This window comes from Bos grunniens, chromosome 12, assembly GCF_055505025.1.
Source record: "Bos grunniens cultivar Pamir isolate PY7600 chromosome 12, Bosgru_T2T1.0, whole genome shotgun sequence".
Taxonomy (NCBI): domain Eukaryota; kingdom Metazoa; phylum Chordata; class Mammalia; order Artiodactyla; family Bovidae; genus Bos; species Bos grunniens.
The window spans coordinates 71,959,423-72,103,601 of NC_141176.1; the positions used below are offsets into that span (position 1 = coordinate 71,959,423).

The 144,179-nt window shown below is 41.5% G+C and overlaps 1 protein-coding gene across 1 annotated transcript; it reads left to right on the forward strand.

The window, feature by feature from the left end:
- The first annotated feature begins 745 nt into the window (after positions 1-745).
- Positions 746-116,740, forward strand: LOC147361882 (ATP-binding cassette sub-family C member 4-like). The gene is made up of 16 exons (XM_086328423.1): positions 746-819; positions 16,486-16,609; positions 19,096-19,185; positions 21,673-21,872; positions 23,415-23,664; positions 51,852-51,946; positions 52,170-52,256; positions 66,420-66,516; positions 67,376-67,496; positions 68,288-68,361; positions 73,026-73,166; positions 107,815-107,893; positions 109,043-109,153; positions 114,410-114,510; positions 116,086-116,277; positions 116,729-116,740. The coding sequence occupies exons 1-16, from the start codon at positions 746-748 to the stop codon at positions 116,738-116,740; spliced, it is 1,848 nt and encodes a 615-aa protein (XP_086184549.1).
- Positions 116,741-144,179: the final 27,439 nt, after the last annotated feature.

The window sequence follows — 144,179 nt, forward strand, 5'->3', positions numbered from 1 at the left end:
TTATTCATTTCCCTCTTGTACTGATACCTGCTTATTAGCTCATTTAAAATTTATTTATTTGAGGGATAAACAAAGTAAACGTTGACTTCTTGCTTATGTACTTTTCTCTGTGCATCAGTTCACTGCTGAGTAACTGTCCTTCATGCCAGGAGAAGGATGTGCTATGGTCTTTCCTTTTCCCTTCTCTTATCAAAACAGGATTTCTTAGGGCCAGCCTAGCAGTAGAACAGACACTAGGGAGCCTGGGGCTGTCATCTCAGTAGCCTGGCAGCTTTGTGCCGGTCATCTGTGCTCACTTCCACTGACCAGTACTGGCGACTAGCTCAGGGTATCTCGCGGTGGGCTGGGGTCTCTCCCAGGAAGGCCCCCCAGGGTCCTGCTCCATTCCAGTTGGAGACCTTCCCACAGCGCCCTTGTTTGGTCCTGATGAGGGCAGCGTGCCCAGAGGGCGGGCTGCTATCTCCTTCTGCCAGCTTTCTCTGGGTCTTCACCCCAGCTGAGGGGCGTTTCTGCTGCAGCCTGCCCCTCCTTCTCCTTCTGGGTGGGGACCCGGTCTCAGAGCGCGCCCTCTGGTACAGTTTGCAGCCCAGTGCAAGACCGTGGGCGCCTGGGGTCCTGCGCCCCGCGCCGTGCTGTTCTTTCACCTCCTCTATCAAAGGCGCCTGCAGCCTCCCCTCACACCTGCGTGTGGCCACCGGCTGCCCCCACTCAACACTCCCGACCCTCACGGGTCCAGTCCGGCAAGATGCGGCAGGTGTCCCCGGAGGAGAAGCCCAACCCGCTGCAGGACGCGAACGTCTGCTCTCGGCTGTTCTCCTGGTGAGCCCCGCCTGGGCTGAGACACCCCACCGTCTCAGGGCCAGTGCTTGATGCTGCTGCACCTTGCAGGGGCTGAGGGTCGAGGGTCAGGGCGAGGGAGCGCTTTCCGATGGCTGTTTGTAGCGGGTGGGGTCTCCCCACGCTGGACATGGGGGTCCCTGTCTGTGCCCTCTGGGTGGGGTGGCCGGAAGCGGTAGCAGGAACGGGAAGAGGGACCTGGTGGCAGGGCGCAGGGTCTCCCTGCCTTGCAGCTCTCTGCCCCATCAGGCTCCTTAGTCCCTGGGAGCAAGAGGGCAGCGGAAGCAAGAGGCAGGGAGTCTGAGAACCCAGGCTGCCCAGCGGGGTCACCGCCAGCAGGAGAAGGACTGGACCCGGACCTCCATCCTTAGCCTGCTTCCCCAGTACAGTTAGGATTCATAGTTCTGAATTAATTTGCACCCTTTCCCCACTAAGCAAACAGGCCTGAACAGCTTTATCTGATCTACCTTTATCTAATTAGTGCTCTGCTCCTGTTGCCATCTTCCAATAATGGCCCCACCTTTCCCCACATTCCTTAGGTGACAGCTGAGTTCCAGCTGCACTGGGCTCCCTTGTCCCTGTGTCTATGACCATGTCTCCCTGCCTTCCTCTTTCTTTCTGTATGCATCTCTCACTGTATATCCTGGTATCTAGTTGTGACACATTTCATGTGTGCAAGAACACTAATATTTTTATTTAATGAACGGGGACATGGTTCTTGAACACATTTTGCTTTTGTCTGGGATACATTGAGAGGACTGGAGGATGTATTTGACCATCCCCTTTCCTTACTGTGAGTGTCTCTGCTTCCACCTTTGAGAGTCACAATGGGTATGGGGTCCCTGAAGCCTGTGGGGTATTATCTGTATCTCTAGCCTTTCCAAAAGCAGTGCAGGGTCCTGATGCAGCTGGTCCTGCCCAGGAGTCCTCTGGTTCTGAAACCACTGAAGGGTCCCTGAGCTAGGAGGTAACACAGATGAAAAGCAGCTCAGAGAGATGAAGCTCTTAACTAAAGTTTTCCATCTGGTAGCTGGGACCACTTACTAGCTGGGTTGGAACCTTTGGGTTTAATCACACTTGGGTGATTTTTATATCATTTATTCCTGGATGCTAATCCATTCATCTTTCCCACAAATTCTGATGTTTCATTTTTTTATATGGGAGGGCCTTGGGGATCCCCAGGAAACCAAAGCTTCTACGCTTGTTCTGATGATGCTGTGTTCAGTATGTGTAATTAAATCTCTTGGCCATTTGGTGACAATATACAGCCTTGACATACTCCTTTTCCTGTTTGGAATCAGTCTATTGTTCCATGTCCAGTTCTAACTGTTGCTTCCTGACCTGCATACAAATTTCTCAAGAGGCAGGTCAGGTGGTCTGGTATTCCCATCTCTTGAAGAATTTTCGACAGTTTATTGTGATCCACACAGTCAAAGGCTTTGGCAGAGTCATGAAGCAGAAATAGATGTTTTTCTGGAACTCTCTTGTTCTTTCGATGATCCAGCAGATGTTGGCAATTTGATTTCTGGTTCCTCTGCCTTTTCTAAAACCAGCTTGAACATCTGAAAGTTCATGGTTCACGTATTGCTGAAGCCTGGCTTGGATAATTTTGACCATTACTTTACTAGAGTGTGAGATGAGTGCAATTGTGCGGTAGTTTGAGCCTTCTTTGGGATTGCCTTTCTTTCGGATTGGAACAGTTAGAACTGGACATGGAACAACAGACTGGTCCCAAATAGGAAAAGGAGTATGTCAAGGCTGTATATTGTCACCCTGCTTATTTAACTTATATGCAGAGTACATCATGAGAAGTGCTGGGCTGGATGAAGCACAAGTTGGAATCAAGATTGCTGGGAGAAATATCAATAACCTCAGATATGCAGATGACACCACCCTTATGGCAGAAAGTGAAGAGCTAAAAAGCCTCTTGAAAGTGAAAGAGGAGAGTGAAAAAGTTGGCTTAAAGCTCAACATTCAGAAAACTAAAATCATGGCATCTGGTCCCATCACTTCATTGGAAATAGATGGGGAAACAGTGGAAACAGTGTCAGACTTTATTTTTTGGGGCTCCAAAAGCACTGCAGATAGTGATTGCAGCCATGAAATTAAAAGATGCTTACTCCTTGGAGGGAAAGTTATGACCAACCTAGATAGTATATTAAAAAGCAGAGATATTACTTTGCCAACAAAGGTCTGTCTAGTCAATGCTATGGTTTTTCCAGTAGTCATGAATGGATGTGAGCGTTTGACTATGAAGAAAGCTGAGCACAGAAGAACTAAAGCTTTTGAACTGTGGTGTTGGAGAAGACTCTTGAGAGTCCCTTGGACAGCAAGGAGATCCAACCAGTCCATTCTAAAGGAGATCAGTCCTGGGTGTTCTTTGGAAAGACTGATGCTGAAGCTGAAACTCCAATACTTTGGCCACCTGATGCGAAGAGCTGACTCATTTGAAAAGACCCTGATGCTGGGAAATATTGAAGGCGGGAGGAGAAGGAACAACAGAGGATGAGATCATTGGATGACATCACGGACTCAATGGACATGAGTTTGGGTAAACTCTGGGAGTTGGTGATGGACAGGGAGGCCTGGCGTGCTGCAGTCCATGGGGTCGCAAAGAGTTGGACACGACTGAGTGACTGAACTGAACTGAACTGAAGTACATATAATACTTTTTCAGATTTTCATTTATTCTTTAGAGTTTTAAATTATATATTGTTAATTAAAATTGAACTTTTCTTTTTTAATTTTTCCTGTGGCTTTTGTAGTATGTCTTTTAAAAATCCTAAAAATCATCTAAATCTCTGTGTTTTATTTTATCTTTTTTCTTATTTTATTTATAACAGTAAAGACAGCTAGAATTTTTTTTTTTTTTTTTTAGTTTTTGATATAAGATAGGCCCCAGTTTTTTAAAAACTGTCCATTTTCCCATTATGGTTTATTAAATAATTCTTATTTCCCTCTACTGGAAATAAGAAGCACAGTTAATGTACCGTGTCCAGCTGGGAATGGATTGTCCAGTCTGCTGAGACTCACCCTGGCGATGTCCCTGCTGTCCTCACTGCAGCCTCTGGGGTATCCTCTGCTGAATTTCTCTCCTCCCTCCTCCCAGAAGCCAGCAGGTTGAGGGTGAGTGCAGGACCTGTCCTCAGAGATGAGAGTGGAGCAGGGTCTTAGACCAGATGCATTTGACCCTTCAGGGAGTGGTTACATCCTCAATCCCCTGACACTGACCATGTCTCAGTCAGTGAATTATCCCCTTGCAAAGGGAGTGTGGATGTGGAACCTATCACTCACGTTAAGACAGACTCTCCAGAGACTCTTGTCAGAGAAACTGATGACATGAGGGGGATGTGAACTGGCTGAGTACTGAGATCATTTAGAGAGGTTGGTCCTGTTAGGTCCTCAGTAACTACTGATTGTGAATGGATAGAAGTGTTTAATTTCAAACTAGAATTCTTTGCACCATTTTTAGAATACCACTTGTTATTCTTCATTAACAGTCATAAATCCACATGTTGTAGAAGGAGGCTGGGTGAGCTCTCCAGGGCTCTTTCTCTGGCCTTGACCTGTTGCCTGTAAGCATTTCATTTGTTGAGTTTTGGTAATTTTATACAATAACTATAGCCTCAAGAAAGAAGTAGAACAACCCAAAGGTATATTTAAAGTTACTTGTATGTCCTTATGGCAAAATAAACTGCCTAACAAGTTTAAGTTTATCTCTTGTAGTTTATTCTTGACATTTTTGGTCTTTATAGTCCTGCATCTGATCAGCCTGAGACTAGTATCCACTCAGATGTGTCAAGTGGATAATTTGCCTTTCAGAATCTTCCATGTTGATTCCCAGTCCTGTTGATTCCATTCCCTCTGTTGACCTGAACAAATAGACTGTCATATATTTTTTCCAGCAAAGATGAGCATATTCAGAATCATCAGAGAATGGCAGTTTGAGGTCTGCATTTGTGGAGAGCCAAGTGTAAGTCCCCAAAGTGCCAGGGCTGGAGAGTGCTTTTATAGAGGGGAAGAAGATCGGAGGGCTCTTTCAGAGTCCATGGCTTTTCATTGCCTGTGTCCTTGCCAGGAAAGGAGAGGAGTCCTTCTTGTTTCTGTTGGGCACTGCTGTTGTTGTAACCTCATGTATCAAACTTTCAGAGGCTTTCTACTGGGGACCACATGGGATTACTCAAGCACTCTGTGGTGGTGATGACTGCTCTTTGTCTGGGGAGACTTTGTCCTGTTCAGAGCATCACTGACTCTCTCAGCATCCCAGAGAGATGTTCTCTCCAGGTGTTTTCCCTGCTTTCCCAAGGTTAATACTGAGAGGATTTTGGCTGGTTCATGGTCATGTAACCAGGAAGTGGCAAAGTCTAGACTCTAACACAGGAACATTTCTAAATGAGGCACACTGGGTTCCATTTGTGTTTCTCATTAAATTTTTTAAAACTGTGGAAAATGCACACGACATAATATTTAGCATCTTGATGACTTTTAAGCATATGGATCAGTATTGTTAAGTATATTCATATTATTGTACAACCAATTTCTAGAACTCCTTTCATCCTGTAGTCAGTTCAGTTCAGTTCAGTCACTCAGTCATGTCTGACTCTTTGCAACCCCATGAATTGCAGCACGCCAGGCCTCCCTGTCCATCACCAACTCCCAGAGTTCACCCAAAGTCATGTGCATCGAGTCGGTGATACCATCCAGCCATCTCACCCTCTGTCGTCCCCTTCTCCTTCTGCCCCCAATCCCTCCCAGAATCAGGGTCTTTGCCAATGAGTCAACTCTTTGCATGAGGTGGCCAAAGTATTGGAGTTTCAGCCTTAGCATCAGTCCTTTCAATGAACACCCGGGACTGGTCTCCTTTAGGTTGGACTGGTTGGATCTCCTTGCAGTCCAAGGGACTCTCAAGAGTCTTCTCCAACACCACAGTTCAAAAGCATCAATTCTTCAGTGCTCAGCTTTCTTTATAGTCCAACTCTCACATCCATACATGACCACTGGAAAAACCATAGCCTTGACTAGATGGTATACTAGCGTGTTATTAAAACACTAACTCTCCACTTCCCTTGCCCCAAGCCCTTGGCAACCACAAGGCAAGTTTGTTTCTCTTTGAATTTGACTGCTCTGAGGACTTCATGTAAGTTCAATTCAGTTCAGTCACTCAGTCATGTCTGATTCTTTGCGACCCCATGAATCACAGCATGCCAGGCCTCCCTATCGATCACAGACTCCCAGAGTTTACCCAAACTCATGTCCATCGAGTCGGTGATGCCATCCAACCATCTCATCCTCTGTTGTTCGCTTCTCCTCCCACCCTCAATCTTTTCCAGCATCAGGGTCTTTTCAAATGAGTCAGCTCTTCGCATCAGGTGGCCAAAGTATTGGAGTTTCAGCTTCAGCATCAGTCCTTCCAATGAACACCCAGGACTGATCCTCTTTAGGATGGACTGGTTGGATCTCCTTGCAGTCCAAGGGACTCTCTAGAGTCTTCTCCAACACCACAGTTCAAAACCATCAATTCTTCGGCGCTCAGGTTTCTTTATACTCCAACTCTTACATCCATACATGACTACTGGAAAAACCATAGCCTTTTCTAGATGAACCTTTATTGTCAAAGTAATGTCTCTGCTTTCTAATATGCTATCTAGGTTGGTCATAACTTTCCTTGCAAGGAGTAAGGGTCTTTTAATTTCATAGCTGCAATCACAATCCACAGTGATTTTGGAGCCCCCCCCCCCCGCCCCCGCAAAAAACTCAGCTGCTATCTCCACTGTTTCCCCATCTATTTGCCATGAAGTTATGGGGAATGCCATGATGCCATGATGCCAGATGCCAAAATCTTTGTTTCCTGAATGTTGAGCTTTAAGGCAACTTTTTCACTCTCCTCTTTCACTTCCAACAAGAGGCTTTTTAGTTCCTCTTCACTTTCTGCCATAAGGGTGCTGTCATCTGCATATCTGAGGTTATTGATTTCTCCCGGCAATCTTGATTCCAGCTTGTGCTTCCTCCAGCCCAGCGTTTCTCATGATGTACTCTGAATATAAGTTAAATAAGCAGGGTGACAATATAAGGCCTTGAGGTACTCCTTTTCCTATTTGGAACCAGTCTGTTGTTCCATGTCCAGTTGTAACTGTTGCTTCCTGACCTGCATACACGTTTCTCAAGAGGCAGATCAGGTGGTGTGGTATCCTCATCTCTTTCAGAATTTTCCACAGTTTGTTGTGATCCACACAGTCAAAGGCTTTTACATAGTCAACAAAGGAGAAATAGATGTTTTTCTGGAACTCTCTTGTTCTTTTGATGATCCAGCAGATGTTGGCAATTTGATCTCTGGTTCCTCTGCCTTTTCTAAAACCAGCTTGAACATCTGGAAGTTCATGATTCATGTATTGCTGAACCCTGGCTTGGAGAATTTTGAGCATTACTTTACTAGCATGTGATGTAAATCAAGTCATAAAATATTTGCCTTTGTGATGCACCATTTTACAGTCACACCATCACTGTACAGGGTTCTAGTTTCTTCACATCCTTGCCAACATTATTTTTTATTCTTTTTTTCTCATGGTAGTCTTCCTAATATATGTGAGCTGGAATCTCATTGTGGTTTTCTTTTGCATTTCCCTTATGGTTAGTCATTTTGAGCATCTTTTGCTCTTCAAGCAGAATTTTAAAGAGGGTCTTTGTGGGCTTCCCTTGTTGCTCAGATGATGAAAAATATTGTCAGTAATGCAGGAGAACTTGGTTCAAGCTCTGGGTCAGAAAGATCCCCTGAAGAAGGGAATGGTTACCCACTCCAGTATTCTTGCCTGGAGAATTCCATGGACAGACCATGGGGTTACAGAGTGGGCACAACTGAGTGACTAACACTTTAATTTTGGGGGCAGAATGTCATCATCTGGGTAAGTCCTGGTGCTAATTTCCTGAGAATTTTCTATAGGGGACAAGTATGGAATAAATCACTCAACGTGTTTGAAGCCTGTTTAGTGGTAAACCTCACAGATGGTATACTGTTGTTTTGGAAGGTAACTGAGACCTAGAGATGTTAAATGTGGTGGAGGTGCTGAATTGGAGTGGAGACGTGAAGCAGAGGACAGCTGAGGCCCTGGGCGCTCAGCACCACTGCTGGGATGAGAGTCCAGTCTTCTGACTCCTGGACCAGGGTTCTTTTGGGGTGCCAAGGTACCCAGATTAGCAAAATCTGAAGTTCAGTCTATCTTATTGCTTCTTTAATGAGTCATGGATAGTCATACATTCAACAAATAGTTCTTGAGCATCTGTACACATGTCGTCCTAGGAATAACAGGATAAAAGAAATGTAATTTCTTACATTCAGTCACTCAGTCCTCTCCAACTCTGTGACCCCATGGACAAGCATACCAGGCTTCCTTGTCCTTTACTCTGTCCCAGAGTTTGCTGAAACTCGTGTCCGTCGAGTCAGTGATGTTATCTAACCATCTCACCTTTTGCTCTCCTCTTCTCTTTTGCCTTCAATCTTTCCCAGCATCCAGGTCTTTTCCAATCAGCTTGGCCAAAGTATTGGAGCTTCATCGTCAGGCCTTCCAATGAATATTCAGGGTTGATTTCCTTTAGGACTGACTGGTTTGATCTCTATCCATGGATTATTATGGTCTGGTCTTGGAAATTTCCTACCCTGGCAAAATCAGTAAAATGTTGTTTACCTATGGGCTGTTTCTACATAATAACTATTATCATTTAAATAATGCATAATCGATCTGAATAGGTTTTTTTGGTGGGATCATCTGTAAAGTTCTGTTTTTTCTCCTTATAATAAATAATTGCAGAGAGATAAGTTGAGATTATGTAAATATTGTCTTCCACTTGAAACTTTCACACACTGTTTTTAATTTCCATTGATGATTTTCTGACTTGATTGTTCCATTTTTTTTAAATTGTTAAACATTTTTATTGTGTATACTTATAACTTTACGGGACATGCAGGATAAAAAAGTGTAAAATATGAGTAAGCAGTTAAAATTTCAGCAGTCTTTTGGACCAACACTTGATTTGCACAAAGGATTAAGCATCTATATAGAACAGACATGCCTTGGGATACATAGTTTACAGATTGAATCACAAAACAATTCCCCAAGTGATTTCCTCATAGAAAGATTTAAAAAAAAACTTTGCACTTAAAAATTATTCAGTATAGTAAATTTTCAGTTATGTGCACAGTTTAAAAGTAATTGATTACTCCTTTAATGTTTGTTTGCAAGAATTTTCCTTTCTCTCCCATTTATGTAGCAGTACTGATTCATGGATTCTTTCATTATTTACTGGGTTAGGGTTCATAGCCATTTATTTGTTTTGATGCTCAAAGTATCCCAGATTTGTCTAGCAAGAGCCATTCAAGCTTCTCTGTCCTTCTACACATCCTCGTGATTCCTTGAGTGCTTCCTTAGTTTACAAAACAAGATGGCCCAGACCCATCTTGACTTTCTCTGCCTGTTGGTCTTTGCCTATAGACAGTGAGGCCTTTGTCGGGATTTCCTGGGGCTCTGCTCACCAGGGCTCATACTAGTTATGAGCAGCTCCCACAGAAATTCTCCTTTTACAGTCAGTGTTGTGGCTGGACCAGCCCTTGTGGTTCTTAGGATTGTGAGACACATCTCAGAAACAACCATCAGGGAACTTTGAAATGCCAAGGTGTATCACTCACATGCCCTGGAGGGTACAAGGCACCCCTGGGGTGACACAGAGAGGTCCTGAGTAGAGAGAGAGAGAAAGCTCATGAACAAGCTTGGATTTGGGGTTCTGCCTTTTTGAGGTTGAGGGTGGGGTGTCTAGGATTTTAAAGTTTCACTCTTTATTGGTGAATTTAAAAAATAAGAGGGGGAATTAAAGTGCAGGAAGGGAGAAGCAAACAGTCAGTGAGATGGTCTGTTATCAGGTTAACCAGAGCTTTCTAAAAGCGGGAACTTCACGGGTGGGGTGGCCTGGCTCTTTATCTCATTGTGTAGCTGTTACTTTGTATAGCTGTTCACTGGAGATGGATGTCTTTGACATGGATGTCTTCAAAGCTTAATGTCAGGCACTTATATTACAGTAATAAAAATGAACTATCAGGTGCTGACACACACTGCCCCAACCTTGGAACCAGCCATTTCTTCAGTTGGTTCCTTTTAGGGAAGAAGGTATTAAAAAGCCAAGGTCTGGATGAAGGGGGCCAAAGGGCACAAACTTCCATTATAAAATAAGTCAGTTATGGGGATGTAATGTGCACTCTGGTGACTATAGTTAATCCTACTGTATTGAATATTTGAAAGCTGGTAAGAGAGTAGACCTTAAAAACTTCTTCCCACAAGAAAAAAAATTGTAATTGTGTCTATGTTAAACAAAACCCCAAGATCGGGGGGCTAGAATGCTCTTTGCTAACAGTGTGTCATTGCTTCTGGGGCCTCTCAGCATACAGTTAGGGAGTGTGTATGTGTGTGTGTATGTCTATGTGTGAGTGTGTAAACACATATCTAATTATCCCCCCTTATCTCTATATATTTAAAATACAGTTGTTTTTTTAATTTTTTTAGCAAAGCCCATCACTGTAGGATTCTAATTAGAGCTGTATAATTTAGATATATGTCACTGTCCTTTTAATTTTTAACAGGTGGCTAAACCCCTTGTTTAAAATTGGTTACAAAAGGAAATTAAAACAAGATGATTTGTACTCAGTGCTTCCAGAAGATTGCTCCCAGAGCCTCGGAGAAGAGCTACAAGGGTGAGCACAGACAGCAGGGAGAAGGAGAGGGACAGTGAGAATTTCCATGTGGGGCTAAAGGTTTGGAGGAGGCTTTGCTTCCTCTGGGTTCTCCTGAGCCTCCTCCCCTGACGCTGCACACTCACCCCCTCAGGCTGACCCCAAGCTTAGCCCACTTTGGAGGCTGGGGGAGCCTGTGTTTCCTGTGCATCTGTGAACGTGGAGGGAGCCAGCAGCCATGGCCCTGGAGGCCGAGCTCTGTCCCTGGAGGTGGGGCCCCTAGAGGAGGGTGTCTGCCCTTCTGAGCTGCTCATGTCCTGTGAGTCCAGTCCAAAGTTTGGCAGGAACTTGTTTCCTGAGACTAAAACATTTACCTCAAGACCTGTTTCTCTGGTGCTTCAGGGTCTGCACCGCTCATCTTTCAGGAGCCCTGCCAGCAGTTAGCCAGCATCTATGGGGCAGCCAGAGAGCACCCTGTAGTGAAGGGTCATCTCCCACTCCGCCCCTCCCCTGTTTTCCCTTTGGTGGACAGGCTGCTCTTCACTGTGCTTTGTTTCTCATTGCAGGTACTGGGATCAGGAAGTGAAGAGAGCTGAGAAAGATGCACGGGAGCCTTCTTTAACAAAAGCTATCATAAAGTGTTACTGGAAATCCTATGTAGTTTGGGGAATTTTTACATTTCTTGAGGTGAAAACTTTTTCATACAGTGCATTGCTTTTCAGGGTATGTGGGTCAGTACTGAGATGGACATGTGTGGAGAGAGGTCAGTGGCTTAAGGTCTGAGGCTAAATCTCGTCTAGGAAACATGATATAACTCAGTGGTTGCATGTATCTTTAAAAAAATATATTTATTTGACTGCACTGGGTCTTTGTTGCTGTGTGCAGGATTTCTCTAGTTGCAGTGAGCGGGGTCTGCTCTCTAGTTGTGGTGTGTGGGCTTCTCATTCCAGTGGCTTCTCTTCTTGCAGAGCACAGGCTCTAGGGCACACAGGCTTCAGTAGTTGTGGCAGACAGGCTTTGTTGCCCCATGGCATGTGGAATCTTCCCGGACCAGGGATTGAACTTGTATCCTCTGCATTAGCACATGAATTCTGAACCACTTAACCACCATAACATCTTTTGAAAAAACCCAAATGAGTTTGTTGGCTAATTGAATATTTTCATTTTAACATAGTGTGATGGAAGGATGACACTAAAAAAGAAAAGATATTTTATACCATATTAGGACATTATTGGTGCTCAGTAAATGATACAAATGCTAAAATTAATCCTTTACTAGAAGAATATCCTACAACCTCAAGGAATATATACTTCCTGGTTTGGAGGAAATAAACTTGGACCAGAGCCCCAGTAATGTAAGGCATTTTACAGTTGCTCAGCAAATAATTGTTAACTTGCCCAGGTCACATCTGATGAATGCTTTCCTAAGAAAGGATCGTTGCTTTTCCCCTTCCTGTGGAACAGAACCTGGGCCCAGCATCTGGGCTGAACCTGCCAGAGCTCCCAGGGGCACCCCCTTCCCTGGGCTGCCCGCCCTGACCTATAGGCCAGGTCACTCAGGCCAGAGTCCCCGTGGGGAGGAGCTCCAGCTTCACCATGAATCATGGAGAATCTGTGCACCAACTGTGCTGGTTTCCATCCTGGCTGTCGGGGTGGTTTGCTGGTTGAAGGGGCATCCTGGTATCTTGGCATTGGCAAAGGGTGGAGAAGGGGATGTTCAGGGAAAACCAGAGACAGAAAGCTGTGAGGTCAGTGACCTCTGTGACCCTGAAGATCCTGGGTCAAGATCTCCCAGAGAACAGTTCACCTGGGGACACAGTGCCGTCAGCCCCCCTGTTCAGGCTGAGCCTGCTGGAGGTCTGCTGCAGACCCCCCTGGGTGGCTTGTGCTCTCCATGGCCCCTTAGCATTGCCTTAGGGACACAGGCAGGCTGTGAGTGTGTGATGGCAGGAGGGATAGAAGATGCAGTTGCTGAGAAAGGGGTGTTTTAGGTGGAGAAGGTGTGAGCTGTCATCAGTCCATCGTGTTGGGGGTGAGGTGATGGGCCAGGTGGTTTACAGGTGGGCAGCATGGCTCTTGTTTAAAGGCTGTGTTGTACTGAAGGGCACTGTGGGCAGTGGGCAGCTGGGAAGCTGGCAGGTGAAGTCCACCCACACAACTGGAAAGACAGAGAATCTGTCAGCTCCCAGGTGACTGGGTGGTCCTGGGAGATGGAGTTCTCGTTGATGACAAAGGTATGTTGACCATTGTGCCAGAGGGTGGGAACAGGTGTGTGGGGCAGAGTGCCACCTTAAAGAGGGCTCTGACCATGTAGATACCTCGGTGTCTTGAGAAGGGCAGGATGGAGTGTTTATTTCTAAGTTGTCCAGCCCCAGGAATACTTCCTGCTGGGAATCCAGGAAGGCCAGGCCTGGGGCTGCATAAGGTGCAACTGGTAGAGCTCTGGGCCCTCCTTCAGGACACTGGTTGTTGGGTGGTCATGGCAGAGAAGTGGGGAGTTGAGGACCTGGTAAATGTGAGGGTTCATCCTCTGTAGTACTAGAAGTACTGTTACCAGTAACAAGGTAACTACATAACCACATACTCAGTAGTTATGGTGGTGTCCACAGCAGTACTATTAGTTTAGTAAGCGGGGCTTCCCTGGTAGCTCAGTGGTAAAGAATCCACCTGCCAATGCAGGATATGAGGGTTCATTCCCTGAGTTGGGAAGATTCCCTGGAGGAAATGGTAACCCACTCCAGTATTCTTGCTTGAGAAATCCCATGGGCAGAGGAACCTGGTGGGTTGGAGACCGTGGGGTCACAGAGTGGAATGTGACTTAGCAACTGAACACATGCACACACAACAACAGGAAGTACTTGAAAAAAGTTATGTATTAGGAATTGCTATGAGCACTTTATGTGCAGTATCACTTTTATTCCTTTGGCTGACAACGAAGTTGTAGGTTTCATATTACCCCATTTTAGAAGAAAGGACGCTGAGTCCAAGTATTTACACAGTGTGCCTCTGATCACACAACACAGAAAGGACAGTGAGGTTCCATCTTGGGCTCTCTGACTTATGAGGCTGACCATCTCAATGACTGAGAGCTTGTCCAGGGTAGGAAGGCTCGTCTTGAGAGCTTTGTCTTCAGGGTCTCAGACACATGCATCCTGGACTTGGCCAAAGGATAATAAATAGGATGCTAAGAACTTCCTGCAGCAGGAAGTCAGATGGGATCATAAATGAGGGTAGCCATTTATCATCATAAATGAGGGCCATAAATATGGCCACCCAGGTGGCCATATCCCCTGGGTGCTGGAAGTGGCTGGGGTGTTAACAGTGGCAGCAACATCATGCTTCCTTCAGATGGACCAGGAGCCCTTCAGGCATCACCTCCCCCTCATTACCATCCCTATGTGATTTTTTTTTCTTAACTGCGCTGAATCTTCATTGCTGCACTCAGGCTTTCTCTGGTTGTGGCAAGTGGGGGATACTGTAGTTACAGTGCTCGGGCTTCTCATTATGGTGGCTTCTCTAATTGTGGAGCACAGACTGTAGGACTCACAGGCTCAGTAATTGTGGTGCATGGACTAAGTGCCATGTGGGATCTTCCTGGACCAGGGATTGAACCCATGTCTACTGCATTGGCAGGTGGATTCTTAACCACCAGGCCACATGGGAAGCCCATGACATTACTCCTTAATGAGACTGATCGCTCAACTGGCTTATTAAATACTGTCTCTCAGCAGAAAATTCCAGACACTTAGGTGGTAATGACCTGCCTTTATTTTGTACTCGTTCTTGGTGCATTTGTTGTATCTATCAATATTCTTTTTGGTAGGGGACATTACTCTTATTTCTCCTGTAATTACAATGATATTAGGCTCAAATTGAGAGCTAACTAACAGGCAACACTGATTCCCAAAGAGAATAATATGTTTCAGGAAAGGTTGGGATGGCAGGTGTTAGTGCTGGCTTCTGGTGGAGAGCCCCAGATTTGCAGGCTGCAGAACTGGACTGCCCTCGGCCATGCCTGGGCTGACATTCTTGCTTCTCTGTGTAAGCCTACAAATTTCTCTTTCAGTGAAGTCTATAAAAAGTCTGTTTTACATTTTACAGTATGAGGGGCTCTTCCATAAACTCTTAGAGCTTCTAGGGGTGAATGATGGGGCTTGTTGGAAATGTAAAGCCTTTGTGTTCTTGTGAATTGATCCTCCTACTCTGATCTGATCATCCTACTCATACTTCTTTGGCTAAATGGTGAACTGTTATTTCTCGGTAGTAAATGAAGCCTTCTGTGACCTTGTGAAAGGTGAGACAGTTGGTACAGCCTGTGAACGTGTATGTAGAACAAAGGAGTGTTGGAGTTTAATGTTACATTCATTTGAGGAACGGGGCCACCTTTCTGTAAATATCCTGATCAGGCACTAGGTGGCTGAACAGAAAATGCTGTTAGTTTTGTTTCATGTCTGATGTTTTGGATTCTCTTTCCCTTCCCCTTGCATGTGGGCTCCTCAACTTCAGCCAGACAGAAGAGAGCTATCAAAGCAAGCTTGTTGGTTGTTCACTCTGTCTGTTAATAAGGAGGGATTGCCTAAAAGGAAAAGCTTGTTTCAAAGGTCCTGAAAGATTTCCAAACTTTTATCATTGTGTCTTTTTTTGTGGAGGAAATGATGTTGAGGGCCAAGGTGTTCACTTTTGGTGACTTGGATTTGTGTTGAGTGTTTGGTTTTCCTTGAGGGGGAGAAGGGGACCTTCAGGGGGTGACTAGAGGGAGGAAGTAAGTTGTGGGGTGGAGTGGCCATTTGGCAGAGTGAGCAAATGATGTTTTTTGCTTTTAGTTTTGGGGAGGAAAATTGATTTCTTTAAGTCTTACTCAGGAGGTAAGCTTCAATGTCCCCCAGTTCGCTGATTTAGGATTTTAATTTTTGCCTTGGGGAAGAGATGATTGGTAACATTTCTTCCAAACCAGTACTTTCAATATGTGGCTGATGACAAATCATGGAAGACATCGTTTTTTAGATTGACTTCTACCATGTTTAATTTTTTACTCCAAGGAACATCCCAGCTTCTAGTGGGTAGAGATGTTAATACAGTATCATCCTGGGGCTGAGAGCCTGGGAACCTCCCAGACTGGTTTCTTTGTGATACTCCAACAGAGGGTGGGCTCCATTCTCTTCATCTACAGACATGTGCAGTTCAGGGTGAGAAAGAGTGGATATGTTTGTGCCGGTGTCTCTGTTCATAAGGATCCTTAAAGCAGAAGATGGTAAGAGCATGTCCCACATATAGGAGCCACTTTGACTTTCTGTTGGGTTGAGACATTGAGCGTTCAAGGGACAGGGGAAGCCTGGGATCAGGGCTTGTGTTCATATGGAAGCAGAATTCTTGGCCTTCTTCTGCCACCTTTATCCTTATTCATCTTAAGGCTCACTTGGTATTTTGTCAAATGTGTTCTAAAGTACTGGTTGTAATATTTATTGAGCTTCCAGAGTGTATTCAGCACAATCGGAGAAGGCAATGGCACCCCACTCCAGTACTCTTGCCTGGAAAAGCCCATGGACGGAGGAGCCTGGTAGGCTGCAGTCCATGGGGTCGAGAAGAGTCGGACATGACTGAGCGACTTCACTTCACAATGTACTAAAGCTTTATTGTCTTGGAATACAGAGTTTAGGCTTAAGGTTAAAACTGTTGTCTGCTTGTCTTCTAGAAGATAGTAGATCTGCATTTTTTTTTTTTTAGATTAGCCGTGGATGTAGCATTATGTCAAAATACCTTTTTAACATGCTAATAATAAAAGTAAAGTTTGAATTAAAAAAAAAGGTATGGCTTGCATTTCTAATTAAAGCTTTTTTCTTTCAGGAAGGCACCAGAGTAGTTCAGCCCATATTTTTGGGGAAAATAATTAGTTATGTTGAAAACTCTAATTCTGTCACCTTGCATGAAGCCTACAGCTACGCAGCAGGACTGAGTGCCTGTGTGCTTGTGTGGGCCATTCTGCACCACTTGTACTTCTACCACATGCAGCGCGTGGGGATGAGGCTGAGAGTAGCCGTGTGCCATATGATCTACCGCAAGGTGAGTGTCACTCGGTACCACGGTGTGTACCTCCCCTGAAGGATCAGGAACATTTGTGGAAAGTTCTCTGTAAATTACACATTTTGTGACTAGAAATACTTACGCATTACTAGAGAAATGTGCTAGGGCTTCAGCAGGTGGCTCAGTGGTAAAGAACCCGCCTGCCAATGCAGGAGACACAGGTTTGATCCCTGGGTCAGGAAGATACCCTGGAGAAGGAAATGGCTACCTACTCCAGTTTTCTTGCCTGGAGAATCCCATGGAGCCTGGGAGGCTACAGTCTGTGGAGCCACAAAGAGTTGGACACAACTTAGTGACTGAATAGCAACAGAGAAGCTTGCTATTTGCCTCATCAAGTTTGTTGTCATCTCAGCAAACTTTTGCCAATGTATAATGGAAAGCTTTCTATTTAGATTGGGTCAGGGCTGCCTTTGATGACTTCCGGCCACAGGCTGTGGCATAATCCCTGGTTCTGGGAGAAACCAGGCTGGGTGATAGAAATGGAGTGGCCACTAAGCTCATAGTCGTAGTTTGTCTACATTGTGGATTCCAGGCTGGGGCACGTCTCCAGGAGCATTCTAAGGTTGCAAATCTGCTACTTCCTAAAATGGCCCATTCAGCATTTTAGTGCTCTTTTCAGATGAACTTTGATCTTGTGGGAGGGATCATATGTAAAATGGTGTGTCATTTATTAACATTTCCACAGTTTTGGTAAAATTACTTTTGGCTTTTGATCATTGACTTTTTAAAATTGTGGCAAAATACACACAATATAGGGCTTCCCTGGTGGTTCAGATGGTAAGGAATCTGCCTGTAATACGGGAGACCCAGGTTCAATCTCTGGGTCGGGAAGATCCCCTGGAGAAAGGAATGGCAACCCATTCCAATATTCTTGCCTGGAGAATCCCATGGACAGAGGAGCCTAGAGGGTTATACTGTCCATGGGGTCACAAAGAGTTGGACATGAATGAGTGACTAACACTTCACTTCATACACAATATAACATTTACCATTTTTAACTTTTTCTTTTAAACCTCTTTCCATCTGAGCCTTTTCTAAAGGGCATCTCATTACTTTATTATTACGTTTTTAATTTTTTTTTTAATTGAGGGATAGTTGCTTTACAGTATTGTGTTGGTTTCTGCCATACATCAACATGCATCAGCCATTAGTTCATTAAGTACATTCACATTATGCAGCTATCACCGCTGTTCTTAGCCACAACTTCCCTCCCATCAGCCATCACCATTCTACTTCTCTCTTTGAATTTGACTACTCTAGGTGCTTCGTGTAAGTGGAATCATACAGTGTTTGTCATTTTGTGTCTGGCTTATGTGATGTAGCGCAATGCCTTCAGGGTTCATTGATGTTGGAGTAGCTGTCAGAATTTAGTTCCTCTTTAAGGCTGAATAATATTCCATTATAAATCATTTTTGTATAATATTCCATTGTTGAATAATATTCCATAATACTCCATTGTCGAATAATATTCCATTATACAACATTGTGTATATCTATTCATCTGTCAGTGGACATTTGGGTTCTTTCCACCTTTTGGCTGTTGTGAACATTGCTGCCATGAACACAGATGTGCAAAAAGTTTGTGTATTCAGTTCTTTTAGTACATCCCCAGAAGTGGAATTGCTGTACTATATGCTGAGCTTATGTTTAATATTTTGAGGAACTGCTATATTCTCTTCCATCATAGCTACGTCATTTTACATTCACACTTGATTGATTTTTCTGTTTACCTCAAGGACTATATGAGAAGCTTTTACGAACCATAACATTTTGTTTGGGTCAGTGGCTCCAGTTGGTGGTCTGTTGAAGCAGCTTGTGGTGTCTCTTCAGGTTCTTTAGCTCTCTAGGGCATTTTTCAGAACATTTTACCAAATAAAGGGATTGGGCAACTCAGGCTGTTTTTTTTTGTAAAGTCAGCAGATTGGCATTAAGAACACAGGTTCCTCACAGGAATAGTGCTTTGAATGCTATATTTCATATTTTGCTCACTTCAGAATGAAGAAACTAAGCCCAAAGTGTTTAAATGACATCATCCACAGAATTAATGATTGATTCCAGATTTACGGTCCAAGTCTCTTATTTTATTTCCTTAATGCAGCCTCTCCACTCTCACTTAATTTGCCTCAAATTTACTTTAGTTGGTTCGTAAGTCTAAACCTCTAGAGAAGGAAAGTCTAAACCTATACCCTTTAACCTTTGGGCAGGGCCAAGTTCACTGAGAAACAGGATGGAGGATTTTGCTTGTACCTCCTACTCCTCCCTTTGCTGTCCTTGTGGGCGGGGCTGCTGCCACATTGAGGACACAAAGGATGAATGAATGTCCGTCCCTAGAGCCCTGCTGTCAGGGATCATCTTGCTTGTCCTGATACCATGGAAGACCCCAAAAAAACCCTTTATTTTATGTTCTAAGAGTGGTTTGGTATGACCGTAGGAATCCAGTTCTCTGTCTCCCTCTCTCATTTCAGGCACTTCACCTGAGTAGCTCTGCCATGGGGAAGACCACCACAGGCCAGATAGTCAACCTGCTGTCCAATGATGTGAACAGGTTTGATCAGGTAAGCTGCCCCTAAGGGATCCTCTTCCAGTTCCTGTCCTTCTCACTGCGTTCAGCTTAGTGGGATGCCAGGTGCCAGGGTTTGGTGTCAGCCAGGGTTCAGTTGAGGAACTTAGACAAGTGTTCTTTTTATTCAATGCTTATTTCTTCTGTGTGCAAATTACATATAATAATGTATGTTGCTCTGTAGATGAGGGTTTTGTCTTTCTAATACTAGATAGGCAGTAGTGTTCTTGCCTGGCTTAGTGTCAGGGGTCCTCCTGGAGTGGCCCTTCTTGGCACATGGTGTGCATGTTGCTGGACTGTCTTCCTCCTCCTCTGGATGATGAAGGCCTGGAGGGCAGGGATTGTTCTTTCCCCTGAGGCCTGTTCAGTGCCTGCTGCATAGGGAGCCTGTGAAGAATATGTCAAGTGGGTGGTCCCCAGCCACAAACAACTGACTCTCTGCTATCCCGCCATACATTTTTCCCCACTTATGCAATGAATAGATCACATGACCCAGGGTATTATTGCTATTGGTCAAACATCTATATTGCACTAGACACTTCTCTTTCAGTTATTCATTCATCAAATGTGAAGTAAGGCCAGTACTCAGTTTCAGGGATGAATGCAATTTAGTTTTTCCCTGGAGAATTCATAGGCTGTCAGGAAGGTAAGTATACAAGTTATTACTGGGAAGTGTGGTAGGTAACATAATATAAGCTTTTCTTGGGCGCTGGAGTGAGATGGGGACTGAACGTTGAGACAGAGAGAGTTTGGGGATGCCCTGAGCTCATATGTGGTGTAGACAAAAATCAACATTTTCTTTCAAGGTTGCTGGTCTGGTTCTCTCTGGATGTCCCTAAGGCTGGCCCTGTGCTGCCCCAGAACAGCATCATCTGGGGTAGATGCTTGAGTTTCTGCTTCAGCAGGTTTAAAACCCACTGAAATCATTCCCATTTAGGTTCCTGTCTATTCTTTTAAAGCATAGTATTTCTATAATGGGTCCTTACTGGTTTTGTTTTTATACCATCCTAAGAAGGCTTTGTCTTTCTCTTTTAAGGTAATGATGTTCTTGCACTATCTTTGGGTGGGGCCACTGCAGGCTATTGCAGTGACCACACTGCTCTGGATGGAAATAGGAATACCATGTCTTGCCGGGATGGCGGTTCTCATTATTCTTCTGCTAGTGCAAAGCTGCTTTGGAAATTTGTTTTCATCACTTCGGTAAGAGAAACACTGGTTTTAAAAAATAGATAACATGTACTTGGCAACTTCCACTGTCTGATAGATGCTTTTATTCAAAAACACAAAAGGCTTCTCTTCTCTCTTCTTTGGCTGTAGACCCCTGGAGAAGGAAATGGCAAACCACTCCAGTATTCTTGCCTGGGAAATCCCATGGACAGACGAATCTGATGGACTGTAGTCCATGGGGTCACAGAGAGTCAGATATGATTTAGCAACTGAACACATACATACACCCTTCAGACTTAGCCAGTGGAGGCTCCAGACTTAAGCTGAAGGCTGATCTTGAAGTGGACATGGTGATGGCATTCACTGACTCCTCCTGGCATTGTATCTGAATAAGCAGAGTGTCCTTAAGCAGAATGTACCCATGTCTAAGTTATTTAAATGTTATTAAAAGTAATAATTGTACAGGCCCACTCCGGGTGTTGGTGATGGACAGGGAGGCCTGGCGTGCTGCGATTCATAGGGTCGCAAAGAGTCGGACACGACTGAGCGACTGAACTGAACTGAGGTTATTTAAATGTTGTTAAAAATAATCATAATTGTACAGGCCCATTTCTAGCCTAGCTGCATTTATGTTTATTATGCTTGTGTTAGAGCCATGTTTATGTTGTGTTTTATTTCAATGTTTCCATTAAGTTGTAGACATCCCAAGGGCAAGGTTGACCTTAATTATGTCTTTATAAAACCCCAGAGTCCCAGCAGTGTATGTGACAGAAAAGAGACTGGTGATGATCAGATAAAGTTGAAGCAGGTCCCAGAGGGTTGGAGATGTGTCATTGTCCAGGTTGTCAGGCGATAGAGGTGTTGTGCTGTTTGAAGTTTTTTCTTGAGTTTTTTCTTCTTCTTCTTCTTTTTTTTTTTTTTTTTTTTGTGACCATGTGTGGTATTTTTCTCTACTTGGAAGTTCTTTCCTCTCTTTGCTGTGGAGATATGTTCCTTATCCTTCCAGGCCTTATTCCACTGCTACCAGCAATTTTTGTTCCTATTTTTATTACAACACAAACACTGTCTTCCTGTTATATTCTTTTCTGCCTTCCCAACCTAACTGTGACCTCTTTGAGCAGATGGTTTGTATCCGAATCATTTCAGGTCTTCCTTAGCTGATGCTGAAAGTTATCCAAGTTAATTCTTTAATTGGATTGAATGGTTGGCTTCCTAATTGAAATCTTTCTCCATTTGTACTTTGAGTAGGGCCCACCTGTGTTGTCAGCACAAAAGATCTGTGGGGACTTCTTTGATCTTTGGTCTCTGCCTGTAGCCCCTGCTACTGCTGATAATAAGGAAATTTGGGCTGTGGTTACTAAGGCTCATCTTTCACATTTGTTCCCTCAGGAGTAAGACCGCAGCACTCACAGACGACAGGATCAAGACCATAAGCGAAGTTATAATTGGCATCAAAACAATTAAAATGAATGCTTGGGAAAAGTCATTTATACACCTTATTCCCAGATTGAGAGGGTAAGTTTCTTTCTTTTTTTTTTTAATATGTATATATATTACACTGTATGCTTGTAGTTTTTTATTTCCTATTTTTACTGATTGGTTTAGAAGTCTTATCTAGTTTTCACATTAAAGTGAATTTAAATACTACTCACTTCATCCCCTCACACTTGGCAGGAACATTGGAGATGTCATTTTAACTTGCTCTTCCATCTACCATCTTCTTAAAGGAAAAAATATATATGTTTCTTACTTATACAGAAATGAAATTCTAAATATTTCTTAAGCATTGATTGTAAAATATTAGTGTTTGAGATGACAGTATTTAAACTAAAATTGTAATATATGTTGATATAGCATAAATGGGGAATTGATAGAGATTGAGTGTACCTGTATCAGGCCAAATGTTATGAACCAGTATTACTCATTGTAAACTGACCCTTGAAAAGACTATTCTTTTGTCTTTGATTTATGTTTGTAGACTTTTAAAAAATATTTCATTTAAATATCTGATGAGTGTTTATACTCCAGCACAGGGTGCTTAGAATTCTCTGGCTGCTCCCTGTCACCTCTCACTTTGCACCCTTGTGGTCACCCCTCCCTCTGCTGGGAATCTACTCTCATCTTCCTTCTTCTCTAGCCTCTGCCGAGCGACTGACTCCAGCTCATCTCAGGGTCCACATGTGTGTGGCTTATCCTGTCACTGCTGTTCAGGGTTACATGCCTATGCTCTGTGCTCCTGTTGGGGCTGTGCTGGCTGCCTCTGTCTAGTGTCTTACAATTTGGGGGCTTACTCTTTTTTTTTTTTTTTTTAATGTACACACACATCACACCACATCATTTTAGTTATTTCTTTTTTCATTAATTTTGGCTGTGCTGGGTCTTCATTGCTGTGTGCAGGCCTTCTCTAGTTGTGGCAAGCGGACTCTTAATTGTGGTGTGTGGACTTCTAACTGAGGTGGCCTCTCTCGTTGCAGAGCACAGGCTCTAGGCACACAGGCTTCAGTAGTTGCAGCCTGTGGGCTCTAGAGCTTGGGCTCAGTAGTTGTGGTGAATGGGCTTAGCTGCTCTGCAGCATGTGTAACTATCTGGACCAGGCATTGAACCCATGTCCTCCTCATTGGCAGGCAGATTCTTATCCACTGTACCACGAGGGAAGTACAGGGGTTTATTATTCTCCCCAACCTCCCCCAATTTAATGAGCTCCTGGAGGGGATGGGCTTTGCCTTTCTGTCATCAGTGAGGAGCCAGGCATAGGACTTTTGGTTATGAATGCTTGTTGAATGAATGTTCAAATACAGTCTGATTGACCCAAAATGTTTAAATGTGTAACATTAAGCCTCCATTTAATTGGAAGAGTGAAGTGGTGATGAGGTATGTGGTCCTTGGATCAGTGCAGAGCCCCAGGTGTGCACTGTGTAGTGTCTCCATGATGTGAGAGGTTGTTTATCTTAATCTGTGTCCACTCCCTAGAAAGGGGCCACTCACCTAGGGCACTTGAATTCATGCCTTGGATGTCAATGATTGTTTTGAAATCTGTTTTAAAACTCTTATTTCTAGGGAGGAAATTTCCAAGATTCTGAGAAGTTCCTACCTTAGAGGAATGAATTTGGCATCATTTTTTGCTGCAAGCAAAATCATGATTTTCGTTACCTTCATCACCAATGAGCTCCTTGACAACCTGATCACGGCCAGCCAAGTGTTTGTGGTGGTGACGCTGTTCGAGGCTCTGCGGTTCTCGAGCACCCTCTACTTCCCCATGGCCATCGAGAAGGTATCAGAGGCCGTCGTCAGCATCCGAAGAATCAAGGTTTGGGGACAAATAACTTTTTCAAGTTGTAGGTGGATTTTACGTAAAATACCTTTTATTTGGTGTGATGGTATTCCTGTAAGTGAGATTTAACTCTCTCAGTGCCAAACCTGGCAGCCATTCAAAACTGTCTTACACACTCTTATCTCTTCTTAGGTAGTGCATATATGCTCAGTCACTCAGTTGTGTCTGACTCTTTGCAAACCTTTGGACTGTAGCCCACCAGGCTTCTCCATCCATGGAATTTTTTAGGCAAGGTAGAGTGCATTACAAATATCCTAAGATCCTTACTCATTTATGGGTAGCAGTACCAGTGGCATTTGCAGTGGCATTTGCATCTTGATTTGCAGTGATGACTGCAGTGTGATTAAATGTCTAAAAGCAGAAGAAGGAAGCAGATTGCTACTGGAATTACTAGGTAACAACTATGTTCAGTCCTGAGGTGAATAGGCTTTCCTCTCTGGCCTGGGGGGTGGGGGAAGAACTTGCTGGGAACTCCCTGCTCCTCAGACAGGAAGAGTGGCCTCAGATTCACTTAGCTTTCTGTCTTTAGCCTCATTTTTAACCACTGTTATGGTATATCTTTCATGCCTTATGGCATGTGAGGTATCTCCTGAATGTGGTCTCCATCATCTAGTCTCACTCTGAAGACCTTCAAAGGCACTTTGTTTCTTGTAGAATCAAAATGTTAAACCCTAAGCTCCACTGGCTGCTCCATCACTTTCTGTGCTCTGATGGGGGAGGGGGAGAAGGGACATTGCCTGTGACCTGCCACACTCACCCCCACTCTGGGGTCTTGGCTCACTCTGTTGGGCCTCCTGGGTTCCTTCTTTTCTGTTCTTGATTTAAGCAAATGCTGCTGAGCCTCCCTCAGCCCCATGACCCTCTCGCAGCACTTCCGTTCATGCTGATCCAGGACTTCTGTTTATGTGCATGGCCAGTCCCGCACCACCCAACCTAGTATCAGGTGGGTGAAGCTGACTCCCCAGGAGTGTTCTCAGCCCCATGACAGCAGACTGTGTCTGCTGGTTCTTTAGTGTAGTGCCCCGTCCATGCTGGATACATCATGGGCATTGAATAAACACTGGATTGACTGAAACAAGAGTTACAGGAAATGGCTGAGATGTGACACAAAGGCCCAGGGTGATCCAACCTGTACTGCTGCTGCTGCTAAGTCGCTTTAGTTGTGTCCAACTCTGTGCGACCACATAGATGGCAGCCCACTAGGCTCCTCTGTCCCTGGGATTCTCCAGGCAAGAATACTGGAGTGGGTTGCCATTTCCTTCTCCAACGCATGAAAGTGAAAAGTGAAAGTGAAGTCACTCAGTTGTGCCGGATTCTTAGCGACCCCATGGACTGCAGCCTACCAGGCTCCTCCGTCCATGGGATTTTCCAGGCAAGAGTACTGGAGTGGGGTGCCATTGCCTTCTCCGCCAACCTGTACTAGAAGCTGCAGAAATGCCGAAGGAGGGAGCAGATTAGAGTTAGGCATTCCTGCAACATTAGGTCTTGGGGAAGGGTATCAACCCAGGGGAGCTGAGTCTTATCCAGAGTGGGAATAGGTCTGAATCCTCCCCTTGTTCTGTGTGTCCACTTGTGTATCTGAAACCAGCCTGAGTGGACTTGGTGGACCTGCTCTTGGAAGAGAGGATCTGTGCCCTGCACAGCCTGGTGTTCATGCAGACTCTGCTGGCCTGGCTCCTCAGCTGGGCTCTTGGGGCTTGTAGGTGATTAGAAACAATCAGTCTTACTCAGTTAACAGAGTTAGTCCAACTGTCTTGTTGGCCATCATGAAATAATAAAAAAGATCAATATCATGAGACTTTATGGTAAAATGTATCTCTAGTCTGAAGGTGGTTTTGAGACAGAATTCCCTCATTTTTGGAGTTGGTCAGTCTTTTTCCTCTGAAGACCTTTGACTAATTGGATGAGGCCCATCCACATTATGAAGACTAATCTATTTTATTCAGAGTCTCCTGGATTTAGATGTTTGTCTCACCTGAAAACTATTTTCACTGTAATACATGTTTAATTAAGCAAGTGTATGGGGACTGCAGTTCAGTTAAGTTGAGATAAAATTAGCCATCACACCCTCTTGAATCCCCATCTCTTCCTTAGAGCTCCCGAATATGACTTTGTCCTCACTAGGCCATGTGTTTATGGATTTCTTTGCTTCCCTGAACTCCAGACTTATCTAAAGGGCAGATACAATGCCTCATTCATCTTCATAGTCCTCCCAAATAGCAAGTACTCAGGAAATGTGCAACTGAAGGGACCTTCCAGCTCCATCATGCCTGGGCTCCTGCAAATGCCTAACCAGTAAGCATGGTTGTAGTGGGGAGAGTGATGACTTTGCTTCTTTGGTGAATTATGTGATACACCAAAGAATGTGGCATAAAAGGGACCCTACAGAAGGTTTTCAAGGAATTGTGCTCAAATATTGAGGTATGATTTTTGATTCTTTTTCCACCAAAATGCAGCTGAACTATCTGAGGCTTGAAATTTCTTCCTGTGCAGATATGTGCAGTAATATTAAAATCACGACCTGGGAAAACCTTTGAATTTTCTGGGGCTGATTTTGTCAAGCTCCTTTGTGTCCTGATGAAGGAAGCACTTTTGATTTGGTCATAAAACCTAAAATTTCCCTTTCTGTGAAGAAGGTGGTCTAGAAATTTAGAGATCTTTCTTCAGTAGCTGTTATCAGTAAAGGTGGGACAAATGGCTGAGAATAATAGTGGTGATAAGGGTTAATGTTAGCATCGGAAATTGATTCCTGGTGGGTTGAATTAATTGGTGTAAGATTTCCCTTTTAGATATTAGATGCTTCTTCATCATGTATAGTTTCGACAACCCTTTAAAAATCTAGTTCTCTAGTTCATCAGAATTACCTGGAGTGCTTATTAAACCTACATCATCACACCTTGGAGTTTCTGATTCATTAGATGTATTGGCTAGGGCCCAAGATATCTATATCTTTAGTCAATGATCCTGTGTACCTGAAAATAAAGCATATTTTGGTAACATTATCTTGGTTACAGAAAAAAAAGCAAACAAAACCAAAATGTACTTTAGCAAATACAGAAGATGATAGGATGTTGTTAAGACTAAAATCAATTGATTAAAAAAAAAAAAAACTTTCTTGTTTTATGCTAGACTTTTCAGGGTGAAATTTGAATTTATTCCTTCAGTCACTTTTTCTAAAGAATAACTGAGTGCCTGCCTGAAGCCTGGCACAGTCTAGATGCATATGTAACAATCATTGGGAAGGAAATGCAGAGAAGTCCTTCTCTGGACTATATGTTTCCATATGAAACATATGGAATATATGTTTCATCAAGTGGGGAGTTAATAAAGAATCAAATAGTGAAACTCACTGTGGATGTGTTTGTGTGTCATTAGTCCTTAGAAGGAAAAGTCCAAGGTGCCATGGGGTGCTTTGGCAGAGTTACTGGTATAGTCTTAGAGCTCGTGATTCCTGGGAAGGCTGAGGAAGTTACCTGGAGAATTCTGTTTGGGGAAGTGGGGTAGGTGGGGTAGCTGATGCTTCACATTTTCCTGGGGATGGTGATGTGACACAGGCTTTTAGTGCACAGGAAGGGGATCCATGCATTTGAGGAACCAAATATGTCTGAGGCTGCAGAATAGAGAGTGAGAGGCTTGAGCAGGGGACTGTTAGGCCTCCCTGGTTGCTCAGCTGATAAAGAATCCGCCTACAATGCAGGAGACGCTGGTTCGATTCCTAGGTTGGAAAGATCCACTGGAGAAGGGATAGAGTACCCACTTCAATATTCTGGGTTTCCCTGGTGGCCCAGCTGGTAAAGAATCTGCCTGCAATGTGGGATACCTGGGTTCCACCCCTGGGTTGGATAAGGGAATGGCTACCTACTCCAGTATTCTGGCCTGGAGAAGTCCATGAACTGGATCATCCATGGGGCTGCAAAGAGTCAGACATAGCTAGGTGACTTTGACTGTATACAGGACTCTACAGGTAACATCAAAGTTTTTCTTATCTCAAAGCTCACTGTGGCTGAAGCATGGGAAACAGGTCAGGGAAGTGGGATGGGGATCCAGAGCAGAGACAAGGAAATACATCAAGAGCTTAGTGCTGTGCATGGCCCAGGAAAAGGATGATATGCTTTAGCTTAGGGTGAAATGGCCTTGACAAGATTTGAGAGCCACTCAGGGCACATCTTGAGCTGGGTATGAGAGGAGAGAGAGGTGAATCTTGGGCTGCTTTTGGTTTTCAGGCTGCAAAATCACCTGGATGCACTAAAATAAGAAATACTATAAGATAACCAAATTTGGGGAGGAGAAAATCATGAACTTGGTTTTGAATTCTGAGAGGCTGTGAAGTACCTCAGTGTTTTCAGTTTTATTCTAAGACCCACATGACTGACCAGCCATTGGCCTTCTGTCCTGTTATCTAACAAGTAACAGGCAATGATAAGATATTCATTTACTTCCTTTCCTTGTCTCTCACTTAGATTGTGATAATGCCCAACTAGAAGGTGAAAAGGGCAGCAGGGGTGGGATAAAAGGTCAGCTGAGTTTACTGACCAGGTGGTCAGAACTTGGCCAGATTTGACCACAGATGGGCTGGAGATGTGGTGGGAACATCGAGTTTAGAACACATTGTGGTGTTGAGCCCTGCTGCCCCACTGCTTCCTGCAGCCTTGGACTCAGTAGACTAGATAGTTCCTCATCCAGGATTTCTGCTCAGGTCATGTCTGAGAGCCCTAGGAAGGAAACCCATCACCTCTGCCCACCTTGGAGAGGGTACGATGGTTCATACCCATGGGCAGACCTACACATGGGCTTCATAGTTTTTTGTCTTTTTATTTATACATGCTTTTCAATTTCCTTTTTCATATAAAGAATTTGAGGATTTATTGTGATCTTATAGGCTCAAGAAGTCCCTCTGTTTTTCTCTGAATAAGGAAAGGGAGTGAAAGTCTTGGCATTGAATGACTCCAATAGGATTGTAAATATCTTGTCTTAACTTTGAAGCACTGAAAGTCTTCAGTGACTTTTACATCCAGTGAAATGTGTCTAAAATTATATTGTTCACAGAGCAGATGTTCCATTATGCTACTGGGAAGTCAGTCATTTTGGCTGTAGTTCTGGTATTGATACTTTCCCACATGACCAGTTCTGGATCTGCACATCATGGGTCTAACAGCAATTTAATTTCAGCTTTTTCATTACCTTTAGTCCTGGAGAAAAATCCAGCCAGCACTTCTGCACCTTTACAAGCTGGTCATGTGCTGAGTGGAGTCTCATTTAACCCCTGGAAGACCGTTATGTATTTCCCTGCTGCTGCTGCTAAGTCACTTCAGTCATGTCCAACTCTGTGCAACCCCAGAGATGGCAGCCCACCAGGCTCTCCCGTCCCTGGGATTCTCTAGGCAAGAACACTGGAGTGGGTTGCCATTTCCTTCTCCAATGCATGAAAGTGAAAAGTGAAAGTGAAGTCACTCTATTGTGTCCGACTCTTAGCAACCTCATGGACTGCAGCCCACCACCAGGCTCTTCTATCCATGGATTTTCCAGGAAAAGTGCTGGAATGGGGTGCCATCGCCTTCTCAGTGTCTTTCCCTACTCAGTCCTATTATTTGTGGACAAGTTTTCAATGGATTTAATTCTTCACTTAGGACACGCTTATTCTTTACATTCTTTTTTTTTTTTTTTTGAAAGTGGGAAATTTCTATTCTACTGTGTACATACTGAATATTGTTTTTTTGTCATGGTAGCATGCTTAAGCTAAAATTGGAATTTTTGTCTAGACAAAATGTATAATATACACGTGTAACCTTTGGTTTCTGTGTTAGCTCAGACTGTGTAAGGTTATAGCCATACAGTCAATGGTTGGACTGATTTGAACCAGCCCTACAGTCTGTTCTTTGTCTTACCCATGATGGGTCAACCCGTGCAAAGCTTGGTCTCAGTTGGAGTTGAGACTGTGTAAGTGTGTGAATGACATCGTGTCACCCCTCTTCGTGACTTATTATCCCTCTGGGGATTCAAAACTAGGGAGGGTGATACCAGCCTGGAATGTCCTGAGTTTGTTCCCAGGAGGATTAGCATTTGAGATGGACTGGAGGGCTGGGTGGGTCACCACTCATGGTGTCCAGACAGAGGCCACCTGGAGAGTGTGGACTTAGGTGCTGACAGGTCACTGGAGGGTGTTAAGTGTGGTGGACAATTTCGGAGGTGTGTAAGGAGATGAGGAAGGAGTGGTGTTGGGGTCAGTTTGATGGGGTTGGGGAGGGCTGGTGAAGGAACCAAAAAAAAGAAAAGTTGTATTAGTATTTGCAATGATTAATAGTGAGTAAGACTCTGAAATTATGTTTCAAGAGGAAATAAGTGGAAGGGGATAAACAGTGGCAGAACAGATGAGAACTTTACCTGGCTGATGATGGGAGAGGTGGTGTGGAGAGAGGACTCAGGATGTGGTGGTTGAGAGTCTGCAGAGAAGTCCTCAGACCACTGTCCATGAGTTCTGCTTCCTGCTGGACAGAGGCTCGGGGTGGGTAGGAGTAGCTGTGCCCAGTGTTCAGATTCTAAGTGAGCCTGGATGAGAGGAGGAGGGAATGATTGGATCGCGTCTCCCACCAACTGGTCTTTGAGAGAAATGTAAGGATCCAATCTAACTTTTCCTGCATAGAAGCAGGTTTTCATATTCAGTTTTTCCAGCATTTCCAGCATTTCCAACTTGTTCTTTTGCAGTAGAAGATTCCAATCACATTTGTTACTTTGGGACATGATATTCTGAAGTCAAATGCTTCAAGGGTATTTATGATTTGTAGGGTAGTAGGGTATTTATGATTTGTAGGGTAGTAGGTTACTATTTCAGGAGAAGGCAATGGCACCCCACTCCAGTGCTCTTGCCTGGAAAATCCCATGGATGGAGGAGCCTGAAAGGCTGCAATCCATGGGGTCTCTGAGGGTCAGACAAGACTGAGCGACTTCACTTTCACTTTTCACTTTCATGCATTGGAGAAGGAAATGGCAACCCACTCCAGTGTTCTTGCCTGGAGAATCCCCATGGACAGAGAAGCCTGGTAGGCTACAGTCCATGGGGTCCCAAAGAGTAGGACACCACTGAGCAACTAAGCACACAGTTTACTATTTATGTGTTGTTTTCTTCCTCAGAATTCTCAAATGCTTATTTCAGTTTCCCTATGTTGATTAGGACTCGGTTTGCCTATGAGTCCTGGAATTACCTATGTTAAAGCTGCTTACACAGTTTGTTTTTCTCTCATATAAGTGTCCTTTAATGCTGTGTTTGGGTTTCCTGAGGCTGCCATAACCAAGTACCACAAACAGGTGCTTAAAAACCCCAGAAATTGATTGTTTTTCAGTCCTAGAGCCTCAAAGACTGAAATCAAGGTGTCAGCAGAGTCATGATCCCTCTGAATCGTTGAAGAAGAAGTCCTTCCTTGCCTGTATTAACTGAGGTGGTTGCAGAAAAACCTTGGCCTTTCTTGGCTTGTAACTGCCATGACTTCAGCCTCTGTCTCTATCATCATGTGGGCATTTTCTCTTTCTGTGTGTGTCTCTGGGTTTCTCTTCTTATAAGGACACCAACCATATTGAATTCAGGGCCCACCCTACTCTGGTGTGATCTCACCTTAACTGATTCATCTGCAACAATCCTGTTTTTAAACAAGTCATATTTTGAGTTTTAGTTAAGTTCAGTTGCTCAGTCATGTCTGACTCTTTGTGACCCCAAAGAGGTTGTGTTGTGCAGCACAACAGGCCTTCCTGTCCATCATCAACTCTTGGAGTTTACTTAAACACATGTCCATTGAGTTGGTGATACCATTCAACCATCTCATCCTCTGTCGTCCCCTTCTGCTCCTGCCCTCAATCTTTCCCAGCATCAGGGTCTTTTCAAATGAGTCAGCTCTTCACATCAGGTAGCCAAAGTACTGGAGTTTCAGCTTCAACATCAGTCCTTCCAATGAATATTCAGGACTGATTTCCTTTAGGATGGACTGGTTGGATCTCCTTGCAGTCCAAGGGACTCTCAAGAGTCTTCTTCAACACCACAGTTCAAAAGTATCAATTCTTTGGGATTCAGATTTCTTTATAGTCTAACTCTCACATCCATACATGACTACTGGAAAAACCATAGCCTTGATTAGACAGACCTTTGATGACAAAGTAATGTCTCTGCTTTTTAATATGCTGTCTAGGTTGGTCATAACTTACCTTCCCAGGAGTAAGCGTCTTTTAATTTCATGTCTGCAGTCACCATCTGCAGAGATTTTGGAGCCCCAAAAATAAAATCAGCCATTGTTTCCCCATCTATTTGTAATGAAGTGATAGGTCAAGATGGCATGATCTTAGTTTTCCAAATGTTGAGCTTTAAGCCAACTTTTTCACTCTCCTCTTTCATTTTCATCAAGCGACTCTAGTTCTTCTTCACTTTCTGCCATAAGGGTGGTGTCATCTGTATATCTGAAGTTATTGATACATCTCCTGGCAATTGATTTCAGCTTGTGCTTCCTCCAGCCTAGTGTTTCTCATGATGTACTCTGCATATAAGTTAAATAAGCAGGGTGACAATATACAGCCCTGACATACTCCTTTCCCTATTTGGAACAAGTCTGTTGTTCCATGTCCAGTTCTCACTGTTAGGATTTCAGCATACTTTTTTGTGGGGATGCTGTTCACCCCATAACAAGTTTTGTGGTTAGTATCATGGTCCATGGTCTCAGGAACCAAAATTATTTTTTAAAAAGTAAATTTAATTAATTTTTGGCTGTGCTGGTTCTTCATTGCTGCTTTCTCTAGTTGCAACAAGCATGCTTCTCATTGCAGTGACCTCTTGTTGTGGAGCATGGTCTCTAGGTGCACAGACTTTGGTAGTTGTGGCACATGGGCTCTGGAGCTTGGAGTCAGTATCTGTGATCCATGGGCTTAGTTGCTCTGTGGCATGTAGAATGTTCTGGGCCAGGGATCAAATCCCTGTCTCCTGAATGGGCAGGCAGATTCTTATCTACTGCATCACTAGGGAAGTCCCAGACTCTTGTTACCCCACTGTGTATGGCCTTAACCAAGTTGGCAGCCTTCAAAGCCCAGGCTTGGGGTGGGCCGGGTGGAGGAAGGTCTTGGATATTGCCACTTTCCACCGACCTGGATTTAGTCGTGTGTCTGCACCTATTTTCTCAGAAGGCTGGAGAGAGAGGCTTTCCTTCTAGGTTGCCAGGTGCAGCTAAAATCCGGCATTCAGGAAGAAGAACAGATTTTGAGGACAGCCAGCAGTCTCTGCCACACATTCACAGTTCTTGCAGGAGGACATGGCACTGGGGTTGTCTTGGTTGTTTACTCAATTTCTCTATCATAGTATCATAGCTTTTCTCATTGAATGATGTCTAGCATTTGCAGGGCAAGAGGGAATTTTCCTGCATAAGATTATGTTAGCTTTGTAGTGGTTCTCAGGACTTGGTTTTATTCAGCTACATTCCACTGAATACCTGCTAAGTGGTGTGAAAATCATGAAAAGTGGGAGCTGCACCCATTCCTACTCTAGAGGAGGAGAGAGGGCAGTGACTAAGGAAAAGAGACAGTGATTGTGAAAAGATACTTGTAAAATATTTTATAAGAAATGGAAATTTAAGAGTATTTAACTTTTAGACAATGACTTAAGTGATAGTTAATGAAAAGCAGTGATACTGACCTAACACACATGAGGAGAAAGGCAAAGTGTGCTTAAGTGCCCAGGAAAAGACCATGAGGCAAAACAGGCATAGCCGGGGTTTTCATTTGGCATATCTGTCATTGGTTTTGTGTCCCCAGCCTGTCCTGTGCCACTTGATACTTGAAGGTTCGGGCATGGCCTTGCTGTCTCTGTTCCTAGCAGTGTGCATAATGCTTGGCACATGGTGGGATTCAGGAAATATTTATGGAATCATTTCCAATCAGCTCAGCTGTTTGTTGTTAGTAACTCAAAAGTTAAGCAATAAAAATGTCCAGGTTCTTAACTGTTGGAGTTTGGAGTCATGTTTTCTCTTTAAGGAGAAACTAGTTCACTTGTTGAGAAAGTTACAACTTTGCTCATGGCCAGAAAATATTTATTTTATATATATGTTTATACGGCTTTCCAGGTGGTGCAGTGGTAAAGAATCCTATCAGTGCAGGAGATGCAAGAGACGCAGGTTTGAGCCCTGGGTCAAGAAGATCCCCTGCAGGAGGAAATGGAAACCCACTCCAGTATTCTTGCCCAAAATATCCCAAGGGGGTCTCAAAAGAGTCATACATAACTGAGTGATTAGACAACAATGTTTATATAGTGAAGTATTCTTATATGTGCTTTCTATACAAATATATTTACATATTTATACATATATATGTATATAAAACACTATGCATACTATATATACTATATTATATGATTGTACATTCCATATTATATATATTATTTTATAGAATATATATTATTTACTATGTTCTGATATGAAACAAAACTTCTTTAAGTACAGCTGGCAAAATGATATGTAGGCTGTATAAAATCTTTTATTGCAAATTCCAGGAAACCAATAATTTTTGTTTGTGCTTTGTTCTTGCAACTTAAACTGTCTGTTTTTCCTTTTTCTGTAGAACTTCCTATTACTTGAAGAGATATCACAGCTCAACAGTCAGCTGCCATCAGATGGTAAAACGATAGTGGAAGTGAAAGGTTGCACTGCTTCTTGGGATAAGGTAACGAGTCATCCATTCCAAGATCATGACTACTAATTGACAACTGAAGACTTACTGGAGAATGTTGTGGTTTTACACATGGTATAAAATGTGATTTGATCATTTACTGAGATTATGTTATAAAAATTCTGAAAATAGGGAATAAGGCTTCCAGTTAATGGAGATTAAGTGTAAAATCAGCCTAAGAAGTTTGGCATGTTGCTCTTTATTTCATTTTCAAGAGAGCTTTCAAAGTATTATACTAATAATTTAAAGTACATACGTTTGAATTTAAAAGGACATATGTTTGAATTTAAAGTACATATGTTTCTAGTGTTGGATTTTACAGGATTGGAGGGACAAAATGCTGCAGTGTGGAATGGGTTAACTAACGAACGCACAACCATTTATTAAAGACAAGAGGCTTTGGGAAATCAGTGTACATTTTTTGCCTTGATTATAATTTTATTATATACTGGGTGATCTGGATCTTTGCTGTGGGGTAGGGTGGGTGCTCCCCCATCCTGAGCTTCTGGATGGCTCTGGCTACTTGGGTGGCAGCCAGAGGCAGTGGAGAGACAGCAAGTAGGCATCGTGAGCACCAGCGATTCCTAGCTTAAGTGTTGCACAGTGTGGAAGCTGATAAGGAGACTGGTGATTTTCCAACACTTGGTTTATTTATGACTTTATGGCAAATAGAAAAAGACAAAAAAAATCCGCTCTCAAAATTGCACATGCGTTGCTGCCTGCTTTACCCATGACTGAAATGTTTCCATTACCATGGTTCTCTGGTCCTCTGTGCACATCCTCCTGTATCAGTGTGGACCAGTCAGGAAAACAGAACCCTAACCAAAGGAGAGGGAATTCCTACAGGGAATTAGTTACGTAGATGATGAAAGCAGGGAAAAGCAAAAATGGTAAAATGATGGTGGGTGAGACAACCCAGAAATTAGCAAAGGCATAAGTCCTCTTGGAGGAGGTCACCATTAGTGCCACTACAGAGCCGCCTTGCAGACAACCCACAAACTGGAGAACAATTATACCAAAGTTCTCGCAGTGTTGCAAAAGTTCTAGGGCCCACAACCTGGCACACAACCTTTCTAGATTTCCCAACCTGGGGATCTGGCAAAAAGACTGAAAACCCCCAGAGAAACAGACTTTTGGTGGACACAGCAAAACTTTGTGCACACCAAGACCAAGGAGAAAGGAGCAGTGACTCCACAGGAGACTGAGCCAGACTTGCCTGTGAGTGTCCAGAAGTCTCCAGAGGAGGCATGGTTGACAGTAGCCTGCTGTGGGGTCAGGGGACTGACAACAACAGACCTGGGAGCCTTGGCATGCTGGCATAAGTCCTTTTGAAAGAGCCATTACCCCTCAGGCCAAACTATGGGAACACAGCCCCACTCATCAGTAGAAAATTGGATTAAAAATTTACTGAGCTTGGCCCCACCTACCAGAGCAAGACCTAGATTCCCCCACAGCCACTCCCTCCCACCAGTAAGCTTCCACAAGCCTCTTAACCTCATCCATCAGAGGAAGACAGAATAAAAACCACATTCACAGAAAAATAACCAAACTGATCATGTGGAACACAGCCTTGTCTAACTCAATGAAACTATGAGCTCTGCCGTGTATGGCCACCCAAGATGGATGGGTCATGGTGGAGAGTTCTGACAGAGAGTGGTCCACTGGAGAAGGGAATGGTAAACCACTTCAGTATTCTTTCCTTGAGAACCCCATGAACAGTATGAAATGGCAAAATAAGAAATGACACTGAAAGACGAACTTCCCAGGTTGGTAGGTGGCCAATATGCTACTGGAGATCAGTGGAGAAATAACTTGAGAAGGAATGAAGAGGCTGGGCCAAAGAGGAAATAATGCCCAGCTGTGGATGTATCTGGTGGTGAAATTAAACTTCGATGCTGTAAATAACAGTATTGCTTAGGAACCTGGAATGTTAGGTCCATGAACCAAGGTAAATTGGAAGTGGTCAAATAGGAGATGACGAGTGAACAACAGTTTAAGAATCAGCGAACTAAAATGGACTGGAATGGGTGAATTTAATTCAGATGACCATTATATCTACTACTGTGGGCAAGAATCCCTTAGAAGAAATGGAGTAGCCCTCATGAAGTGAAGTGAAGTGAAGTCAGTCAGTCATGTCCAACTCTTTGCAACCCCATGGACTGTAGCCCACCAGGCTCCTCCATCCATGGAATTTTCCAAGCAGGAGTCCTGGAGTGGATTGCCATTTCCTTCTGCATGTGGTCTTCCTGATCTGGGTATCAAACCCAAGTATCCCACATTTCAGGCAGGCACTTAACCATCTGAGCCACCAGGGAAGCCCATAGCCCTCATAGTCAATAGAAAAGTAAAAAATGCAGTAATTGGATGCAATATCAAAAACAATGAAATGATCTTCTGTTTGATTTCAAGACAAACCATTCAATATCACAGTAATCCAAGTCTGTGCCCCAACCAGTAATGCTGAAGAAGCTGAAGTTAAACAGTTCTATGACGACCTATATGTAGTACTAACATTAAAAAAAAAAAAAAAAATTTTTTTTTTTCATCATAGGGAACTGGAATGCAAAAGTAGGAAATCAAGAGATACCTGGAGTAACAGGAAAGTTTGGTCTAGGAGTACAAAATGAAGCAGGGAAAAGGGTAAGAGAGTTTTGACAAGAGAACTCACTGGTCATAGCAAACATCCTCTTCCAACAACACAAGAGAATAATCTACACATGGACATTACTAGATGGTCAATACTGAAATCAATTGATTATATTATTTGCAGTCAAATGTGGAGAAGCTCTGTATAGTCAGCAAAAACAAGACAGGGAGCTGACTGTGGCTCAGATGGTGAACTCCTTATTGCAAAATTCAGGCTTAAATTGAAGAAACTAGGGAAAACCATTAGGCCATTCAGATATGACCTAAATCAAGTCCCTTACAATTATACGGTGGAAGTGAGAAATAGATTCAAGGGATTAGATCTGATAGAGTGCCTGAAGAACTATGGACAGAGATTTGTAACTTTCCCTGGTGGCTCAGAGGTTAAAGCATCTGCCTGCAATGTGGGAGACCTGGGTTCCATCCCTGGGTCGAGAAGATCCCCTGTAGAAGGAAATGGGAACCTATTCCAGTATTCTTGCCTGGAGAATCCCATGGACAGAGGAGCCTGGTGGGCTACAGTCCACAGGGTTGCAAAGAGTCGGACACGACTGAGTGACTTCACTTTTTTGGTAACATTGTACAGGAGGCAGTGATCAAAATCATCCCCAAGAAAAAGAAATGCAAAAAGGCAAAATGCTTGTCTGAGGAGGCCTTACGAATAGCTGAGAAAAGAAGACAAGCTAAAGGCAAAGGAGGAAAGGAAATATATACCCATCTGAATGCAGAGTTCCAAAGAAGAGCAAGGAGAGATAAGAATGCCTTTCTAAGTGAACAATTCAAAAAAATAGAGGAAAACAATAGAATGAGAAAGACTAGAGATCTCTTCAAGAAAATTAGAGATACCAAGGGAACATTTCATGCAAAGATGGGCACAATAAGGGACAGAAATGTATGGACATAACAGAAGCAAAAGATATTAAGAACAGAACTTAGAAGAACTATACAAAAAAAAAAAAATCTTAATGACCCAGATAACCACAATGGTGTGATCACTCACCAGAGCCAGACATCCTGGAATAAGAAGTTAAATGGTCTTTAGGAGGCATCACTAGGAACAAACCTAGTGGAGGTGATGAAATTCCAGCTGAGGTATTTAAAATCCTAAAGGATAATGCTGTTAAAGTGCTTTATTCAATATGCCAGCAAATATGGGAAACTCAGCAGGAGCCACAGGACTGGCAAAGGTCAGTTTTCATTCCAATCCAAAAGAAGGGCAATGCCAAAGAATGTTCAAACTACTACACAATTGCACTCACTTCACATGCAAGTGAAGAAATGCTCAAACTTCTCCAAGCTAGGCTTCAACAGTGTGTGAATGGAGAACTCGCAGATGTTCAAACTGGGTTTAGAAAAAGCAGAGGAACCAGAGATTAAATTGCCAACATCCATTAGATCATAGAAAAGCAAGAGAATTCCAGAAAAAACATCTGCTTCATTAACAATGCTAAAGCCTTTGACTGTGTGGATCACAACAAACTTTGGAAAATTCTTAAAGAAATGGGAATGCTAGACCACCTTACCTGCCTCCTGTAACATCTGTATGCAGGTCAAGAAGCAACACTTAGAACCAGACATGGAACAAGCAACTGATTGCCAATTGGGAAAGGAGTATGTCAAGGTATATGTTGTCACCCTGCTTATTTAACTTCTATGCAGGGTTCATCATGAAAAATCCTGGGTTGGATGAACCACAAGCTAGAATCAAGATTGTGGGGAGAATTATCAATAACCTCAAATGTGCAGAAAAGACCATCCTTATGGTAGAAAGCAAAGAGGAACTAAAGAGCCTCTTGATGAAAGTGAAAGAGGAGACTGAAAAAGTTGGCTGAAAACTCAACGTTCAAAAAACAAAGATCCTGGCATCTGGTCTCATCAACTCATGGCAAGTAGATGGGCAAACAATGGAAACAGTGACAGCCTTTATCTTCTTGGGCTCCAAAATCACTGCAGATGGTGACTGCACCCACAAAATTAATAGATGCTTGCTCCTTAAAAGAAAAGCTATGACCAACCTAGACAGCATATTAAAAAGCAGAGACATTAATTTGCCAACAAAGTTTTGTACAGTCAAAGCTATGGTTTTTCCAGTAGTCATGGATGGATGTTAGAGTTGGACCAGAAAGAAGGTTGAACATCAAAGGATTGATGCTTTTAAACTGTGGTGTTGGAGAAGACTCTTGAGAGTCCCTTGGACTGCAAGAAGATCAAACAAGTAAATCCTTAAGGAAATCAATCCTGAATATTCACTAGAAGTACTGCTGCTGAAGCTCCAATACTTCGGCCACCTGATGCGAAGAACTGACTCTTTAGAAAAGATCCTGATGCTGGAAGGATTGAAGGCAGGAGGAGGAGGGGATGACAGAGGATGAGATAGTTGAATGGCATCACTGACTCAGTGGACATGAGTTTGAGCAAGTTCTGGGAAGTAGTGAAGGACAGGGAAGCCTGGTATGCTGCAGTCCATATGGTCTCAAAGATTCAGACATGACAGAGCCACTGAAAAATATCAAAGGCATGCCAGGAACTTATGCTGCCACCTTTTGGAGTTGAATGAGACAGTTAAAGCCAAGGTTTATGATGAAAACGTATAAGTGATTAACCGCCCCCCTCCCCGAATGTCCTATAAAGTACATTATTTTAATAATCTCATGTGTATCATTCAGTTTGCATTTAAGGCAGATGCCTTGCTGTTTCTACTACTTACATTCTGTGGGTGTCTACAGCTATGTCCTTACGGAAATCTGATAAAAGAATGTGCCTTGTTAAAGGCAACTAAAACTATTTAAACCCCCAAAGAGATATGTATGATTGGATATAAAGGCTTCTAGAACATAGTATCTTAAAATAGGAAGAAGAAAAATGTGAATTACATTAGCTTATCAATGACTATAACATTATTTTCTCTACTTTCTGAAGTAATATATGTTATTTTATTGAAATGTGCACATTTTTATGAAATTTAATTTTTAGGCATCAGGAACCCCAACCCTACAAGACCTTTCCTTTACTGTCAGACCTGGTGAACTGTTAGCTGTGATTGGAACTGTGGGCGCAGGAAAGGTAAGTTGTGATGCCTTCTGTCAGCTTGATGCAATACCACAGCTCCTGTTAAATCCTCAGAGTGGAGCCCAGAGCTGAGTGACTCAGTTTGAATCGAGTGTGTCTAGAATAGCGTCTCTCTAGGTGTGTTTCATGGACTATTAGTTTTGCAAGAAGGTTTCATGGCAAGTAAATCTTGATAAACACACAGAGTTTCCCTTTGTGGTGCTTCATGTTGCACAGCTGGGAACCATTGTTGGGAGTTTGGACGTCTCAGTAAAGGAAATTATTGACGTGACAGCTGTTTAGGATGGATGGAGACAATGGGGACTTCTTTTTGTAACAGTGGCCCCTGCAGGAAGTCTGGAGGTGATAAAGGCTCTTCTGGGAAGCTCTGAGGATTGCCTCACGTGACTTGACTTGATTCTGTCAGTGCATGTATAGTGAATGTGCAGCCATGTGCTGGAGCTAAAGATACAGACATGAGCAAAACCCTGACAGGTCTGCCGTCCAAAGACAACTGGATTCCAGGCCAGGACAGATAATGCAGGCAGATTATCTCAGCCCAGTGTGGTGAGCACACTGGTGGTATAAACACAGATATGTCACTTCTGTGTGTTACAAGAGATTTGAAGGACATGTGCACTTGCATTAGTTTCCTGTGTTGTGAAACAACAAAATACAGAAACCTAAACGTGAGATGGGTACATGAGAGGGTGATGATTTCCTCTATGATGGACTTTTGCTCTTTAGATACAACTCACTTTAGAGTTCATTTAAGTAATAATTTTTGGATATATTCTTCACACATAGCTTTTTAAGAACAAGTGTTTGTCAAGTGAAGGATACCCAGATGCAGGAACAGCTGCATTAAACATCATGTGCGTGAAATACACATTCTGCTGGGCTGCTTTGCTAGTTAAGATTGTTAAACATTCTTAGTTTTTCCTGAATGTAGTACTTCATTTGGGGGTCTCCTCTTGGGCAGAGGAGATTGTTGTAGTATTTTATTAATATATTTTATCAACCATTCATTTACATTGACCAATAGTGTTATTTACAATTGCTTTTGTCCAAACTTCCAGGGCTGTACTTTATCCTGTTCCAAAACAAGGATTCTATTGTTTATGAAGCACCAGGGCGGGGTTGGCTATGCTGCGGGGCTTGTTCTGTCCTGAGTGCACCCTGTTCACATGTGTGTGTTGCTGTCTGTTTCAGTCATCACTATTACGTACTCTGCTGGGAGAGCTGCCCCTGAGCCAGGGGAAGGTCAGCGTGCAAGGGAGGATCGCATATGTTTCTCAGCAGCCATGGGTGTTTCCAGGGACTGTGAGGAGTAACATTTTATTTGGGAAGAAATATGAAAAAGAATGGTATGAAGAAGTAATAAGGGCTTGTGCTTTGGAAGAGGTGAGTAATGACTTTTGAGTAGTTCCAGAATTTCAAATAATGATAAATTGGTTTAAACTAGAAGTAAGGTTTGTTGAAAGTTCTTTTTTTTTTTTTTCAAAGTTTGAAACATCATTCAGTGTTGCTTAATATTTATGGTGGTCTCCTGGGTAAGAATGCAGGCATATATGTTACTGTTCAATCCTGAAGTCATAAGGACACTCACAGAATGCTGTTCTTTGGGGGGCTGATTGTTTCATTTTGTGAAGTGTCATTCACTTTTAAATTCTTTGTTTACAATTATGAAAATTTCTAAAATTAGAGAGCACAGTGTAACAAACCCCCGTGTACCCATCCCAAGCTTCAGCCAGGTTCAGCTGGTGGCCAGTCTTGCTGAATCTCTACTCTTGCTCCATGCCAGCCCCACCCGCCACCCCAGATTATTCTAAAGCAGATCTTAGACCTCCAGATTAGTTGACTGGTAAAGCTTCCCTGGTGGCTCAGATGGTAAAGAACCGGCTTCCAATGCAGGCGAAATGGGTTTGATTTCTGACATGGGAAAATTGACTGGAGAAAGAATGGCTACCCACCCTGGAGTAGATTGCCTGGAGAATTCTGTGAATAGAGGAACCTGGGGGCTATAGTCCATGGAGTTGCAGAGTCAAACATGAATGAGCAACTAACACAAAAACATTTTACTAAGAAAAGCCTTTGAAAAGACACATTATTTCACCTGAAAAATAACCCCAATTCCTCAATATTATCAACCTTTTAGGCAGTGTTTACCTGTTCTAATCATCTCACTGAGAAATCTTCACCATTGGTTTGAATCAGACTCCACATGAGGTCTGCCCCCCTTGGCTGGTTCTTCCTTGGTCCCTTTCAGTCTCTAGGTTTCTTTCTTCACTTGGTTTTGACTTATTCTTATTTAAAGGAAATAGCATGTTTTAACATTTCATATTAATTCTTATTTCACTGGGGGAGAGATTGTTTTCAAAAATAGCATTGAGTTTACAGAAAATGGCAAGACAAAACTCTGTGTTGGAATTTAGATAAAATTGGTGGATGGATGGTGAAAAATGAATTTACCTGTTCAGTTCAGTTCAGTCACTCAGTTGTGTCTGACTCTTTGAGACCCCATGAATCACAGCACGCCAGGCCTCCCTGTCCATCACCAACTCCCGGAGTTCACCCAGACTCACGTCCATCAAGTCAGTGATGCCATCCAGTCATCTCATCCTCTGTCGTCCCCTTCTCCTCCTGCCCCCAATCCCTCCCAGCATCAGAGTCTTTTCCAATGAGTCAACTCTTCGCATGAGGTGGCCAAAGTACTGGAGTTTCAGCTTTAGCATCATTCCTTCCAAAGAAATCCCAGGGCTGATCTCCTTCAGAATGGACTGGTTGGATTTCCTTGCAGTCCAAGGAACTCTCAAGAGTCTTCTCCAACACCACAGTTCAAAAGCATCAATTCTTCGGCGCTCAGCCTTCTTCACAGTCCAACTCTCACATCCATACATGACCACAGGAAAAACCATAGCCTTGACTAGACGAACCTTTGTTGGCAAAGTAATGTCTCTGCTTTTGAATATGCTATCTATGTTGGTCATAACTTTCCTTCCAAAGAGTAAATGTATTTTAATTTCATGGCTGTAGTCACCATCTGCAGTAATTTTGGAGCCCAAAAAATTACAGTCTGACACTTTCCACTGTTTCCCCATCTACTTCCCATGAAGTGATGGGACCGGATGCCATGATCTTTGTTTTCTGAATGTTGAGCTTTAAGCCAACTTTTTCACTCTCTACTTTCACTTTCATCAAGAGGCTTTTTAGTTCCTCTTCACTTTCTGCCATAAGGGTGGTGTCATCTGCATATCTGAGGTTATTGATATTTCTCTCGGCAATCTTGATTCCAGCTTGTGCTTCTTCCAGCCCAGCGTTTCTCATGATGTACTCTGCATATAAGTTAAATAAGCAGGGTGACAATATACAGCCTTGACCTACTCCTTTTCCTATTTGGATCCAGTGTGTTGTTCCATGTCCAGTTCTAACTGTTGCTTCCTGACCTACATACAAATTTCTCAAGAGGCAGATCAGGTGGTCTGGTATTCTCATCTCTTGAAGAATTTTCCACAGTTTATTGTGATCCACACAGTCAAAGGCTTTGGCATAGTCAATAAAGCAGAAGTAGATGTTTTTCTGGGACTCTCTTGCTTTTTCCATGATCCAGCGGATGTTGGCAATTTGATCTCTGGTTCCTCTGCCTTTTCTAAAACCAGCTTGAACATCAGGAAGTTCACGGTTCATATATTGCTGAAGCCTGGCTTGGAGAATTTTGAGCATTACTTTACTAGCGTGTGAGATGAGTGCAATTGTGCAGTAGTTTGAGCATTCTTTGGCATTGGCTTTCTTTGGGATTGGAATGAAAATTGACCTTTTCCAGTCCTGTGGCCACTGCTGAGTTTTCCAAATTTGCTGACATATTGAGTATTTACCTGTTAATAGAATATAATTTGGCAAAAACAAAGAAAAAACTAAATACTGATAAATACTGTGTTACTCTCTTGAGTTACAAAAATCTATGAGTAATACAGTGTTGAAGGGCTTGCCCTCCCCAGGCCTATTCAGTGCAGTCTGTTATTTTATACTGTGAGGGAAAAGCTGCGAAGGACTTTCAAAGGTATGGTGTTGAAGGCTCCAAACTCACTTGGTGAGGCATTAGTAATTTTGCTTGAATAGTGGCTTGCACATCATAGATTGTATCAGGTGAGTAGCATTTTATGATGGTATGAACAGAACATAATCACTTGTTTAATGGTCTTGTGTCTCACTCTTTGTGACCCCATGGACTATACAGTCCATGGAATTCTCCAGGCCAAAATACTGGAGTGGGTAACCATTCCCTTCTCAAGGGGATCTTCCCATCCAGGGATCGAACCCAGGTGGATTCTTTACCAGCTGAGCCACCAGGGAAACCCTTCTTTCTCCTGGATTGTTGTTGATGGGAGATTGTGCTTTCCCTTCTCAAGGGGATCTTCCCATCCAGGGATCGAACCCAGGTGGATTCTTTACCAGCTGAGCCACCAGGGAAACCCTTCTTTCTCCTGGATTGTTGTTGATGGGAGATTGTGCTTTTGTGGAAATGATACTGCTACTGAGTCCAAGCTCGCTTTGCTCACTACGCAGTGGGCTAGCAAATCCGAGATGAGATGTGGAGACAGTTCAGTTCAGTTCAGTCACTGACTCTTTGCAGCCCCATGGACTGCAGCATGCCAGGCCTCCCTGTCCATCACTAACTCCTGACAGACTCATGTCCATTGAGTCGGTGATGCCATCCAACCATCTCATCCTCTGTTGTCCCCTTCTCCTCCCACCTTCAATATTTCTCAGCATCAGGATCTTATCAAATGAGTCAGTTCTTTGCATCAGGTGGCCAAAGTATTGGAGTTTCAGCTTCAACATCAGTCCTTCCAATGAACACTCATTGGAAGTGTTCAATCCTAAAGGACTGATCTCCTTTAGGATGGACTTGTTGGATCTCCTTGCAGGCTAAGGGACTCTCAAAAGTCTTCTCCAACACCACAGTTCAAAAGCATCAACTTTTCAGCACTCAACTTTCTTTATAGTCCAACTCTCACATCCATACATGACTGCTGGAAAAACCATAGCTTTGAGTAGCCATACCGTTGTCAGCAATGTCTCTCCTTTTTAATATGCTGTCTAGGTTGGTCATAACTTTCCTTCCAAGGAGCAAGTGTCTTTTAATTTCATGGTGGCAGGCACCATCTACAGGGATTTTGGAGTCCAAAAAAATAAAGTCGGTCTGATTCCATTGTTTCCCCATCTACATGCCATGAAGTGATGGGACCACATGCCATAATCTTAGTTTTTGAATGTTCAGTTTTAAGCCAACTTTTTCACTCTCCTCTTTCACTTTCATCAAGAGGCTCTTTAGTTCCTCTTTGCTTTCTGCCATAAAGGTAGTGTTATCTGCATATCTGAAGTTATTGATATTTCTCCTGGCAATCTTGATTCCAGCTTGTGCTTCATCCAGCCTGGCATTTCTCATGATGTACTCTGCATATAAGTTAAATAAGCAGGGGGACAGTATACAGTCTTGACGTACTCCTTTCCCTATTTGGAACCAATCTGTTGTTCCATGTCCAGTTCTAACTGTTGCTTCTTGATCTGCATACAGATTTCTCAAGAGGCTGGTCAGGTGGTCTGGTATTCCCATCTCTTTCAGAATTTTCCACAGTTTATTGTGATCCACACAGTCAAAGGCTTTGGTATAGTCAATAAGCAGAAGTCAATGTTTTTCTGGAACTCTCTTGCTTTTTTGACGATCCAATGAATGTTGGCAATTTGGTCTCTGGATCCTCTGCCTTTTCTAAATCCAGCTTCAACATATGGATATTCACAGTTCATGTACTGTTGAAGCCTGGCTTGGAGGATTTTGAGCATTACTTTGCTAGCATGTGAGATGAGTGCAATCAGACAAGGAAGGGAGTTTATTCCGGGAGTCAGCTGACCGAGAAGATGACAGGCTAGCACCTCAAAATAACCATTTTGTCGGGGCCTGTTTGCCAGGTTCTTTATGGATAAGAGATAGGAGGAGGCAAGGAAACAAAGTAATAAGACCATTTAATTCTTGCAAGTATCTCATAAAGCAGCAAGCCTCAGGCAGGGGGATGTGTTACTTTCACTTCCTTATAACCCTTCAGAGGTGGGCAGGATTGTTGTTATTACAATAACAAAAGCAGCAAGATAAGGGTTAACATCACAAAAATAGATCCAGTATGAATTCAAAATTAACCCTTCCTGGTTACAGAATCAAGGAAGCAGGAGTGAACTGGATTTATATTAAATGGTGTTTGTTTTGTGATGGTCCAGTGGTTAAAACTCTGTGCACTCAATGCAGGGGACATGAGTTCGATCCCTGGTCAGCAAACTAAGATTCTAGATGTCACATGGCACAATCAAAAAGTAAAAAACAATAGCATAGCAAATATTCGGACTTTGCTGATGGCTCAGATGGTAAAGGATCTGCCTGCAATATGGGAGACCCAGGTTCAATACCTGGGTCGGGAAGATCCCTGGAGAAGGGAATGGAATCCCCTCCAGCATTCTTGTCTGGAGAATCCCATGGACAGAGGAGCCTGGTGGGCTACAGTCCCTGGAATCGAACGTCAGACGCAACTGAGCAACTAACACTACATTACAAATACTGCATAAGAAAAAGGGGAAGCAAATGTGAAACAGTGAGAATAGCAGCTCCCGTTTTTTCAGAGTGTACATGCAATTCATTTTTCTCTCTCTCATCCATGTGTGAGAACACACATAAGAAGGTAAATTATTCTTTGTGAGTGTCCTTGATGTTAAATCCCTCATTGTTTGTTGGTAAAGCTAAAACTTGGGGAATTGAAACAGCTGTCCTTAACGTTTGGAGCTCAAGTTCAGATCCTTTTCTGTACAACTCTAGACTCCATGATTGACCACGGTGCTGTGCTGTCTTTAGGAAGTTTAAAAGAAAGAACTTTTAAAAAAGCAGATGATGCATGAAAGTGGCAAGTGGGGTATGGAGTAAACAGATCTCAGGCTTTCCTCTTTAGCTTAGTCACGTCCACCTCCTGATGCCCAGATCAGACTCCAGAGACTCAGGCCAGGGGTGTTTCTTTCACGACCTTCCCTTTCTGGTGAAGCTCAGTCCTGTCTTCCTTCCCTACATTTGAGCATCTCTGGAGAAGAGCAGGTTCTTCAGGAGGACAAGAGCAGGACAGCGGCTGCTGTTCAGCATTTTCCCCAGGGAGCTGATGCTTTCTCACAGCCACGTGGGGTGACAAGAATGGTAATGTGGACAGTGTCCAGGGCTTCACCCACCCTCAGGGGTCTGTGCAGCAGGCTCTTGTGGGAAGGGCCCCTGAAGGACTGGCCTGCACAGTGATTCTTCTGTATGTGACGGAACATTTATAAACATGAACTGGTCTCCTGTTCTCTGTGTGGTTGGGACATAGAGTTGGGGCCCCTTGTGTCCATTCCCTCCTTGACAGGAAGGGAGGCCCAGGTGGAGGAGAAGCTGAGAGGGGGTCCTGACCTCAGTTCATCACATGCCCACTATCACTTTGGACACACCCTGTTACCTGTCTGGCCATCTGACATTTCTGCAGCAAAGTAAGGACCATGAGTCAGAGGGTTTCCAAGAGGTTTTATTGCTGCTCTGAAACATTGCCTATGACTGTGATTAGCAACCAGCAAGGGGTCAGCAAGGTCTTTGCAACACCTGGGAACCGCTTAATGAATTATGATCCTGTGCTTGTCTCCTTGTGGAATCCACGTGTCAGTGGATGGACATAAGATAGTTTCATGATAGTAGTGTCTTAAGAGTTATTTTGGCCTGAATATACAGAGTTATTTTGGCCTGAATATTCCATTGCATGTGCAATGGAAAAGGCTTGATATTTGGAGAGAAACAGTCCTTGGTAGTAGCTCCAGGTGTTTATCTCAGTTTCTTCATTATTAAGTGGGGGAGGGGTGGGATTACTGTAAGGCTACAGGCCATGCCTGTGAAATGCTTTCAGTTAATGGTGGTCATTGTTTCTATTATAGCCTATTTGTCTTCATTCATCCATACTTAATTACATATACATATAATAAAGATTTCTGCTTATATTTCTCCCTATGCTCATATCTGCCTAATTTTGGAGGACAAATAAGTTTTAAAAAAAGCAAAATTTTTTGTATTACATATGTTAATAACAACTAATGTATTAAACTAGATCTAATTGAAGTAAAAGGTCAGTTTTCAGTACAATTCCAAAGAAAGGCAACGCCAAAGAATGTTCAAACTACCGCACAATTGCACTTGTTTCACATGCTAGTAAAGTAATACTCAAAATTTTCCAAGCCAGGCTTCAACAGTACATGAACTGTGAAATTCCAGATATTCAAGCTGGATTTAGGAAAAGGCAGAAGAATTAGAGATTAAATTGCCAACATCTAGTGGATCATAGAAAAAACAAGAGAGTTCCAGAAAAACTTCTACTCTGCTTTATTGATTACACCAAAGCCTTTCACTGTGTGGATCACAAGCTGTGGAAAATTCTGAAAGAGATGGGAATACCAGACCACCTGACATGCCTCCTGAGAAATCTGTATGCAGGTCAAGAAGCAACAGCTAGAACTGGACACGGAACAATGGACTGGTTCCAAATAGGGAAAGGAGTATGTCAAGGCTGTATATTGTCATCCTGCTTGTTTAACTTCTATGCAGAGTATATCATGAGAAATGCGGGGCTGGATGAAGCACAAACTGGAATCAGGATTGCCGGGAGAAGTATCAATAACTTCAGATATGCAGATGACACCACCCTTATGGCAGAAAGCAAAGAACTAAAGAGCCTCTTGATGAAAGTGAAAGAGGAGAGTTGAAAAGGTTGGCTTAAAACTGAACATTCAAAAACTAAGATTATGGCATGTGGTCCCATCACTTCATGGCAAATAGATGGGGAAACAATGGATACAGTGAAAGACTTTATTTTGTGTGTGTGTGTGTGTGGGGGGGGGTGGGCTCCAAAATCACTGTAGATGGTGACTGCAGCCATGAAATTAAAAGATACTTGCTTCTTGGAAGAAAAGCTATGACCAACCTAGACAACATATTAAAAGGCAGAGACATTACTTAGCTGACAAAGGTCTGTCTAGTAAAAGCTATGGTTTTTGCAATAGTCATGTGAGATATGAGAGTTGGCCTATAAAGAAAGCTGAGTGCTGAAGAATTGATGCTTTTGAACTGTAGTGTTGGAGAAGACTCTTGAGAGTCCCTTGGACTGCAAGGAGATCCAACCAGTCTATCCTAAAGGAAATCAGTCCTGAATATTCATTGGAAGGACTGGTGCTGAAGCTGGAACTCCAATACTTGGCCACCTGATGCAAAGAACTGACTCATTGGAAAAGACCCTCATGCTGGGAAAGATTGAAAGCACTAAGAGAAGGGGATGACAGAGGATGAGATGGTTGGATGGCATCATCAACTCCATGGACATGAGTTTGAGTAAACTCCAGGAGTTGGTAATGGACATGGAAGCCTGGTGTGCTGCAGTCCATGGGGTCACGAAGAGTAGGACACAACTGAGTGACTGAAGTGAACTGAATTGAAGTAAACCTCTGAGTTCATTGAGCTGAAGACTTTTCTGTAAGAAAATAGGGAGATATGAAATAATCAAATTTGCAACATCAATTCAGGCTGATGACATAACTCCGGAGTTATGAAGGAGGAGTTATGAAGGCTCAAGGAGTCAGAAGGCTCAAGGATTGAGTCTCAGTTTCTCTCTTTACTAGGAGTGTGACCAGTCACCAATAGGAAGTTGTCAATTCCTATCCTCTTTTTCATTTATGAAAGGTGTTCATACACTTCTTTACATTCTCACAGCATCCTTGAGTTTAGTGACTCTTGTTTCTACAGCACATTCTATAGAAGAGGGAAGTGAGACCTAGGGAGATCAAAGGACTTGTTTATCATGGAGACTCAAGTGTGGCACTTGCTTCCTCCCCAGATTTGCTGCAGTAGAGAAAAAGAAATGAGTGCTGCTGCTTTGTCTATGCCAGGGTTTGTCCAGTGATAATTATAGGTAGTCTAAAATTTCTAATATAATAACTGTAACTTAAATCTAATTGTTATCTTGTGATTTTGGTGATGTTCTTGTCATCTTTTTTTTTTTTTTTTAATTTCACCAGGTACTCTGGAGAAAATAGACTGATTTTTCTATTTATTTCTTAAGTAATATTCAAATAAAACTTGTGATAGATTGCCTGATCCTCAAATCAAAGCTTCATATCCTTCTTAACTTTGAGTGGTTTCTGCTTCCACAGGCAAGCATCTGCTTGGTTTAGCTGATCTGCTTGGTGTCCCTTGAGTACACTGTTTCCCTTTGGTTTTTCTTGCCCACCTTGGGTGTGTGTGTGTGTGTGTGTGTGTGTGCGCACACGCGCATGCACACACGTGTTCCGGTTTATTGTATAGCTTTTGTCTGTCGCTCTATGACTTGCCTTAAGTATCACTATGAAAACACAGGTCAGGTGTTATTACTTCTCTGAAAGTGAGAAGTAGAGACCAAGATCAGCAAAACTGGTAATTTAAGATCAAATAAATACTGTGCCTTCACCAGCCTGGGCCACCAGCTCTCACACCTGTGTCTCTAACACTGACCCTCACACCTGCATGTACAACTGCAACATGACATCACTGAGAGGTCATCTCAGCTTGTCCGTGAGCAAAGTCCCCTAAACCTGCATCCAACATCTTCCCCAACTCAGTAAATGGAGACCCTGTCCTTCCCCTTCCTCATGTCCCAGATACCACAGTCCTCTTCTCTTATGACTGATGCTTATCCTGGCAGCAGGTCTTACAGACTCCACCATCCAACTGGGTCTGGAATATGACCCTGTCTCTCCATTCCTGCTGCTCCCACTCTGGTCCTGACCATGGTCATCTCTCACCTAGATTATTCCAGTAGCCTTCTCACTTGTATTCACCCTCACTCATCCCCCTGTTTCCATAAAGCACAGGTATGATTCTTTAAAAACTTCAGATCTGTCACCCACCTCCACCTTTTACTGGAGTGACCCCAGGCTCCTCCTGCTCTGTCTCTGCCCTCATCCCCTCTTCTTACTCTGCTCTCCTGTGTCCTTTCTGGTTCTGAACCCCTTGGGCATCTCGCCCCTGCACCCACCCCTCCCTCTGTGAGGAGCAGCCTCTCCAGGTCTGCTTGAGCCCCCCTCCCACACGCCCAGATCTGTTCACACCCGCTCTGAGCACAGCCCTCACACCCCAGTGTGGACTCACTTCCCCCTTCACTCTTCATCCCCCTGAGCCAGCTTCCTTTTCCTTCTCATCCTTAGTACTTGCTTGCACTCAGGTTAATTTTCTATATCATCCATCTCCCACCATGGAAAGAAACTCTGAGTCTTTGTTTTCAATGGCTGAATTAATTGTGTCCAGAACAGTGCCTGATGTGTAGTCAATCCTCAACAAATATCTATTAAAATGGTCAAATGCATAAAAGCTGTGAAAAACTACAGAATAAAAACAAATGAGAAACCCTAAGAGGCTTTTTTTGTTGTTATTATTCAAGGTTATAGTTTAGTCGCTATGAAACATTCCCATTGCTCTTCATCAAATATTTGTATGAAGAACTGATGCTAAAGGATTAGGATGATGGGAATTCCCTGGTGGTTCAGTGGTTAGGGCTTTGTGCTCTCATGGCTGAGATTTTGGTTTCAGTCCCTTGTCAAAGAACTAAGATCCCACAAGCTACATGGTGTGGTGAAAAAAAGAAAAATTAGGATAAGAGGAGAATACATCTTAAATCTTATTCTTTTTTCCCTTTTTTATCTCCATACAGGATTTGCAGCTTCTGCAGGATGGAGATCTAACTGTCACAGGAGATGGAGGAACCCCACTGAGTGCAGGACAGAAAGCCCGGGTCAGCCTGGCCAGGTAAATGGGGTTTCACTTATCATCCTGCCCCTCCTCCTCCACAGGTCCTAGTAGATGTGAGCATGCAGACCCAACTCACCGGGTGGGCCTGTGTAAAGCAGGATCTTGCTCCTTCCCCTGGGCTCCTGGAATGAACATGGAGTTGTTGGACGCTGTCATGATTCAGGGCTGAGACCCAGAGAGTGTGAAGTATTTTCTCCTGACATCTCTCTCTGTTTTCTAGAGCCATGTATCAGAATGCGGACATCTACCTCCTGGACGATCCACTCAGTGCAGTGGACACAGTAGTCAGCAGGCATTTGTTCGAACAGTGAGTTTGCACCTGTTTCCTATGATCTCTGCCTTCCAGGTATCTGTAGAGAAAGATCAGGGAAGAGAGCTCAGGAAATCCTTTGTGCTTTAGGAGTCTTAGCTCGCTCTGCCCTGGTGTTCCTCCCTCCCCTCTCTTCCCTCCACAGAAGAGCCATCGTAGAGAAGTTTTGCATTATGATGAGATCAGGACAGGAACATACAGAAGGTGCTTCAAGTGTGTGGAGGAGACTGGGGTCCATGCTTTAGGGAGTCAGGGATAGATGGCAGATTTCCCCATGACTTTCAGTTGATGTTTCCAGACCTTAGGGATAAGAAGGATGGTGTAAAATTTTAAAATCAGAGAATAGGCCTTGGGAACCTGATAACTGGATGCCAATCCTTTTCCTCCATCATGTGTTGAAGACACATTAGAAGTGAAATTTTCAGTACCCACACAGGGCTTCCATGGAAAGACTTTTGGTTTATTAATCTGTTGGTTTGGAAATACTTAATAAAGTCTAGAATTTACAAATGATTTATTTCACATCTATGACTCAGGTGTTTAACATTGCTTCATGGGTCCTTACTAGAATTAATACTTAGGCCCTCATGTAGGGTTACCTTGAATTTGAAACTCGGTATCTTGGTTGAAGTCCTGACTCTCACTTTGTTTCTAGAATTTGTTGTCAGTGGTGCTTTCTTGGCCACAGAACTCCTGAAGAACAGCTCTGATGCTTTTCTGTCCTAACACACGCTGACTGAGGCCTCTGGTGGAGTCTAGACTGGCCTCTTTGTAAGCCTCACGAATTCACTTTTTCTGAAACAGCCTCCATATCTACCCCACAGTTAGTTCCCTTGCTGTCGTTCACCTTGTTAAAGCCAACGAGCCTTCCAGCTGCACTTATTAACTCCCTGCTTGTGCACTGAGATCGATGCCCTTACAGATGTTCCTACACAAAACCTCTTAGTTTACAAGGAGGACACTGAGCCAGGAGAGGGGAAGGACCACCCTGCGCTGAATGAGGGAGACTAGGACACCCAGCTCTCATTCCTGCCTCTGAGGAACCTGTTTCTACATGGAGCTTGTTAAGACAGATACCTGGGGAAAGTCAGAAGAGTCAAGCTTTAGAGAGTTTCCATATAGGGTAGGAAATACTAAGCAGAAGTGGCAGCTGGAGGCTTTCACTGAAGTTGGAAAGCTCCCTGTGCCTGGGGCTGGGCTGGAAGTGCCCTGTGGGCCTGCAGGCTGGATAGGTGTGTGGAAGTTGAGAAGAGGACCCAGTTCTTTTGGGGAAGGAAGAGTAGAAGCTCAGGTGTCGGGGTAGGAGGAAGCAGGGCTGTGAGAAGGACAGCAGACACATCCTCATGAAAGATTGTTGTTGAATCACGCAAAGACACCGGGATTCTTGGTCCCCAGAGGAGAAGAGTTCAATCTGGGGCCAGAGACGAGGCTTGATTGCTCAGAGCTTTTGTGTAATAAAGTTTTATTAAAGTATAAAGGAGATAGAGAAAGCTTCTGACATAGGCATCAGAAGGGAGCAGAAAGAGTACCCTTCTGCTAGTCTTCAGCTGGATGTTATATAGTCACTAGCAGTCTGTTAATGAAAGAAAGGAATGTCTAAAAACTCAGAATGGCACCAGGCCCCAATAAGATGCATTTTGGGATAATCTTGGCACCAAATGGTTTATCCTGGGCCATAAAATGATTAACTTGAATCTTGAAGAAGGGCAGACCACCATACAAATAGTTTCATTTACATAGATTAGGGGAACAATATCTGAGTATAACATACTGATTTCTCAAGTAGGTTCTGAGCCAAGAGGCAGAGCAGACTTGAAGACAGTTTGGGGGTAAATGCGTAGTATATTAGCTTAGCTTAAGACAAACATTTCCATAAGAAAAAGGCATTGGTTATCTCTAGGTTTGAGAATAGTTAACTTCAGGTGAAACCAGGTGTCGTTATGGCAACACAGTATTTTAAGAGAAACCTCCTTTTAAATTTGTATAGAGAAGGAAAAAATATCACTAGTTTGTTTCCTCCTGCCGCTTAAGAGAGAGAAAAATGTCTGACACTTGCAGGCTATTTCCTCTGTTTGGAGACCCCTGGCCTTCCTGCCTGTTACCCTCTCACTCGACTGGAGGAGGCAGTGTGTTTGGCAGAGAGAAGCTGTTTGGAAATTCTCGCTGTCAGGTCCTGTGTTAGTTGCTGGGGCTGCATATATTCAGGCTGTTCTCAAAAGAGACCAGAGCCTGGATAGCTTAAAAATAACAGAAGTTTATCTCTCTCCATACTGGAGGCTGAGAAAGTCCAAGTCAGGGTGCTGACAGATTCAGCGTCTGGTGAGGGTCTGATTCCTGTCCTCTCATGGTGGAAGGGTGAGGGAGCCCTGTGGTTCCTTTTATCAAGACACTAATCCCTTTCATGGAGGCTCCACCCTCATGACCTGATCACCTCCTGATGGCCCCACCTCCTAATACCAACACACTGGGGATTAGGATCTAATGCATGCATTTTGAGGACAAAAGCATTCAGTCTATAGCAAACTATCACACATGGAGGTGCTTAGAGAACGGAAATTGATTCTCTCAGAGTTCTTGAGGCTGGAAGTTCAGCGCATGGGCAGCTTTGGTCTCTGCTGAGCATGCTCTCCTCACCCGCTGGCGGCGGCCACCGCACTGTGTCCACATGTGGTCTTCCCTCTGTCCTCAAGCACCCCTGTGTCTCTGTTCATTTATTTTTTTTTAAGTTTTTATTAAAATATAGTTGATTTACACTATTGTGTTAATTTATTTGTACAGCAAAGTGACTCAGTTATATACATATATACATTATTTTTATATTCTTTCATTATGGTTTATCTCAGGATATTGAATATAGTTCTCTGCACTATACTGTAGGACCTTGTTGTCTGTCCATTATACACATAATAGTTTGCATCTGCTAACCCCAAATTCCCAGTCCATCCCTCCCCCACACCCCCTCCATCCATGCGACCCCAAGTCTATTCCCTGTATCTGTGAGTCTGTTTCTCTTTTGCAGATAGGTTCATTTTTGCCATGTTTTACATTCCATGTATAAGTGATAGATGATATTTGTCTTTCTCTTTCTGACTTACTTCACTTAGTATGATAAAGTCTAGGTCCATCCACAGTTTTGCAAATGGTTTTCTTTCTTTTTTTTTTTTTTTCCCCTATGGCTAACTGGCATTGCATTGTCTATATGTATCATATCTTCTTATCTATTCATTTGTCTATGGACATTTAGGTTATTTCCATGTTTTGGCTATTGTGAATAGTTTTGCTATGAACATAGGCATGCATGTGTCCTTTTGATTTATAGTTTCCTCCAGATATATGCTCAGGAGTGGGATTACTGGATTATAAGGTAATTCTGTTTTTAGTTTTCTGAGGAACCTCCATAGTCTTTTCCATAATGCCTGTGACAGCTGATATTCCCACCAGAAGTGTAGGAGGAGTCCCTTTACTCCTTTCCCCCTCAGCAACTGTTACTTTAATAATGACCATTCTGACTGGTATGGCATGATATACCTCACTGTAGTTTTGATTTGCATTTCTCTAATAATTCAAAACGGTGAGCTTCTTTCCACATACTTACTGGCCATCTTGATGAAAGTGAAAGAGGAGAGTGATAAAGCTGGCTTAAAGCTCAACATTCAGAAAACTAAGATCATGGTATCCGGTCCCATCACTTCATGGCAAATAGTGGGGAAACAGTGGAAACAGTGGCTGATTTTATTTTTCTGGGCTCGAAAATCACTGCAGATGGTAATTGCAGCAATGAAATTAAAAGACGCTTACTCTTTTGAAGGAAAGTTATGACCAACCTAGATAGCATATTAAAAAGCAGAGACATTACTTTGCCAACAAAGGTCCGTCTAGTCAAGGCTATGGTTTTTCCAGTGGCCATGTATGGATGTGAGAGTTGGACTATAAAGAAAGCTGAGTGCTGAAGAATTGATGCTTTTGAACTGTGGTGTTGGAGAAGACTCTTGAGAGTCCCTTGGCCTGCAAGGAGATCCAACCAGTTCATCCTAAAGGAGATCAGTCCTGAGTGTTCATTGGAAGGACTGGTGTTGAAGCTGAAACTCCAATACTTTGGCCACCTGATGAGAAGAGCTGACTCATTGGAAAAGACCCTGATGCTGGGAAAGATTGAGGGCAGGAGGAGAAGGGGACGACAGAGGATGAGATGGTTGGATGGCATCACTGACTCTATGGACATGGGTTTGGGTGGACGCCAGGAGTTGGTGATGGACAGGGAGGCCTGGAGTGCTGCGGTTCATGGAGTCGCAAAGAGTTGGACATGACTGAGTGACTGAACTGAACTGAATTGGCCATCTGTATGTGTCCTTTGGAGAAATGTCTGTTTAGTTTTTCTGCCCATTTATTTATTGAGTTTTTTGTAGTTGTTGTTGATGTGTTGAATGAGCTGTTCATGTATTTGGTAATTAAGCCCCTGTTGGTCACATCATTTGTAGTATTTTCTCCCATTCTGTAGGTTTTCTCTTCATTGTGTTTATGGTTTCCTTTACTGTGCAAAAGCTTGTAAGTTTGATTACATCCCGTTTGTTTATTTTTTAATTAAAAATAGTTATTTATTTATGGCTGAGCTGGCTTTTTGTTGCTGTGAGGCTTTCTCTCTAGTTGTGATGAGCAGGGGATTCTCTCTAGTTGCAGTGTGTGGGTTTCTCATTTCAGTGGCTCCTCCTGAGCAGAGCACCGGCTTTAGACTGTGTGGGCTCAGTAGTTAAGGCTTCTGGGCCCCAGAGCACAGGCCCAGTAGTTGTGGTGCATGGACTTAGTTGCTCCATGGCATGTGGGACCCTCCTGGACCAGGGATCGAAACCATGTCTCCTGCATTGGCACATGGGTTGTTTACAAGTGCGCCACCAGAGAAGCCCCCATTTGTATATTTTTACTTATATTTTTATTGCCTTAGGAGACTGACCTAAGAAAACATTGGTATAATTTATGTCTGAGAAACTGTAATCTCTTCTAGAGTTTTATGGTGTCACATCTTGTGATTAAGTCTTTAAACCATTTTGAGTTTATTTTTGTGCATGGTGGGGGGATGTGTTCTAAATTCACTGATTTACATGCCTGTGTCTATGTCCTTATATCTTAGTCTTCTCTTCATCTAAGCACATCAGTCAGATTAGATTAGGTCCAGTATAATTAAAGGTAATGATTAACTTTTAAAAGTCCCTGTCACTGAATTCGACAGTACTGATAGTTAAAGTGTCAAGTGGATCTGATTTATAGGTCACATAAAGAGGGGACATGACTGATTTATAGGTCCAGAATAGCAAAGTAGAGATTTCAGCAGAGTCCAGTGTGTGAGGGGGACATGTGTGAGGACCTCTGAGCTCTGGACACGAGGAGCTGGGATTCCACATCCTGTAAGCAGGGGTTGTTAGTCTTTGGTGGAACCTGCCCATACATAAAATGTGCTCAGTGTTGAGGTGATGAAAGAGTCATGGAGATGGATGATGGTGATGGCTGCACAACTATGTGAATGTACTTAATGCCACTGGGCTATATGTTTAAAATTGCCAAAATGGTAAATTTCATGTTAGGTATATTGTAACACACATACACACAAAGCTGCATAGTAGCACAGAATCTTTGAAAACACGAGAGAACAGGGCAGATGACACATGGCATGGCCTCCAGCTCTCTGATCTGACCCTCCTTTCCCAGACTCTCCTATTCATTGCTTGATGGATTTTCCTTCTGAGAAGTGCCTTGTGTCTTGTGAGTTCAGTGACAGGAGCTTGTGCTGTGCAGGGATTCCCCACCCCCACCCTCCTGGCATCGTGAGTAGCTCAGCCTCCTTGTTCCCAGCACCCCTGAGATCACAAACGTGTGTCACGCCATCTTGTGTGCATCTGCACAAGTTCTCCATCATGACAGGAACAGATTCTGCTGGTTGTTGCATTTGTGTCACAGGGGAAGGCAATTGGTGTGAAGGACAGTGTGCTGATCACAGAAGTTCTCCTGAGTTCTTTTTTGAACACAGGAGATATTTATAAAATCCTCTCAAATATTTTGGGTGCACCACTTTGGATATATACTTGAGAGAATCAGGCTTAAGACAGTTGTTTGCTAATCGGAACCACATTCTCTAGGGTGATTTAAAGCAAAAGCAGAGAGCATGAAAGCAATTTAGGAAATCACTCAGCAGCAACTGGAGGGTGTTCTCAAGTTAGAGAATTGGATGGAACAATATGCTGAGAGATAGTAGTCACGTGGAAGCTTAGTCATGTGAAGGGTTTTGTATTAAAAGTGAATAAATCACACTTTACTTACGATTAGCAGATTCCTTCAGTCATGAAGGAAGGTCATTAAGGTTCGTGAGTTTTACATTATGCTGTGAACACTAAATGGGTTCTGTCACCTACAGAAGGTGAGGGGCCTTGGATGAACCAGTGCTGTCTCACCTGTGTCCAGCTGTGGATCCTGTCCTGGTTCAGCCCCACATCCCAGACCCTCCCCCGCCCCCCACCTCCGCCCCGGCCCCGCCATCCTGCATTATCAAGTCTTCGGGTCTGTCCTGATCAGACTCCCACGCTGCTGTATACACAGCTCACACTCCTGCTCCAGCCCTTCTCAGACCCCTCTTCACATTCAGGAAGCAGCTCCAGGTCCTCAGACAGAGAACAGGCTTCTTTGCCATCTGCCCCCCTCAGCCTTTTCAGCTCGTCCCCACACCCACTCGGTGTCCAGCTGTGCGGGCTCTGTGGGGTCCTTTCTCACCCCGTCTGTCTGTGCACACTGGTCCCTCTGTCCCAGGAGCAGTGAGTGCACAGGACACAGAAGGAAGGTGAAAGACGGGACCGGCCATTCCCTCCTTCTGCACTAGGGGGCGCTCATGCCCTCTGTCTTCCCACAGCCCTCAGTAGGTGCCTTTCATCATTTAGGAGTCCCCTCTACCTGCCCCCAAGCTGTGAAGGGAGGAAGGCGCCTCAGCTCAGCGTGTTCAGTCCCAGGACCCCTGCACCTGCTGTGTCTTCTTCCAAGATGTTTCCCCAGTCTCAGGGCTCCCGTGTCTCCACATCTAAGACAGCAGCCCCTCTTGGTTTTTCTTTAGAGCACAGGTCACAGCTGAATAGTGCATTTTCTGTACTTGTTCAGTGTGTCCTCTACACAGTACAGAGTATTATCTTCTGTTTTGACCTGTGGGTGGATCCTCAGCAGTTGTACAGTGCCTGGCTCCCCAACAAACCTCTGTCGATTGAATGAATGGAGGTGGGGCCTATATCTGTTTCATTTGTGTCCCCTCCACCACGGGATGTGTCCTCTCTTAAAGTGAATGGTGAAAGTGAAAGTCACTCAATCGTGTCTGACTCTTTGCAAGTCCATGGAATATACAGTCCACGGAATTCTCCAGGCCAGAATACTGGAGTGGGTGGCCTTTCCCTTCCCCAGGGTATCCTCCCAACACAGGGATCAAACCAAGGTCTCCTGCATTGCAGGCAGATTTTTTACCAAATGAGCTATCAGGGGCCAGCCCTTATATATGATTATATGTGGGACTATAGGATTAATACAGCCTTAATATAGGAATAACAGCTAAACAACTGGTTACTGATTTAGTAATTTCTATGACTTAGAAATCTGTAATCTAACAACTTGGAAAGTAGCATATCTTCCTAATGATTTGTATAAAAGCATTTTTAAGGAACAAATATAAAGCCATCAACTGATCAGTTCAGTTCAGTTCAATCGCTCAGTCATCTCTGACTCTTTGTGATACCATGAATTGCAGCACGCCAGGCCTCCCTGTCCATCACCAACTCCCAGAGTTCACTCAAACTCATGTCCTTCGAGTTGGTGATGCCACCCAGCCATCTCATCCTGTCGTCCCCTTCTCCTCCTGTCCCCAATCCCTCCCAGCATCAGAGTCTTTTGCAATGAGTCAACTCTTCGCATGAGGTGGCCAAAGTATTAGAGTTTCAGCTTTAGCATCATTCCTTCCAAAGAACACCCTGGACTGATCTCCTTTAGGATGGACTGGTTGGATCTCCTTGCAGTCCAAGGGACTTTCAAGAGTCTTCTCCAATACCATAGTTCAACAGCATCAATTCTTCGGCACTCAGCTGTCTTCACAGTCCAACTCTCACATCCATACATGACTACTGGAAAAACCATAGCTTTGACTAGATGGACCTTTGTTAGCAAAGTAATGTCTCTGCTTTTTTTTTTTTTTTTTTAATTGGAGGCTAATTACTTTACAATATTGTATTGGTTTTGCCATACATCAACATGATTCCACCACGAGTGTACATGCGTTCCCCATCCTGAACCCTCCTTCCACCTCCCTCCCCGTACCATCCCTCTGGGTCATCCTAGTGCACCAGCCCCAAGCATCCTGCATCCTGCATTGAACCTGGACTGGCGATTAGTTTCTTATATTATACATGTTTTAATGCCATTGTCCCAAATCATCGCACCCTCTCCCTCTCCCACAGAGTACAAAAGACTGTTCGATACTTCTGTGTCTCTTTTGCTGTCCTGCATACAGGGTTATCGTTACCATCTTCCTAAATTCCATATCTATGCATTAATATACTGTATTGGTGTTTTTCTTTCTGGCTTACTTCACTCTGTATAATAGGTTCCAGTTTCACCCACCTCATTAGAACTGATTCAAATGTATTCTTTTTAATGGCTGAGTAATACTCCATTGTGGATATGTACCACAGCTGTCTTATCCATTCATCTGCTGATGGACATCTAGGTTGCTTCCATGTCCTGGCTATTATAAACAGTGCTGCAATGAATATTGGGGTACACGTGTCTCTTTCAATTCTGGTTTCCTTGGTGTGTATGCCCAGAAGTGGGATTGCTGTGTCATAAAGCAGTTCTATTTCCATTTTTTTAAAGGAATCTCCACACTGTTCTCCATAGTGGCTGTACTAGCTTGCATTCCCAACAACAGTGCAAGAGGGTTCCCTTTTCTCCACACCCTCTCCAGCATTTATTGCTTGTAGACTTTTGGATAGCAGCCATTCTGATTGGTGTGAAATGGTACCTCATTATGGTTTTGATTTGCATTTCTCTGATACTGAGTGATGTTGAGCATCTTTTCATGTATTTATTGGCCATCTGTATGTCTTTCTTGGAGAAATGTCTATTTAGTTCTTTGGCACATTTTTTTTTTTTTGGCTCATTTTTTGATTGGGTCATTTATTTTTCTGAAATTGAGCTGCAGGAGTTGCTTGTATATTTTTGAGATGAGTTGTTTGTCAGTTGATTCATTTGCTATTATTTTCTCCCATTCTGAAGGCTGTCTTTTCACCTTGTCCATAGTTTTCTTTGTTGTGCAGAAGCTTTTAATTTTAATTAGGTCCCATTTTTTTATTTTTGCTTTTATTTCCAATATTCTGGGAGGTGGGTCATAGAGGATCCTCATGTGATTTTCTCAGAGAGTGTTTTGCCTATGTTGTCCTCTAGGAGTTTTATAGTGTCTGGTCTTATGTTTAGATCTTTAATCCATTTTGAGTTTATTTTTGTGCATGGTGTTAGAACATGTTCTAGTTTCATTCTTTTACAAGAGGTTGACCAATTTTCCCAGCACAACTTGTTAAAGAGATTGTCTTTAATCCATTGTATATTCTTGCCTCCTTTGTCAAAGATAAGGTGTCCATAGGTGCATGGGTTTATCTGTGGGCTTTCTATTTTGTTCCATTGATCTATATTTCTGTCTTTGTGCCAGTACCATACTGTCTTGATGACTGTGGCTTTGTAGTAGAACCTGAAGTCAGGCAGGTCGATTCCTCCAGTTCCATTCTTCTTTCTCAAGATTGCTTTGGCTATTCGATTTTTTTTTTTTTTGTATTTCCATACAAATTGTGAAATTAATTGTTCTAGCTCTGTGAACAATACCATTGGTAGCTTGATAGGGATTGCATTGAATCTATAGATTGCTTTGGGTAGTATACTCATTTTCACTATATTGATTCTTCAGATCCATAAACATGGTATATTTCTCCATCTATTAGTGTCCTCTTTGATTTCTTTCACCAGTGTTTTATAGTTTTCTTTATATAGGTCTTTAGTTTGTTTAGGTAGATATATTCCTAAGTATTTTATTCTTTTTATTGAAATGGTGAATGGAATTGTTTCCTTAATTTCTATTTCTATTTTCTCCTTATTAGTGTATAGGAATGCAACGGATTTCTGTGTGTTGATTTTATACCCTGAAATTTTACTATATTTATTGATTAGCTCTAGTAATTTTCTGGTGGCGTCTTTAGGGTTTTCTATGTAGAGGATCATGTCATATGCAAACAGTGAGAGTTTTACTTCTTCTTTTCCAATTTGGATTCTTTTTATTTCTTTTTCTGCTCTGATTGCTGTGGCCAAAACTTCCAAAACTATGTTGAATAGTAGTGGTGAAAGTGGGCACCCTTGTCTTGTTTCTGACTTTAGGGGAAATGCTTTCAATTTTTCACCATTGAGGATAATGTTTGCTGTGGGTTTGTCATATATAGCTTTTATTATATTGAGATATTTTCCTTCTATTCCTGCTTCTGGAGAGTTTTTATCATAAATGGATGTTGAATTTTGTCAAAGGCTTTCTCTGCATCTATTGAGATAATCATATGGCTTTTATTTTTCAATTTGTTAATGTGGTGTATTACATTGATTGATTTGCGGATATTGAAGAATCCTTGCATCCCTGGGATAAAGCCCACTTGGTCATGGTGTATGATCTTTTTAATGTGTTGTTGGATTCTGATTGCTAGAATTTTGTTAAGGATTTTTGCACCTATGTTCATCAGTGATATTGGCCTGTAGTTTTCTTTTTTGTGGCATCTTTGTCAGGTTTTGGTATTAGGGTGATGGTGGCCTCATAGAATGAGTTTGGAAGTTTACCTTCCTCTGCAATTATCTGGAAGAGTTTGAGTAGGATAGGTTTTAGCTCTTCTGTAAATTTTTGGTAGAATTCAGCTATGAAGCCATCTGGACCTGGGCTTTTGTTTGCTGGAAGATTTTTGATTACAGTTTCAATTTCCGTGCTTGTGATTGGTCTGTTAAGATTTTCTATTTCTTCCTGGTCCAGTTTTGGAAAGTTGTACTTTTCTAAGAATTTGTCCATTTCTTCCACGTTGTCCATTTTATTGGCATATAATTGCTGATAGTAGTTTCTTATGATCCTTTGTATTTCTGTGTCTTCTGTTGTGATCTCTCCATTTTCATTTCTAATTTTATTGATTTGATTTTTCTCCCTTTGTTTCTTGATGAGTCTGGCTAATGGTTTGTCAATTTTATTTATCTTTCAAAGAACCAGCTTTTGGCTTTGTTGATTTTTGCTCTGGTCTCTCTTGTTTGTTTTGCATTTATTTCTGCCCTAATTTTTAAGATTTCTTTCCTTCTACTAACACTGGGGTTCTTTATTTCTTCCTTTTCTAGTTGCTTTAGGTGTAGAGTTAGGTTTTTTATTTGACTTTTTTCTTGTTTCTTGAGGTATGCCTGTATGGCTATGAACTTTGCCCTTAACACTGCTTTTACAGTGTCCCACAGGTTTTGGGTTGTTGTGTTTTCATTTTCATTCATTTCTATGCATATATTTTTTATTTCTTTTGTGATTTTTTGGTTATTCAGCAGGGTGTTGTTCAGCCTCCATATGTTGGAATTTTTAATATGCTATCTGCTGCTGCTAAGTCACTTCAGTTGTGTCTGACTCTGTGTGACCCCATAGACGGCAGCCCACCAGGCTCCCCCATCCCTGGGATTCTCCAGGCAAGAACACTGGAATGGGTTGCCATTTCCTTCTCCAATGCATGAAAGTGAAAAGTGAAAGTGAAGTCTCTCAGTCTTGTTTGACCCTTAGCATGGACTGCAGCCTACCAGGCTCCTCCATCCATGGGATTTTCCAGGCAAGAGTACTGGAGTGGGGTGCCATTGCCTTCTCCAAATATGCTATCTAGGTTGTTCATAACTTTCTTTCCAAGGAGTAAGCATCTTTTAATTTCATTGGTTCAGTCACCATCTGCAGTGATTTTGGAGCCCCCCAAAATAAAGTCTGACACTGTTTCCACTGTTTCCCCATCTATTTTCCATGAAGTCATGGGACAAGATGCCATGATCTTAGTTTTCTGAGTATTGAGCTTTAAGCCAGTTTTCCCCCTCTCCTCTTTCACTTTCATCAAGAGGCTTTTTAGTTCCTCTTCACTTTCTACCATAAGGGTGGTGTCATCTGCATATCTGAGGTTATTGATATTTCTCCCAGCAATCTTGATTCCACCTTTTGCTTCTTCTAGCCCAGGGTTTCTCATGATGTACTGTGCATATAAGTTAAATAAGCAGGGTGACAATATACAGCCTTGATGTACTCCTTTTCCTATTTGGAACCAGTCTGCTGTTCCATGTCCAGTTCTAACTGTTGCTTCCTGACCTGCATATAGGTTTCTCAAGAGGCAGGTCAGGTGGTCTGGTATTCCCATCTCTTTCAGAATTTTCCACATTTTATTGTGATCCACACAGTCAAAAAAAATCGACTGATCACTTCATTGTAATTATTTATGTTACCTTATCTGTAATGGAGTGTTAAGAAAACATTTAAAAACTTTTGTGTTGGTCCATCTTGGACATAACAGCCCATTGGGTTTAATTAACATCCACCTTCAGGAACTACTGGCAGGTAACTATTAATTAAAGAGAAAAAATTCTATTTAAATGCTTTAGTACTATATCTGGAAAAAAAGCGTTAGTCAAGAAACCTAGTATGAATGCTGAACTAACACATGTTAAAGAGTAAGATGAATCCTTTTGGACTTAATGAAGCAATGATGTATGTGTCTACATCCTGGAGTCTTGCTTCTGATCACAGACGCAGTGTCCAGAGTATCCCCTTAGGACTTTGCTGTCCTGAGTCCAGAGCACATGACCATTTGTAGTTAGGGAGGAATAGAAAAAGGGACTGATGTTCACTGAGTGTATTGGTGGTTTGATTTCTTAGAAGGTATGGATGAGTTGTCATTGACGTTGTTCTGAGGTGGAGAAACTGAGGTTTAGTCTCTTGTCCAACGTCATCAGGCACATGAGAGGGACTGAGCAGCAGTCTGCGGCCTCCAGACTCTCCATCTGACTCACTCACAGGCTGAACTCTGTCCCAGGTTCCTGAGATTTGCTCTGCAAGTGGCTCGGGATCTCAGAATATCTGCCTGGAAACTTGCCCGTGGTCACCAGGGCCCCAGACCTGGACACTTGCTTTCCTAGAGGGGTTGTGGACCCTTTGGGGTTAGATTGGGGATGAGTTGTTAGGGGTCTGCATTTAACATGTAGGAACAGTTTTTTTTCCGTGAAAAAAAATTTAAGGTTGAATAGTGAGGGGGATTTTGACTATAGAGAACTGGCACGTGCTCTGAAACCTTGGGAGATTTCCACAGTGATTTGGGCCATTTGGATTCTGTTCATTTTATTTTCATGTTTGGAAAGTGTTCAGTCCTAATGGAAGAAGACTTCCTTCCTGGATGGAACTGGGAATATTGCAGAAACTAATGGAGGCCATGCTGGCATTCATTTTTTATCTAATGTTCTTTGAAAACAAGTGTCTAGCAAATGCACTGTGGCAAAGATTACCAAGAATCCATTAGTTTTGTTGTTAATATTTATATCATTAATTATAATTACATAGAATTATGTAAGTCTATGTACAATTACATATAAAAATGTATTTTTATATGACATATGACATTTTAATATGACATAGATCCCTCTCCTCCCATTCCTACATAGCAATAACATAGTATTTTAGTTCAGTAGAATTTTGGAATCTCAGTATTAGTTGTTTTTCTTTATGAAACATGTACATAATTGTTAAGCTGAGTTTTAGGAAAAAAACCTTAGCTGTTGGTGCTGCCTTCACTGGACTGCTTTTTAAAGCAGAGTTAGATTCAAATTTGCTGCTGATAAATTTAAGAACCTAATTGGATTAATTGATTTATTATTAATTTTTATTTAATTATTTTATTAATTTTATTAATTATTAATTATTAATTGTTTATTTAATATTTGTTATTGATTTGGTATTTAAACTGCAGATCTTTGACTGCTGTGTAGTTTTTGTCTTATTCTTTTCAAAATATAAGTTTCCAGTTTGAAACACCCCCATTAATGTGCTTTTGCATACTGTACCTTTTACATTTGTAGGTGTGTTCGTCAGGCCTTAAAGGAGAAGATCACAGTCTTAGTGACTCATCAGTTGCAGTACCTAAAAGATGCAAGTCAGATTCTGATACTGAGAGATGTAAGTAATTTCTAGAAGTCTGTGGAATTGCTACCACTCAGGTGTGTTGAAGGACAGACATCCCCGCAAGTCACTCTCCTTGCATTCATGGTAAACACCCTCTTCTCCCTGAGTTTTACGTCCCCTTCTTCTCAGAGTTCCTGTTCATGCCTTGGAGAATGAATCCAAAGACCTGTAGCCCACCAGGCTCTTCTGTTCATGGGATTTCCTGGGCAAGAACACTGGACAGGGGTGCCATGCCCTCCTCCAGGGGATCTTCCCGACCCAGGAACTGAAACTGAGTCTCTTACCATCGAACACTGTCTCATTGGCAGGCAGGTTCTTTACCACTAGTGCCATCTGGAAAGCCCCGAAATATCACTACTACACTCTAAGCCAACACTCTAGGGCTTCCCTTGTGGCTCAGCTGGTAAGGAATCCGCCTGTAATGTGGGAGACCTGGGTTCAATCCCTAGGTTTGGATGATCCCCTGGAGAAGGGAAAGGCTACCCACTCCAGTATTCTGGCCTGGAGAATTCCATGGACTGTATAGTCCATGAGGTCACAAAGAGTCAGACACAACTGCATGACTTTCACTTTCTTTCGCACTCTAAGCCACATAAAACCTAGGTTACTGAATCATCACTCTTCTAATGAAATCTATTAAGTGTAATGATGTAATTTTATTTAGAATTTGTTATTTTCTTCTTTCATGACTTAAGGCAAAGTGTATTACTTAGAAATTAGAGATACTTAGATCTGTTTGTATCCAGGTGATTGTCATATAGTTTGCTTCAAGAGCATCTTCCATTAACACAGGAAGCGAGGTTGGGTAACTGAGCACCCGGGTCAGAGATGCCCACTCTGCTGGTGTCTCCAGTTGCTGGTCTCCCTGCCCATGTCTCTGTGTGCCCAATACGTGTGGGAGCCTGTGCAGCAGGAGGACAAGGCCCTGCCCTCAACGGGCTCCTGTTCTTATGGGGAGGATGTGACAGAGAGAGGTGGGCTGACATCCTGGCTGCCTCCCTGAGGATCTGGTGCCTCACAGGGTCTGAGTGACATGAAGGTGGGGGGTCACACAGTCACCTGGGTGAGGGGGTCTAAGGCAGGGGGTCCTAAGAAGGAGCTGACCTGGCAGATTGGAGGAATGGCAGGAAGACCAGCGTGTCTGAGGAGAGTGAGCAGGGGAATGGGAGGGAGCTGGTATCTGAGCTGTGGGTCCGGAAGTGAGACGGAAGCCTTGGACAGTCCATAGAAGAGGAAGGAGGTGGGAGCTAAGAGAGTCTTCTGATTGTCACTGGAAGCAGAACAGCAGGAGCAGTTACAAGTCTTAGTAAAGCTGAGGAGACAGAAGTGTGAGCTCAGGCTAGAGTATCAGTTTCTAGAGCTGCCTTAACTAAGTACTGCAAACTGGGTGACTTAAAATAGCAGAAGTTTATCATCTCCCTGCTCTGGAGGCTACGGGTTCTAAATCCAGGTGCTAGCAGGGCCGTGCTCTCCATGAAGGCTCCAGGGGAGAATCCTTTCCTCCAGCTTCTGGTGTTCACTGGCCTTCCTTGTGTTCCTTGGCTTCCAGCTGCAGAGCTGTGGTCTCTGCCTCTGAGGTCACATGGCCATTGTCCCCGTGTCTGTCTGGGTTTCTTCTCTTCTCATAATGACATCAGTCTTACTGGATATAGGGTCACCCTGTTCCAGGGTGACCTCATCTTAACTTGATTACATCTGCAAAGATCCTGTTTCCAAATAAGGTCATGTTCACAGGTGTCATGTGTGAACTTATCTTTTTGAGGAGGGGACACCATCCAAGCCGCAACTCCTAGCATGACCGGGGGAGGTGTGGAGATTAGTGAGAAGTTTGCAGACTTGGTGGGTGTTCAATGCTTCACTCCTTGGCTTGTTTGCCTCTGGGTCTCAGCCCCTTTGTTGTTAACTCCTGACTGTTCCACAGGCCCTTGGTCAGATCCCTGACTTCTGAAATGAATTTCTGCTCCAAGAAAGATTATTAAATTACAGAACCCCTGTCTCTCTGGAAGCAGTTCCATGTGTCAACTCTTTCTCCACTCCTCTAGAAGGGGCTAAGATTTGCAAGGTTGAGGGCAGTTGATTTCATGTGCAGAGGGGGGATTCTAGTGTGTAAACTGCAATGTTGACATTGTTATGAGCACAGGCTCAGTGGGCAGGAGAATAACCTATTTAGCCAGTCCCTAGATGTTTTGGGGTCCCCTTATTGCTTCCTTTCAGGATACTATCCCCAATTTTAGTATTAACAAAACAACTATTTTCCACTGGTGAGCACTCCTGGATGAATTGGGGACCATCCTCACTGTTTGTCTGGTCCCTCCCTCACAGCAGAGAGGGGATGGCTGCTCCCTTGTCCCCTGGAATTTTCAGTGCTTGACTGCTGAGAGAAATTGCTGTCTTTGTACTACCAGTCATTTCATTGTGTATATTACAGGTTTGATGTGGTGAGTGGTGATTTCATTAAAGAGATGTGTGAATTTTGCCTTCCAAGTGGAACAAGACACAATACATTCTGTACAATTTTTTAGTTCTTCAGTATCAGAGAGTACCTAGATGCTTCCTTGCATTTCTCCCAGTGGACCCCCTTGGGGGAGACGGTGGGAGGGGTCCCAGCGAGGGTCCTGGGCCATCTCCCTCCACCTGAGCTGCCTTAACCACAGCTGCTCTCAATTGATGAGTTTTGCGTCCTGAGATTTTTTTCCTCTGATGTTTTGTTTGCTACTGAGGGAATCAGCTGAGTCTGGTTTCATGGGGTCAGAAACTAGTGAAACATATGCACATTATTTTATATGACTTTGTAAGGGAGGGAAACTGCAAGCATGTGTCACATGTGTTCAAAGATAATGATTTGATTAGATGTAGCTTAAGCAGTTGCCTGATTTGAGGAAACCTAGTTGGCTGCATGTGGTTGATTGTTCATAAGTTTTTTCTTGGATCCTGAGTGCATTGATTCTGGCTTAGGTTTTGGTTTGTGGGCACAGACTGCTAAGGCTTTAGAGCCACCCCAGACCCATGGCCTCCTTGTTTAATTACTTTAAAAGGTGGAATATTTAATTTTCAGTTGGGAACTTGCTGAGTGTGTGGGGCAGTTGTAGAGACCATGAGAGGCCTCTCATGGGTTTTCTGTCCGGGGCTGGTTCCTATTATTCCAGCCAGGCACATGATAGTGTGACAGTGACAGTGGTCAGTGAAGATTTCATGAGTGACTCTTACCTGTATGCAGATGTGCTTGTGCCCACCTCTGGGTTAAGTTTAAATTTCTTTCCTGGAATTGTCACATGAGGCTTCTCTCAATCCCCATGTTGTCTAAAGTCTGTGCCGATCCTGCCACCAACATCTGTACTTCTTACTTCCCTAAGTGCCCAGGGTAGTCATGTCAATGGCCTCCATTTTTAACATGTGAACACACATTTCTTTCACATCACCCAGCAACTGACACAGGGACAGGGTTTGGCAGAGAACACAATGCTCAGTTCTGTCCTTAGCTGACTGAACTAAATTTCTCAACAAGAAATTTAGACCCAGGGATCATTTTTTTTGTTTTGTTTTGTTTTAACCACAAGTATTTATTGATGGATTGAAGAATACAATTTTAATGGAACAATAAGGCACAACTGTGGATTAAAACAGTTTGCTACACAGCCAAAAGGAGGAAAAAGCCATCATCTTAGGAACTTTAAATATGCAGGTCAAGGAGCCTCTGAAGTACCTCACTAATAGACCAGTGTTGGACAATTCTTCCCTTTTATAAAATTCCTATATCACTTGATCACAAAGTCACACTGATACTTCTCTATGAAATCCTCTCTCATTTATACTTGAGTCATCCAGCCTGGCTACTCTTTCTTAAGCACTCTTCCCAAACCCTTTGCAGTTTTTTTTTTTTTTTTTTTGTAAGCAATTCCCTTCCTAAAGTAGTGTGTATACATCTTGGATAGCCTTCCAAAGCAAGGAAAGAAGCAAGCAAGCAGTGAGTCAGAATCAGCCAAGGACAGATATATGGATGAAGAGATGCATAAGGACAGATCTTAGGATGACCACAGCCTGCTTCAGTGACATCTATACTAAGCTTCCTCGGGGCAGAGGAGTTGCTCTGGTTCAAGCAAAGGCTTGTAATGCCACTTCAGGTTGTGTCACCAATCCCAGAGCTCTCATTCCTAAGGGATTTGCAGTAGTGTACAAGAGGAGCTAGGAAGTCAATATAACCAGGCAGCTAATGATATGATACATTCAGTATTTTGGACCTGTATTAAGAGCTGACTATGGCGTCCACCATTAACTTGTGCCAGGTGTAAAATTCAGAGAGAATTTTGTGCAAAACTTCAAGACACTGAGGACAATTTTTAAATCTTATGGACTGGGATAAGTTAGGCACTTATCTTTCTACTTACAAATGTGAAGTGAAAAGTATTCCAGGGCACATCACACCAAGGCATAAACCATGCTGTAGAGGTGGGAATATTTTTAGGGTGCCCAGCCTCCTTGTTCAAAAAGCCATGAGAAAGACACCAAGCAAATGGTCAGAGCAGCCATTCTGGTGGTGACATTATCCTCAGATGAAGCAAGCTGCATGCATGCGGCTTATTTCCAGAGAATCAACACTGTACTAACAAGAGCAGCCATGTAGGTATGTATGTTGAGAATCAGAGGCCAGAGGTAGAGTGACCTGGGCAAGCCACCTAGAAGACTTGGCTCTACACCTCTTATCTCTCTTGTCTTTCAAGAGCATCTCTAACCAACAGCCCTTTGGTGACAGAGCAGAGGGGACCAAGAGATGGTCAAGACATTCTTCTGAGAGAAGTGTTGGTTATTGAAAAGCTCCTGGGGAGGCAACATTTTATTTTAAATAAAAATCATAATTTAAGCCCAGATAACTTTTTTTGATTAGTATTTAGGTTGGTTTAATATTATCAAATGTAAATTAATTTCTCTCATTTTTTTTTAAAATTTTAGGGCAAAATGGTGGAAAGAGGAACTTATTCTGAGTTCCTGAACGCTGGGGTAGATATTTTTTCCCTTTTTGAGAAGGGGAATGAGCAGTCTGAACCATCTCCAGTTCCAGGAACTCCCACTGTGATCTCTGAGTCTTTTGTTCAGTCTCTCCAGTCTCCCAGACCCTCGTTGAAAGATGCAGCTCCAGAAGACCAAGAAGTGAGTTTCTCATTCTGCAGTGTGCCTGGGTCTGTCTGCCCTTGGTGGTCTCAGGGACCTTCAGTCTGCTCTGCTCGTGGCATCTTCATTTGTCCCAAAGTCGACCCTAAGGTTCCCAAAGTCTTGTTCCATGGAATTGGTAGAGTTAGAAGATCATGTGGGGAGCAAGCCTGCTTGGGGTTCCCCTTTGAGTGTAGATTGGAGCATCTTATGGAGATCAGTAGTGGGTACACTGCTATGAATTTCTGAGTGAATGTGGCTCACACTGATTGAAGACTCTTCAGTTTACCAGGTTACATCCTACTCATGCTGGTGGCCCCTGGCTTCCCTTATACATCCAGAGGCTTAATGTGAAGACCACCCTTAGACTGAGTCTTGCTGTTGCCACGTTAAATCAGCTACTTTTCCTATATGTTGGAATGTTCTGGCACTGCAGGTGACTGATGGTAGTATTTTGCCTCGGTATCAGATGGTTTGTGATAGGTTAGAGGTAATGTGGGCAAAGGACCTGACACATGGTAGACACTTTGGTGTTAGTTTCCATCTTCCTTTCTTACCCTTCAAGATAAAAGCACATTTTATCAACCTTGAATCCCAGTGGCCAGGAGAGAGCCAAAGACACACTAGGCTCCTGTGATGCTACAATGCATTCTAAGTCCTCCAGACAGAAATGCACTAGATCTCCCTTAAAAACATACACAGATATTCCCTTGATAACCAAACCCTCAATATCCAAACCCAGGACCCTGGAATGACTCTGATAAGTATTTGGATTAGCTGTTAATTTTCTAAACTCAGGAATCACTCTGAAACTTAGGAACCAAATAGATTCAGATCACATCTTGCACTGTGCTATCCAAACTCATATTACTCCAGCTCTCTCTGTGAATTCAGTTTACTGTATTTGGCTAGTATTTTGGGCCCCAAGTATGTTTTATGTTTCTATCATTGAATGACACAAGTCATCTAGAGGGATACTTTAGCTCCATATCGTTTTGTGTGTTATTTTAGAGGAAGCTTCTGCATTTATATGTTAATTGATTTTGTTGTGTGTGTGTTGAGAGTCATGTTCTATTTTAAGCAAAGCTACCCAAAAGTGAATAACCTCATGCGAATGACATTTCCTTACTTCTAGTAGATTCCTAGAAGTGGGAGGGCTGGGTCCAAGTGTAAACACATATGTGATTTGGCTAGATATTCCCACACCCTTCTCCGTAGGAGATGGACCATCCTGCACTCCTACCCCAGTGTATGAAATGTGTGTTTCTCACAGCCTTGCAGTGGAGGACATTGTTGAACTCTTCACATTTGGGGTTCATTTTTTAAAATTTCATCTCACTACCATATTCCCCTTCTAGACTGAGAATATACAGGTTACACTACCTCTAGAGGACCATTTGGAAGGAAAATTTGGTTTTAAGACCTATGAGAATTACTTCACAGCTGGTGCTGACTGGCCTGTCATCATCTTCCTTATTCTAGTAAACATCGCAGCTCAGGTATGTAAGGGTGTTTAATTTGGTTTGTGCACTCAGGTTTATATTTACATACTATTTATACTGTGTTTTATAATTATTTTTAAAAATGTGTATTAGATTTATCTCAAAGAGTTGGCTCATGCATTTGTGGGCCTATCTGGGTGAATGTGAAACCAGAAAGGCAGGCCTGCAGACTGAAATCTCAGGCAGGAGCTGACCCTGCTGTTTTGAAGCAGAATTTCTTCCTCCACCAGGAAGCCTCAGATTTTGTTCTTCAAGCCTTCATCTGACTGGACGAGGCCACCACAGTGTTTAGGGTGGTCTCCTCTCCAGAAGTTCTGATGATGGATGTGAACCACATCCACAAAATACATTCCCAGCAACATCTAGATGAGTGTTTGGTTGAATCACTGGAGACTGGCCCAGCCAAGCTGACACCCAGAACTGACCATCACTGTACTTGTCAAGCTTTTTGCTTCGAAAAATCCCAGCATTTGTTCTGTTATTACTTGCTTTTGGCAGTCGACTTGAATTTGCATTGACGTACATTATATTTGGAGAGCAAAGTCTTCTAGGGAAAAGGGGATTTCTTTTAAGCATATTAAGTTGTAAGATGCCCTCCCCTGACCTGTGGTCATCTGGGGTGTGGGGCTTGGCACAGACCTGAGCCAGAAGGACCATCTCCGTGTTCTGGAGCCTTTCTGTCCCCCGTCCTAGTGAGCAGGGTGTGAGGCTCAGTGATGTCAGTGTATGAGTGACTGTTGTTTCTTGCTCCAGGTTGCCTATGTCCTGCAGGACTGGTGGCTTGCATTCTGGTGAGTGATTCCTGGTCTGACCCTAAGTGCTGTGAAATCTACATGAAGCCCCCTTTCCCACAGAGTCAGGGGGTGAGATTGGGCTTGTTCAGCCTCCTCTTCTGACCCTCAGGTAGTTTTCCTGAAGAAAGATGAAAGTTCCTGTGGGTGATGTGTGATCCCCCTGTGGTCTCTCCCCATGTCCCTCCCTGTAGCAGCTTCTTCACAGACAATTCTTTTTCTTTTTTTGAACTTTTAATATTGTATTGCAATATAGCCGATCAACAATGTTGTGATAATTTCATATGAACAGTGAAGGGATGCAGCCATACATATACACGTACCCATTCTCCCCCAAACTTCCCTCCCATCCAGGCTGCCACATACCATTGGGCAGAATTCCACGTGCTATACAATAAGACCTTGTTGTTTACCTGTTTTAAATATAGCAGTGTGTGCATGAGCATCCAAACATTCTATCTATCCTTCCCCTTGGCAACCATAAGTTCATTTTCTAAGTCTGTCTTCACAGATAATTTTGAAAACTGAAAGTCATGATTAAGATTTTTAAAAGGAAGACACACAGAGGGCCTTGTGAACTGGGAAACACTTTCCAGCATAAAATACATTTCTTGAAGTAATTTATTGGTGATATTTGTGTAAATTTTATGTATATCTTTAGTGTAATATTTTTTATTTCCTGTTCCATAGGGCAAATGTACAAAATGATCTGTATTTTGGGAGATATGTAAAAGAACATGAAGACGTAGTGTTCGTTATGAACTGGTACTTAGGAGTTTATTCAGGTAAAGTTGAGTTATCTGCTCCATTGTATCTGAGTTTAAGGTGCTTATAATGAGTCTGTGTGAGCAACAAGGGCTTCCAGAGTAATTCAGTAATGTCTTAACAGACTAAGTGTCTGAAACACATTTACTCTATGAATTAATTTAAATAGTTATTTTAAAGATCTACTAGAAGAAAAGAGGTTGAATGGAGACTCTTAATTTGGTCCATACTGGATTTTAGTAATTAAACCAGGGTTGAATATTGAGAAAATCAGCCACCGGAAATATGTAACTTTTGTGTATTCTAATAGGTGCTTTAACTAAATTTTACATCGCTGTATGGATTGGCAAGGGGATTAGAAATGGATCCCCACCCTGTGGTTCAGGTTGTTCCAATTCTGTCTGAATAAACCTTGGCTTTTATTGACCTTTTATGAAATCCTCTGGCAGCATGGGTCCCAGATTAAAGCATTATTCCCTCCCAGGTATGCAAAGCTCCCCTTTCCACACTGCTCATTACTTGGACTTCACTAATAACTAGAGAAGCTAAGCAGGGGAAGTGCATTGTCTGGGATTAGGATTCCTCCTCTTTCTTACCCTGAGATCACTGTTATCTCCTCCCCAACTGTGTGATTAATTGATACTTTGGCTTGCCAGACTAATATTATCATGATTGTCTCTATTCACAAGAGTATTTAGAATACATATAGCATAGCATTACATACTATTTAAAGGTTGTCTTTAACAAAAACTTTAAATGCCTTCTTTCTCCATTCATCTGTTGATGGATATTTAGGTTGCTTACATGTCCTAGCTTTTGTAAATAGTATTGCTATGAACACTGGGGTGCATGTGTTTTTTGAATTATGGTTTTCTCAGGATATATGCCCAGTGGTGGGATTGCTGGGTCGTATGATGGTTCTGTTTTTAAAGGAACCTCCATCCTGTTCTCCATAGTGACTGTAGCAATTTACATTCCTACTAACAGTGAAAGAAGGTTCCCTTTTTCCACACTTTCTCTAGCATTTATTGTGTGAGGTAATACCTTATCAGAGTTTTGATCTGCATTTCTCTAATAAGGGTATTGAGCATCTTTTCATTTGCCTCTTGACCATCTGTATGTCTTCTTTGGAGAAAGGTGTATATAGATCTTCTGCCCACTTTTTGATTGCTTTTTTAAAAAAATTTTTTATTAAGCTGCATGAGCTGTTTGTATATTGTGGCGATTAATCCCTGGTCAGTTACTTATTTTGTAATTATTTTCTCCCATTCACAGGACTGTCTTTTCATTTCATTAATGGTATATATGTACACACACACACACACACACACACTAGGTCGGGGGAAGGGTGGCTTCCCAATATCTCAAATGGTAAAGAATCTGCCTGCAATGAGGGAGACCTGGGTTCAATCCCTGGGTCAGGAAGAACTCCTAGATAAGGGCATGGCAACCTACTCCAGTATTCATGCTGGAGAATTCCATGGACAGAGGAGCCTGGCCAGATTCAGTCCATGGGATTGCAAAGAGTTGAACATGACTGAGTGAAAAACACCCATGTACACTGGAATATTACTTATCCATAGAAAGGAATGAAATTGGGTCGTTTGTCAAGATGTGGATGGACCTAGAGTCTGTCATACAAGTAAAGTAAGTCAGAAAGAGAAAAACAGAAAAAAAAAATACTTGAATTAATGCATATATATGGAATCTAGCCTCTTCATGGATCACTGCATGGTGAAGGGGCTGGCATAACTCAATGAAGCTATGAGCTATGCCATGTAGGGCCACCTAAGACAGGCAGGTCATAGTGCAGAGTTATGACAAAATGGGATTCACTGGAGGAGGGAATGGCAAACCACTCCAGTGTACTAGCCATGAGAAACCCATGAACTGCATAAAAAGGCAAAAAGATAGGATGCCAAAAGATTAGCCCCCAGGTCAGAAGATGTCCAATATGCTACTGGGGAAGTTCAAATCAGTTCAGTCGCTCATTCGTGTCTGACTCTTTGTGACCCCATGAACCACAGCATGCCAGGCCTCCTGCCCATCGCCAACTCCTGGAGTCCACCCAAACCTATGTCCATTGAGTTGGTGATGCCATCCAACCATCTCATCCTCTGTCGTCCCCTTCTCCTCCTTCCTTCAATCTTTCCCAGCATCAGGGTCTTTTCCAATGAGTCAGCTCTTCACATCAGGTTGCCAAAGTATTGGCATTTCAGCTTCAACATCAGTCCTTCCAATGAACACCCAGGACTGATCTCCTTTAGGATGGACTGGTTGAATCTCCTTGCAGTCCAAGGCACTCTCAAGAGTCTTCTCCAACACCACAGTTCAAAAGCATCAATTCTTCTGCACTCAGCTTTTTTTTATAGTTCAACTCTTACATCTGCACGTGATCACTGGAAAAACCATAGGCTTGACTAGACGGATCTTTGCTGACAAAGTAATGTCTCTGCTTTTTAATATGCTGTCTAGGCTGGTCATAACTTTCCTTCCAAGGAGTAAGCATCTTTTAATTCATAGCTGCTACTGGGGAAGAGTGGGAGACAACTACTAATAGCTCCAGACAGGATGAAGTGGCTGGGTCAAAGTGAAAATGACGCTCAGTTGTGGATGTGTCTGGTGGGAAAAGTAAAATCTGATGCTGTAAAGAACAGTATTGCATAGAAGCCTGGAATGTTAGGTCTATGAATCCAGGTGAATTGGATGTGGTCAAGCAGGAGATGGGAAGAGTAAACATAGACATCTTAGGAATCAGTGAACTAAAATGGACAGGAATGGGTGAATTTAATTCAGATGACCATTGTATCTACTGCTGTCAGCAAGAATCACTTTGAAGAAATGGAATAGCACTCATAGTCAAGAGCCCAAAATGCAGTTCTTGGATGCAACCTTAAAAATGACAGAATGATCTCTATTTATTTCCAAGGCAAACCATTCAACATATCAGTAATCCAAGTCTATGAACCAACCCCTGATGCTGAAGAAGCTGAAGTTGACCAGTTCTGTGAAGACCTAGAAGACCTCTTAGAACTAAATGCAGAGTTCTAGGGAATAACAAGGAGAGACCGGAAGGCTTTCTTCAATGGACAATACAAAGAAATAGAGGAAAACAACAGAAAGGGTAAGGCTAGAGATCTCTTCAAGGAAATTGGAAATATCAAAGGAACATTTCATCCAAAGACGGGCACAATAAAGGACAGAAACAGTAAAGACCTAATGGAAGTAGAAGCGATCAATAAGAGATGGAAAGAATACACAGAAGAACTGTACAATAAAGATCTTAATGACCTGGATAACCATGATGATGTAGTCTCTCATGCAGAGCCAGACATTCTGGAGTGTGAAGTCAAGTGGGCCTTAGGAAGCACTGCTGCCTATAATGTAGTGGAGGTGATGGAATTGCAGCAGAGCTATTTAAAATCCTAAAATATGATGCTATTAAAGTGCTGCCCTCAATGTGTCAGCAAATTTCGAATACCCAGCAGTGGCCACAGGACTGGGAACGGTCAATCCTCATCCCAGTTCCAAAGAAGGGCAGTACTAAAAAATGTTCAATCCACCAGACAATTGCACTCATCTCCCATGCTAGTAACGTTATGCTCAACATCCTTCAAGCTATGTTTCAGCATCATGTGAACTAAGAACTTCCAGATGTCCAAGCTGCATTGATAAAGGCAGAGGAACCAGAGATCAAATTGCCAACATTTGCTGGATCATAGAGAAAGCAAGGGAATTCCAGAAAAAATATCTACCTCTGTTTCACTGGCTAAGCTAAAGCCTTTGACTCTGTGGATCATAATAAACTGGAGAAACTCTTAAAGAGATGGGAGTACCAAACCATCTTACCTGTCTCCTGAGAAACCTGTATGTGTGTCAAGAAGCAACAGTTAGCACCCTGTATGGAACAACTGATTAGTTCAGGATGGAGAAAGAAGTATGACAAGGCTGTTTGTTGTCACCCCGTTTATTTAACTTATACACAGAGCACATCATGTGAAATTCTGGGCCGCATGGGTTACAAGCTGGAGTCAAGATTGCTGGAGAGTATCAGTCTCAGGTATGTGGGTGATACCACTCTAATGGCAGAAATCAAAAAGGAACTAAAGAGCCTCTTGATGAGAGTGAAGAGGGAGGGTGAAAAAGCCAACTTAAAACTGAATATTAAAGAAACTAAGATCATGGCATCCAGTCCCATCACTTCAGGGCAAACAGAAGGGGGAAATGTGGGAGCAGTGATGGATTTCCTCTTTTTGGGCTCTAAAATCACTGCAGATGGTGACTGTAGCCATGAAATTAGCAGACAATTGCTTCTTGGCAGGAAAGCTATGACAAACTTAGACAGTGTGTTAAAAAGCAGAGACATCACTTTGCCGACAAAGGTCTGTACACACAAGGCTATCTTTCCAGTAGTCATGTACAGATGTAAGAGCTGGACAATAAAGAAGGCTGAGCTCTGAAGAATTGATGGTTTCAAACTGTGGTGTTGGAGAAGACTCTTCAGAGTCCCTTGGACTGCAAGGAGATCCAACCAGCCCATCATAAAGGAGATCAGTCCTGAGTGTTCATTGGAAGGACTGATGTTGACGCTGAAGCTCCAATACTTTGGCCACCTGATGCAAACAGCTGACTCACTGGAAAAGACTCTGATGCTGGGAAAGGTTGAAGGCAGAAGTAGAAGAGCATGACTGAGGATGAGCTGGTTGGATAGCATCACTGATTCATGAACTTGGGCAAACTCCAGGAGATGGTGAGGGACAGGGAAGCCTGGGGTGCTGCAGTCCATGGGGTTGTGAAGAGTTGGACATGACTTGGTGACTGAACAACAATATGGAATCTAGAAAAATGGTACAGATGAACCTGTTTTAAGGGGATGAATAGAGTTGTAGATGTAGAGAATAGATGTTTGGACACAGAGCTGGAGTGGGGAGGTGAGGGAGATGAATTGGGAGACTTGTATTGACATATATACACTACCATGTATAGAACAGATAGCTAGTGGGAAGCTGCTATATAGCACAGGGTGCTCAGCTCAGTGCTCTCTGATGACTGAGAGGGAAGGGATGGGGGGATGGGAGGTCCAAGAATGAAGGATATATGTATATGTATAGCTGATTTACTTTGTTGAACAGCAGAAACTAACACAACATTGATACCCCAATAAAATTTTTTTTAAATAACTAAAAATTGAAATATTCTCACAGGAAATGCTTCTACAAGCTTTCTACAAAGAGTAAATTATGTAAAAATCCACTCATTGAAATTTGGTATTTATTTTATTGATCACTTGATAAGAAACTTGAATCTACCAGTTGTTTACCTTCTGAATTGGTGGACAATGAAGGCTTAAAGAAGAAGGAAGGGATTCTGTTGCACATTCATATAGGATGGAGGGCTAAGGCAAATTCCTGTTGATGGAATTCAGGAATTTGAGCAGCTTTGAGAAATTAAATAACACTGATGTGGTAGCTGAATGGAAAAAAGTACTTGGTGGAATATATATTTCCAAAGTTATCTCCACTCTATACAGCATTGTGAGTTGAAGAGATGTTTGGAGGGCTATTTTAATATTTATATGCATAATAGTGCTCTTTTATGTCATTAATAAGACATAAATTTAAATGATTATATTTATTTACAAATGCTTTGGTGCTCTATAAAATAGTGAGTGATTAGTTTAGATTATCTTGTTTAGATTATCTCATGTCAAAATATAATTTGTAGTTTTTTCAGTTCAATTATTTAAGAGATTATCCACTTGCAACTTAACATGGTCTTTTCATACTCTTTATAGCTACTTGGGCATAGAAGTAGATAGTTTATTTGTATTATTTTAAATTTTTATTAATTTTTATTATAGTTGCTTTCCAATGTTGTTTTAGTTTCTGTTGTACAGCCAAGTGAACCATTGAACATATATCCTATCTTTAGATTTCCTTTCCACTTAGGTCACCACAGAGAATCAAGTAGAGTTCCCTGTGCTATACAGTAGGTTCTTAAAAAGCTACTTTACATGGAAGTAAATTTCCTTGTAAATTACAAGGAAATGGTATAACATGTCTCCTTTTCCCTGTTAATTCTTTTTCTGGTAGCAAAGCATCGGAGAAGGGAATGGCAACCCACTCACTCCGGTATTCTTGCCTGGAGAATTCCATGGACAGAGGAGCCTGGGGGCTACAGTCCATGGGGTTGTAAAGAGTATGACACAACTCAGCACCTAACAATTTCACTTTCACCAAAGCATACCTTACTTTTAGATTATGGGACATGTTGTAAATAATGAGATTTGAAATGTGGAAAAAGGAAGATCAGGTACTTGTATAATTATCTTTCTTATAAATGTTATTAGAACTTGTAATTGAATTAGGCAAGCCCAGAATTAAGCTGCAGTTTACACATTTCCCCCCATGTTGTTTCTATTTAGTGGAGGAAAACAGTAATTTTTACACTTTTATTTATAAGTATATTTTTTGAAAGCATTAATCTCTTAAAGAATCTACTTTATATACATGTGTGTTTTTTATTCTGTATTCTATGTATGTAAACGTCTATAAAAATTGTATTTATAGAATAAAATACACAGTATCTTTTTAAACTGCCTGCCACACTTTAGCATGGTTGAGGATCAGACAGAGATCTTGTGCTGAGTGATGCTTCTTTATTTCAGGGTTAACTGTGTCTACTGTCCTTTTTGGCATCACACGGTCTCTATTGATATTCTACATCCTTGTTAATTCTTCACGAACTTTGCACAACAAGATGTTGGAGACCATTTTAAGAGCTCCAGTATTGTTCTTCAATAGAAATCCAATAGGTAAGTTAGACACCAAATTTTTCAGTGAATATGTCTTAACACATTAAGTGCCTGGTTACATTTTCTTTTTTATTTTATTTTATTTTATTTAACTTTACAATATTGTATTGGTTTTGCCATATATCAAAATGAATCTGCCACAGGTATACATGTGTTCCCCATCCTGAACCCTCCTCCCTCCTCCCTCCCCATAGCATCCCTCTGGGTCGTCCCAGTGCACCAGCCCCAAGCATCCAGTATCATTCATTGAACCTGGACTGACGACTCGTTTCATATATGATATTGTACATATTTCAATGCCATTGTCCCAAATCATCCCACCCTCTCCCTCTCCCACAGAGTCCAAAAGACTGTTCTATACATCAGTGTCTCTTTTGCTGTCTCATACACAGGGTTATTGTTACCATCTTTCTAAATTTCATATATATGCGTTAGTATACTGTATTGGTGTTTTTCTTTCTGGCTTACTTGACTCTGTATAATAGGCTCCAGTTTCATCCACCTCATTAGAAATGATTCAAATGCATTCTTTTTAATGGCTGAGTAATACTCCATTGTATATATGTACCACAGCTTTCTTATCCATTCATCTGCTGATGGACATCTAGGTTGATTCCATGTCCTGGCTGTTATAAACAGTGCTGCAATGAACATTGGGGTACATGTGTCTCTTTCAATTCTGGTTTCCTCAGTGTGTATGCCCAGCAGTGGGATTGCTGGATCATAAGGCAGTTCTATTTCCAGTTTTTTAAGGAATCTCCACACTGTTCTCCATAGTGGCTGGACTAGTTTGCATTCCTACCAACAGTGCAAGAGGGTTCCCTTTTCTCCACACCCTCTCCAGCATTTATTGCTTGTAGACTTCTGGATCACAGCCATTCAGACTGGCATGAAATGGTAACTCATAGTGGTTTTGATTTGCATTTCTCTGATAATGAGTGATGTTGAGCATCTTTTCATATGTTTGTTAGCCATCTATATGTCTTCTTTGGAGAAATGTCTATTTAGTTCTTTGGCCCATTATTTGATTGGGTCATTTATTTTTCTGGAATTGAGCTGTAGGAGTTGCTTGTATATTTTTGAGATTAGTTGTTTGTCAGTTGCTTCATTTGCTATTATTTTCTCCCATTCTGAAGGCTGTCTTTTCACCTTGCTTATAGTTTCCTTTGTTGTGCAGAAGCTTTTAAGTTTAATTAGGTTCCATTTGTTTATTTTTTATTTTATTTCCAATATTCTGGGAGGTGGGTCATAGAGGATCCTGCTGTGATATATGTCGGAGAGTGTTTTGCCTATGTTCTCCTCTAGGAGTTGTATAGTTTCTGGTCTTACGTTTAGATCTTTAATCCATTTTGAGTTTATTTTTGTTCTTTTACAAGTGGTTGGGCATTTTTCCCAGCACCACTTGTTAAAGAGGTTGTCTTTAATCCATTGTATATTCTTGCCTCCTTTGTCAAAGATAAGGTGTCCATATGTGCGTGGATTTTGAAAATGGAAGATATGCTTGGAAGAAAATCACTGTGTCTGTTTATTCATTTTCTACAAAAGCTTCACTGACAATTTTTCCTGCAAGAGAAAACCTGAATATACGATCAAATAAGCTTTTATTCCAATTTATGCATGTCTGTAAAAATACATGAATGTTTACTTTGCAGGATGATTTAGGAGTCCATTTGTTATGTGGCATATGAAACACCTAACAGATGATGCAAATGTATTGAAATGTTTTTGACTAGTTGTTGAAACATTGGGTGTGTTATGTAGTGTTAAGCTAACTAGGATGGACCTTTTCTCAGGAACATCTCGACAGAAGACAGGCTGTGTGCTTCTTTCTTTCATTGTCCATCCTTTTCTGGAACCACAGAGCTCTGACATGTGCCCATATTTTGAGTTTTACCTAAATGGTAATGTAAGATTAATTAAAATACAAGATCAGTGAAATGTAAACATCCTCTTCAATATAATCAACACTCTAGTTTTACAATGGACTTATGGTTACATTTAAGAGGTCTTGTGGTTTAAGTAAAAGTGTCCCTGAAGGTTCCCAGTGGTTGTTTCTCTCCACCCTGAGGCCTTCACCTGTCTTGCTTTGGAAGGCAGCCTCCTGACCTGGGTTCCTATGAAGAGTTAGTTCATCAGCACACATGCCCACTCTGTTCAGTTGGTTAGACTTGTGCTGAGACCCAGGATGGCTTTGTTTTTGCAGATGATTATTGACAGGACCTGTTGAGAGAGGGATGTGACTGGAGGGAGGACAGGAGTAACCTTGGCCTGGCCATCAACTAGCTGTGTGATCAAGGCCAAAGTAGGTAGATACTATGGGAAGCAAATCTCCAGGCAGGATGTTGTCATGGTTGTAAGTATGGACCCTGGAGCCAACTTCCTGGGTTCAGTCCTGGAGATAGTTACTAATAGTAATAGCTAGTTATGTTAATACTTATATGCTAGTTATTTAATTTCTCTGTGTTTCAATTTCCTTACCTGTAAAATGAGAATACTGTTCACACACTTACCAATATCTTGATGTTATGGCCATTAAGCAGGTTAATAGTTCACAGTGTTTAGCACAGGGTCAGTGTCTAATGAACCTCAGTGAGAATGTCAACATGATGTCTGGGAACTTCTCTCCTGTGAAATGGGAATAACCACAAGATTGTTTCATAAGACTGTTGTGAGGATTAAATAAGAATGTTTAGTGCAGCTTCTTGTGCAGATTTATTCAACACATGTTCTTTAGTCCAGGCACTGTGAGGAGCACAGAATGGTTAACTGCAGAGGCCATGCAATTTCATCTCATTATGAAGCTGGAGTGAGGAAGTGATTGGAAGAGTCTGCCGTTGCAGCTGCGAAGTCTCTATACTTTGCCTGTTAATGTGAAAACTACAGTCATAAATTTGGGAGCATCAAGTGAGATTGAATTTCTGTTATCACAGCCTCTGAGTGGTTGTGACCACTGTTAACCAGGCTCTTGATGACATGTAGACTTCTCCAGATGCTGATTTATTATTCAAGGATTTGGAACCAAGTTTAAATCTTTAAGGTCACTAATCCTGGAGCAGCAGGCATGCACCATGTGTATCTTGTCTCCCCCTCCTGTGTCTATTATCAGAACATCATTCCTTCAAAAAAATAGAAGCCCAAATTAGTATTGCAAAAGTATGCCCAAAGGTTTACGGGCATCAGTTATTTACTCTTTTGGTGGTGTATTGAATTGAACTCTTTTCTGTGTTTATTTTCAAAAGTAGAATTTTTAATAGATGATTTATGGTGGTCTTGGTTTCTGGTATGTGATGGCATGAAGGGAAAACCACATACAGTGGTGTTACTTGTTAGCAAGTTCAAGCCCGTTCTGCCTGACTCACAATGCTGATAAATCTTACAATGTGTTAAGGCAAAGAATAATGACTTTATTTGGAAACATGGCAGACTGAGAAGATGGCAGGCTAATATCTCAAAATAACCATCTTGTTGGGGTCTATATGCCTGGCTCTTTTACAGAACATAGGGGAGAGGAGGTGAGGGAGTGAAGTCAAAGGCCATTTATCTTGCACAATGTGAGGGTAATTTTTCTGCAGCCATTCACAGGTGGTGAGGGTCAGATTGTCTCCATGTGAGCTGATAAAAGCCAATTTAGTTTAACATTCAGGCAGAAGGGCAGGGTTCCCTGAGAAAAGCAGTGAATAGCAATGGTCAAAGAAACAGATCCAGCATGGAGTCAGTCTTGGCTCATCCCTGATACAGTTCCTTTGATGTGTACCTCCCCTGTCTGGGGGCAGTGTCCTGTTCTTTCTCATCCTGAGTCTCCTCAGGGTGCACCACCCTTGCAGGGGTGGCTGCAGAGTCCTGATGGCTGCAGCATCCTTTGTTTACTGAAGAGACAGGTGACACTTTTAGTTTATGCCAGATATTTACCAGAAATTATCATATTCTATCCTGCAGCCTTAAGGATGTACTATTATTGTGGATACTGAGAAGGGAAGTAAAATCAATGATAAATGATTCTTGGTCATTTACTGATATTTCAGTTTTCCTGCCTACACCCCTCTGGTCTTCTTAGATGCTTATTCATAAGTCTGTGCTTGTCACACTTAGTACACCTCTGGAAATAAGGGCTTATTACCCCAGTAGTAAACTTACAGCTTGGAAATGGCCACAAGCCATAATTTCCCAAAATGCGAGCTGCTGTGAGCCATCTGGAGGGAAAAAAAAAAAAAAAAAAAACAATTGCAGAGAGTTTATAATTATGTTTATTTAAAAAGTATCACTTGGTAAAATTAATCTTGATAATTAAAGCAAAATTGGTGTAACAATTAGGATTAACTTAGGTATTTTGCAAATATTTATTTACCAATTTAGCACTTGGACTGAGCCTTAGATGGGATGGATCTAAAGGGAGGGAACATTCTCTAATACACCAAACCTTCCTGTTACTGCCACAAGATTCCCCCAGTCTTTTAAAAATCAGGACTCAGTCAATGTCAGTTCCCCACCCACTGCCATTTGGTGGTATTTTTGTTTCTCTTTAGGTATCATCCTATTTTGTCTTTCTTTTTACCACTGACATTAGCTTATTTCATATGAATTTATAATATATTAAATTTGTTGTTGTGTTACCACTAAGTCATGTCTAACTCTTTTGTAGTCCCATGGACTGTAGCCTGCCAGGCTCCTCTGTCCATGGGATTTCCCAGGTAAGATACTGGCTGCCACTGCTGCCAAGTCGCTTCAGTCATGTCTGACCCTATGTGACCCCATAGACAGCAGCCCACCAGTCTCCCCGGTCCCTGGGGTTCTCCAGGCAAGAACACTGGAGTGGGTTGCCATTTCCTTCTCCAGAGCATGAAAATAAAAAGTGAAAGTGAAGTCGCTCAGTCGTGTCTGACTCTTTGCGACCCCATGGACTGTAGCCCACCAGGCTCCCCCATCCCTGGGATTCTCCAGGCAAGAATACTGGAGTGGGTTGCCATTTCCAACTCCAGGGGATCTTCCTGACCCAGGAATTGAACTCCTGTCTCTTATGTCCCCTGAGTTTGCAAGTGGATTCTTTAGCATGAGCCCCTACTGCTGCTATTGCTAAGTCCCTTCAGTCCTGTCCAACTCTGTGTGACCCCAGAGACGGCAGCCCATCAGGCTCTGCCATCCCTGGGATTCTCCAGGCAAGAACTGGAGGGGGTTGCCATTTCCTTCTCCAAAGCATGAAAGTGAAAAGTGAAAGGGAAGTCGCTCAGTCGTGTCCGACTCTTAGCGACCCCATGGACTGCAGCCTACCAGGCTCCTCCATCCATGGGATTTTCCAGGCAAGAGTACTGGAGTGGGATGCCATTGCTTCTCTGAGCATGAGCCCCTAGGGAAGGAAGCCCAATATATTAAATATTTAATGCATATACTTAAAAAAAAGAATTATTTATTTGTTTTTAGTTGCATGGGTCTTTGTTGCTGCACACTGTGGTTGCTTTTTCTGTTGCAGAGCTCAGGCTCTAGGCACATGGACTTCAGTAGTTGTGGTGCACAGGCTTAGTTGCTCTATGGCATGTGGAATCTTCCTGCACCAGGGGTCAAACCCATGTCCCCTGCACTGGGGACACTGTATTACCAGGAAAGTAAATACATATACTTCAAAAATATTGTTTTGATTTGTTCATGAATTATTTCTCTTAAAGGTCGTATCTGAGGAAATGAGTAATTTTTTGTATCCTATTCTTGCAGGAAGAATTTTAAATCGTTTCTTCAAAGACATTGGGCATATGGATGACTTGTTGCCCCTAATATTTCAAGATTTCATCCAGGTAGTGTACCAGTCCTGCCAGAGTTCTCACAGGGAAGAGCAGAGTGCCTGTTTCTCAAGGATTTTTCATAGGGATTGGAGGTGGGCCTTTCAGCCTGGTGATGTGTCCTGTTATCTTCCATAAGAGGCTGTGTTTCTGAGAGAGAGGTGTGGCTATGATTGGGATGCTGAGTTAACATGAGTAACTCCTGGGGCAGGAGTGGCTACACAGTCACGCCAAAATTGGTCTGAAGCAGGAACATGCTGGGTAAATGGTTCTCCCTCTGCCTTCCAGGTGTCTAGTGTGGATTCCCTTTACTGTGAGCACATTTCATAACAGAGAGACAGTCACTTCTCATGGAAAGATAACCTAGATTAAATAAATTATGCATTGTATTTGGCTTCCCAAGTGGCTCAGTGGTTAAGAATTTACCTGCCAATGCAGGAGATGCAAGAGACGAGGGTTTGATTCCTGGGTTGGGAAGATGCCCTGGAGAATGGAATGGCAACGCACTTCAGCATTCTTGCCCAGAAAATTCCACAGACAGAAGAGCCTGGCAGGCTATAGTCCATGGGGCTGCAAAGAGTTGGACACATCTGAGCACGAGCATGATGCATTGTAGTCCCACAGGGGACAAATATCTGCTGCACCATTTTATTTGGATAAAGCCAGGTGTGGTTACTTATGAAGAAAAGATTGGTTAAAAATAGGGTGAAAATAATACTTTAACAAGGACAATGTTTTTACTTGCCAAATTGTGTCCGACTCTTTTGTAACACTGTGGACTGCAACCCACCAGGCTTCTCCATCCATGGGATTTCTCAGGCAAGACTACCAGAGTGGGTTGCCATTTACTTTTCCAGGGAATTTCCTGACCCAGAGACAAGACTTGTGTCTCCTGCAGTGTAGGCAGATTCTTACCACTGAGGCACCTGGGAAGTCCAGGAAGTTTAATAGAGAGCAGCTTTGAAGATATGAAGGCTTTTAAGCCAGTAATTCGATTATGGGAACAAAGTCATCTCAGAAAATGCCTTTTGTTTTTGTAGACAGTTGTTCTTATCACAAGCTGCTTGCTCTGTCTTAAGGTGTCTTACTGCCAAATTCAGACTTAAATAGAAGAAAGTAGGGAAAACCACTAGACCATTCAGGTACAACCTAAATCAAATCCCTTATGATTATACAGTGGAAGTGAGAAATAGGTTTAAGGGACTAGATCTGATTGACAGAGTGCTTGATGAACTATGGATGGAGGTTTGTGATATTGTACAAAAGACAGGGATCAAGACTGTCCCCAAGAAAAACAAATGCAAAAAGCAAAATGACTGTCAGAAGAGGCCTTACCAATAGCTGTGAAAAGAAGAGAAGTGAAAAGCAAAGGAGAAAAGGAAAGATATAAGCATCTGCATGCAGAGTTACAAAGAATAGCAGGAGAGAGAAGAAAGCCTTCCCTAGCAATCAATGCAAAGAAATAGAGGAAAACAACAGAATGGGAAAGACTAGAGATCTTATTCAAAAAAATCAGAGATACCAAGGGAATATTTCATGCAAAGATGGGCTCAATAAAGGACAGAAATGGTATGGACCTAACAGAATCAGAAGACATTAAGAAGAGGTGGCAAGAATACACAAAACTGTACAAAAAAAGATTTTCACAACCCAGATAATCACAGTGGTGTGATCACTCACCTAGAGCCAAACATCCTGGAATATGACACCAAGCAGGCCTTAGGAAGCATCACTACGAACAAAGCTAGTGGATGTGATGGAATTCCAGTTGAGCTACTTCAGATCCTAAAAGATGATGCTGTGAAGGTGCTGCACTAAATATGCTAGCAAATTTGGAAAACTTGGCAGTGGCCACAGGACTGGAAAAGGTCAGTTTTCATTCCAATCCCTAAGAAAGGCAATGCCAAAGAATGCTCAAACTACCACACAACTGCACTCATCTCACAGGCTAGTGAAGTAATGCTCAAAATTTTCCAAGCCAGGGTTAACTGTGAACTTACAGATGTTCAAGCTGGTTTTAGAAAAGGCAGAGGAACCAGAGATCAAATTGCCAACATCTGCTGGATCATGGAAAAAGCAAGAGAGTTCCAGAAAAACAGCTACTTCTGCTTTATTGACTATACCAAAGCCTTTGACTGTGTGGATCACAACAAACTGGAAAATTCTGAATGAGATGGGAATACCAGACCACCTGACCTGCCTCTTGAGAAATTTGTATGCAGGTCAGGAAGCAACAGTTAGAACTGGACATGGAACAACAGCCTGGTTCCAAATATAAAAGGGACTATGTAAAGGCTGTATATTGTCACCCTGCTTATTTAACTTCTATGCAGAGTACATCATGAGAAATGCTGGGCTGGAGGAAGCACAAGCTGGAATCAAGATTGCCTGGAGAAATATTAATAATCTCAGGTATGTATATGTACCATATACACAATGGAGTATTACTCAGCCATTAAAAAGAATACATTTGAATCAGTTCTAATGAGATGGATAAAACTGGAACCTACTATACAGAGTGAAGTAAGCCAGAAAGAAAAACACCAATACAGTATACTAACACATATATATGGAATTTAGAAAGATGGTAACAATAACCCTGTGTACGAGACAGCAAAAGAGACACCGATGTATAGATCAGTCTTATGGACTCTGTGGGAGAGGGAGAGGGTGTGGAGATTTGGGAGAATAGCATTGAAACATGTATAATATCATGTATGAAACGAGTCGCCAGTCCAGGTTCGATGCATGGTACTGGATGCTTGGGGCTGGTGCACTGGGACGACCCAGAGGGAGGGTAGGGGAGGGAGGAGGGAGGAGGGTTCAGGATGGGGAATGCGGGTATACCTGTGGCGGATTCATTTCGATATTTGGCAAAACTAATACAATATTGTAAAGTTTAAAAATAAAATAAAAGTAAAAAAAAAAAGATTCAGACTTAAAAAAAAATAATCTCAGGTATGCAGATGACACCACTTTTATGGCAGAAAGTGAAGAAGAACTAAAGTGCCTCTTGATTAAAGTGAAATAGAGAAGTGAAAAAGTTGGCTTAAAGCTTCAATTCAGTTCAGTTGCTCAGTCGTGTCCGACTCTGCGACCCCATCAATTGCAGCACCCCAGGCCTCCCTGTCCATCACCAACTCCCAGAGTTCACTCAGACTCACGTCCATCAAGTCAATGATGCCACCCAGCCATCTCATCCTCTGTCATCCCCTTCTCCTCCTGCCCCCAATCCCTCCCAGCATCAGAGTCTTTTCCAATGAGTCAACTCTTCGCATGAGGTGCCCAAAGTACTGGAGTTTCAGCTTTAGCATCACTCCTTCCAAAGAAATCCCAGGGGTAATCTCCTTCAGAATGGACTGATTGGATCTCTTTGCAGTCCAAGGGACTATCAAGATTCTTCTCCAACACCACAGTTCAAAAGCATCAATTCTTCGGTGCTCAGCCTTCACAGTCCAACTCTCACATCCATGCATGACCACAGGAAAAACCATAGCCTTGACTAGATGGACCTTTATTGGCAAAGTAATGTCTCTGCTTTTGAATATGTTATCTAGGTTGGTCATAACTTTCCTTCCAAGGAGTAAGCGTCTTTTAATTTCATGGCTGCAGTCACCATCTGCAGTGTTTTTGGAGCCCAGAAAAATAAAGTCTGACACTGTTTCCACTGTTTCCCCATCTATTTCCCATGAAGTGATGGGACCAGATGCCATGATCTTCGTTTTCTGAATGTTGAGCTTTAAGCCAACTTTTTCACTCTCCACTTTCACTTTCATCAAGAGGCTTTTTAGTTCCTCTTCCCTTTCTGCCATAAGGGTGGTGTCATCTGCATATTTGAGGTTATTGATATTTCTCCCGGCTATCTTGATTCCAGCTTGTGTTTCTTCCAGTCCAGCGTTTCTCATGATGTACTCTGCATAGAAGTTAAATAAGCAGGGTGACAATATACAGCCTTGATGTACTCCTTTTCCTATTTGGAACCAGTCTGTTGCTCCATGTCCAGTTCTAACTGTTGCTTCCTGACCTGCATACAGATTTCTCAAGAGGTAGGTCAGGTGGTCTGGTATTCCCATCTCATTCAGAATTTCCCACAGTTTATTGTTATCTGCACAGTCAAAGGCTTTGGCATAGTCAATAAAGCAGAAATAGGTGTTTTTCTGGAACTCTCTTGCTTTTTCCATGATCCAGCAGATGTTGGCAATTTGATCTCTGGTTCATCTGCCTTTTCTAAAACCAGCTTGAACATTAGGAAGTTCACGGTTTACATATTGCTGAAGCCTGGCTTGGGGAATTTTGAGCATTACTTTACTAGCGTGTGAGATGAGTGCAATTGTGCGGTAGTTTGAGCATTCTTTGGCATTGCAGTTCTTTGGGATCAGAATGAAAACTGACCTTTTCCAGTCCTGTGGCCCCTGCTGAGTTTTCCAAATTTGCTGGCATATTTAGTGCAGCACTTTCACAGCATCATCTTTCAGGATCTGAAACAGCTCGACGAATTCCAACACCTCCACTAGATTTGTTCATAGTGATGCTTTCTAAGGCCCACTTGACTTCACATTCCAGGATGTCTGGCTCTAGGTGAGTGATCACACCATCGTGATTATCTGGGTCATGAAGATCTTTTATGTACAGTTCTTCTGTGTATTCTTGCCACCTTTTCTTGATATCTTTCTGCTTCTGTTAGGTCCATACCATTTCTGTCCTTTATCGAGCCCATTTTGCATGAAATATTCCCTTGGTATCTCTAATTTTTTTGAAGAGATCTCTAGTCTTTCCCATTCTGTAATTTTAATATTCAGAAAACTAAGATCATGGCATCCAGTCCCATCACTTCATAGCAAATAGATGGGAAACCAGTGGAAACAGTGGCAGACTTCATTTTTGCAGGCTCTATAATCACTGCAGATGATGTGTGCAGCCATGAAATTAAAAAACACTTACTCTTTGGAAGGAAAGCTATGACCAACCGAGACAGCGTATTAAAAAGCAGAGATGTTACTTTGTCAACAAAGTCCATCTAGTCAAGTCTATGGTTCTTTCAGTAGTCATGTATGGATGTGAGAGTTGGACCATAAAGAAAGCTGAGCACTGAAGAATTGATGCTTTTGAACTGTGTTGTTGAAGACTCTTGAGAGTCACTTGGACTTCAAGGAGATCCAACCAGTCCATTGTAAAGGAGATCAGTCCTGAGTGTTCATTGGAAGAACTGATGTTGAAGCTGAAGCTCCAATAATTTGGCCACCTGATGGGAAGGGCTGACTCCTGGTCCAGGAGGTGGTGGAGCTTCTGGGAGGTAACCTTTCATCCCAGATGAAAGAGAAAGGCTGCTGTGGATGGTGGCACAGGAGGTGTTTGTGGAAGCCAAGTTCCTGTGTGGGACCCAGTCTTTCTCTGTATAACCACCTGAAGGCGGGAAGGGAAGGGGCTGGAAGGTCCTTTTTCAGCTGTGTAAGCATACCTGTGTTAAAACTCAGTTTTGATGATTTTGCTTTTCCTTGTTGTATAAACCTTAGAAAGTTCTTGATCATTTTTGTTTTTATTACTTTGAAAGTGTTTATTCCATATACTTTCCCTTATCTAATTTCTTCTCACCCCCTTAAATGAAATTTCAGATAATTTATTTAATATTTTGTGATAGTGATGCCAAGTGTGGCTAAGGAAAACCCTGGATTCTTAGTAGTTTTCCACACTGCAGGACAGTCCACCCCCTCAGGTGATGTCACCCAGAGACCACATCCCAAAAGAGAGGCAATCATAAGTTTGTGCACCATCCTGTACACTGACTCTCACAGCCACCAGCCTGTTCAGTCACATTTTATGAGTGGTTAGGGAAATTGGAGCTGTTCACCATTTCAGAGGATGAAGCATAAAAAAATCAACTTATGTGGTGTGATTGCACCTGATAATCATTCATGATGTCAACAGCTTTAAAGTGTGGCAGTGCAGAACCCCTCAGATTCCCTTTCCAAGCCCCCGTCCAAGCTCTCCTTCTTATCATCTCCGCCCCACAAAGCCATACTCTCCTTTCTGTAAAATGGAGAAAATAATGCCCACTTCCTAAGGTTTGTTGGGAAGGCAAAGTGAAGTTCCTTTTAACATTATTATTTGCATAACATCTAAATGCATGTAGAGCAGTAAGTAACTATTTCTAAAATACCACATATGTGTTTTAGGTAATAAATAGTCTGATGACAGTGGTATTTGTTGATGTTCAGTTGCTAAGTCATGTTCAACTCTTTGTGACCCCATGAACTGAAGCATGCCAGGCCTTCCTGTGCCTCACTATCTCCCAGAGTCTGCCCAAGTTCATGTCTATTGAATCGGTGATATCATCCAGCCATCTTATTCTCTGCTTTCCTCCTTTTGCCTTTGGCAAAGTGGCATTATATTGCATTAAAGTTATTATCAGAGACAGTTTCAAGGCCCATAAATATCATCTCATGAATTTGTATCACAGAGATTCCAGGTTTTTAATCCTTGAAGATTTTGATGGACACTTTCTTATGTAGACTCACAAAATAAAAATCAGTTGTTTTCAAGATAGATCATTGAGCATTAAATATTTCAGAGTAATGTAATTTTCATACAATTTGCCAAAGTCCCAAATAACACTAAGAAGTCTCAATTATCTATAATTCTTGTTATTGAAATCATCACCTCCAAGGAGTCTTCGTACTGCTAAAACAAGTGAAAATGAAGGTGAGATGTGGAAGTTAGGTTTAGGCATTTTAATTTTCCAAAAAAAAGTTTGGGACTGCTCTGAGCATGTGAACTGGCATACAGCTGCTCTCAGCAAAATACTGTAATTTATTGAGGAAAACTAAGTTGCAAAACGCTTATTCCTCACACACCCCTCATTCAGGGGAAAAAAAAAAAAAAAGCAGCTTGTCAGAGCTGAACTGAGTCTTCATGTCCTTTCATGGACACAAAGGGCAAATGCCCTTGAGCCACCAATGCTGGCCATGGTGAGACCACCAGGGTCTGTATCACTCCCTCCTCAGCACACACAACCCACTGACTGCAGTTTTATGAAGTGAAAATATCCAAGAAAAAGAAAATGTGAAGGAGGTGTCCTCAGTCGTTTCTTTCTAGAGAGGGGAGAGCAGAAGAACAGGCCACTGCATCTGGATATTGAGAACGTAGCCTGAGACTCAGTGTAATAGGTTATTATGGGTCACTTGATTTTGCAGCCTTTACTTGTCTCAGCACCATTCACTCTTGCATTTCATTGTGTGGAGATGTCAGGGAAAGTGTGTAGAGAGTATCCCAGCCTCTCCCACTGAATAATGAGTTTGTCATTTTGAGATTTCTATGGGTGTTGATCCCTTCCCCAACCCCTTCCTCAAATCCCCCTTGGTGATGTTTATTTTTAGTATATATGTAATACTAGTGCATTGTGGGTATTTTCTTCCAGTCAGTGGCTTGCCATTTATATCCTTAGGGGAGATCAAGGTTTAATTTTGATGAAGTCTAATGTTGACCTTTTCTTTTTCTTTTGTAGTTGATGTTCTTGTATCCTAAGAAATCTTTGCATATTCTTAGGAGTGTGAAGATACTTTCATATGTTCTACCTTTCTAGATATTGATGCATCTTGCACTATTTTTTGTATGTGAAAGAGTAATTAGTGGTTGAAGTTTATTTTTTCCAATTATTCTGGACACATTTGTTAAAGACTTTTATTCATTGAATTAAAGAAATCTGCATCTGTATAATTTATTTTGTTCCTCAGTAGTTACAGTTTATACCGATATTTTGATCCTTATACCAATACTGCATTCTTAGTAACTGTACATTTTAATAAGAAATGAAACCCATAGTTTAAATTGTCTAACTCTGTGCTTTTTTGTCAAGGTTGCTTTGATCATTCTGGATTCTTTACTTTTGTGTGTCAATTTTAGAAGCCTTTTAATTTGATTTTAAATAAAAGCCTGCTGAAAATTTTATTAATATTTCCTTTTAGCTATAGAATATTTGAGAAGTCTGAGTCTTAACAGTGTTGGTTCTGCAATTACTAATATGTGTCTCTCTATGCTTATTTAGGTCTTTTTTAATTTTAGAAATATTTTGTAAATTTTAGTATAGACATCTTACACTTCTCTGGTTAAATTTATTCATGCATATTTGCTTTTTTATAGTATTATTGCATTTTTAAAAATTATTTATTCATTTATTTATGATGCACTGGACCTTCTTTGCTATGTATGGGCTTTCTCTACTTGTGTTGGATGGACTTCTCATTTTGGTAGCTTTTCCTGAGCAAAGCATGGGCTCTAGGGCACATGGATTTCAGTAGTTGTGGCACATGGGCTCAGTAGGTGCAACCATCTGGTTTTGGAGCCTGGCTCAGTGACTGTGGCACATGGGCTTAGCTCCTCTGTACATGTGGATTCTTTCCGAACCAGCGATCAAACCTGTGTTCCCTGCATTGGCAGGTGGATTCTTAACTACTTGGACCACTAGGGAAGTCTTGTTTCTGATACTATTATTCACATGCTTGTTGCTTGTCTATAGAAATACAGTTTATTTATTTGTGAATTAACTTTGCATTTCCTGGAGTTGATAGCAGTATTTTTTTTTAATTCTATAGGATTTTGTCCATATGCAATCATGTCAGCTGTAAATAATGACAGTTTTGTATCTTCATTTCCAATATTTATGACTTTTATTTCCTTTTCTTGGATTGTTGTGGCTACAGTTTCCATTTAGTGTTGAAGAGAATAGGTTAGATAAGATAATCTTGTATTCTTAGGGTGAAATCTTTCAGTAATTTTTCATTGCAAATAATATTAATTGTAATTTTTTAGGTAGGTATCTGTTATCAGGTTTAAAATGTTTCTTTTAATTCCTCAATTGCCAAGAATTTTACTTTTTTTTTTTTTTTTAAATGAGGGATAGGCATTGAATTTTAACAAATATTTATTCTACATCTCTTTAGCTGGTCATATGATTATCTTTACTCTTTTAATGTGAATTATAGTGCTTGGTATTTGAAAGTTAAACTTAACATTCCTGGAAAAGACTTTTCTTGGTCATAATGTAGCATTATGTATTGCTTTTTTATACATTTTTATGTATTGCTATATGTAGTTTGTCAAGAATTTTTATACCTATTGTTCATGAAGGATATTGGCCTATAATTTGCTTTTCTTAAAATATTTTGTCAGCTTTTGTTATCAGAAGAATGTCAGTTCAGTTGCTCCGTCGTGTCTGACTCTTTGTGACCCCATGGACTGAAGCACGCCAGGCTTCCCTATCCGTGACCAACTCCTGGAGCTTGCTCAAACTCATGTCCATTGAGCTGGTGATGCTATCCAACCATCTCATCCTCTGTCATCCCCTTCTTCTCCTGTCTTTAATCTTTCCCAGCATCAGGGTCTTTTCCAATGAGTCAGTTCTTCACATCAGGTGGCCAAAGTATTGGAATTTTACTTCAGCATCAGTCCTTCCAATGAATATTCAGGACTGATTTCCTTTAGGATGGACTGGTTGGATCTCCTTGCAGTCGAAGGGACTGTTAAGAGTATTCTCCAACACCACAGTTCAAAAGCATCAATTCTTATGTATCCTCATGAAAATATATGGGAAATATTTCCATTTTTAATGGTCAGTTTAATGTCAGCTTGACCAGACTACATTCCTCAGTTATTCAGTCAAAAGGTGATCTGTGTGTTGCTCTGTAGGTATTTTGTAGATGTGATTGAAGTCCATAATCAGTTGATTTTAAGTAGGGACAAAGCCTCCCTGAAGTAAAAGAAATTCTGCTTGTGGAGAACTCCTGCCCAAGGGTTCCAGCCTGTCCTTTGTAACAGGAGAACCTGAGGATTTTGGACTTGCTCAGTCAAGTTAGACTGTGGAATATCATCTTTTTTATATTGCTAGATTCAGTTCATTGGTATGTCATTTAATATTCCAAGACAGTTTGGTTTGCAATTTTTCTTTCTTTTAATGTCTTTATTTGGTTTTTATATCATGATAATGCTGGACTCATGTACCCTGGAAAAGTTTGGTAAAACTTTTCTGCACAATGTTTTTGTGAAGCCCTCTGGATTTATAGTCTTTTCTTTGAGAAATTTAAAAATTATGTATTCAGGGAATTCCCTGGTAGTCCAGGGGTCACGACATTATACTTTCACTGTTGTGAGCCTGGGTTCAATTGCTGGTAGGAAAACCGAGATCCCACAAGCTGCATAGTATGGCCAAAACAATAAAATAAAGTAAAATAAAATAAAGGATTCAAATTCTTAAATCAATATGCAGTTATTCAGATTTTCTATGTCATTATGTTAGTTTTGTATGTCATTTTTTAAGACATTTGTCCTTTACATTAAAATTTAAAATTTTATCTGCACAATGTTTATTATATTCTCTTTGTAATGCTTATGGTATTTTTTGTATTAAAGTGAAAGCTAAAATGTTAGTTCCTCAGTCATGTCCAACTCTTAGAAACCCCATGGACTGTAGCCTGTCAGGCTCCTCTGCCCATGGGATTCTCCAGGCAAGAATACTGGTGTAGGTTGCCATTTCCTTTTCCAGGAGATCTTCCCAACCCAGGGCTCAAACCTGGGTCTCCCCTATTGCAAGCAGATTCTTTACCATCTGAGCCACCAGGGAAGCCCAGTCTTTTGTGTTATCCTCTTTTAATTCATGTGAATTGTAAATTTTCTCTCTCTCTTTTTTTTTTCTTTTGTATTTTTTGGTGATTTCAAATAACCATGCTTTGTGTTTGTTGATTTTTCTGTTTAAAAGTTCATTTTATTTTTCATTCAGGTATTTTGTCATTTAGTTGCTCAATTGTGTCTGACTTTTTGTGACCTCATGGACTGCAGCACGCCTGTCATTCACTATCTCCCAGAGCTTGCTCAAACTCATGTCCATTGAGTTGATGATGCCATCCAACCATCTCATCCTCAGTCACTCCTTTCTCCTCCTGCCCTCAATCTTTTGCAGCACCAGGGGCTTTTCCAATGAGTCAGTGCTTCACATCAGGTGACCAAAGTATTGGAGCTTCAGCATCCAGTCTTTCCAGTGAATAATCAGCATTGATTTCCTTTGGGATTGACTGGTTTGATCTCCTTGCTGTCCCAGGGACTCTCAAGAGTCTTTTTTTTTTTTTTTTTTTTTCATTCTTCTACATACTTTAGTGTGCTTTTTTCTTTTTCTTTTATTGATAAGATGGATTTCAAAATCCTTGACTTTTAGCCTTTTTTAAAGGCTTTTTTATTATTTAAAAGGTATTTTAATTTTTTTTGGAATATGGTTGATTTACAATGTTGTGTTTGTTTCAGATGTACAGCAAAGTGATTCGGTTATACATGTACAAATATTTATTCTTTTTTAGATTATTTTCTTATATAGGTTATCACAGAATGTTGAGTAGATTTCCCTGTGATATAATTTTATAGTGCTCTTCTTTTTAAGGTGTACCTTGTTAAATTATCAAATAAGAAGACTCCAGACTTAAATGTTGTAGTAACGTTGAAACCTGAGAAAAATGAAAAGGAAGATATTGATCAATGAGATACACTAACCACGAAGGAAGAGATACAGCATGTTTCCCTAAAGCTTCCTGTTGTGCTGGTTAGCAAACTGTGAACCAAACCCCACCATTCACTCTTCAGTGGAGTTAGTTGTGACTCTCAGTTGGGAGCGAAGTGATGGATACTCAGGTCCCAGAGCTTACATGGTTGTGAAAAGATCCAAGGCAGCCAAATGAGGGATGAAGAATGTGATTAATATATCCCAAGCAAAGGGCAGGTTTAGAAATCTTAGTCTTAGGCTTTGTATGTGTGTATGTACGTGTGTTAGTCACTCAGTTGCGTCCAATTATTTGCAATCTCATGGACTATAGACTACCAGCCTCCTCTGTCCATGGAATTCTCCAGGCAAGAATAATGGAGTGGGATGCCATTCCCTTTTCCAGGGGATCTTCCCAACCCAGGAATTGAATCCAGGTCTTCCTGCAATGCAGGCAGATTCTTTACCATTGAGTCACCAGGGAAGTCCAGGGTTTGTATAGATCTCATCATATAGTTAAGACTCACCAACGTTTTATAATGTCCTGATTTAACAGAGTTAAATGAGTTGGGTGATATCAAAGGAAACAGAGGTGATGAAGGAAGGATCTGAGAACCAGAACTGATCTCTAAACTTCCTGAGACGTGCATGCTACTGTATCTGATTACATGAAGACTCAGCACTGACCCTCACTTAGTGTTAAGCTTGTGTGGTTAGTTGCTCAGTCGTGTCCAGCTCTACAACCTCATGGATTGTAGCCCGCCAGGTTCCTCTGTCCCTGGGGATCCTGCAAGCAAGAATACTGGAGAAGGTTGCCATGCCCTCCTACAGGGGATCTTCTCAACCCAGGGATCAAAGGCAGGTCTCCCGCATTGCAGGCAGATTCTTTACCATCTGAGCCACCAGGAAACCCTATCTCAGCACAATATTGGGCTAATGGAATTTCTTCTCCAGGTATAGATTGTTATCCTTTGCCAACTGAAGAATTTTTCTGAATTGTGAAAAATCACCATTTTCTCTCCAGTGAAAGAGTTCATCTAAGAATTTTTTCATTTGTGCATGTGGATTCATAGACTTTGGATAGAATTTCCCAAATGGTTTGCTTCAAATGGGAAATATATAAAAATAATGATTCTTCTTATTTGAGGAGTATTAAGACTTGGGTCACTTGCTCCTGGGTCTATATGCTTCTTTCTATATATCCATCCTTGTCTCTGTTCCATAGTGTGACAGAGGTGCAGAAGCACTGGCCATGGTGATATGGTCCATCAGATGGGCCTGGAATCCAACCAGTGGGGGAATTGTATAGCTTGAATTGGGCTTTTTGGAATTCCTGGGGATGTAGGAGAAAGAAATGAGGTTGGCTTTAAGAAAAGGATTTATTGCGTGTTTATTGTACACTAGGATATTTTGTTTCCTTCTTCAGATATTGACTTTTTGGTTAGATACTATTTCATCTTCTTCAAAATTCTATAAAGTGTTTGAGATGGCTGGCAATAAAATAGTCACAAATGTATATACATGTAAAAGTGCTCAGTTATGTCCAACTGTTTGGGACCCCATGGACTATAGCCTGCCAGGCTCCTCTGTGCATGGAATTTTCCAGGTAGAAATACTGGAGTTCGTTGCCAGTCCCTTCTCCAGGGGATCTTCCAAACCCAGGGATCAAACCTGGGTTTCCTGCATTATAGGCAGATTCTTAACCATCTGAGCCACTTGGGAAATCAATATGTTGTGTGTGTGTGTGTGTGTGTGTGTGTGTGTGTGTATAATAAAGCTGTTAGAGACATCCTCTTTAAATTGCTTTAGATTTAGGGCCATGAAATCTGAACTCCGGAGCTTCTGAGAGCATTACTAATAGGTCTTCAGAGGGTACCTGAGGAAAAAGCATTGGCACAGCTTCCTTGGAGCCCTTCATTTTGATCTTACCTCTGCTTCCCAGGTTACCTGACAGGCTGGGTTAGACATAAAAGGCCCTCACCTGGAGTGGTTTAGTTGCTCAGTCTTGTCTGACTCTTTTTGACCCAATGGACTCTAGCCTGTGAGGTTCCTCTCTCCATGGGAAGTTCCAAGCAAAAATACTAGAGTGGGTTGCCATTTCCTTCTCCAGGGGAACTTCCTGAACCAGGAATCAAACCTGGGTCTCCTGCATAGCAGTCAGATTCTTTAATGACTGATCCACTAGGGAAGCCACCTGGGGAGAGCCCGATTATAGAAACGGATGAATGTTGTTCGTCAAATGATGCAAGTCGGCTAAAAACCAGTAATTTGGATTTTTTTTTTAATAATTGACATTTTAGTAGGTTTTTTTTTTTTTTCTGACAAAAATGGCAAGCCAAGTGACATAAAGGCTAGACATAGAAAGAGCTGGAAGGACCCTTCCCCATGAACATGAAGATTGTAGCCTGGTAGGATGCACAGTATCCACTGGCTGTAAGAAATTGTTTTCTGTCAGTCTAATAGGAGGGAGGTCAGACTACCCTATTTTTTTCCACTTATGATTAAAATTTATTCCTTTAGAACTCCATCCTCTTCACTCTGAGTTTTCTTTTGATACCACAGCAGAGACAGGGAGAAAGAGGAAAAGCACATGGGTCCCCATCCAGATCATGCAATTTGGTTTCCAAAGGCTCCTGGCCAGAGACACAGTTCTGGTTGTTTGTTCCTCCTGCCTGCATCTGTGGCTCTGGGATTCTCTGATTACAAACTGCTCCTCTCTTTCTCCAGGATAAGCAATACCTTCCTGGGAAACTTTAGGACAACCACTTACCCTCCCAACCTCATATTTCTTATCTTAAAGAACAGCCAGTGTTAACTCAGACAAGCATCTCAACCTTCTCATCCCAGGTCCTTTTTGGTCACAATTTCCATCAACTATGATTACTGCCTGAAAGTCATTCATGCCATTCTTTCTATTTGTTAAACAAGCCTATAAAATCAGTCATGCGTCTTAGAATTGTCTAAAAATATTCAGGTATCCTTCCTTGTGTTTCCCCAGCACTCTATGCAGATCACCATGGATTTGTATCCACCTGAGATCATAAATTTCAGAGGCCTTGGCCCAGACTGGGTGAATCTGCAAGTCCCTAGCACCACACCCCACTTTCATAGCAGGCAGACACTAAATGTTGATTGCATTCTTATTGCCTGATACTGTCCTCCAAGGTATCATACTTTTCCTGATAAAGATGGATGCTTAAATCAACGTCAACCAATAATTTCATTTTCTATTCTACCTGCTGTCTTTTTTAGACCAAGATCATTTCCCAAGAGAATATCATCTCAGGGGATAATGTGATGATTAAGAGAATGTTCATGGAACCCAGCACAGGGCCTTACACACAGTACACACACTGTAAATGGAATCTGGTGGTGTTATAATAGTTAACCTTTGGAATGGGCATTTTAAGTACTTGGTATAATGATAGAAAGATGGCTGTAAATTGGGGTCAAGCTTAAAAATGTCATAATTGCTCATGACATGGGCTTGCCAGCTCCGTAACTTAGGCTTTGCAGTCTCCATCAAGCTGCTTTTCCTCTCCCTGTGCCTCACTGTCTCCATTTATAAAATTAGATAATACTGTTACTAGACATGTTACACTGAATTTGTAATTAACCACTTCTTTATACCTACATGGATAGCTGAGGCATCTGGATTCCTGATCTGTGATGCCCCCTCACTCATCTCTCTGGTAACACCTGCTGACTCCTGATAGTTTGAGATGCAGATCCTACTCTCTGAGCCTCAAATAGTTTCATCTGTTAAAAATAGCAATGCCTGCCTCAAAGGGCTACTGAGTGTGTCACAAGAGCTGATACCTAGAAGGTTCTTATCAGACTGTTGGGTGCATTCACACCCACTGAGGACCACCTATAGTTTTATTTCCTTGGAAGGGAAAGCATTCCCTGCTGTTTCAACAAGTTTCAAGGAAAGGAGCTTAATCCTAACAAATCAATAACATTTATCTTGAAAAGTATCCTTGACACAAAGGCCTCTGTATTTTCACTATTTCAGACATTTCTACTTGTGATTGGTGTGGTGGGTGTGATGGTGGCTGCAATTCCTTGGACTGGTATACCTGTGATTCCCCTTGGCATCATCTTCATTTTTCTTCGGCGGTATTTCTTAGAGACATCACGAGATGTGAAACGCTTGGAATGTACAAGTGAGTACCGGGTCTCTCAGGTTGGGAGGGCAGTGCAGGCTGTCTTCCATTCATATTGCAATTAAACAGACCCCTGAAATTCTTCAGACTGTTCTGTGGAATTTCTCACTGTTAACATTAGGTGATTGAAAGTTATGACCCATGAGAGTAGGTTTGGCCCTTAAAGCACCATTTCTGTCTTATTCATGACATACTTCCTAACACAGAGTATCCACTTTATTAATACTATTTTTGAAAGTATTTCATTATGTTAGAACTATCATAGAAGGAAAATATGTACCAAAGCTTTCTTATCCATTTGTCTGCTGATGGACATCTAGGTGGCTTCCATGTCCTGACTATTATAAACAGTGCTGCGATGAACATTGGGGTACACGTGTCTCTTTCAAATCTGGTTTCCTCGGTGTGTATGCCCAGCAGTGGGATTGCTGGGTCGTATGGCAGTTCTATTTCCAGTTTTTTAAGGAATCTCCACACTGTTCTCCATAGTGGCTGGACTAGTTTGCATTCCCACCAACAGTGTAAGAGGGTTCCCTTTTCTCCACACCCTCTCCAGCATTTATTGCTTGTAGACTTTTGGATCGTAGCCATTCTGACTGGCGTGATATGGTACCTCATAGTGGTTTTGATTTGCATTTCTCTGATAATGAGTGATGTTGAGCATCTTTTCATGTGTTTGTTAGCCATCTGTATGTCTTCTTTGGAGAAATGTCTATTTAGTTCTGTGGCCCATTTTTTGACTGGGTCATTTATTTTTCTGGAGTTGAGCTGTAGGAGTTGCTTATATATTTTTGAGATTAGTTGTTTGTCAGATGCTTCATTTGCTATTATTTTCTCCCATTCTGAAGGCTGCCTTTTCACCTTGCTAATATTTTCCTTTGTTGTGCAGAAGCTTTTAAGTTTAATTAGGTCCTATTTGTTTATTTTTGCTTTTATTTCCAGTATTCTGTGAGGTGGGTCATAGAGGATCTTGCTATGATGTATGTCAGAGAGTGTTTTGCCTATGTTTTCCTCTAGGAGTTTTATAGTTTCTGGTATTACATTTAGATCTTTAATCCATTTTGAGTTTATTTTTGTGTATGGTGATTTTTGAAAAATACATTCTTTCATATATTCTAGTAAGTTGTAGTTGTTAAAAGTATTGCAAAAAGATGTGTGTTAGTCACTAAGTCATGTCTGACTCTTTGCGACTGCGTGGACTGTAGCCCACCAGTCTCTTCTGTCCATGGAATTCCCCAGGCAAGAATACTGGAGTGGGTAGCCGATCCTTTCTCCAGACAATCTTCCTGACCCAGGGATTGAACCCAGGTCTCCTGCATTGCTGGTCAATTCTTTAATGTCTAAGCCACCAGGGAAGCCCTGCTGAAAAGATAAGCCCTGTTATTTTCAGGTTTGCTCTTTGTCATTGTCAGTATTTGGGGTGACATCACACTGTGTACCCCTTTTTCAAAGCTATTCATATAAATGATGCTGAAAATAATTCCCTAGGAGAACACAGGAGTGGGGTCAGTTCAGTTGCATTTAGTTGATTACTCCATTCAGCTTGTTAATTTTAGAATAATGGGGAACAGAGGCATTCCTGGTGGTCCTGTGATTAAGACTCTGTGCTTCCACTGTGGGGGCCACCACTTCAGTCCTTGGTTGGGAAACCAGATCCTGTAAGGTGCAGCAAAAAAACAGAATGATGGGGACACATTTTATGATTAATTATTCTGTTCAACAGGTAATCACAGATGATGAAATAATCAACTTTTTCTCTTATTATTCATCAATATTAAAACAAAAATAAGGAAAATAGATTGTTATATATTTTAAAAACTTATAAAAACAATAGCCAAAAAGTAATGAGAGAATATGTTTGTATCAGAGACCTCAACCATAAATAATTACTGTAAATTTATACCAACTTAACCTTCTAGAAACTAAGCCAAGAACAGACACATATTGAGTCTCATGCTTCTCTGTATCTACTAAGTGGAAAAAAATCTCAGTTCATCCAATCAAAGGAGGTGTTTTTTTTGTGTGTGTGGCATTTTATGTTTTGTTTTTAATAATAAACAATTGAGGTACTTACCTTTATTTGCAAAAAGGATAGTGATCATCAGTTTCATAAAGTCTGTAGAAGACATTTTCACTCATCAAGAGAAGCAGCTAACCTCCTGTGAGGTCGAGATTGGGGAGGTGTTTGGATGGATGGGAGCAGTACAGTCCAGGTGTGTGTCATTCTCCTATATGACTGGGTAGGATGGTAGGACCTGGAGAGGCAGGAGAGGAAGTGATGAGTTACATCCAGTCTTCTGCGTAGACAAGGCTTCAGATGTTTTACGATCTGAGACCACTTTTGAAATGAGTCATTCAACTGTCTTGTTGCCAAGCAGGTCTCTGGTACCTTGAGAGAGGGGTTGTTTCAGAAGAATATTTGACAGAATTTTTGCCTGGGGCAAGGGCCATTTCCCATTCATATGGAAGTGGAGAAATGGGCTCCTTTGGAGGCTTTTGTCAAGAAGCAGTACAGGATTTTCTCAGTATTTGATCTGGAGATTCTGAGAACCTTGGCACTATTACTGTGGAATATTTGGATTTTTTGCACCCAGTAGGCTGAAACAAGGGAGACAATACATTTAATCCAGGTACCGCATCCTGCACACCTCAGATAACCACATGTGGTGACCAGTTGACTAGAATGTTTGTGTTCTCTGTCTGGGTGGTAGTGGTGGGTGGGTGGGGTGTTCAGTCCCTCAGTCGTGTCCGACTCTTTGACCCATCAGACTGCAGCATGGCAGGCTTCCCTGTCCTTCACCATCTCCCAGAGTTTGCTCAAACTCGTGTCCATTGAGTTGGTGATGCCATCCAACCATCTCATCCTAGGGCTGAGTGGATGGTCAACTGACCCCCAGCCCAGGCTGTCCTCCTCCAGCTCAGGGCTTCCCACCCTCTCTGAGCCCCAGTGTCTCTCAGGAGGAAGCCTGCTCCTTCCTTCCTTATTGAACTGGGAACACTAAACACAAGAGGAGGTTCCATGTCTTTACCTGTTTGTACCTCAACCCCTCCAAACATGCAGTGCCCAGGTGCACGTCGGTACTGACTGAACTGTCACTAGACAGGCATTCAAATCCTGGACTCAGGAGTGGGGACCTGAGAACAGTGTGGAGTTTCCCCCTTGATCCTTTCCCCATCATTTTATAAAATCTCTGCTCCCTCCTGTAAGATACATTACTAACTTTCCGTAAACAACCTTGTTGTACTAACAGGACTTCTCTAGGAGACGCACAGGTAACAAAGTGATGTCAGTATTTTTTTCTGATACAGCACAAGTTATGACTCATCTCAGACAGAGGTCACAGGCTCACTGTCTGCTCCTGACAACAGCAAGTTACAGCCTCGTTCACGGTGGGGAATGAGAACCATAAGGGGTCCTCCCTGCCCTGCAGCCTGCAGCCCACCTGTTCTCTAATGGGCAGGAGCCTGACCCTGGTTCTCGTGGTCAGTGTGCTCTTAGAGAAGATGGCAGGAAACGAATGGTCCATGATGTGACACCAGACCCCAAACCTACATTAAGGCATTCAAAAGAGAATGGATACTAAGGCCACTGTCGGATTCTAAAAAGGTGATGTGAGTGTCACATGCCACAGTGACCTCAGAACACCAAGACAGGTGTCCAGCAGGCAGATATAAAAACATCCACAGGTTCCTGGAGCAGAAGTCAAGACAATTCAAAGGCTCCTCATCTTCTGGGTCCTGAGGGCACAAGAGCGGTGCAGTACCAGGTGCTCTGTGACCCGCACAGAGGCTCTTGGCACAGATTCAGGGGGAGGCCCAGGATGGGGGAGACGGCAGACTGTCCCCTCCCCTTGCTCGTCTCACCCTGTCCTGTGTCTGGCTCTGGTGCAGGGTGGGGGATGTACTGACTCTATCCCAGCCCTTAGGTTACTCATCTAAGGAGGAGATGGTCCACAGGTAGCTCAACAAAATTCAGTGTGGTGAGGATTCTAATGAGTAATTAAATTTTAAAATGCTACTGATTCAAAAATTAGTGAACAGTAATTACTCACCCATGAAATGTTGCCATTTGCAGCAACATTGATGGACTTAGGGAATATTATTATTAGTAAAATAAGTCAGAGAAAGATAAATACGATATCACTTATATATGGAATCTGAAAATAATACAAACGAATCTGTATACAAAATAGAAATAGACTCATATACATAGAAAACAAACTTACAGTTGCCAAAGGGGATTGGGAGAGAGGGAAGAACAAATTAGAAGTATAGGATTAATAGACACACTGCTATTAATGTGTAAAATAGAAAACAACAAGGAACTACTGTAAAGCACAGGGAATTTTATTCAATATCTTGTAATAACCTGTAATTGAATATAATAAAAAAATAACTGAATGACTGACTATACTATATACTTGAAACTAGCACATTATTGTAAATCAACTGTACTTCAATATATATTTTAAAAATTGTGAACAATTTCCACCTGGTGACATGCCAGAAAAATTTGGAGGGAGGCGTGTTTGAGAGGATCCTGATGAAAGAACAAGAATTTTTTATCTAAATCTAGCTGTGATTTGAATTTGATCAAAGATAGTTTCAAGGCGAATCTTTCATTCCCAGGTCATTAAAGTGAAGCTTGGTGTGAGCAGGAGTTTGAGGGTCACATGGAGGATTCCTTTTGGTGGGACATGTGACCACAGAGCCTGGGAGGTGGTGGTTTCCTCGCATCCAGCCTCCCTGACATTCTGTGTCGTGTGTCTGTCTCTGCTTCCCCAGCACGGAGCCCGGTATTTTCCCACTTATCATCTTCTCTCCAGGGACTCTGGACCATCCGGGCATACAAAGCTGAACACAAGTTTCAGAAACTGTTTGACGCACTCCAGGATTTGCACTCAGGTATGTCAGTTTCTGGAGATGATTTCAGAGATGAGATTTGCTGCCTTCTGAGACCTGACCTTCTCAGGTGGCCTGGCTACTTCTACCTCTCTCTGTGTCACCCGTCATCCCCCTCTGCACACCTGCCTCCCCACCCTTCCTCTCAGCATCCCTCTGTCTGTCCCTCTTCCCCATCACCCATGCTTTTCTCCCCTGACTGGCTCGCTTTGTCCTTGCGTCACTGTGCCCTGTAGACTTCTGTCTCTTTAGGGCAAGAGTCAACAAACTTTTCTTTTTTTGTGAAGATCCAGATAGAAAATATTATAGGCTTTGTGTGCTATACTATCTGTTGTAACTACTCACCTTTGCTGTTGTAGCACAACACAGGCAAAGATAATACATCAGAAAATGGCTGTAGATGTGTTCCAATGAAACTTTATTTACAAAACCAGGTGGTGGCTGTTCTTGCCCTCCAGGCTGTGGTTTGCTGACTCTTTTCAGAGCATGGAGAGTGGCAAATGTGATTGAGGAAATAATTTCCTGATTTGCCTCCCACTTGATTATGTTTTTATCAGTGAAGTTTTTTCCCTAAGTAGAAAATTCAGAATTTCCTCTAAGTCTATAAAATCCAAGCCAAACTTTCTAATCATTATTGTATTTTGACAACAAAAATGGCATTTTGAAAGTCACATGAAGATCCTGTTAGCTGATGGTCACATACACTCTGGCTCCTAAGAATAAACACTACAGGGCCCTGTAGTGAGGGCAGAAGGTGCTGGAATCAAAGTGTGAGCTGTGCTTTCTGCTGTATGAGAGCTGGAAACAGTCGGCCCTGTGAGAGGATGATCTTCACACTGAGGCCCAGCACTGCAGGAAAGGCACTGATGAGGCAATTTTCCATCTTCCTTCTTGTGATCCTGTTTCTGTTGATAACCTGTGGGTTGATGTTTTCCATGCATGCTTCCTGGACTGATTCCTGTGTGTCCCATACATTGTCTTGTGTTAGAACCTAGTTTTCTGGAATCTTCAGGTTCCTTGGGTGTGTAACTTTGCTGTTCTACCTGTGTAAAATCTTCTGTAGCTCAACTGAGAAAATGTTCTTCCTCATGAGAAGCAGCTATAGTGATTTTTCTGTTTATGTATTGCACTTACTATGGTTCACAAATCCAGAGGCTTGGTTCCTGCTTTTGACCACGTCCCAATGGCTCGCTGTGTATCTGGATGTCATCTGTGCCATCTTTGTCACTGTTGTTGCCTTTGGGACCCTGATCCTGGTACAATGTAAGTACAGATGTGAATATTTGTGATATGGTTACAGTTTATAGCTTTGTTTGTAGTTATTAAACTCTTGTCATCTAATATATACACTCTTTGGTTCTAATGAATTGTATTAAAGTGTCTGCAGTATATAACTCCACAGTGAGGTCCTTGTGAAGTCATTTGTGTCTTGATGAGGACTTTTATCTGTTTTTTTTTCATTTACTTATTTATTTACAGTAGGCCCTTTTTGAGGCCATTTTAAAAAATTGATTGGCTTATGGTTGATTTACAATGTGTTAGCTTCAGGTATATAGCCAAGTGAATCTGTTATACATATATCCACTTTTTTAAAGATTCTTTTTCCATACCCCATTAACATGTATTTTTTTTTTAGTAATTTGCATTTTGATTAATACTTCAAGTGAATTGTCCTTTAGAAAAGAATTTCTGGTTTTGACTTTAGGAATCTGCAGGAGTAAAGACCAGGTATGAACGTGCCTGCTCCAGCAGACCTGTGGTGCCCTGGGCCCCTGCCATTCTTTCATTTTTATTTTCAGTTTTATTAGGGTATAGTTCATTTACACTGTTGTCTTAGTTTCCAATGTATAGCAAAGTCAATCTGCTATGCATATACATATATCCACTCTTTTTTAGGTTCTTTCCCAGGTAGGTCATTACCGAGTTCTCTGTACTTCACAATAGTTTCTTATTAGTTATCTATTTTAATATTTTATCTATAGTAGTATGTATGTGTCAATCCCAGTCTTCCAATTTATCCCTCCCCTCCCTTATCCCCTGGTAACCATAAGTTTATTTTCTACATCTGTTACTCTACTTCTGTTTTGTAGATAAGTTCATTTGTAGCCTTTTGTTATATTCCATATATAAGCAATATCATATTCTGTTTTTCTCTGTCTGACTTACTTCACTCAGTATGAAAATCTCTAGGCCCAGCCGTGCTGCTGCAAATGGTATTATTTCACCTTTTGCTATGGCTGGGTAATATTCCATTGTATGTATGATAGCACATCTTCCTTATCCATTGGTCTATTGATGGATATTTAGGTTGCTTCCATGTCCTGGCATTGTAAATAGTGCTGCAGTGAACATAAGGGAGAATGTATCTTTTGGTATTATGGTTTTCACTGGATATACGCCCAGGAGTGGGACTGCTTGATCACATGGTAGCTCTATTTTTAGTTTTTAAAGGCACCTCCATATTTTTTCCATAGTGGCTTTACCAGTTTACATTCCCACCAACAGTGTTGGAAGGTTCCCTTTTCTCCACATCCTCTCCAGTACTTATTTTTTTGATGATGGTCATTCTGACTGATGTGAGGTGAAACCTCATGGTAGATTTTTGCTTTTTTTTTTCATTTTTATTTTCACTGTAGTTTTGATATACATTTCTCTAATAATTAGAGATGTTGACCATCTTTTCATGTGTTTTTTGGTCATCTGTGTATCTTCTTTGGAAACTGTCTCTCTTAATCTTCTGCCCATTTTTTTTTATTTTGTTGTTTATTTATTTATTGATATTGAACTGCATGAGTTGTTTGTATATTTTGGAGAGTAATCCTTTGTAAGTTACTTAGTTTGCAAGTATTTACCCCCATTCTACAGCTTGGAGTTGGTATTTTTTATGTTTTTTTTTTTTTTTTTTTGCTGTGCAAAACCTTTTAAGATTAATTGGGTCCCATTAGTTTATGTTTTATTTTATTTTCATTACTGTAGGAGGTGCTGCAGTTTATGTCATAGTTCTCCATATGTTTTCGTGTAAGAGTTTTGTAGTGTTTGGTCTTAAATTTATGTCTGTAATCCATTTTGTGTTTATTTTTGTGTATGGTGCTAGGGAAAGTTCTAATTTTATTCTTTTAAAAGTAGCTGTTTAGTTTTCCCATCACCACTTATTGAAGAGACTGTCTTTTCTCCATTGTATATTCTTGCTTCCTTTCTCATAGGTGACACAGGTGCGTGGATTTGTCTCTGGGCTTTCTGTCCTATTCTGTTGATCTGTATTTCTGATTTTGGTTACTGTAGCTTTGTAGTATAGTCTGAAGACAGGGAGCATGATTCCTCCTAGCTTCATTTTTCTTCTTTGTTTTTCTCAAGATTACATTGGCTATTCATGGTATTTTGTGTTTCCATACAAAATATAAACTGTTTTGTTCTAAATCTGTGAAAAATGCCATTGGTAATTTGGTAGGGATTGCACTGAATCTGTAGATTGCTTAAGTAGTTTGTTTGTTTATAGTAAGTCTTCATGGATATCGTTTATCTTTTTATCTTTCGTTGAATGGGTTGAGGTCTACATAACTGTAGCAAGATGACCTTATGAACATTCCAGGTAGTGTCCTGTAGTTGGATAGAGAGAACCAAGTTTACTATTAAGCTTTCTGTACAGCTTAGGTTTTAGGTTTTAGCTTTAGGGCTACTTGGATCTCTTGATTGTAGGGGTCTGGTACACTGGTGTGAGAAAGAGTCTCTGCAGCAAAAACACTATCCTCACTGCTGTGTGGGTCCCAGATGAGCAGTTGTTGGAATGTGTGGCATGAATTCACCATCCCTCACTATTCCATAGCAATAACCCTGAATCACAGTCTTTAATAACGCAAAAATGAGAGTAATTTTTTAAATTTAAAAGCAGTGCCTTGTTTTACAAAATCCATTGCCTCGTTTTTGTGATTTCAACTGCAGCTACATTGGACGTAGAAAGTGAAATTACATAATGGTAATTGAAGCATAAGGAGAAAAAAATTGAACAATGACATCCTTACCTGTATTATACTGTCAAGTGTATCTCAATCCAGGTGAGATTAATGCGATAAAGGACGGAAATGGTAAGGACCTAAGAGAAGTAGAAGAGATTAGGAAGAGATGGCATGAATACACAGAAGAACTGTAGAAAAAAGTTCTTAGTGACATGGATAACCATGATGATGTGGTCACTCACCTAAGCCAGACATCCTGAACTGTAAACTCAAGTGGGCCTTAACTTCAAAGCATTATACGAACAAAGCTAGTGAAGGTAATGGAATTCCAGCTGAGCAATTTAAAATCCTAAAAGATGATTCTGTTGAAGTGCTGCACTCAATATATCAACAAATTTGGAAAACTCAACAGTGGCCACAGGATTGGAAAAGGTCAGTTTTCATTCCAATCCCAAAGAAAGGCAATGCCAAAGAATGTTCAAACTATCATATAATTGCACTCATTTTGCATGCTAGTAAGGTTATATGCAAATTCCTTCAAACAAGACTTAAGCAGTGCATGAACCAGAAACTTCCAGCTGGACAAGCTGGGTTTACAAAAGGCAGAGGAACCAGAAATGAAATTGCCAATATTCCCTGGATCATAGAGAAATCAAGGGAATTCCAGAAAAACATCTGCTTCATTTACTGCGTGAAAGGCTTTGACTGTGTAGATCACAACAAACTGTGGAAAATTCTAAAAGAGATAGGAATACCAGACCATCTTACCCGTCTCCTGAGAAACCTGTATGCAAGTCAAGAAGAAACAGTTAGAACTGGACAAGGAACAATGGAGTGCTTCAAAACTGGAGAAGGAGAATGACAAGGCTGTATATTGTCACTATGTTTATTTGACTTCTATGCAGAGTACATCATGCAAAATGCTGGGCTGGATGAAGCACAAGCTGGAATCAAGATTTCTGGGAGAAATATAAATAACCTCAGATATGCAGATGATACCACTCTAATGACAGAAAGTGAACAGCCTCTTGGGGAAAGTGACAGAGCAGAGTGAGAAAGCTGGCTAAAAACTCAGCATTCAAAAAATTAAGATCATGATATCCGGTCCCATCTGGGGAAAAATTGAAAGCAGTGACAGGTTTTATTTTCTTGGGTTCCAGAAATCACTTCAAACTGTGACTGCAGCCATGAATGAAAAGATGTTTGCTTCTTGGAAGGAAAGCTATGACAAATCTAGACAGAATATTACAAAGCAGAGACATCACTTTGCCAACAAAGATCCATATAATGAAAGCTATATTTTTTACAGTAGTCATGTAAGAGTTGTCAACAGATGTTAAGAGTTGGACCATTAAAAAGACTGAGGGCCGAAGAATTGATGCTTTCAAGTTGTGGTGTTGGAGAAGACTGTTGAGAGTCCCTTGGACTGTAAGGAGATCAAACCAGTAAATCCTAAAGGAAATCAATCCTGAATATTCACTGGAAGGCTGATGCTGAAGCCGAAGCTCTAATACTTTGACCACCTGATGCGAAGTCCTAACCCATTAGAGAAGACCCTGATAAAGGGAAAGATTGAAGGCAGGAGGAGAAGGGGGTGGCAGAGGATGAGATGATTGGATGACATCGCTGACTCAATGGACATGAGTTTGAGCAAACTCTGGGAGATAACGAAGGACAGGGAAGCCTGGTGTGCTGCAGTCCATGATGACACAGAGTCAGACATGACTTAGTACTGAAGAACAACTTTGTTCAGTTCAGTTCAGTTCAGTTCAGTTTAATCGCTCAGTCGTGTCTGACTCTTTGTGACTCCATGGACCGCAGCCTACCAGGCCTCTCTGTCCATTGCCAACTCCTGGAGTTTACTCAAACTCATGTCCATCAAGTTGGTGATACCATCCAACCATCTCATCCTCTGTCGTCTAACAACTTTGCTAGTTCTTTCTAAATTCATCGTATTTTTTTTAAATTTACTTATTTATTTGGCTGTACTGGGTCTTAGTTGGGACATGCAGGATCTTCAGTCTTAGTTGTAACAGGCAGGACTTTAGTTGCAGCATGTGAACTCTTAGTTGTGGCATATGGAATCTGTCTAGTTTCCTGACCAGGGATTGAACCTGGGCCCCCTGTGTCAGGACCTCAGGGTCTTAGCTATTGAACCATCAGGAAAGTCCCTCATAGTGTGTGTGTGTGTGTGTTTAACTTTATTATTGTCTTATACAACAGAAATAATATTATGAGTAACACTATCATTACATGCAAATGATTTAAATATTATAAAGGAGTCCTCTCACTATTGTGTATAAAATAGATAACTAAAAAGACCTACTGTATAGCACAGGGAACTCTAATACCCTTTAATAACATATGTGGGAAAATAATTTTTAAAGAGCAGATTACATATATGTCTGGCTAATTCACTTTACACATGAAACTAACACAACTTTGTAAATCAACTATATTCCAATAAAAATTGTAAAAATAAAATAGTCTTCTTTGTAGAGTACAGAAGGATTTGTGTAAGGGGTTGAGAAGTAGATTGACTTTATCCTTCTTCTTCCTCATTTAGCTTTGGATGCTGGGCATGTTGGCCTGGTGCTGTCGCTCACCATCACACTTACCAGTATGTTCCAGTGGTGCGTCAGGCAAAGTGTGGAAGTTGAGAACATGGTGATGTTTATCTTTCTGTTCTTAGCCTTTTCAAGTATCCTTGCTGTTATATGACATAAAAGCAACTCTTATGTAAAATAAAATTTTTATTTTTACATTCCCCTCCATCTTCTTAAGGGCTTCCCTGGTGGCTCAGATGGTAAAGAATCCTCCTGCAATGCAAGAGCCACAAGAGACTCAAGTCCGATCCCTGGGTTGGGAAGATCCCCTGGAAAGGGAAATGGCTACTCCAGTATTCTTGCCTGGAGAATCCCCATGGACAGAGGAGCCTGACAGTCTACAGTCCATGGGGTTGCAAAGAGTGAGGCATGACTGAGCAACTTTCACTTTCCATGTGCTTAAAATTAATGTAAAATAAATATATATACATATTTTTCTCAGTCATGTGTATGCCATGTCAGAAGGTTTTGTATTCATCACAAACTGTCTTCAAATCTGTAGAAGGGAGGTTCTGAAATTCTGGAGACAATATAAGCTAATTTCTTAGCAGCTTGTTTGTATTTGTTTCTTAATGGGTAATTCCTCATTTTTGGTAAAAGAAAATAATCTAGCATTTTGAAGTTTATTTAATTACTATGTTTCTCCACCCCTCCCCCATTTTATTATGTATTCTTGTGTGTGTTGAACACTGAATTTGCTGGTGGCCCTTCTTCCTGGTAGGATAGGCTCTCTCTCAGAATGTGCTCTCTAAGGTGTGGGGTCATGGTTGTTTAGAAGACCTTAATCATTGTGTAAATTATACACTTTTGAATATTTGTACCTTTTCCTAAAGGGAGAAAAACAATAAAAATGAAATTTTTCCATGTCTTTCTTCTAACAGCGTAGAAGTACTCAAAGTCACTCAGTTGTGTCTGACTCTTTGAGACCCCTTGGACTATACAGTCCATGGAATTCTCCAGGCCAGAATACTGGAGTGGTAGCCTTTCCCTTCTCCAGGGGATCTTCCCAACCCAGGGATCAAACCCAGGTCACTCGCATTGCAGGAGGATTCTTTATCAGCTGAGCCACAAGGCAAGCCCAAGAATACTGGAGTGGGTAGCCTATCCCTTCTTCAGGGGAACTTCCCAACCCAGGAATCGAACCAGGGTCTCCTACATGGCAGGCGGATTCTTTATGAACTGAGCTATCAGGGAAGCTCATAATAGAATAGAAAATGACTGATTATTAAAATGAGGTTTGATGACCATCTAATTCTGTTCATTTGTAACATGTCGCCCTTCTGTGGCCACACAGTACTAATTGGTGTCCAAAAGTATTCTTTTCTTTGAAGAAAATCTTTTTTTTTTTTTTTTTAAATTCAGATGTGAAAGGAGGATCAATAAAATTTTACATGCATTTCTTTAATTTTTTAACTTTAATATAAAATTGAAGTAGACATATGTAAAAGTGTAGAAGATGATGAACAAGTTTGCAAATCACCCAAGGCCTCATCAGACTCCTACTTCTGTCCTTTGTGGATGCTGAGACTTGGGATGTTCTGAACCATATAAAAGCAGAAGGTTTGATTTACAGTCTCTGAATAGCCATAAACAAGACCCTCTGATACTAACTCATATGATCTCATATGTGTTTCAGATGATTTCAGTAGAAAGGGTGATTGAATACACAGACCTTGAGAAAGAAGCGCCCTGGGAACTTGAGTATCGTCCACCTCCATCCTGGCCCAATAAGGGAATGATTTCCTTTAACTATGTGAACTTCAGGCATAAGTCGGACGGGCGTCTGGTATTGAAGAACCTGTATCCAGACTTTCACCCAAGACAAAAGGTTAGTTTAAGCCATTTGCCTTTTTAAAATCCAGCTAAGGATTTAGCACCACATCTGCTCTTGGCTTCTTTGTCAGTGTGTCAGGGAGACTCTGTTCCTAATGGATGCAGATTAGATCAGTGACACTGTGGGTGAATCTTTCTTGGAAACTGACCTTGGAATTGGGATACCAGGAAATTTTTTCCCTGTGTCGTGAGCTCCCTCATGATGGCTGGTGGGCCCTGCAATCCAGGGCTTCATCTTAGCCTGACCCAGGACACTATATATGACACCTGATTATTCATACAAAGTCTGGGACTTTTCATACAAATGTCTGGGATTATTCATACAAAGTCTTCCTGATCCTAACTCCAATATCTCATTCCTTTCCATCTTTTCTTATTTGTATTTCTGAAATCTCCTCCTCCTCTGATGGTACCCCCTGATTGCAGCCTCCTTCTCTGTCCCTTAGGCCTTCCTATAGCCTTGTCCTCCACTCACTCACACTGAGCTGCCATGCTCCTACCCTCCTCCCAAAGACTGCTTCTTTCTTTAACATAGATCTGATCCTTACTGGGCTGTGTGAGCTGCTGCTGGAATCATAGCATAGCCTCAAGCCCATTCCAGAAGGGGCTGTGGAGTGAGCTTGTGTCCACCAGAGAAGAGCCTCAATAATGACCCAGTCAGGAGTGAGCAATCATGGTATCAGTTGGAGGCAAGGTCTAGAGATTGGCCCAAAGTCAAAAGCAAATTGATTGGAGCAGAGAAGATCCGTGTGGGAAGAGAGGCTTGTGACCTGGACCAGTCAGCATCCATGTCTGCTTGTGATGTTCCTTCCACACTCAGTTTGAGGCCCTCAGCTGGGATCAGGACAGAATCTTGAAGACACTAAGCCAAAACAGACAAGGTGTTAGGAGCTCTTCCCCACCAACCTCTGCAGCCAGTGTGTCTGACACCCCCCACCACCCGCCCCGCACACGGATTGTATGTAGTTTCTCCCAAAGCACCACATCCTACCTGTTCCCAGTGCACATGCTGCCCCTCAGCCTCAGATACCCAGGCCCTCCATCATCTGGATAGTGAAACTCTCTGCATTTTCTGAGTCAACTCAAATGCGTCTTTGAGACCCTGAGTTCTTCCTTGGTGTCTTATATATTATTTTAAGGTAGCATTTATGGTACAGCTATGTTTATAACAGCCAAAAGTTGGAAGGAACTAAATCCTTATAATGAAGTATTATTTGGCCTTTAAAAGGAAGAAAATTCTGATCTGTGAATAAACCTTGATGACATCTTGCTAAATGAAATAAGCCAGATACAAAAGGAATAAATACTCTGATTCCGCTAATGTGAGGTTCTGAGAGTAGTCAAATTCAAGAAAACAGGAAGTAGGATGGTGGTCCCCAGTGACTCGGGGGTGGGGGGGAATGGGGAGTTGTTTTTTTAATGGGTAAGAATTTCAGTTTTTCAAGGCAGAAGAAAAATTCTCAAGCTTGGTTGCACAGCAATGTGAATGTACTGAACACCAAACTATCCATTTAAAAATGGTTAAATAGTTAAATTTTATGTTATGTGAATTTTATCCTAATTAAAAGATGGCACCTGTGGCATACTTTGTAGTTTGGGATCTGTATCTCATAGTACTTTGAGGCTTTTTAAAATCAGAGAGCATCTTCTTTTCATATTTGTTCCCAGAAAGTGGCTTTCTGCAGGGCACAGAGAGAGTACTGAGGGACTGCTAGATGACAGGGTAAGTGAGTAACACAGGTGTGAGCAAGCAGGAACCAACACACACACACATGACAACTCTGTAAATAACTGAAAGAACTGCTCTTTAAAACTCTTACCACCCCACAGACCCATCTAGTGGAAATAGCTGTAATTTAATGAATGAAACACTTGTAAGATAAAATAATATTCAACTTAATGCCTGAATGTTACCCAGAGAGCAGCTTCCGTTAGTCACAGGGCAAAAGCTGTTCTTAATTATTTCCAGTTCCATTTTAGATCAGGAAGAAGGTGAACTGTCATGTCAGGAAAATATTAATCATGGCTCTTGATACAATCTTGTCCCTGAGAGCACTGTATGTGATGTTTACTCACTCTCAGACAATATGTCTGTCAGATTTTCTGTTGTAAATGTAGTTCTGTTCACCTGCACTTGTCTTAAATTTTCCCCAAAGCCATAAAATATGAATTATCTAAGAAACTCTGCAATACAACCTAGGAATATAACAGATTCTTATTCTTCCTTCTTAAAACCTGAAAATCATAGGATTATTGAGATTCTAAAATGTTTGAGGGAAAATTGAATTTGGAGACTGAGTTAATAACTGAATAATTTGACTTTTGATCTGTGCCTTGGTCCACTCTCAGTATCACTGTTAGCTTCATTTCTGTGTTTGGAAATGATACCCGGGCAGTGTGTTCATGAATTGATTTCACTCCACCTGTGTATATCCCAGGTTCCCTCTCCTGCTCACCTGTCCCAGCCCCCATCACTCCAGGACACTCCTTTGGTGTTAGATTTGATTGAGAGAAGCTGTTGTTGGGAGGGGACAGGGGATGTGGGAGTGAGCCAGCACAGCAGAAGTGGGGCTTTATTCTCTTCCCCTCGTTTCCTCTTCTGTCCCGATTCCTGGAAGTTAGAGTCAATAGGAGAGTATAGTAGGGACTTTGCAGGATTTTAATTCACAGAAGAAATGACAAGTGAAAATAAAGAACCAGGACTTCCCTGGTGGTGCAGTGGAGAAAAATTCACCTGCCAATGCAGGGGACACTGGTTCAGTCCCTGGTCTGAGAACATTCCACATGCCACAGAGCAACTAAGCCCTGCACTACAACTACTGAGCCTAGGTGCCACAACTACTGAAGTCTTTGCTCATCAACAACAGAAGCCCCCTCAGTGAGAAGCCCGTGCACTGCAACAGGGAGTAGCCTCCACTTGTCACAACTGGAGACAGCTCTTACAAGGCAATCAGGACCCAGCACAGCCAAACATAAAAGCCAACATGAGGTAAATAGGACCCTAGACTTCCTGGTTAGAGTCTGAACATGGGCTGTGTTTCTCATTTAGATGGTTCTGTGGGTGATTTGATCATTTTAGAGAGTTCTGGGAAATTATTTTCCAACTCTTGAGGTAGATTGATTTTGCTTTGTTTTTTCTCACAGCTATTATTTAGATGCTACATTTTTACAGATGCTTACTTAGTACACCATGCTATAATGTACAAAAATGTTAGTTTCCTGCATTTTTTCCTTTTTTATGTAGTATTTTCTTTAAAACTGCTCCCCTCACTCCCAGATTGCCCCCATTCTCTTGCTGGCTTCTCGTTCCCTGTGACTCAGATGGTGATGCCAGGGCCAGAAGCACCTGCCTCTCCTGGAGCTTCTTAGAAATGCAGAGTTTCAGGCCCACCCAGACCTCTTGACTCAGCTTTGTATCTGAACATGACCTCCACCTTTCTCTCCCATGGGCAGTTTTTGATGAGTGATAACCTGTGATTCCCAAGGAATGTCTTTTGACAGTTTGAATTTGAACTCAAGAATTCCCAGATCTCTGCTGCTAACTGAGCAAAAGGCTCTAGAATGTTCTGTGCCACTAGATTTACTTGCTTTTATGCTTTTATGAGATGGTTGAATGGCATTACTAACCGAGACATGAGTTTGAGTAAGCTCCGGGAGTTGGTGATGGACAGGGAAGCCTGGCGTGCTGCAGTCCATGGGGTTGCAAAGAGCTGTACATGACTGAGCAACTGAACTGAACTGATGCTCTGTAAATTGCACCTTTGCATTATAATCTAATTCTGTGTGATTCCACTGCATTTCTTTGCATCTTTCCAGTGAAGTCTGTCTTCATTACAGACAGTTTTCATCCTGTTATCTGTCCTTCCTCACACCAGCTTCCTGCAGGGACTGGAGGGATTTCCCACAGGCTCAGCCATGCCTGGACCTGGAGTCAGAGACAGCCCCATGCAGCAGTATATGTACGGCTGTTTTACCACCTGATGGGATAAAAAATGAGTCCTGCTGCCCCAATCAGGGCATGAGGTCTGTTTGGCCCATTCCCTAGGCATCATGTGTCCCACTTAGTTTCAGGTTTCTCTCTCAATCTGGCTGTGGGTGCCAGGTCTTCCTGCTGACAGCTGGTCCACCTGCCTTAGGTACCCTCTTTGCTCTCACTCACGACATGTATGCCTGTCTCCACATCATGCATTAACTCTCTGACCATAAGATCTCTATGGTAGACCTGTTCCTTTAACTGCAGCTATATCTCTCCCCACTTTCTCCATTCTAGCTACACAGAGGAACATGATAATGTGTCAGGCCATCCAGGGGATAAGGAGGCCCATCAGCATGTGGAAAAGAGGCCAACAGATGTGGATTTGAGTCCCATCCTATGACATATGGGCTCTGATACTCAGACAGACTAATTCATCTAAGCCTCAATATTTTCTTAAACAAAATGGAAGTGATAGATTGTAACCTGTAGAGTTTATGTACAATTTAAACAAGATAAGGCATGTAAAAGCACCCAGAGTAAATGCTTAGACACAAATGGTCATCATTTTCATAGGGTGTAAAATGACCATAACCACTTACGCTGTGGAAGGTGGTGTCTGTCCCATGAGAATGAGGTGTTGGCCATTTGAAGTTGTATTTATGGCTGTAGGATACATCTATGGTGTCTGTCTCTGTCTGATTTATCTTGTACTTAATATGGTAATAGATTTTCCATAAATTTCTCTGGCCTGAGTTAAAAATCTCAGCTCCCATGGAAGTTTCTTTGTCTTTGAAAACCACAGGTAATACAAATAAGAAAAAGTCAAGTCCAATACAAATCCTAATGTCAGCATATTCAGTCTGGTTGAAAAAGCAAGAAAATGGCTATATTAGCTTTATAAGCTAGAAGGAGATCATAATTTTTATAGATGTTTATAAAAAATGACATAATTTCTGTTAGAGTTGGAACAAATACATATTGGGGAAAGGGAGAGCACTTCCAAGGAATTAGACATGTGAGACAGATTTAGTGGTTAGGGTTTCAGCAGGTGGAAATGCATGTGAAAGGCATTCTGAGAGGTGAGACCAGCACAAGCAAAAGCATGATGCCCTGATTCAGTGAATGAAGACCTAGATACCTGCAAAGCATTCAGGAAAATGAAATACCAAGTGTGTAACACACATTTTTACATTCAACCCTCACAATTACCTGGTGATGCCAAGGAAGCTGACTCGTGTACACAAAGGATGGAGAGGTTAGAGAGGACAGTTTTGTAGAAGAGATGTTCTGGAGTGGAGTGCTGGGTGCTGAGCTGGCATTCAGGAGTTTAATCTGAGAAGTGAGAGCACATGGACCAGAGAGGGCAGGTTCAGGGGGCAGGGAGCCAGGAGCTGTTATGCCTCCAGCAAGACATCCTGGGAAAGTGATTCCACTTTTTGAAATCAAGTTGATGTTGATTAAAACAGAGCTATAACACTTGGATTTGTGAACGTGCAGGGAAATGGGTGATAGTAGAAAATGGTATCATACTTCTGGACAGTAGGCTAGCAGCTTAACAGCTTCCTCTGAAAATGTTCATACTTTGTTGTTGTTATTCAGTCACCTAATTACATATGACTCTTCCCAACCCCATGGACTGACACACACCAGGCTCTCTGTCCCTCACCATCTCCTGCAGTTTGCCCAATTTCATGCTCATTGTATCAGTGATAACATTCAGCCATCTCATCCTCCATCATCCCCTTCTCCTCCTGCTTTCAATCTTTCCCAGCATCAGGGTCTTTTCCAATGAGTTGGCTCTTTGTGTCAGGTGGCCAAAGTATTGGAGTGTCAACATCAGTTCTTCCAATGAATATTCAGGCCTAATTTCCTTTAAGATTGACTGGTTTGATCTCCTTGCTTTCCAAGGGGTTCTTACATGACTCTCAGCAATTCCACATCTGAGATTTTCTGTGAAGGAAATGATTAAGGTTGTTTTCAAAGATTTAGCTTCAGGGATATTTAACACACAATATTTATAATAGCTAACTATTTGACACTGCCTAAATATCCAGCAATAGAGGATTTATTAAATAAATGATCATATGTACTATAATATTATGCAACCATTAAAATACATATTTTTATGAAATACAAAATGAAAACACATATAACAGTATGTTCAGATTAATCCTATTTTGTTTAAATATGTGAACTTGTATCTTTAAGAACACATACCACACACACACACAAAAAAAAAAAAAACAGAAAGAACACATACAGAAGCCTTGAAAGTAAAAATATTTTAAGAAATTTTTTTCAGAGTGCTGGGCTATATATAGCCAGTATTTATTTACTACTCAAATTCATTTGCACTGATTATGATTAAGGAGAGAGTTTATTTTGTTTTTTTGTTTTTTTGTTTTTTTATATTAGATCCTGGAAAAGATGTAATGAGAATAAAGTGGAAAAGACAGATGAAGGGGTTGCTTTGTGTGGGGCATTGGGTATTGATTATGTTGAGCTTGATGTGTGAAGAGAGATCCAGGAGCAAGTGTCTAACAAGTTGTGTCATCATCAGAGACCAGCCTGGTTGGAAAAACAGAAAGGGGCCATTGCAAAGCAAGTAACAGAAGATTTTCTCCAAGTGTCTTTATAATTGTATCTGTTTCTTTATTTTTGGCTGGGCTGGGTCTCTGTTGCTACTTGGGCTTTTCCCTAGTTGCCATGTGTGGGCTTCTCACTGTGGTGTCTTCTCTTGTTAAGAGCATGGGCTATAGAATGCGATGGCTTCAACAGTTGAAGTATGTAGGCTCATAGTCGTGGTTCCCAAGTTCTACAGCACAGGCTCAATAGTTGTGGCACACGGGCTTAGTTGCTTCACAGCATGTGGGATTCTCCTGGACTAGGAATTGAACCCACATATCCTGCATTTGCAAGGCAGCTTCTTTACCACTGAGCCACCAGGGAAGCCCTCAAGTGTCTTTAGATTGAAGAATGTGAGCTTACTGATACTGGTGATAGTCTCCATGGGCAATTGGTAAAACCCTTAGGTTACCCAGAAAAGACATTCAGACTATAGCTTTGGTGACTCAACTCTAGGAATAATAGTCAGGTTTTCTTTGAATCGCCTTTTTCTTTTTAGGGAGGTCTGGGGCCATGCAGCATGTGGGATCTTAGTTCCCTGACCAGGGATCGAATCCATGCCTCCTGCAGTGGAAGCACAGAATCTTAACCACTGAACTGCCAGGGAAGTCCCCTGGTTTTTTAGTTTTCTTTGCTGGAGTTTAGAACTCACGGTCCTGTGGTCATGAACAGTCCTCAGCACCCCTACATATCTCAGTCCATTTACCCAAAGTTTACAGATGGTCCCGTTTTCACACATGAATCAGTTTCAATGGAGCTGATAACATGGGAACATACACACATTCGCACAGATCATTTCTCACCTGTGTCCTGATGTGTGTTTATTTACATATGAGAACACTCAGAAATACAGGCACACTTGTTTTACTGTGCTTCACAGATACTGCTTAAAAAAAAAAATTAAAAAAAAAGACGATTATGGCAACACTGTGTCAGGCAAGTACATTGGCACCATTTTTCCTACAGTATTTGGTCACTTCATGTCTCTGTCACATTTTAATAATTCTTAAAATATTTCAAACCATTTCATTATTATTATGTTTACTGTGCTGATATGTGATCAGTGATTTTAAATGTTCAGTTAAGTTCAGTTCAGTCGCTCAGTCATGTCCGACTCTTTGCGAGCCCATGAGTCGCAGCATACAAGGCCTCCCTCTCCATCACCAACTCCTGGAGTTCACTCAGACCCACGTCCATCGAGTCAGTGATGACATCCAGCCATCTCATCCTCTGTCGTCCCCTTCTCCTCCTGCCCTCAATCCATCCCAGCATCAGAGTCTTTCCCAATGAGTCAACTCTTCGCATGAGGTGCCCAAAGTACTGGAGTTTCAGCTTTAGCATCATTCCTTCCAAAGAAATCCCAGGGCTTATCTCCTTCAGAATGGACTGGTTGGATCTCCTTGCAGTCCAAGGGACTCTCAAGAGTCTTCTCCAACACCACAGTTCAAAAGCATCAACTCTTCAGTGCTGAGCCTTCTTCACAGTCCAACTCTCACATCCATACATGACCACAGGAAAAACCATAGCCTTGACTAGATGGACCTTTGTTGGCAAAGTAATGTTTGCTTTACTCAGCCATTAAAAAGAATACATTTGAAGCAGTTCTAATGAGGTGGATGAAACTCAAAAAAAAAAAAAAAAAAAAAGAAACTGGAGCCTATTATACAGAGTGAAGTAAGCCAGAAAGAAAAATACCAATACAGTATACTAACGCATATATATGGAATTTAGAAAGATGGTAACAATAACCCTGTGTATGAGACAGCAAAAGAGACACTGATGTATAGAACAGTCTTATGGACTCTGTGGGAGAGGGAGAGGGTGGGAAGATTTGGGAGAATGGCATTGAAACATGTAAAGTATCACGTATGAAACGAGTCGCCAGTCCAGGTTCAATGCACGATACTGGATGCTTGGGGCTAGTGCACTGGGACGACCCAGAGGGATGGTATGAGGAGGGAGGAGGGAGGAGGGTTCAGGATGGGGAACACATGTATACCTGTGGCAGATTCATTTTGATATTTGGCAAAACTAATACAATTATGTAAAGTTTAAAAATAAAATAAAATTAAAAATAAATAAATAAATATGCTATCTAGGTCGGTCCTAACTTTCCTTCCAAGGAGTAAGCGTCTTTTAATTTCATGGCTGCAGTCACCATCTGCAGTGATGTTGAAGCCCAAAAAGATAAAGTCTGACACTGTTTCCACTGTTTCCCCATCTACTTCCCACGAAGTGATGGGACCGGATGCCATGATCTTCATTTTCTGAATGTTGAGCTTTAAGCCAACTTTTTCACTCTCCTCTTTCACTTTCATCAAGAGGCTTCTTAGTTCCTCTTCACTTTCTGCCATAAGGGTGGTGTCATCTGCATATCTGAGGTTATTGATATTTCTCCCAGCAATCTTGATTCCAGCTTGTGCTTCCTCCAGCCAAGTGTCTCTCATGATGTACTCTGCATATAAGTTAAATAAGCAGGGTGACAATATACAGCCTTGACCTACTCCTTTTCCTATTTGGAACCAGTCTGTTGTTCTATGTCCAGTTCTAACTGTTGCTTCCTGAACTGCATACAGGTTTCTCAAAAGGAAGGTCAGGTGGTCTGGTATTCCCATCTCTTTCAGAATTTTTCACAGTTTATTGTGATCCACCCAGTCAAAGGATTCGGCATAGTCAATAAAGCAGAAGTAGATGTTTTCCTGGAACTCTCTTGCTCCTTCGATGATCCAGTCGATGTTGGCAATTTGATCTCTGGTTCCTCTGCCTTTTCTAAAACCAGCTTGAACATCTGGAAGTTCACGGTTCATGTATTGCTGACACTTGGCTTGGAGAATTTTGAGCATTACTTTAGTAGCATGTGAGATGAGTGCAATTGTGCAGTAGTTTGAGCATTCTTTGGCATTGCCTTTCTTTTCGATTGGAATAAAAACTGAGCTTTTCCAGTCCTGTGGTCACTGCTGAGTTTTCCAAATTTGCTGGCATATTGAGTGCAGCACCTTCACAGCGTCATCTTCCAGGATTTGAATTAGCCCAACTGGAATTCCATCACCTCTACTAGCTTTGTTCATAGTGATGCTTCCTATGGCCCACTTGACTTCATATTCCAGGATGTCTGGCTCTAGGTCAGTGATCACACCATCATGATTATCTGGGTTGTGAAGATCTTATTTGTAGAGTTCTCTGTGTATTCTTGCCACCTCTTCTTAATATCTTCTGCTTCTGTTAGGCCCCCACCATTGCTGTCCTTTACTGAGCCCATCTTTGCATGAAATGTTCCCTTGGTATCTCTAATTTTCTTGAAGAGATCTCTAGTCTTTCCCATTCTATTGTTTTCCTCTATTTATTTGCACTGATCACTGAGAAAGGCTTTCTTATCTCTCCTTGCTATTCTTTGGAACTCTGCATTCAAATGGCTATATCTTTCCTTTTCTCCTTTGCTTTTCACTTCCCTTCTTTTCACAGCTATTTGTAAGGCCTCCTCAGAGAGCCATTTTGCTTTTTTGCATTTCTTTTTCTTGGGGATGGTCTTGATTCCTGTCTCCTGTACAATGTCACGAACCTCTGTCCATAGTTCATCAGGCATTCTGTCTGTCAGATCTAGTCCCTTAAATCTATATATCACTTCCACTGTATAGTCATAAGGGATTTGATTTAGGTCATATCTGAATGGTCTAGTGGTTTTTATCCACTTTCTTATAGTCATTGTATTATCTTTATAAGATAATAAAACTAAGCTGAACCCATTTTTCTTATGTTTAATCTCTATAAAGGTAAATTCTTTTTTGAAATGCCATGATTAATTTGACAGACTAAGATACGAAACTTCAGAGTCTTTCAAATCAGAAAACATGAAAATTCTAAACATTCTGATTATATTGCTCAGAATGATTTAGTTCTTTTTTAAAGCCATGAGTTTTAAAACTTTCAGTTTAGTTCAGTTCAGTTCAGTCACTCAGTTGTGTCCAACTCATTGCAACCTATGAACTGCAGCACGCCAGGTCTCCCTGTCCATCACCACTCCCAGAGTTACTCAAACTCATGTCCATTGAGTCGGTGATGCAAATGATACAAGCATATCTTACACTCTCATCAATTCCAGATTTTCAACAGAGATGAAATCATCTCTTGGAGAGCTTCCTTCAGAGAATTTGCAATTGGGCTTCCCTGGTGGCTCAGATGGTAGATAATCTGCCTGCAAGGCAGGAGACCCAGGTTCCATTCCTGGGTCAGGAAGATCCCCCTGGAGTAGGAAATGGCAACCCACTCTAGCATTCTTGCCTAGAGAATTCCATGGACAGAGGAGCCTGGCAGTCTACAGTCCATGGGGTCGCAAAGAGTTGTACACGTCTGATTGTCTAATGCTTTCTTTCACTTAAAAATTCATTGGTAAAAAAAGGCCAGTTTCTGCATGCATATTTGAATGTGGTTTATTCCCCACCAGCATTTTATCTAGGAAAAGGAAATGGCAACCCACTCCAGTATTCTTACCTGGAGAATCTCATGAACAGAGGAGCCTGGCAGGCTACAATCCATGGGTTGCAAGAGTCAGATACAACTTAGCAACTAAATTACCAACCACCAGCATTTTACCTACATTGTATTCATTCTTTAATCTTACTGTTAGTGCATTTAATTTTCTGTGCTTTGGTTTTAATAAATAGACTGATACTTGACATGTGTTTTTCCAAGGTTCAATTTAAAGTACTAATAAAATGCCTTTTGACATGCTCCAATGAAAGGTCCCATGTAAACAGCAAATATTGTTTGTGTTGTTGTTAATCTCATTATGTACATTTTGTCTACTGGCCTCTGTCTTTCAAGACTGAGACCTGCGTTTTATATTTGAAGATGTTTTCTTTCAAGATAAAATATAATTACGATATTTAATATCAGGAAATGATTTCATTTTTCTACTGAAGAACAATTCCTCTTAAATAAAGAACATATCCATGAAAAAGTGAGTACTTGTTTGTGTATAATACTTCTGACTTGACTTATTGATATCTCTGTAAAATTACCCATGTAATTCTCAAGGTCAAATTACACAGGGAGTAGGAACAAATCTAATTTAAAAGCTGACTTCTTATGGACCACTTAGGAGACTGCTGGTTTTTCACTGCAGTCAGGCTATTTTTTTTAAAGTTATCTTCTTCCTTTATTTATGAATGTTAGTTACAAACATATACACATACACATATATACCACATACACATACGGGTCTCCCCCTTTAACAAACCACATAATGGATACTATGTGATAATTAGAAAAAAACAAAGAATTTTCTGCATATTAAGCATTTAATCAAGGAAATATGAATAAAATTGCCTGACATTTTTAGAAGGCATGAAAGTCATATAGTTTCTATTGTGTATTCTTGGGATGATGGTAGTCTCAATCAGGGACATTTGTGAATTTCTGTCATTTTTGGTTGCCACAATTTTGGGGATTGCATCTGGTATCTAGTGGGTTCATGGCTACTGTTAATCATCCTACAGTATACAGGACAGGCCCCCGACCCTCAATAATGAATTATTGGTCCAAAATGTCAGTAGGGCCTTGCTTGAGAAACTTATAGACTATTATTTACATATGATAGAACTTTTAAAATTCATCTTCAACAATCAGGGTTCCTCTGGGTTTTGGGCATCCTGTTAATTGTTCATCCCCCTGGGTCTCTTTACAGTATGGCATCGTGGGAAGAACAGGAGTTGGAAAAAGTTCCCTCATTGCTGCCCTTTTCAGACTGTCAGAACCTGAAGGTTACATTTCCATTGATGGAATCTTGACAACCCATATTGGACTGCACGATTTAAGGAAGAAAATGTCAGTTGCACTTCAGGTATGCATAGCAGAACACTCTCACATGTTCTTTTTATAAGGCGTCTAAGGTTTAAGTGCTTTTAATTTGGTTGGTCTTTTTAAGTTAAGTGACTGATTTTATCCTTTTTTTCCCAATAGAGCATATATTTAGCAGCAGGTATTTTCAACAGACACTTTCATCGCATACCAGGTTTTTGTGTTGTTGTTGTTGTTGTTGTTCATTTGTTAGTTTTGTGTGCATGTGATTTAATAACTTACTGAGATAGATTTCTGGACTCAGACTTCCTCAGTTTCCATGATGTTAACCACTGATAATCGCATAATTCTGAGAACAGAAGGATAAGTGTTTGCTTAATGCTGGAGAGGTTCCTATAGGGAAACATGAATTTTATTAATAAGTGTCTTACAGATGAAATTTTCTGTGGGAAATGGAGGACATCTTTTAAAAAGTGACTTTGTCCTTGGAGAACTTTCTGTGAAATAGTGGGGCTTTGAGAATTATAGGATATATAGATGCTTTGGAGAGACTTTGACAATTTAGCCATTAATGAATAATTTTCACCAGGGAGGCAATGCAGAATAGTGAGGAAGAGCAGGGGACTCAGAATTCTGTCTCTATGTACCTTGGTTTTCTCTGTCTTACAAGGCAGATAACGGTATCATGCCCTCAATCTGTTGTGAGGACAAAATAGGTCAGTGAGTGTGAAGTGCTTCATGTAGACCCATATGTGCCTGCTGTGATGGTGGAGTGTTGAGTTGGCCATCTCTTCCTGGTCTCTGATTCTATGCTCTTTTCTTCTTCTTCATAAAGAAGTATAACTTTCAAGGAGAGTTTTGGAGACTGGATTATATGCAGGGTAGACACTCCTGTCATTCCTTGTGGTTCATGCACTCAACATAATTCTGTGATATTTACTGAGAAATTACTATCCTCCAGGTATATAGCCAAGGGCAACCTAGGTCTTGTGTCCTCATCTGTCATCCTGCCCTCTGCTTTGACAGACTTGCTGATTAAAAAAAAAAAACAAAAACGAGTTTTTATTTATATACTTAGTAATCATCTGCCCATCAAAGAAAGCTCAGAAAAACACCTTCTTGAGATGAGAAACAGAGAGATGAGACAGAACGATCCAGGCAAATGTGTTTCCTGGAATGTGTGTGTAATGTGTCCTAAAATACCTGTTTATCAGGAAGCATGTACAACATGGCACCCAAAGGAAGGTGAATGTGGACTTGGGTACAGCTATTGCTACCTGCCCATGACCTCAAAAATAACTGGAATTAATCTAAGTAATTTTAAAATCAAGATATTATTTTCAGACTCTAGTGAAATGCCACTTCACACCCCTTAAGATGTCTGCTATCAAGAAAAGGAAGAGATAAAAAAATAAAATGATAATATTGGCAAGGATGTAGAGAAATTAGAATCCTTGTTCATTGCTGATAGGAATGTAAAATAGTGCAGTTACTATGGAAATCAAGTTGCTGGTTGCGCTGAAGAGTTAATGATGAATTTATCATATGACCTAGAAACTCTACTGTAGAGTATAAACCCAGAAGAATTGGAAGAAAGGTCTTGAAGAGATACTGGAACATGCATGTTATAGCAGCATTATTCTCAACAGCCAAAAGGTGGAGGCACCCAAAGGTCCATTGACAGATGACTCAACAAACAAAATGTGGTGTGTATACATACAGTAGAATATTCAGTTCAGTCACTCAGTCGTGTCCGACTCATTGCAACCCCATGAACTGCAGCACGTCAGGCCTCCCTGTCCATCACCAACTCCCAGAGTTCACTCAGACCCACGTCCATCGAGTCGGTGATGCCATCCAGCCATCTCATCCTCTGTCGTCCCCTTCTCCTCTTGCCCCCAATCCCTCCCAGCATCAGAGTCTTTTCCAGTGAGTCAACCTGTACATGAGGTGGCCAAAGTACTGGAGTTTCAGCTTTAACATCATTTCTTCCAAAGAACACCCAGGGCTGATCTCCTTTAGAATGAACTGGATGGATCTCCTTGCAGTCCAAGGGACTCTCAAGAGTCTTCTCCAACACCACAGTTCAAAAGCATCAATTCTTCAGAGCTCAGCTTTCTTCACAGTCCAACTCTCACATCCATACATGACCACTGGAAAAACCATAGCCTTGACTAGATGGACCTTTGTTGGCAAAGTAATGTCTCTGCTTTTGAATATGCTATCTAGGTTGGTCATAACTTTCCTTCCAAGGAGTAAGCATCTTTTAATTTCATGGCTGCAGTCACCATCTGCAGTGAATTTGGAGCCCCAAAAATAAAGTCATCCACTGTTTCCACTGTTTCCCCATCTATTTGCCATGAAGTGATGGGACCAGATGCCATAATCTTCGTTTTCTGAATGTTGAGCTTTAAGCCAACTTTTTTACTCTCCTCTTTCACTTTCATCAAGAGGCTTTTTAGTTCCTCTTCCATTTCTGCCTCAGCCTTAAAAAAAAAAAAAAAAGAAAAGAAAATTCTGACACATGCTACAGCACAGATGAACCTTGAGAAAATTAAGCTAAGTGAAATAAGCCAGTCACAAAAGACAAATACTGTATGATTCTACTAATAGGAATTACCTAGAATAGCAAATTCATAGATACAGGACATAGAATGGTGGGTGCCAGGGGTGGCCAGGAGAGGGAAGTTGTTGTTTAATGGGTACAGAGTTTTAGTTCTTCACGATGAAAGGAGATCTGCGGCTGGATGGTGGTGATGGCTGTACAACAATGTGAATGTATTTAACACCACTGAACTGTGCACTTAAAGTGGTTAATCTGGCAAATTTTATGTATATTTTACCACAATTAAAAAAAATTTTTTTAAAAGGTATCCCTTTCAGGAAAAATGGAAAGAATTTTTTTAGCACATTTAGGCCTCATATTTAAAGATTTCCTCTGGCTGTTAGATTTATGACTTATGGTTACAGTAGAAAATAAATCAACTTAAATTCCCAAGTTTTATGTTTCAATGGTATTCATCTCTGAAATGGCCATGTGAGATTAGTTAGTAGAAATAAAGGGTATGTCTGTAAAGTCCCTTCATATCCTTGAATACAAAGCTTTAGAAACATGCCCTGCATTATTTTTAATGCTTCTTAATAGGGAAAAGCTGTATGCTTGAGTACATAAAATAATTCTGTAAATAAATAACATTAGATGATTCTTGGCTCTGCCAATAATATTTGGAAGCACATCTGAGCAAAGACTAAACATGCCTTGACCTAAGCATATTTTGGTTTTGTTCTGTTTGTTTCTATCCTTCCTTTGAGCATGTTCTAGGTACAGACTCCAGATAGCATGCTTACAAAATAGTGCTAAGCTTTGTATCCATGTAGATTCCATTTTATATGCCTCTGTCTCCAAGGTACAGTGTTGGTTGATTAAAGAGAAAGAATCTGGAGAAAACTTGCAATGTGTAAAGATTCCCAGGAAGCCATTCAGGAGGCAGACAGGGCTAGAATGGTTAAGAGTGTAGACCCAGCGTCAGTGTGACCCACAGTTTATTCCTGCTCTGCCTCATTGACTGTGGGGCCTTGATGTCACTTGGCTGCCAAGCTTCAACATCTTCGTCCTTAAACCTGGTCTGGAAATCATTGACCCACAGATTTGTTGTGAAGATGTAACTTAGTGAGATAATTTGTGTGCCCATGTCTCATTCTTAGGAATGTTCAGTCATCAGGAACTGTTATTAGTCTTAAGAATCAGGGCACTGGCCTTTTGGGTATTATTTCTACTTAAGTAAAAGAGTAACACCTTCTGAAACAACTTTCTCTTTAATTTCTGTTTATGTGTTCATGGTCTTTGGTTATTTTCTTTATATTTATCTTTTAATAATAAAAACCAAATTGTTTACATAAATATGAATAGTAAAGCAAGGAAACAGAAAATAAAAACAAACAAGCAAACAAAAAAACACAATAGGAATTTTGGGGAAAAGCACCACAGAGAAATGTATCTAACATTTTCCACCAAGAGTGAGAAATCAGACTAAAATTTTTTGTATTTTGATTTCTGGCTTTCCTCCCACCAGCTTCTTTCCTGACCATCACCTTATACACACTCTTACTTTCCAATCCCCCACAAAGATCTCCAGCCTTTTTCTCAGCCCTCCCCACACTCTTGACTATTTTCTTTCTCTCTTTGAGAACAGGGCCTATATCTCTCATTTCTGTTCCTCTAGTGCTTTTACAGTCCCTGACAAGTTACATGATATGAATAATAATTCCTAATGACTCAGTGGACGTGAGTCTGAGTGAACTCCGGGAGTTGGTGATGGACAGGGAGGCCTGGTGTGCTGCGATTCATGGGGTCGCAGAGTCGGACACGTCTGAGCGACTGAACTGAACTGAACATTTATGGAATCATTAACACATTTTAGTTTCTTATCCCACTATTTCCTGCTTAATCCTCACAATTTTCTGTCATCCTTATCTGACAGATTTAAAAACTGAGTCAGTGGGAGATTATCCTATTGTATAGCTAAGAGTTTTAGTTTTATCTCCAAAAACTCCCATGGCAGCAGAGTAAAATCCAAAGTACTAGTCATATGACAGAAACCTACACTCTCCAGTCTTCACCTTGTTCACTTCTCAGTCGTGTCCGACTCTTTGTGACTCCATGGACTGCAGCACCCCAGGATTCCCCGTCCATCACCAACTCCTAGAGCTTGCTCAAACTCATGTCCATCGAGTGGTGATGCCATTCAACCAACCATCCCCTTCTCCTCCTGCCTTCAATCTTTCCCAGCATCAGGGTCTTTTCCAGTGAGTCAGTTCTTCACATCAGGTGGCCAAAGTATTGAAGCTTCAGCTTCAGCATCAGTCCTTCCAGTGAATATTCAGGGTTGATTCCCTTTAGGATTGACTGGTTTGATCTCCTTGTAGTCCAAGGGACTCTCAAGAATCTTCTCCAACACCACAGTTCAAAAAAATCAATTCTTCAGCTGTGTTGTACTCATCTGACATTTTCTTTATTTTTCCTACCACCCCACTTGAAAGGACTCCCCAAACCATAGCAAGAGTGAGTAAGTATAGAGCAAAGCCAGAAGATACTACTCCTATTGCTCTGTCCCTCTTTTGGACAGTATCAGTTTAGAAATCAGAGAAGGCAATGGCACCCCACTCCAGTACTCTTGCCTGGAAAATCCCATGGATGGAGGAGCCTGGTAGGCTGCAGTCCATGGGGTCGCTAAGAGTCAGATACGACTGAGCCACTTCACTTTCACTTTTCACTTTCATGCATTGGAGAAGGAAATGGCAACCCACTCCAATGTTCTTGCCTGGAGAATCCCAGGGACGGGAGAGCTTGGTGGGCTGCCGTCTATGGGGTCGCAGAGTCGGACAAAACTGAAGTGACTTGGCAGTAGCAGCAGTAGCGGTTTAGAAATGGGTTTATGCACTTGCATGTCATGGGCTGATATGTGAAGATACTCAAAATCTTATCCCTCCCCAACCAAGAGCCCTCTGTCTTTACAGCATCTTGCTAGCTGCAGAGGAGGAGAATGTCTGTTAGTTTGGTTTCTTGAATTTACTTGTCTAAGTGCAAAAACTTACATTTGTCTTCCCACCAAATGAGTAGGAAGCAGTGATGCTTTTGTCTCAACACCCCATTGTAGAGAACTTAGAAAGCTGAGAGTAGACTCTGCAGAGGGAAAGCCCAGTGCTGTTTCTTTGAGTTGCCTCTCTTATGTGAGCCAGGCCCACACCATGTTCCCTTGATTGCTGGTCCCTGTGATCCTGGAAGCAGCACAGAACTTCCATCATGGTCTATTTTCCTCCCAGGCTCATCACCATCACTGCTGACCCCCCATGAACAGGTCAGAAATGGGGGAGATGTGATGGTAACAAGGACCTGGGTAAAAGCAGAGACAGCGGGGTGGGAACATAGACCATTGGTCATGGGGGGATCTTTCAAAGATGAATACTGTGTTCTTAAGAAGGTACTCCTCAACTTCTGTTCAAAATTTTAGGAATAATCTAAAATGAAAGTTCTTAAAAAATTTCCTTAAACACAACAGGTAACTGAAGTATGTGTGCTCTTTGTGCTCAGGATCTGAAGTAGTTAAATATGTCCCTCAGAAAGAAAACCAATTGAGATTATATGCAGGGAGTAGCCTGCTTACTTGAAAGGACCTGGAAAATAGAGGGGAGATGGAGAAGAGAAGAAGGAAGAATACTGGGGACCAGCCTCCCCTCGCCTGGCTATATCACTTGTGTAAACCTCATGCAGACAGCTGAAGGATGAGAAATCACCTGCATGTGGGAATCTTAGGGTTGAGAATTACAAACAGTAACAAGTTTTTTATAAAAATCTGAATTAGAATGATGGTTATTCCCCTGACAAGGGACGCTTACCATTGTTTAGATAGTTCCTTAGTCTTTGATCCTAAATTCAAGAGTTTTAAGGGAAACCTTAAATTTGGTTCTCGAGTTTTTTTAGTACAGTTCAGTACTCATTCTGAAATATTGTATGACGTGATTTTCAGTGCTTTGGAAGCATATTGGCCACTTAATCAACTTTGTGCAAATTAATTTCCCTTTATAATGTCTTTTTAATTGTGAATTTGCTCAGGGATATCTCTTTTTTTTGGTGGCACACCCTGAGTTTTCTGTATTCATTTCCCTCTCACCAGACTTAAAGCTGAGACCATATTGAAGGAAGGTTTGGAAGGCTTCCTGAGTATCATTCTTCCTCATGATTAGGGAAAAGAAATGTCTGTCTTCTTCATCTTTCCTCTCAGACTTTTGTGAAGTGAGGAGGAAAGTCCAGCCCCAAGGCCAGGTGGGATTTGAATGTGGGGATTCCGAGCAGTTCTGGGCACTTGTGGAGGAGTCAGGTCTCCTCTTGTTCCCACATGTGTGTCTCCCCTTGTCCTGCCCACTTCACTGAAAGGAGCCAGTTGGGCTCTTCTCTTCTGCCCATATTCTTATGACCTGGCTTACTGAGCCTTCCAGAAGAAAATGTAAATGGCCTACATGAGTCCTACATGAGAATCTTGTACAAGAGAGTACAAATTCTCTCTTGAAGCCAAGAGGAGGCATATATTTCCAGAGTAATTTACTTGTGGCTTCTCCTGAAGCAGATGAATAGGAAGAACTATTTAAATTAAAGTATCATGACACAAGTCACAGTGGGTTTCAGGTCCTCCTGGCCTTGCAGTTAGTAATGAGGTTCTGTGAGGCAGGTCATCATGACACAAAGGTGAGAGAATGTGGGACCAGCTGATGCATAATCAGAGGAGATCTCTCCATGGACAGACGTGCTACAGACCCCAGGAGCTGACGTTCCCCTTGCACATGTGGGGATGTTCATTTCACACATGTGGAGAGATTCTGGACCCTAGAACACTGTCTGACCAATGGAGAAAATAGCCTAGTTTATTCTTCAGTGTTAATGTGTAAATATTTAATGGTTTGCTTTGAGGCACAAACCTCTACTAATCATGCTGTTGGTATTTCCCAGTCACACCAGGATTGACAGTTAATTTATGTAGATCTTGATGTTAAGTTTCTCATGTAATTATTTCCTCAGTTTGTGTACGTGTTTAAGCAGATATTTATTACCAGGATGGTATTTTTTTTAAATCAAATCTTCCTTTGTCTTCAGTGTTTTCCTTTTTTTTTAATTTTTAATTTTTTTATATTTTTATTATTATTTTTTTTAAATTTTTGCCAAATATCAAAATGAATCCACCACCGGCACACATGTGTTCCCCATCCTGAACCCTCCTCCCTCCTCCCTCAAAAACTTCTTCAACAGTTTCTTCTGTTAGTGTTCAATAATCCAGAAGATATTTTGTAGTACACTTTGTATGATGGAAAATTATTTTAGAGATACTATTTTGTAAACATACATTTGCAACTTTATTATAAATAATTAATAAATTTAGATGTTTTGTATTTTAATTCTGATATTCTGTACACATTGGAATACAATAAAAAAAAGAGGTTAAGGTAATAACATTCACTATTTTGGGGTATTTAGGAACCTGTTTTATTCACTGGAACAATGAGGAAAAATCTGGATCCCTTTAATGAGCATACGGATAATGAACTGTGGAATGCTTTAGAAGAGGTAATTTATTAATAGTAACTATAATTAACTTGTTAGCATCAGTATCTGTGTGTTCACATTTAGAACATTGCAGATAATTATGGGGAGCATATCACTTTCACTGACTTTGTTTACCTCCTAGGAAAACACTGATGACATGGGTGCACTTCAAAATGTGTGTATTGATGATGACGAAAATCAACAATATAATGCGACATATTTTTATTTTAGCTATGTCCCTAGAACCCTTAACAAGTAGATACATTATCTTGTCCTTAGCAGAGTACTCAATTAGATGTTAAAACTGTGGGATCAAATTCTACTAGTGACCTAGTGAATTAATTACTCTATTACATTCCAATATTCATTTTATTCCCCTGGTCTTAGGAAATATCTACTAAGTGGAGACAATAGTAGTTTTTCCTTATTAACTAAAAGATATAAACAAGATCATACTAATAAAATGTAGAAGTTTCATGGGAAAGTGTTTATAAAGGTAAGTTATATAGTTAGAATTAATAATGATTATTTATTGGCAATTATGTCATTTTAGTGCTGTAGCATTAATGCAGGTAACAGAACCCTGGAACATCTGCTCAGCTTTTATATGGGTAGGTTAATTTCTAGAGAATTTTCTGTCATTTGTGTCATGTTTTCCCTTGCCCCACTTCTTTGAATTTCCTCACCCTTGCATGAAAAAAATTTTTTGATTATTAAGTTGCTGTCAGTTTGTATTTTAATACAAATTATTTTGTATATTTGCACTCATTTTACAAATCAGTTTTACTGATGGAAGAAACCCTAGACTTCTAAGCCATGACATGACATGACATGAAAGTTGCTCAGTTGTGTCCAGCTCTTTGCGACCCCATGGACTATACTGTCTATGAAATTCTCCAGGCCAGAATACTGTAGTGGGTAGCCTTTTCCTTCTAAGGCATAGACAGACTTATAATTTCTCCTAGGACCTAACACAGTCTTTTGCTTTTAAAAAGTAAGAATGAGCATTCCTATACATTAACAATGAAAGATCACAAAGATAAATTGAGAAAACAATCTCATTTACCTTTGCAACCAAAAGAATAAAATACCTAGGAATAAACTTACCTAAGGAAGCAGAAGACCTGTACTCAAAAGTACAAGACACTGACAAAAGAAATCAAAGATGACGCAAACCGGATGGAGGGATATACCATGTTCTTGGATTGGAAGAAACAATATTGTGGAAACAACTATACTACCCAAAGAATTTGCAGATTCAATAGAATCCATGTTAAATTACCAATGGTATTTTTCATAAAATTAGAGCCAAAAATCTTACAGTTTTAATGGAAACACAAAGACCCCAAGTAGGCAAAGCAGTCTTAAGAAAGAAAAATGAAGCTGGAGAAATTAGGTTCCCTGACTTCAGAATATATTATTGAGTTGGCCAAAAAGTTTGTTACATAAGATTTTATAGAAAAATTTAATGAACTTTTTGGCCAGTGCAGTTCAGAGCTAGAGTAATCAAGATTGTGTGGCACTGGCACAAAAACAGAAATGTAGATCAATGGAACAGGCTGGAGAATTCAGAGATGAACTCATGCACCTGTGGTCAACTAATCTATGACAAAGGGGGTGAGAATATACAATGGAGAAAAGGCGGTCTCTTCTGTAAGTGGTGCTGGGAAAACTGGACAGCTATGTGTAAAAGAATAAAATTAGAGCATTCTCTAATACAATATACAAAAATAAACTCAAAGTGGATTGAAAACCTAAATGTAAGACCAGATACTATGAAACTCTTAGAGGAAAACACAGGGAAAATACTCTACCTAAATAACTACTAAATGTTTGATTGATCTTTTCATTTCAGAGAAGTGTGGCATATTTTTAAAATCTTTTTGTTGTTGTTGTTGTTACACAAATCAGAGAGATTGATTGTTCACATCGGTTTGAATTAGCGGGTTTGTCATTTAGTGTCACCCTTCCAGGGAAGCTCTGCAATCTGTAATATACAGATGAGCCTTGACTGTGAGCAGGCAGATTTGGAGGTATGACCATCTCTAGCCAGTAATTCTGGTTTCTGAATGATGTCACCATTGAGTCTCTATACACCCACCCTGCTTTCCAGCAGCATGTAGATTTTGTTTTCATAATTTGGGTTGATTGCTTCACCTTCTCCTGCCTGAAAAGCAGTGTGCCTCTGATTTCATTTAAGTTTGTGAGTCTTTCACAGTAAAATTCTACAAGGGAAGAGGTGTGTAGCACAGTTAACTGTCGGGACCCGCGTTAGGCATTACAGATAAAATGGAGGCACGGTTCCCCAGTCCCCTCTCCTCATTTCGCAGGCACAGATTCCAGGATGAAGGAATTAGGCCTTGTAATTCTGACTTGTCTTTTCCTCTCCTTGGCTGAGTTGACTGAAAAGGAATATTAAGGTGCTTATTGTTCTTGAGAGGAGCATGAGAAGGCACAAAGCCTTCTGCAGCATTGCTCAGAAAATAATTCATAAAGTTAATCATTGACATTTGTTCAAGGACTTTTACAAAAGAGTGTTCCAGGATGAGCACATAGGCCATAGCTTGAGGCCATGGGAGGGACTGATATCTGAAGCCTATTTGTGAGGAGAATGTTTATGGCAAAGGAGTTTACTGAATTTAGGGCTTAGAAATAATTAAAATAGTTAGAAGTTAAAGGTTTAAGGAATGTTTAAAGTGAGCATATTTTACTACAGCTTATAGAAGTTAGGAATTTTTAGAGACATTATAGCTAGAAGCCTTGTTAAGAGATAGTGAGCTCAGGATGTTAGGGGCAAACAGGACTTAGGAAGATAAGTAGTAAACTGAGGAATGTAGCATGAGTTACAATGTAATCACAAGTTAACTATAGGACACATTAGAGGAGGTAGATAATAGATGATAAGGCTGATTCCCAGAGAATCCCTAAAGCAGGAACTCTGTTTGAAGAGCAACTATGATTTATAAAGATAATAAATCTGGGAGAGGGGGAACTGAAAATGTCAAACTTCTGGCCTAATGTTTTTTTTAAAGTATAAAAGAGAATCTTAAACTTGGAATAAATAGGCAGTCCATAGAAAACTGAGAGGCTATCTCATTGGGCGACACCGTCATTTCTTCAGGTTGAATCCCTGGTTGCTGGAGTTGGACTCTGGCAGTTAACCATTAAATGTAAAGAATGACAGGGTGATCCACTACTCTTGAATTCATAGGACAAATTTAATAGTGAAATTGGGACACATCTTAAAAAAATAACTGGAAATACTGGTAAATTATTTTTCTCTTTGTTTCCCAGATTGAGATATTTTTTCATAGATTCTAAAGCAGGATTACTCTAGAATTTTAGAATATACTATTCCATGGACAGAGAGCCAATGTTAATCTAAATTATAAAAATACTGAAGTGGTAGATAATACTAAGATCTACTTCTATTTAAACTACATTTGGAACTTTCTATAAAATGGAAAAAAAATTTTTAGTTTATTTCACAAAGTGAAATGTGTGGTGTCCATGTATTGCTTCTGGAATTAACCCTGTTAACGTTGGTGACATCACTTAGAGAAATCATCACATCATTGTGTTTATCTAGGAATTGATTCTTTATGACTGTTTTAAAAGAAAACTTACCAAATTGTTCATTGAAAAACATACAAATATAATAAAGAAATAATTCCTACAGACTCTGAATAAAGGGGTGATTTATCATTCTAAGTTATTGTTGTTCAGCTACTAAGTCACTCTTTGTGACCCCATGGACTGTAGCACTGCAGGCTTCCCTGTCGCTGTCTCCTGGAGTGCATCCAAGTTCATGTCCATTGAATCAATTATGCCATCCAACAATCTCATCCTCTGTTTCCCTCTTCTCCTTCTGCCTTCAATCTTCCCCAGCATCAGGGTCTTTTCCAATGAGTCAGTTGTTTGCACAAGGTGGCCAAAGTATTGGAACTTCAGCTTCAGCACCAGTCCTTCCAAAGAATATTCAGGATTGATTTCCTTCAAGATTGACTAGTTTGATCTCCTTGTTTTCCAAGGGACTCTCAATAGTGTTCTCCAGTACCACAGTGTAAAAGCACTGATTCTTCAGGGCTCTTTTAATTGTCCAGGTCTCACACCTGTACGTGACTACTGGAAAAACTATAGGTTTGATTATACAGACCTTTGTCAGCAAAATGATATCTTTGCTTTTTAACACATGCTCTAATTTTGTCATAGCTTTCCTGCCAAGAAGCAGTCATCTTCTAATGTCAAGGCTACAGTCACCACCTGCACTGACTTTAAAGTCCAAGAAGAGGAAATCTGTCATTGCTTCTACCTTTTCCCCTTCTATTTGCCATGAAATGATGGACTGGATGCCATGATCTTAGTTTTCTTAATGTTGAGTTTTAATCTTGCTTTTTCACTCTCCTCCTTCACCCTCATCAAGAGGTGTCACTAAATCAGTGAAGTCAGTTTTTAAGTGAACCAAAAACCCTAGTTATTAATTTGTAAACGATGCCTAACTGGATATGTGAGCCCAAACTCACAGAGTTAACCTGACAATGAGTAGGAGGGAACCATTATGTTTTCCTCTTTATGAACTTCGATTAAAAGGAAAAGATGACTTAAAAAATATTTTTAAGTCATCTAGTCCTGTTTCCTTCTTCCTTGGCAGAGATGGACATTCAGAAGGAAGACAGTCCTATGGATGCTGCCTGTCTCATCTTGGTTATTTTCTAAATATACTGACAATACATTTTTCATGTACTGAAAATTTGCCAACTTACTGAAAACTGATAAAAGTTCATCAGAAATTAGCGCTGATTGCGGTGCTAAGAAGCAAAGGCAGCTCCAAAAATATAACAAGAGTAGTGCCTGAAGATGAAGCACTTTATCACTCAGAGGTTAAAAGGTCATAGTAGATAAAACTCTGGAAATGAATCATTCATGCATTGCTTCTGTTAAAAGCAAAAACAAAACACCTTAGATACTGGGATTTGGAATTAAGAGTAGAGTATGGGGGCTTCCCCAGTTGCTCAGTGATAAAGAGTCTGCCTGCAATGGAGGAGAAATAGGGTTGATCCCTGAGTTGGGAAGATTCCCTGGAGGAGGAAATGGTAACCTACCCCAATATCCTTGCCTGGGAAATCCCATGGACAGAGGAACCTAGCGGGCTATAGTCTATAAGGTCCATGACTTAGCAACTAAACAATAACAAAAATGTACTGTCAAAACTGGGAAGAAATCATACAGTTAAATGTCCAACATTGATAGTGTCTCTGTTTGGACACAAGTGTGTCTCATCACACAGGAAACCAAGATACAGAAACCTGGGTATCAAAAGCCGGTGCAGCAGGAACCACGTGGTTCAATCCTTGTGGTGGAGACAGGTCACATGTCCATTTCCCTGGGTCTTCTGTTAGGTGAACTTCATTTACTGTTAGCCCTGCTCTAGTAAAAGCTCTTCCCCATCTGTTGATTGCACTTCAGTGTCTCCTTCTGGCCCACACCAAATTTTCTCTTTGAAAAGTAAGAAAGATCCACAAAATATGGAAACCACCTGACATCTGTGTTCCCCTCCTGTAAGGGGCATCAATACCTACTACACAGAGTGCACACAGCGATGATGGAGACAGGCTGCCTTATAAGTCCAGTTTATTATTTTTCAGTTTTGCTATATTCTATTATTTTCCCAAGCTCAAAAACAATCTGAAGTATTCTATACTGAGATGTATAATTTTGAATAGTAATTATTTGTTCTATTTTCCTTAAATTATAACTTTTTCAGTGCTTTCCTTTGTTTAAAGTGTGATAAATCTTGGAGCCAGTTAATTGTTATAAAAATATATCATTTTTACAGTAACACTTAATAAGAAAACAGTTATACATATAATTTATCCATATGCATTTAGTATCTAATTTATAGGAACAGATATGTCACACAACTAGAGTCACTTATGCCTTCATTCATGTTGTTGCTGTTTGTCGCATCTGACTCTTCTGCAACCCCATAAACTGTAGCGCGTCATGCTCTTCCGTCCATGGGATTTCTCATTCAAGACTATTGGAGTGGGTTTCGATTTCCTTAGCCAGGGGAACTCACCCAGGATCGAACCCAGGTCCCCTGCTTGGCAGGTGACTTCTTTACCACTGAGCCACCAGGGAAGCCCACCTTGATTTAGCCAAGAGATATCTACTGAGAGCTTGTCAGGAAATGGTGCAGATTCTGGTGCTGTCATAGTCATCAAGAGAAAATTTCTGTCCTTTTGGAGCTTAAATTCTCCTGGGGAAGTTGAAAAGCAAGCCAATGCATATGTAATGAAATCTCAGTGCTGATATATGCAAAGGAGAAAAGCGAAGCAGAACTTGAGGTGGGGTTAGCTGATAGCATTATTAATAATGGGCAATATGTATTGATCTGTTACAAATTCTTCATGTACTGATTCATTTAATATTCTTAACAATGTTAGGAGGTACACAATTTATAATTATGATATTACAGTCTTACTTAGAATTTAGGAAGCTAAGATAGATTAGGTTCAGAAATTTGTCCAACTGGCACAGCCAGGCAAGACTTATCCCCAGGCTGCCTGGCTTCAAGTCTCCAATTTATTTTTGTTTTGCTGCAAAAAATATAGTCAACAAAAGAGTCCAAAATGCAGTATTTGGGTGCAGTCTCAAAAATGACAGAATGATCTTGGCTCATTTCTAAGGGAAACCATTCAGTATCACAGTAATCCAAGTCTATACCACAACCAGTAATGCCAAAAAAGCTGAAGTTGAACAGTTTGATGAAGACGTATAAGACCTTCTAGAACTAAAACCAAAAAGGATGTCTTCTTCATCACAGTGGATTGAAATGCAAAAGTAGGAAGTCAAGAGATACCTGGATTAACAGGCAAGTTTGGCCTTGGAGTACAAAATGATGCAGGGCAAAGGCTAACAGACTTTTCCCAACAGAACATGCTGGTCATAGCAAACAAGCTCTTCCAATGACACAATAGACGGCTCTACACATGGACATCACCAGATGGTCAATACCTAAATCACATTGATTATATTCTTTGCAGCCAAAGATGGAGAAGCTCTATACAGTCAGCAAAAACAAGACCAGGATCTGACTATGGCTCAGATCATGAACTCCTTAGTGCAAAACTCAGGCTTAAATAGAAGAAAGTAGGGAAAATCACAAGCAATTCCGATATGAGCTAAAACAAATCCCTTACAAATTATACAGTTGAAGTGACAAGTAGATTCAAGGGATTAGTTCTGATAGAGTGCCTGAAGATCTATGGACACAGGTTTATAACAGTCTACAGGAGGTGGTGAACAAAACCATCTCCAAGAAAAAGAAATGCAACAAGGCAAAACGGTTGTCTGAGAAGGCCTTACAAATAGCTGAGGAAAGAAGAGAAGCAAAAGGCAAAGG

Coding starts and splice junctions, on each gene's coding strand:
- LOC147361882 (XM_086328423.1), top strand. CDS start 746: ATGCGGCAGGTGTCCCCGGAGGAGAAGCCCAACCCGCTGCAGGACGCG. Junction 16,610..19,095: donor GCCATATGATCTACCGCAAG/GTGAGTGTCACT, acceptor CTCTCATTTCAG/GCACTTCACCTGAGTAGCTC. Junction 73,167..107,814: donor TAGTAAACATCGCAGCTCAG/GTATGTAAGGGT, acceptor TCTTCTCTCCAG/GGACTCTGGACCATCCGGGC.